General features: G+C 40.3%; 1 protein-coding gene across 1 annotated transcript; it reads right to left on the bottom strand.

Moving 5' to 3' along the window:
• Positions 1-22,852: 22,852 nt before the first annotated feature.
• OTUD7A (OTU deubiquitinase 7A) lies at positions 22,853-141,210 on the bottom strand. Its single transcript, XM_077828870.1, has 11 exons — positions 141,060-141,210; positions 102,122-102,304; positions 94,500-94,718; positions 78,334-78,435; positions 76,397-76,524; positions 72,887-72,999; positions 51,042-51,169; positions 46,613-46,762; positions 27,627-27,741; positions 27,286-27,370; positions 22,853-24,283 (listed from the first exon to the last, which is right to left on the bottom strand). Exons 1-11 carry the CDS (start codon positions 141,208-141,210, stop codon positions 22,853-22,855), a joined length of 2,805 nt encoding a protein of 934 aa, XP_077684996.1.
• Positions 141,211-143,653: the final 2,443 nt, after the last annotated feature.

Genomic DNA, 143,653 nt, shown 5'->3' with positions numbered 1-143,653 from the left:
ACATGCTTTATGAACAAAGAATAAGGAAAATAAGACTCTTCATATGTAAAGCTTGCCTTCTCATAGCCACTTGTGTTGCTAATTTCACCAGCTGATGTCCACAAACTGACTTTCTGGTGCTCTGTTACTCCCATATGCCCCGTGTTTGTGCGTATAGATGCTCATGTGTAGACTATGACAGTGAGCAGTATAATGGGTTTATATATTTTTAAGTGTTGGGGATGATTATATAGTCAGCAGGTGGAAGAGAACATAACTGAGTAGTGCTTGTTTACCCCCAAAAGAATAAAAAATATAGAGTGCAAGAAACCATACTCAAGGGAATTATAGGTATCCATTTTGTTACAACTTGTGATGAGTCTGACCCAAAAGCCTAGAAACAAACATCTTGGGACTTTGGGAGAATTTGAATCTCCATCTGAACTTTGGGGTTTAGGCCCATCTTTAGTTACAACTACAGTTAGTTGTGTATGTACATTGTGTGTGTGTATGTGCGCACATGTTCATGCACAGACACACGTTTTACACATATTTTTCACTTTTGGTGAAATTTGATGTTACACACATCATTTTTACCTGGACAGTTTTATCAACAGCATTTTAATGCTTTCCTGGGTCACTTTTTACCTTTCTAAATCACTACATTGAAGTATTACAGTTGTACAGTTATATGCTGATCTATTCTTGCTCTGCTGTAACTTTTTATGTATTTTGTACTGCATAGAGTATATATTGTAACAATGTCCTAAGCAAAAAAAATTAAAAAATTAAAAAACCCAGTTGTAAAATACCATCTTAACTTGTATGCATGGTTAATGACATTTACATTTTAAAATAAAAGTTATAATTAAAAAAGATTTGTTATTTCTGTCATTTTCTTTTCCTTGGGCATAGAGTAAGGGTATTTATGCAGCTGCTAGGAATTTTTTCACCTAAACTGAAATAATTACTTTTCAGTGGGACAAAAAATAAGGGAAGGTTTATACATCTAAACAAAACAAAAACAAAAAAAACCCACCCTAGGGGAAATAGAGATTTGCTTTGAGATACTGATTTCATTTACAGGTTTTTGAATGTCATAGATCTGATGAAATTAAACATAGTATTACTGTAAAACTGAGTAAATTTAATATCAACACAAACTCTATGCATGAGATTGATACATATATATATGCTCTTTTTTGCCTTTAACTGGGATTTTATGATTACAGAGTCAAATCCAGAAGTCCTTACCGAAGACTTATGCTCCCAATAATCCCATTGACTTCAGTTTTGTTGTTTTGACCTGTGCCTGCCGATAGTGGGGGGAGGGGCAGCAGAGTGAGGGCAGCTGGTTTCAGCGGTGTTACGGAGCATGATCAGTCCATGAAGGGTAAGTGGTGATCGATAGCTTCAATGAGAGTGGATAAAATTCAAATTCAAGAGCTCTTCAATTCCCTGTCTACTACCATCTTTCTGTGGCTTGGCACTTGGGGAAAAAATAACTTTCCTAAGTCGAGTTTGTGTAAATCAAATAACGAAGTTCACAGACATTTCCTATGGTCCATTAGCTTGAAAGTTCTTCTACAATGCAGAACCCTTGAAATACACATTTTAAAAAATATAGTTTCAGAAATTAACTACCACCAACTACTGAGAAAACAGAAAAGTGCACGTTAATGCTGAAAGGGAATGTAATGATTGTGAAATGTACTGCATATGCAGCATTAGACAGTCAAGTGCATCCATTTCCCCATTATGTTTGACTAATGCAGGGGTAGATGAATAGATTTTCTTCAAACTTGCAAGTAGGATGGAAAAAAAAACCCCAAATTCCCTTCTAAAGGTCATTTCTTGGGATAGTTAGAAGCCACTGAAAATATGGGTTTAGAATAAAAGTGCTTTCTCGACCATAAGTACTGAGTTGCTACCTTAATACTATAATGTTATATGCCTACACACCCAGACACCCACACATTTGTATATATTTGTTAACACATTCTAATCCAGAGAAGAAACTGCTGTTGTCAGGTTGATAAATGTCTGAGGTTTCTGCCTTGCCTATGACTCAACACTTTACCATTAAATGTTTATAACCTTGGCAGATGTCCATCTGTTCAGAAGATAATAGATCATGTAGCTGGATCTACAATGGGATTTTCCTATGGTTACCTGCAATTGCATCTCTAAGTGTCAGAATACTCCTCCTTAAGGTTCATTCCTTCTGGTTTTCAAGGAAACAAACCCACAGTACATGTGCTAACTGATCACAGGAGACTAATTAGAACTACAAAAATATAAATGCAGTGTAGATAGAGACAGAAAGAGGAGAAGTCAGAGAGAAAGGAGACCGAAGCAGAAAAAAAGATGGGAGAAATGTGAAGGCCAAAAGGATCAGAGAGCCCAACCAACATTTGAGCAGGCCAAAAGGGTACAGCCTAGTCTCATTGGGCTCAAAAATCTCAGGGCTGGCTAGCTGGTATTTTCAAATACCAGATTGTGCTATGTTTGCTAACAGCAAAGTGTAAAGCAAAAAGTAGGGAGCTATGTCATATACCAATTAAACAGGGGAGGCAGATGTGCCTAACCGCAGTGAGTTTGTGGCAATGCTTAGGGCATAAGTGGTGAGGTGGGGGAAGGCATTAATGGGCTTCTTGACCAATATTCCAGACATGGGAGAGGAGTCTGGATGTCAAACATCTGAGAGACAGGCTGCAGCAGGAGAGGAGAGGAAGCACGAGAGAGATAGAGAGAGAGAGAGATTTCTTGGGAGACAGGATAGTGCTTTGGGCAACTCACTGAACAGACTATATAAATCTAGGAAGAGACTCCAGCTTGGGATTTCAGATGGGAAAAGGCCTATAAGTGAAGTACTGCTGGAGAGGCCTAAATAATAACCTGCTAATTACTCTACCTACTCAAAGAGAAAAAACACTCTAAAATGCAATTGTTGTCTCATCATAATTGTAAATAAAGGATCAACCTGCCCTACTGATTGGCGATGGCAGGAGGAAAATTTATTCTTTTGGCTACCACTGGCTGGAGTGAAGATTCATCTGACAAGAGGGGGGGCTACCAGGGCTGGGCTAAGAGAAGCCCTTACTGTGGTTTTGCTGCTGGCAGTGCCCCGTGCTGAGCTAACGTTTGCTCTCTTTGTGTCAACGAATAAACTTTATTGACTAAGCAAGAGTGGGCCTGAGCCTGCCAGCCGGGCTGAGGCAAACTCAGAGGCAGGCCAAAATGAAACAAAGCCAGAAGCAATTGTTCTCCAGCTCAGTGTGCGTGTTACAGGCCCTCAGGCAGGACTGAAATCCAGGAAACTCTTCTTTTGCACTTTATGTGCATTTCTTTATGGAAGCAAGCCTGCCACCTATGGGCAGGAGGGAAACGAATGCCGTGCTGTCTCTACTGCATGTACTGCACGGACTGCTTCACCTCTCTGTGGGATTGCATGTACCTCAGAAAAAACAATAAGGCTGGGTGACAATGAGTAGAAATAGCAATCGAGAGAGATTTGAAAGGGGTGACGTGATGGGGAGGAAGATGGCTCTGATAGTGACACTTTGCACAGACTGGAGGGTACAGCATGTCATTCCTCAGTAAATGGGATCCTGTGTCTTTAAGAAGTGAGTGTTTGCATTTTCCCAGGCTCTCTTATTGTAGAGCTAACTCACTAAGTGAGTCATTTCTGTAAGATCCTGGAGACAAAACAGATACAAACCATAACAAAACACAGCAGCAAGAGAAAGAGAAACACTCCTCCCCTCCCTTCCCCCCCCTTTATACCAACAATCCAACACACCAAAACCTTCCCAGTGGAGGAGAAACAAGAAACAGACAAACAACTATTTGGCTATCTCCTGAGTCTCTTTGGGGCAAGAAAATTTTACCTACTCATTGCCACATACAGTAAATTGCAACGAGAGTTTGCTAACTTTTATTTCTAAATATCAAAGGCTCTGGATTTTCCCCCCCAGGCTTTGTTTTTTCCTCAGCAAGTCAGATGGATATTTGGAAATCCCACTCATTTGCAACAATACTCCTACCGTCTTCCTTTCTCCCTCCCCTCCCGTAACTGCCTGCAACCTCACCTTAATATCCCGTATTTAAGAGCCTGCCTCTCGGCCAAGGGAGATAGGATGGGCACTCCCTTCAGTGCCCAGACCCAAAACCATAATTAAACCAAGTTTCCTATGCCAAAACGCTGAATCACCTCAGATCAGGACCCGACAGAGTATATTTTTCCTTCTTTGTGTTAAATGTCCCCCCTTTTTATCCAATGATTGTTCCTACACTGATAGCAACTTTGATCCCTCCAATGTTGTGGATAACTGAGGTACATGGACTTTATGCAGTAATGGGGACATGGCATACATCCACATCTTCTAGCCTCATAACAACAAAAGTCGCAGTCTTTAGTCATATGCTATATCAGTGGTTCTCAAACTTTTTTTTCCACGGACCACTAGAAAATTGCTGAGGGTCTTGGCGGATCACTTAATGATCTTTCCAAATGTTGTTTGTACCGTTAGCTAACTATTCTAAAGCGCTTTGGATAAAAGCGCTATACAAAAAAACCCTTTATAATAATTAACTTTTTTTGTGCTACAAATAAAAGCACACAACTAATATTTTAATATCAGTAGTCTTACCTTTCTAATGCAATGGATGTGCCCTCTCCCCCCAACCAAAGCAGCCCCCGAGCTGGGGCTGGGAAGAAGGGGGGTCTCTCTCCCCCACCACAGCAGCCACAGAGCTGGGGCTGGGAAGGAGGGCCATCTCTCCCCGGCAGTCGCAGCCCTGAAGCTGGGGAAGGTCACCTCTTTCTCTGGCCACCGCAGCCCTGTACATTCCAAATTCCCTCTACCCCCTCTTCTCACCCCACTGCCCCCTCCCACCTACCCCTTATTCCCCCCAAGGCCACCGCCTCACCTTACATGTGCGTCTTCACCAGGGTCCAGAAACCTAATTATTGGAACCATGCCTGCGCAGCTCCACTAATTAGATGGGTGGCCTTTCATTCTCTCATGTGTGGCCGCCCAGGCATGCATCTTAGAGGGAATTATCTGTGGACCACCTGAATGGAGCTTGCGGACCGCTGGTGGTCCATGGACCACAGTTTGAGAAACTCTGTGCTAAATTATTAGATCCCTAATCTGCCTGCATAGAGCCATGTCATTTGTACACGCAGAGAGAAAGGCAGGGAGTGCAGAAATGGCTTCAACATGACTCAGTACCCAAGGGCTTGCATCTTTTCTTTGGGACCAGATAACAGGATGATTTGTCCCTTAAGGCACTGCTGAACATTCTATCTCAAAAGCAGATGTACTAAACAACTGCTTCAGGAAGCAGGAGTAAACTGAAATCTCAGCAGATTCAGGGCATAGGAACCTTGTGGGACACAGGACTGGATGAATAACAGCATATGGTGAATAAAACAGGACTGGCTAGTGACTTCCCACGGAAAAACTCCATTGGATATTTCTGGACTTAACCTATCCCCTTTTAGGAGAGATAATTAATACAGAAGGGAAACAAGGAAGGAAATAAACTTAGGTTCTAAGTCCCAGAAAAGAACATTTTGTATTCTCTGCAAAATCACTATGATTAAAGAGAGCTGAAAAGGGTAGATTACATTTCAGCAGTAAAAATATGCTACAAAACTGTAAAAATTGCATGTTATATTGTGTTTGCTAAGGCAGCTGAAGATTTTCCACAAGACAGCACTCCACCACTTACCTGTTATTAAATATGAACTAAGGAAAGGCAGAAGAGCCATGTTGAAAATAAATCTCAGCTCTGTCTTTGATTTTGCAGAGTGCTCATCTGCAGTGCTACTGCTGGTGTACCTCATACCCGAATTCTGAATTCCAGAACAACTGGTAGAAAACTCCAGATCCATAAGGCAATTTATTCACCGGAGAAAAAAGAATCCAAAAAACAAATGTAATCATTAACAAGGAATCCTTTTCAACCACATGCAAAATCCATCACAGAGCCTGGCTTCTCTGGGTGATGGAATTAAGCAATGAGAATGTTTAAATATATATTTAAAATACCAAAAGCAGAGGCTTAAAATAATCTGTTTGAGACTGAGGTCTATTGATAAGAATAGAAAAAAATTATTAAAGAAGTGGGGATTGAAGGGGAGGGATCTTAGTGGAAACCAAAGAAACTCTTGGACTGAGAAGTTAAAGCATGATAGAACACTGCGTGCTATGGTAATAGGATTAAATTGTTATTGTACTGATAATAACGGACTCGATTTATGCCTCTCAGCATGCCCCAAGGCCTTATTTTACATTTGGTATTATCAACATTAATGGAGACTTTGCTAGCAGAAGAGAAAAGGAGGAACCTGTATCTAAAATCTCTGTGCCCTAACCCCACTTCTCTTCCATTTCTGTCTTGATTTCCCAGGTCATACTTTCATTCAGAGCACCAGCCTCTTCATGGTAGGTGCTATGTCCATCTCATTTGTCTGCACAGCATCCAGCACTATATAATTGAACAACTTCTGTCACGATGGAGAAGACACCATGAAACTTGTTAACAAGTTCCAAACCAAAACCTCTTTAATTGCCTATTACACAAATAAAGATTTTTTCATAACAGGCATCACAACATTTTTACACTGATTCCAGTTTATAAATTCCAGACTTTACAGGAACCATTGCAAGGATTATCAGATCAGATTGGAGAACGTCAGTGGCGTAATGTAAAACCCCTCTCTCACATTAAAGATGCAATCACACTCTATGAACACTTATGAAAAAACATCTTTGAGAATTGTCAGGCTTCTTTTTGAAGAGTTGCATGATAATTCCATGTTTGAATTGGAACTGTCATTTACCGTATGCATGTCTGAGATCTGGAAAAAAAAAATGTGTCTAGGAAAAATCTCTGGGAATTATTAAATGCAAAACGTTTCCTACCTTTACTAAATGATAAATGCTTGCCACTGTGTCACTTATTAGACAGACAGTACCTCTTTGCAAACTCTCTACTTCAGGATCTGTTTATTTCTAAGCATGTAGACAGATAATTATATTAGTTGAAAGGGATTATAAAACAACTGACGTAATAATTACATGCCATCTAATTCCCCCCCAATAAATAATGTTTTGGATTTTTTTTTAAATTGCAGCTATATCCATAATGAGCTATTGGAGCCACCAGTCCAGGCCACAGTTGAATAAAATACAGTATGATACAATACAAATGAGATGGATGTCATTTGTATTTTCTATTTGTATTCAATTGTCTTTGATAATAAAATGTTAAAAGTCAATTTTTCTGCAAACCTTTTAAACTCAGATTTTCAAGGTACCCCTATGAGGACTAATAAAATACTAGGGTTTCTGTGACAATTTCCTAACACCAGTATACAAGGGCAGAGATGCAATACAAGTTTACCAGTAAAGAGGTATAAGGGCCCCTCTCTATTCAAAACCTGGTCAGATAAGGCAGTAACTAAAACGCCATCAGATGATCACAGATTTCAGCAGCCTATGGGAAATGAGTTTGGTGGGCTCAGTCCAGTTCTCAGGTGACAGGTTTTCACACCACTAAACCCATCACAGTTGGCACCCCTTGTTGGATACCTAAACAGACAAGGTAAGGGCTGAGTGGTCACAAAGACTGAACTAGAAACTCCCTTTTGTAGGTGTCCTTCCTGATGCGCGAATTGTGGGAGAAGTTTGCATGGCCACTGCCTGGGTTACACCTATTCTGTGTACAAAGCAAATGTCAGTCTCTCGGGCTGTCAAGATGAAGGACTGGCCTCTTTCAGGACAGACACCACCCTTACCCTTCCCAAACTCTAGACATCCTGTGGCACTGACAGGGTGCCGATGACCCATGTTCAGTATTTCCTGTTCCAGTCAGGTCAGAAATGCTGCAAAAATGCATGGTAGGGGCCACTTCCATTTCAAATCCCAGCTGGAACCAGATCAGAAGGAGAGAGTATTAAAAATTAACACTAATGAATTACCATTTTTTTAGGGTGACCAGACGGCAAGTGTGAAAAATTGGGGCAGGGTGGTGGTGGTGGAAATAGGTGCTTATATAAAACAAAGCCCCAAACATTGGGACTGTCCCTATAAAATCAGGACATCTGGTCACCCTACATTTTGGATCTGAATCTGCTTGATATTGGCAAAAGATCAGGGAGGGGTTATTTTTCATAGTCACACATCCATAATCTGAATTTGGGTCAGGATTTTTTTTTTAAACTTTGTAATTTATTGTTGAGTCAAAAACATTGGTTAAACAAGAAAAACAAACATTTTTGAGGTGGATCTCTGATCAACATATCAGACCTCTGGATGTCCAAAGCATTCTATTTTCCTGGAACGCAGCATGGAAGATGGAACGTCAGAGACAGACTTTCACAAGTGGATCAGATGCCAGGCTAATCTTGTGCCTCTGCTTCAATTCACATGAACAAATGACACTATTTCTTATATTACAAAGTGAGGCTTTGGGATTAACATTTACACCCTAAACTGTTATTAAAACTAATGTTATTGGACTTAACTTCAGCCCAACTTCAGCTTGAATGTAGATGGGCACAACTCTCACTGACTTCAGTAAAAGGAGAGTTGAAGTTGGTCCCTGGACTTTAAATCCGACTGTGATTTGCATGTATTATCTGTGTTTATCTATGTGGCAAAGCTCTGTTCTGGGTGCACACAAACAATTTTATAGGAAATATATATACAAATTGCAGTGATATCAAGTAATCAGATCCTCCTAACTCATCAAAACTTAGCATCATCAACATACCCTATCTGCAAGAACAAGAGAAAACACATTAGACTTGGGACATGGTAAAGTCTGCAAAGTTGGCATCTGCCAGACTAAGGAAGGGGAAATAATTTCCACAGTTAAGGACTCCTAGATGAAAATGTGTTGCTATTATTTAAAAAAGGGGGTCTGTTAAATCAAGAGCCTCAGCTGATCTTGACCTCCTCAGTATTGTACCAAGACATTGCTGTACTTCAACCCATTTTTGAATCCTGGCATTTGTTCCAAATGTAGCTTTCTCATAAAAAGTGAGCAAGTAATATTTATGGTTTAATGATTCATGTTAACTTTCACCATGCTACCTTTGTTATAGCTTTTCTTGAGGCTAGTAGAGCTATGGCAAATAATTGCAATGGTACCCAAGAAAACACATGAACTCACCTGGTTTGGGTATTTGTTGCAAACTCAAATCTCATTCCAGTTCTGTGGTTCTCTAAAACTAATGAACATTTCAGACAAACTCGGGCCCAGTTTCAAACACTGCTGGGCCTGACTGCGGAGGGTGAGGAACCCCAGTGGACCAGGCTGTATTCCACCCTGGTCCCACAGCCCGCCAGGGATATCGGTTGGCAGCTCCTTCATGGAACTGTGAGCACGGGTGTGTACCTGGTGTGGTTCACCCCCATCCCCGGTGCCTGTCTATTTTTTGGCATGAGGGAGACCCCACTGCATGTCTAATCTAGAATGCACTGGGTTGCAGTCCCTTTTATGGCTCCTCCAGAACCTCCTGTTGAGGTTTTGGCTGCATTTTTCTCCACACCTTTTTGTATATACACACCCTGTCCCTGGCCCCACAAAGTCATGAGACCTCCTCGTCAACCTGCTCCTGGCACTGGCCAAAGTAGCCATCTACAACACCAGGAGGAGGATTCTGGACAGAGAGGTGCTCTGCGATTATTTGCGTTCCTCTTTTGTCTCACACATGTGGGCAGAGTTCCTCTGGGTGGTGTCCGCTGGCTCCCTAGACAGCTTGGAGGAGCAGTGGACGCTGTCCGGGGTTCTCTGCTCAGTGTTCCCCTCTGGGTCCCTACTTTTGAACCTGTGACCTCCACTCCCATTTCTGCTCTTCCTTAGTTGCCCCCCATTTTCAGTTGAGTCCCGGGTCTGGTAGCTCCTTCCCAAAGGTTGGGGAAGGGTTCTTTAGATGTGGGTGGGCTCGCACCTGCTCGTCTCCCAGAATTTCAATGAGGCAAGCACAGCATCATTTACCATTCCTCTGATACAGGTATCGTGGTGATGGAGTGTCAATTACTTATGTGACACTAACCTACCCCCCAAGCCTTGGACGGGGTCATGAGACAATACAGGTAGGGGTAGATGCAAATGTTCCCATTCTGGTCCCATGGAGAGTCCCTAGTAAAGGTAATGCAGCCTGGGCCTATTTCATCATTTCCAGAGAACCTCTTCCCAGGAGCAGCCATGGCTGGACATGGACAGTGTGTATGAGGTGGGTAGTGGGGAAGGGTTAAAAACCTTAGCATGATTTTCAGTCCTGGCCTCATGTGGATCCCTGGGGATTTGTGGGGTTTGGGGACAGGCCCCATGGCCTATCCTGAAGGGGGCAAGCCCATCACCCTCTTGAAATAATCAGGGAAACACTCCAAGAAGGGACATTTCCTTGCCTCCCTCTTCCTTGCCCTGCCCCCAGGTTGGTTTTTTTTGAAGGAAGGGATGACCGCACTCACTGTGGTCTGCAATTACAGTAAATGCAAACTCACTGCTAAGCTGTAGTAGAAAGCCAAGGTTATGATTTAAAGCCCCAAAGGCAAAGAGACTCTGAGTTTATTCTGTATTAAACTTGCCTCAATCTGCCTAGAACAGAGCCATGCCCAGCTTGGTAGTTTCCATTAACAGGGATTTACACAAAGCTGGATCCTGGTTTTGATCCATGCAGGTTTCTTCCTCCCTGAATGCTGCCTTGATGTCTGGTTGTGAAGAAACAGGGATGAATACTGTTTATGTTTTCATCCAAAAATTAGCCCATTCTCCTGTCACAGAGGGTATAATGGAATGCTAAACTGTATTATCCTGTTCATCCAATAGGTGGCACAGTGTGTAAAAGACCTCATTTAAAAGAGCCTCACCCATAACTGGCAGATCTTTAAAGGATTTTATGCTGATGAACACATCTGTTGGGAATAAGCAAGTCCTGCAACCAGTCCATAACTGATACAGGAGTATGACAGAGAGACTCAGACCTCGGCCCCAAAACACCCTACCTTCCCAGGTGCAAAACTCCACCCATAGAAAGTTTTCCCCCTAAGGGGTGTAAACAACAATTGAGAATAAAAACTTTCAACAAACAAACAGCCTGAGAAGTCCACGGAAATCCACTCTGAACCAGTCTTCTCCCACCAAGCTCAGGGCCATTTCTGCCATTCTCTCTCCAGCCCCTCTGCTTCTTCCATTGCCCCTGACTTCCTGACAGCTTCCAGCTGTCTTGATCTCCCTTTCCCACCTGAATTTCTGCTGTGCAGTTTACCTCTCTATACCAGCACAAGTCCAGGATTCTAATGATACCCTGCTGGTGACATGTCCAGGCACAATCCCCCCAAAGCTGCACAAACTTCAGCAACTTGTGTCTTCTGCAATATTACAAATTGTTTCAATCCATTCTATAGAATCTTCACTAAACAACAGATTTTGCCAGCATTAGTCACTTTGGGCAGTCCTCTGTAAGAAGTTCCACTGATGTCAATGGGGCTGTATGCGTATTAAGATATTGCTTGCATGAGGAAGGAGGGCAATAGCAAGCCATAGGAATTCCTTTTTAAAATAACACCTGGTTTCTCCTGTTGTCTGGTCCACATTCACATACTCACTGGAGTAGAGGCTGGGCTCATTACAGATAACTACACATTTCAAAGTACTTGAATTTCAAGTAGAGGCATATTTTTGCTTAAGATGCTTAGAAATTATGCTCTCTTTGTGATTTTAGGGTTTGCTTCTGCAGTGCCAAGCCTGCTTTCTTCATGAGGTTGTGGACCCCCTCCCTTTGCAGCTCCCAACCCAAACCAGCAAATATGGTACTAAAGCGTCCACCCCCTTCACTCTGAAGCTATTGTTTAACCATCACATCTTCCATGTTGGCCTCAGTTAAGAAAAAGTTCTCCCCCACTATGGTGACCAGATGTCCCGATTTTATAGGGACAGTCCCAATATTTGGGGCTTTGTCTGATATAGGCGCCTATTACCCCCACCCCATCCCAATTTTTCCACACTTGCTATCTGGTCACCCTACCCCCCGCCTCCTGTCCAGATCAAAGCAGATGCTGCTCCCTCTATACATTGGTCAGGAGGAGTTATATTATAATGGCATATTGGAAATCCCTAGTGCTCTTTTGACCTTTCCCCTGCTGAGGTCTCCCATCTCTATCTCTTTCTCATCCGTTCCTCCAGCCCACAGTTCTTCTCCAAGCTGCTGTATGAGTCCCTACTTTTGTCCCTGTGCCTTACAGCCCTGCAAAATGAAGTCAACCTTCTTCACTCTACCCTGTCAATACTATTCTTCTGCCTTGACCTGGAGGCCTTCTAGTCGCTACTAGATTTAATCTCTTACGTGTCGATTCAAGAAAGCACTGCAGCAGGTGCTCATCTTTAACGTGTGCTTAAGTCCCGTTGACTTCCATGCTCTTGGCTCTTCTGATTCCCCTCTCCCTTTGGGTATGGTACACATACATTGGGAACATCTATTGAGATACATATATTGTGTTCTCACATAAAAATTAAAAAAAATCAAGCCTATTTGAGTTTATCATCAGGTTGTGATCACGTTCTAATCTAGGCAATTTAATCCTGAAAATGCAATGCTGGTGATTTTTGTGCCACCAGAAGGAAGTCTTGTGGTGAGCTAACTGATATCCCATAGGCTTGCAGCATGCTCCCTGCCTGTTCACCCTCTAGGCCTTATCACTTTCCTGACATAATAGTTAGTAGTACAGTACATGAAAGTGTTGCTCAAAAATTCAGACAACTGGATACTTTACAAATAAGTTAATTTTATTGAATAGGCATTATAGCTTCTCTCTGTTTCAAATAATGGAGAAGCCAATTCACACAGATTACAGAGCTATTAGTTACTTATAGTAATCTTTCATAAAAGAAAGAAATTAAATACAGTTCTGCTATAAAAAGTGCGACAGTTATAACTGGAAGTTTTCCGAAACGAAAGCAAGATTTACTATCTATTGCAAAAATTGGTTTAGTGCTTTAATACTTTACAAAGTAACAATCCAACTGCTAAAAACAGTTCTTACATCATCTTTGTCAAAGAATGGATCAGATTAAAAATAACATTGAAATTGAATGAGAATGAACATTGCACGTAAAAAAGGTTCTCAAGAACTCGCACTTTCCACCAAAAAAAATATTCATTTCCTTTTAAGATTATTTAATGCTTTCATTTCTTTGGAACAATCAATTTAAACAATTTAAAAAAGGGCAGGTTCAAAATGACCAAATGTTTTCTCTTCGGACCAAAGTGATGGAAAGCAATCACATCATTCAATTACTAACGGGTCAAGCTTAAGATAAATCATCTTGTTTCACATGGGATGAACATTTAAATGAAAATGGTCAAATTGAGTAAACCTGGAAAGTCACCTCAACTTTAAATAAAGCCTTGATATGCTTATTATATCCATATTACTTTTTAAAATCCTAAAACAATCCTCTGCTAAAACTCTTGAGAAATGTACAGAAGACTGTGCTCTTATAGTAAATAAACTAAGCTCAAGCTCCAAAAAAATGAGAACGGGTTGACTGCCAAAAAATGTAATTCTTGCCCTAGAGAAATGAGTGAAGCTTGCTTTTTCCTGTTTCAACATTTGCTTAAACATTGCTGAGAGTCCTCTGTAAATACATTTACTCTACATCTATGTAGACTTCTTACAATTCTGAGTTGGTTAGGTTATTAGGAAGAGTTGCATCACCTGTTCTGATTTTTTAAAAAATTTATTGTACTAGCTTTGGTTAAAATTGCATGAAGACCATTGAATGGACTTTAATAAATCAAATGAGTGGGACCCTGGGCTATTTCAATACTTTCATATTTAGCCAAGGCATTCTCTATGTGAGGACCAAATCCTACTTACTCTTGGAAAACTCCCACTGACTCTAACGGGAATTTTGCAGAGAAGAAATTCTTCCAATTATGCAACCATCAGCTGAAGGGCAGTATGACATATTCATAACAGTATTTTGCCACCAAAATACTAACAGAAAACTGAACTGAAGAGTACAATAAAAACACAACAGCCATGTACTGCTCACAACAAAATGTCTCTACTTAAATCATGGAAGACAAACACCCTGTGACTGTAACAGGAGGGTTACCATAAGAATAAGTGATGGGTTGGGAAACAACAGGGAAAGATTCATTCTTCCCCTGAGGAAAGTGTATGAACCTAATCTAGTTAATTGGGGCAAAGCCCTGTTCAAATTATTAAAGTTAACATGGTATAATACTACAGTTTGGACTTCCCTGACTACTGAAGTCTGTGTGGCTAATTCCATTTATTATTTAATCTAGGCTTAAATCCTATTTGTTCTCCTTGGCTTATGCTGAATGAACAGAGTTTTGTATTATGTGCATGCAAAGCTCCCCGAGGAGCTCCATGGGAAAAGGGCTTTCCATCTATTGTAGCTACACAATATGCATTATATAGTTACTGCATTTACAGTATGCAGCATCTTGAACAAGAGGCTGTCAAAAACCCTCTGTACATTTCTCTTAATATTAAAGCATAAACATGTACAATTTGCAATGCTGAGAGTCAACAGCTTCTTTACTGCCCCTGCATAGCTGTTCTTCTGTTCATCTCAGATGGCAACATTTTAATGTAGTTAAAAGAAAGGTGGCATAAGGATGCTACCTCAGACCATGGGGGACTGATGTTGTTTTGCTACTGGATCTCCTGCATATTTTAATACAAATGGGGAAAAGCCTATTTTGATTGACATAAGCCAAGGTGGCCAAAGTACAAGCGAATAGAGCTCTACAAGGCCTCATTCCACTGTTATGGTCTGTGATACAAAGATGCTGTTCACAGGGACAGAAGAGCCCAGCGGACAGTGCCCATATTAAAAGACGACAATGGCTGAGTCTGCTCTATTTTGAGCAAATTAGGCACAGGTCCCCGACTCCTGGCAAACTACCACTTCACTTGGGCAAAATTTGGCCCATGCCACATTCTAATTTGATTCTGTGACAAAGCAGTAACACCTCTACATGACAGCCCATGCAGAGCCTTCTCCTCAGTTACACCTATGTAAATCTGGCATCACTTCGCTGTTGTACTGATGTAAAACTGATGCGTAAGAAAGAGGAGAATCGGGTCACCAGTTTTCAAGCTGCATTTCACTCCAATGAAAAAGCAGTAAAAGAGTCAAAGGAAAGCCAATTATAATTAATAAATGGAACAATATTAGGCATGGACTTTGTTCTGACATTTTATCATGCCTTTGTAACTTCAGGCAATTTTACAAATAAAGCCCTCTTCACAAGGGGAGAAAAACAATGAATGAGCCTTGTCAATGAACGGATCTGAACAATTAAACAGATAAATGGCAAAGCAACATGCTTTTGTTCTCTGAGTTTATGTGGGATGATCCACAAGCCTAGGCAGACAATGATTTTTGATATCCAGAACTCTGTACTCCACTAAATATTTTGTTGCCATAGTTACTATGTTACCCACCATTTACCTGCCCAATTGCTTTTTCTCTCTTTTCCCTCCTTTTCATTGAGGTTTTCCAGCACACTTGCAGTTATCAAAGAATTGTAACTTTCAAGACCATTTTTTTTCCCAAAAAACCCAAACAAACCCTACCTCTGATTTAAATGAACATACAGAGCAGACAGTTTTACAGCACCACATAATTATGCAGGCTACAGCAGACTAGAGCAATTTACAGTCATGGGTAAATGAGGAGGTGGGGACAGAGGCTGCATCCAGTTAAATGACTCTCAGTCCCCAGAGAGTCATAACTTTAAGGCTGTTTGGAACATGGTGGCTTTTACCCACATTGTGTGTTCCACAGTGCAAATGTGCATCAGCCATTTAGATTCCCTTGGTACAGTACATGCATTCAGGTAATGGAAGATAGAACAGATGGGTCAAAACAGCATGTTCACCTAAGAGAAGCAAATTATTGTGGTCAGGCTTTGCAAGGAAAAATAAATAAAGATACACTTCCCCTAACGTCTGAGGGATCCTAGCCTTGCTAAGAAGTAGGTTGTTATTAAATGGACAATTATACTGTATTTTGGTACACCAAGGCAGGACTCTCCATACCCAAGTGATCACTTTATAAATAATCATAGTTATCTACACAGAAAATGAAAATCACTAAAGCTCATATAGTTTTCATTGAGTCAAAAAAGAGAAAGCAATTAAAAAAAAAAAAACACCCTGAATACATACAGGCAGAAAAGATCACCAGAGGCACCTAAACGACTGGCTTGATTTTCTGAAGTCATCAATCAACAGCAATTCCCAATCAAGTCAATGTTCAGCATCTGTTAAAACCAGGCCACTCATTTATTAGCCCAAATATAGATTTAGGGTCCTAATTTCAGGCACCCAAATTTGAAAATTTTGACTGCAATACAATCATTAGTAGTTGTTTTTTTAAAAATACCCAACACTTCCTGCATCTGAAAAATTGTACCTGTTGATTTGTGACTTACATATGCATTAGTAGCAAACAAAACAGTTTTTTTTGCACAGTTCATCAGATATTGATATGTACAGTGCAAAGTACTATGAAACAAAATCTGAATAATGTAATCTGCACAAAACGGATATGCAAACATGAATGTACGCATAGGCATGCTGGGCAGAGATATACAATAGGATAAAATGCATTTACCAGTTAGTTGACATTTCCACAATCTAGAGTGATTTACAATCTACAGGTATTAAATTATGACACCAGTGTCTCATTCTCACTCTCCATTTTCGTAAGAATAACAATTCCATAAACCTATTTAAAAAAACAAATACATCTACTGAAATGGATTCAAACTATTATGAATCCCAACCACATTCTGTGTAGGGACTTCTTTTTTTATTCAGGTAAGAAAACCTTCTGGATGAATTAATGACTCTGAAGTTGCTCATAAAAAAGGGTGTTCGTTGGAGAGGTTTGAGTGGGGAGAGGGAAGTACTGTACCAAAATATATAAACAAAAATGTAAAGCTTTTCAATAAAAAACATTCATATATTCCAACTTTCAATAGACATTGGAGTGCACAACAAAGAGCATTCAGAATTTACAAGAATGTTTACAAAGCTTTCTTTTCATGGTTAATTTCTACCAATATTTCCAAAGTTAACCTACTAAAATGACAACCCTGTTTATAATAAAGGCGCAAAATATTGCTCTGTAGCATATTTTGAAAATAATATAAAAATAATATCTATATTACAATTTAAACTTGGCTTGTAAAATTCCAACGTAATACAGCCTTAAATCTACAAACAGAACACACTTACAAATACCTTTTTTTGTTAACAATATACTATTCTTTTTTTAATCATATACACAGGAAATTAATACGCCAATAAATTTGAAGTAGTGTAGATTACCAAAGTAACTGAAATTCTATGCTGTAGAACTATTTGGTAATATTCTATGAAAGTTGCCATAGCTTCAAACAAATATACTTGCAGTACATTGAAAGAGTTAAAATGGATTAAGCTGAAAAGCCACTTACAGTCAGGATCAGTTATTTAGCTTCTCTGGATCTTGGTCTTTTTCAAATTACTGCCATTTCCATTTGAATATGGATATCTAATGATGCACGAAACATTCCCAAGGTTACGAACACATTACTTCCTTAGTCAGCTTGTTTCTATTATTTTATGTGCACAAAGGGCCTGATCTAGAGCCCACTGAAAGTAGTGGGATTCTTTCCATTAATTTTGCTGGCCCTTGGATCTGGCTGAAAGGGACAAATTCCTTCCTGTCTGCTGCTCCTCCAGAAAAATTCTCCTTGATGTCATTGGAAATTCTATCTGAGGAAGATGAGCAGCATTTTGCCCTAAAAGGGACCAAATTTGGCTGAAAGGTTAGGCCTGATCCTGCAAACTGATTAACATGTTTCCTTGCACATGAGCAATCTCATTGGGGTGAGGGAGATTATTCACATGCATAAAGTGAAGTACATGTGTAACTATTTCCAAGATCGGGGTCTTAAAGGGCAATATTCTGCCAGTTGTGCATTATTTGATATCAACACATTCACCACAATAAAAATAAAACAAACCGGGATGTGCCCACAGATCACAGAAGGACAAAGGCTTTGATTGTTACAACAGTTTGCACTGATCTGCAATCAGCATGCCTAAGTAAGTGATTGGAATCGCACCATGCTAGTCATGCCTTTGACGTTTATTGCATCATGAAATACTGCTCATATCCCAGAACTTTTTGTATTTAAGAGAACTCCCAGTCTTCATCTGAGGGCCTATTTAAAGTTCTAAATAAATGAGCAACACACAAAATTCCAAATGGAGCATCTTTCCTCCCCCAGAACCCTTTTGTACGTTACCTTTGAATTTAAGAAGAGAAAATTGCTAAAGAAAGCTTGGTCACACTTTATATAAGCAGTGCACTTATAAATAATTTATAAAGCTTAATAAATTAATAGATTTTTAATAAATGGTTAATCAATTGTCCAACATGTCAACAGGGATACAGTCAAAGACCTGCACCACTGCTGGCCTGGGTCTATAAAATGCAGTGTAGCTGTTCGGGCTAGAGCCCGGGCTCTGAGACCCTGCCCGAACATCTACATTGCAATTTTTAGTCACACAGCCGGAGCCCGCTGACCTAGGCTCTGAGACTCAGTGGCATGGCTTTTTTAATCACAGTGTAGACATACCCTAAGTTGCTTATGACCATCTACACCACCCTTCTACTGGATAGGCTTATTACTACCACATGTTTGTAACATACTTACAATATCTAGCAGTCATTTATAAACCTTTGATAAACCATTTATAAATGGAATCAATGTAAAGTGTGACCAAAAGTCTATTATGGATTATATGCCTCCTCCATTATGAGCAAATTTCATGAGCAAGGTAAAATATTTCCATAAGGGTTTTTGGTTTAAAATTTTTTTTTGATAAGCAGAAGTAACTGGACATTAGAAAAAATTAAACAATACCTACGTTTCTTCTGGTGACTATGAATGTATTTTGCATGTGTGTGCATTTAGCGTTTTTTTAAATTGGGGATTCCAGTGGAGAGTGAGCAGGAGTGATGATATTCTCTCTCTGTTTTGTGTTCTACATTTACAGCACAATTTCCTCAAACATGCATCTAAAAGCAAGAGCTGTGACATGAGGAGGAGAAATGATGGGCTGATCCAGTCACCTGCTGTGCCATGATCAGAGTGTGCCAAAACAAAACAAAAACAGGTTTTAAAAAGTAAAAGATGGTATTTGTATAATTGGCCACCAACTTGGCTAACACTAGGGATCAAACTGGAGACCTCCAAAGTTAAAAGTATGAGTCTCTACTACAGTCTCTACTACTATGTGAGCTAAAAAGCAAGCTTCTCTAACTGAAAGCTGTTACGAGGCATACTTTCTCTCTTGGTCAGGCACAGAGGGGTACATATAAACACACTGACCAGTGGGTTACACTTGATCTAAGATCAAAAGTATAGGAGTTACAAATATATTACTCACTATAATGGCAAAAATGGGGACAGGCCTATGGCCTCTAAGTAATGGATGAGGAGCAACTGAAGATTTCCTTTTACTGATGGTGAACTCAAGCCATGAGCATTTTCTAGTTATCTCGGAAGAAAGATAGACAAGAAACTCCCTTTTAGGGCTGGACCCTGCAAATTCAGTTCAAAGGGTGTGTGCAGCATAGAGTTTGTCAGCTTGACTCCTTATGCTATATGTTTATCAGAGCAGCCACTGTCTTTGTGTGTTCGGAATACAGAGTGCCAAGCACCATGCTAGTGCAAAATAAACACTAGCAGCGAATGGGAATAAAAGTGTCAGTTCTGCCCAGGAATCAGCTAGGGAACGCTGGGTGCGTGCATAACAGGAATAAAGACGACTCACCAGCAGGGGAAGAAGATTTAGTTAGCAGCAGCCAGTTGCAAAATGGCCACTTTAGGGCTGCACCTGCTTATCTCTGCCAAATTTAAAGGGACAGTACTAGAAGGGGATGCTGGGAAAAAGTTCTCATAAGAGGGCAGCTCTGTGCTGAGCTAATTTAGTAAGGCCCAATAAGTTATTAAAGAAGCTGAGGAAAGGGGCGGCTGCGTAATAGCACTACTGTCACGCAATAGATTTATTTTAAATCATTGAAGAAATAAATTATGAAAAATTATCAGAAAACTAAGTATGACATTGCGCATTGTGAAGATTGGGTATGCTGACACAATTGTGCTATTCAGCAGATCAATTACACTTTGAAAAATATTATAGGTAAGAGTCAATCTATTAAGTAATTTGGACTATAGTAATTAAATAAATATTGACTTTGTAAACCTCTTATTTTGAGGAGTACTGCATCTAAAACCTTACTAAATTAATTATTTTTTAAAAACTTAAAACAAGTAAATTATGTATTTTTTAAGTATGTGCTGTGACCACCTTTCTTCTTATTCAAAGATGATGCAGCTGAATCAAATAAATGGACAGGAGCAACTGGATGCTAAGTGCAGTTTTCTCTAGTTTAACTTAATACAAAAGCATTTATAGGAATATCAAATGCTACTGCTACTCTAATAATTATTTAATATTTGTTTCCTTCATGAAATTTTGTCCTTTCTGTTTTTCTGTCTGTCTCTCTCTATAACAAATGCAATCAAGTATGTTTGATTTGTTGTACGATGATCTGAAATCACAGATTTCTTTGGCAATTAGAACATATACTTTATCACCACAGCTAACCAAAAAAGACTCTGTGTACCACCATACAAAACCTAGAACATGATTTTGAATTCTGGGCTTCACAAGTGGGAGTCACACAATAAAGGGAGCTTAAATAACTCATTCAGCTTGATAACATATTCCTTTCATGAAAAATGGATACAAGTTCAATACAGGTCTGAATTCATGAAAAAGCTAGCGAGGTATTGCCCATCAATTTTTCACAAATTCATCTTTATGTGTGTGTGTGAGGGTGATTCATTAATAAAAATGTCTATAAAAGGTTTGATTCAGCAAAAAAATCAAATTTGTGTTTAACGCTAAGAATGTGCCAAAGTCCCACTAATTTCAAGGGGGCTTTGGCTCATGTTTAAATGCTTTCCTGAAAATGAATGGACTTAAGTATGTGCTTAAGTGCTTTGCTGAATCAGGGCCAAGGGGACTGACTGAGCTCACACCAATGCTAAGTAGGAGCAACTGTACTCAAATTAACAGTTACACACGTGTAAGATCTGAGTATGTATGGTGAGAATAGGCCCTGAGCCACTTGTGGCCCAGAAAAATGCTGTTCAATACTTGAATAAAACTGGACTCATGATCCTGAGAATGGCAGAGAATTACCAGTTAGCAAAGAGAGTCCTGAAGGCAAGTGCTTTTCTGTCTACCTGCAGGAAATGAGCTATTGTTCATAAATGTAGACAGACAGAAAAATCAGCTATTGTTTACAAGTGTATAAATATTAAAAATCTGAGTTTGTTTTATTGCCATACTTACATTGGTTGGTGGCATGAAAACTGCAATAACATTCAGAAAAACTTGTTGAAAGAAGAACCACAAATATACTTTGATGGTATTTGTTACCCCTTCTATCTGCTTTTCACAAACATCCATGAGAACAACACTTTACCCCAAAGGGGAAAGGAACTATCACAAATACCTATGCCAATATTTGGATATGAAGACTTGCACAAATCTGTATTTGCATGAGTATTCATGCTGGAAGCGTTTGCACAGATATCTTGAACGCTCTTTGTGTGTGTGTGTGTGTGTGTGGGGGGTGTTATTCAGTCCAAAAGACTCAAACAACAGTTGCAACAAATAGATTGCAAGTCGTGCTTAGATGGAAGTATTTTCACAATAATCATTCATCCAAGTATTTTGGAGAATGAACAAATTAATAAAAGAAAGAAGTCAGATTGTAGATAGGGGAATTAAATTCGTGCAACATATTATTTGTGCTGAACAATTCATCCAGCCCTAGACTATGGCAAAAAATTCTGGCTGGTGAGCAAGTTCTGGAAGTCCTTTAGGGTAGTTTTTATAGATTTCTCCCCACCTTCACAGCCATAAAAATGCTGCTGAAATTCATGTGACAGATTATTTGCTGGGATTTGTGTGTCATGCAAAATCTTGCATGTAATAGGGCCACAGTATATTTCTAACAATGTCCAATAACTGTCTTGCAATTCACAACAAATTAACAAATGGATTGACTAGTTCAGATTTTTACTGAACTGGGAGGAAAAAATCCGCAAGCACCTATGCTTATGAGGAGATACAGTCCTCATGAGATGCAGACCTTCATTGACATATTTCTGGAGACACTGCATTTCACACTAAAATGAATACAAATGTTTACAGTGATGTAATATGTCACTATGTTAAAAATTTGCAGTATGCAAAATGACTACCATTCTAAAAAAGGGGCTATGACAAATTTACTTTCTATTGAGAAAAAAATCACCCCATGATGGCTATAGAATTTCAAATGTATATGAGGCAGATACGATCCTATTACAATACCACATCTCCAGTATTATGACTTTTTCCCTGTCATTCTACTACCTGAGTGATGTCAGTGTAAATTCAGGCACCATTAGTACATTTTTGACCAAACATATACACAGCACTAACAAAGGAGTAAACAACCTTTCAGCTTACCAGTGTATGTAAAAAAGACACTGACAAAATGGAAAATAATAAATTCTTTATGATAAATTAATCCTCTTATTTCTGCACTGCCCCAGAAAAGTGACAAGCTAGACATTATTTACCCATCATTCCCTTTTTAGGATTCCTTTTCCCACAATCCATTGCTATTTACTTTGCAAGTAAGAAACTGGTTAAACTAAGTAGACAGGGAAGGATCCTCACAATCCTCAATGCCGGTGTCCCTTACTTTCTTTCTCCCTACGCTTTAACTCCTCTTTGTAGCAGTATGAGCAGTAATTTTCAGTCTCAGGACGACCATAAAAGGAACAGTTCTCTTTCTTGCAACGGTTCTGCTGGATGGAATATATTGGGCAAACTGTGCTTCTGCCTCGGTTTTTATCATTGTTCAACCAGGTCTGAGGAGCCTCCTCATCAGCATATTCTAAGCAGTCTCTAATATCACCGGTATTAAACCCATTTGTAAATGTCTGTGACTTGTGGTCGGTAGGCATGGCGTAGGTCAGTGATTCCACTGTGTTCACTGTACGGATACCTGATATCCGGGCTGGGCTATAACTCTGTGAAGACAGCGATCGATTCTGTTGGGGATAAGTGGCACATGTTTTTAAGGTGCCAACCACTGGCTTATAGCTATCATCTTGGAAGCTAGATGGCTTGGAGTTGACATCATGCAAATGAATAACGCTTTGCCTTTGAACAGGTGGAGTATGGCTATAGTGGGCAGATACCGGAACGGGTCCGCTTTTCTTAGCACCATTACTTGGTGAAGAAAATGACCCTGGAGTGGGACTAGTGCGATCTTTAAACTTTAAAACCAGTTGAGTTGTATGGCTTTGAGGCAAGACTGGTGATGCCCTGTCCTGAGGAGATGATTCTAACTTTTCTTTTGAATATGCTTCTTGCTCCAGTTTCCTGCAAGATGACCCATTGAGAACAGCTTTTTTCTCAGCCTCCTTTCGCTTCTGTTCCTGCTCAGCATTGAAGCGCTCTTGGGCACTGGTCAGGTAATAGCCGATCATCTCCTCATGGAACTGATGCCTATGGCTAGTCAGAAGAAGGCCAGCAAAAATAAACTTGCGTTCTCCTTGCATGGCAGCTCTCAAAATGTTGAGGCTGAGCTTTACATCAGTGCTGTATTTCCACGGGTCAGACTGTTTGTCAGAGAGGGATTTCGTGTTTATCTTTTCGGCAGGTGAGATGCTTGCCTTGTCAGTAGGAGAGGGAGTTGTCTTTTCAGACGGAGACGTGCTCGCAGACTGTCCAGATTCCTCTTTGCTCCCTTTGCGAGACTTTGACTTCTTCTCTTTGACTTTTTCTGTGATGTCGCCATTTTTCCCATTCCCTGAATTTGTTCTGCTCATCTTGCCATGCACTAGCCCTCCCAGCCCACCCATATTCTTTTTCAGTTTAATTCCTAGAGTTTTACTGAGGCTTCCGAGTTTATTGGCAACTGAATCCGTCCTGTTTTTGTCTTTATCTTTCCTCTGTTTGTCTTTTTCCTTTTCTTTACCATTTTTGCCATTGCTGCCATTCGAATTACTACAGATGGAATCTCGGTCTGAGTCCATTGAGTCGGCCAGAGACTGAACGTCCTCCCCTGCTGAAGCGGTGGGTGATTCTGGCTGGGCCAAAGGAGCCTGTTAGGGGAAATTAGTTATGATTAGATAGAATAAAATCAGTTTTACACAAGGATTGCATTTTATATCCCCCATCAAATTGCATCTAACTTGTAGCTTTAAATCTACGTAGAGCCATTTTAAAGTTAAGTTTTAATTAACGTCTGTAGCCTACAGGGCCTACAATGAACAAAACAGAGGTTATATTACTTCAGGGATAAGTGTATATTCTGCAACAATATTAGTTTATAAAAAAAATACACGACTATCAATCACAAAATGGGGAAGAGTTAACATTTATTTGGAACTCTGAGTTCCAGTTCATGCTTGAAGGTGAAACTACATAGCAGTTTGCACAGAATAGTTACAAAAAGGATCCCAAATGGGACACTAAAAATTCTCGCAGCTTTCAAACTTGCACATGTTTATTCTAATTTGCAAAATTCTACTCACCCACTTGTTGAGAGTAAGTGACATTTTTTGCTGGGTGAGAGAGTAAAGTTCTTCATTTTCATCACCATCAAGGTAAAGGATTGGTAACTGATTTTGTGCCAGGGCTAGTAAATTTCACTACAATTCTGCAAGACTATTAACTCAGTGTCAATTTTGTTCTGAAGAGCAACATTAACACTTAGTACAAATTTGCACTCTCTTTCTCATACATGAGATATTTGCCCAGTTTGTGGCTAGGCTACCACAGCTTTCTCAAGGTGCATCACTATAATTATTTTATGGGGATTCATGGAAGCCAGACAATAACAGCACTAGCAAATGCTATGAAAATAATAGTTAAGAGACTTGCAAGGTTCCCAAACTATGAATACAGCTCAGTCCTGGCTGGCAACACCCCTGCCCTCTCAATCCTGAGCCTCCCTGGAACAGATGCTGCAAATCATACTCATTTGCGAGACACGTCCGGGATAGAGACCAGTGTTCGTTAGGGTCTAAGTTGAGATCATAAGCTCATTTGGGACCACAGGGATAAAAATAAGTCTCCAGAACTGGGAAAAATAGACTCTAAAACTACTGCAACAGCTGGTCTCTTTGGTGAATCTCTTGCTAATGTAGCGGATCCTGTGGGATGATGAGCGCCCAAACCACTCATTCACTACAATGGATATTGAGCATGTTTAGAACCATGAAGCACGAGGTCTTTACATCTGCCAAACAGCAAATATGAGAAGTTTAACTAACCATAATCCTTCAGAGCAAAATTCATCCCTTTGCAAAAAGCCAGTACGGGGACTATGTATCAATTGAGTCCTCAGAATAAGTCTTAAGTGGTGCATATGCTTGTGCTGGCCCCAGTGGGGTTGCTGAAAACCATTGAACCAAACTGTAAATTCTGTAAATAATGGAAATCACGTCAAGCCAGGGGGTGCGACAGCACCCCCAGCACCTATGGCTGGCCTTCTGCAAAAAGGGCAATTTCACCCTCATTCCATAGGAGGAAAGTTTCAGCTCTGCTGGGGAATTACTAGGAGTTATGCCATTCTCCCCATCCAAAATAAACCTGTCAATAATTAGTTGATGACTATCTAGCTGTGGAAAAGCACAAGTGAGACAACATTATGCTCTCAGCAGAGTTATTTATACATTGTGACTCAATAAGAACTGGTTCTACTTCTCTGGTATAGACAACTGAGTCAAAGACACGCATACAAACAACAGAAGGAGCGGCAGTGCTCTACACTTATACACTTACTATTACTGATTAATACTAGATGCAAGAACAAGGACAAATGTATCATCGTCTCCAACACTAAGGATGAAATCTTGGCTCTACTGAAATCAATAGGAGTTTTGCCATTGACTTCAATGGGGCCAGGATTTTCCCCTAGGAGTTTCCTTCACTTCAGTTCAGTTAAAAATGTGCTCACAGTTCCTTTATAAAACAATATCCATCCCACAGTGCAGAGGAATGAAAAGTCAGCCCATGAGCCTGTCAACTAATACAATAAAATAATTAATAATAATAATAAATAGAGATGGGGCTTGTCTGTGCAGACAGATTAATTCAGTGGAAGCAAAGGGGAATCTGCTAGATGGTAGGTAACACCTCAATGGGACCAGACATGATTCATGAACAACTGGGGGAAATGAGGATCTGTCAATGAAAGGGATGGGCAGAGAGTATGTGGGAATAATTGGAACTGACAGAGGAAAGAAAGGGTCTGGAAGTCTCTTAATAGGATTGGTGCCTTCAATGAGCACACGCTGGGCCTTGTAAAACTACCTTTTTCTCCTGCAGACCTTCGCAGTTTTCCCTGAACCCTCAGTTTCTCTTTTCAACCCCTGGTTGTGCTTGGTGCCTTGTTACCTTTGTCCTTGCCCATCAACTTATTGACTCTAGATTAACCCCCATTTCCTTTAATATGATTTGCATGGGAATAGTGTGAGAGAGATTCAGCAATGAGGTCCCAGCTGTGTACCATTATAAATAGCTTCCTCCTCCCAAGGTGCTGGGCTGCCACTCTAGCAGCAGTTTGTGGCCCTGTCAGCCACTTTCTAATGTAAAAGTGGAGCTATGAGCTATCCAATGGTCCAAATTTAGTTCTTATAAGAGAAACTGAGTTGAAATGGGATGTTTTAGACCATAAAATGCTGCTGAAAGGGCAGCTGACCTTCTGGGAATATTGGAGCATAATGCAGAGAACGGCCTAAATAGTTCAGGAAACCTTTAAAAATAAAGAGAGAATTAAAACAAAACAAAACAAAAACCCTAGAGAAAAATAATTCCAAAAGATTAGAGTTTTACTAGAAACTACTTTTCAAAGTGGAGTGCATGTTGCAAAAACACCCATGCAGCTGTGTGTGTCTGTGTGTTTTAAAGAAAAAAAGATGGAAAATTTACAAGCCTTATTCCAAAATCAGTGAGCCACACCAGGCTCTGTGCCTTTATTGGCTATTGGTTCACTCCTGAGGTGACACAAGGCAGGTAGCCGAACCCTGCAATTTCCCCTATGAACAAGCCCTGTTGTGGCTTATTTCTCTTCTGTTGTTTAGACAGAGGGAAGGGTTACCCGTGTTTCAGATGGTATGCGTATCCAGGTTACATTCATGTAGCTGTGCAGGAGATTAAGCTTTGCCTCCAGAGACAGAATCAAGCTGAAGAAAAACAGAGGAAAGAGAACAGATGACTAATTAGTTAAAAATACATCCAAGGAAAATCAATACGCACACTTCACTGCAGGAGATAATTTGCATTGTTCAGACTAACAGCAGCTCACAGCACATTAGTAAGGTTGAGACCCACCCACCTCTTTTCCCCCAATAAAGCTCTCTATTAGTGAGCGTCCCGGAACATAGATCAGGCTTGATGGGTTCAAGACACCTTACTGTTAAGATTACAGAGTTTTCTTACCTGGCCAGTCTGGTATTATCATTGTCATCTTTCCCCCACTCCCAGCCTTTCCCAGGATCAACCGCAAAGTGCAAAGGCAGTAACTTGTGTTCAGAGTCAGTCAGAGGGATCACCGCTGAAGAAAAGAAGAAATCAGGAAAGAAGAAATGGGTTTAGCTGGGAAAAGCGGAGAAAAAATAATTGGTGGAAGGAAAGAACCAGTACAGGAGTATGATGCAAAGGCCTCTTATACTCAAAACAGTCTCCCAATTCCTGTGTAATATGTGCCACCTCTCCCCTCTAAACCCAGGCCTTTTGTGAAGCATTTTGACACTGATTTTCCCCCCTTCTCCACATCTGAACCATAATCTCTGGTACTGTAAAGAAAAAAACAAAACAAAATCAGGAGTACTTGTGGCACCTTGTTTGACACTTCATTCAGTGCTGTAGCCTCTACTCATGCCACTAGTCTCACTGCCACTAATGAGGCTAATTGGAGTGAACTAGGACTACTGCCATGACTGAGAGTTGCAGGATCAGCCTCTTAAGCCTTGTCTACACTATAAAGTTGTACAACTTTAACTATACTGGTACAGTTAAAGCAATACAACCCCTCTAGTGTGGATGTAGTTATAACGAAAAAACATGCTTATTCTGGTATAAACAGGATTATACTGGTATAGATTATGCATGTATGGGAAGGGGAATGAGCTATACTAGTATCAAGGATCTTTATTCTGGTATAACTGCATCCACACAAGGGGTAGTACCAACATACCTGACTGGGTAAGTGTATATATATATATATATGACACCATAAGCTATCATACTTATAGCAGAACAAAATCTGTGTGTAGACCAGACCAAGTAAGGTCTTTGGAGCAAGAACCCTGACATTTTGTAATGCACAATGTACATCTACAGGGATATATTACATTATAAATATTAGTAATAGCTGAAATAAAACCCCCATTTTAGCACCAGGCAGATTATATATACAAACACACACATTAGATATACAATACACATTAATGTCTGTGTGAGTGTCTTTCATAGTTAGTACCTTTTCATTTTTCACTGCTAAAGAAATAAAAGGTTGATAATTTGAATCTAAATCCTTCAACTGTTGCTTAGGGCATGAACAAGGTTCTGCCATCCCTGCCTATTCTAAGTCACTCTTTGCATGTTCTCAATATGTTCTTATGGCCCATAAAGTTGAGAAGAGCATTCAACATTGAAACGTGAAGTAGAGAGGGATTCTGGAGATTTCTCACTCAGGTAATGATTGCCAGTTAAGGTATTTAATAGCCTGAGGCAAAGCCCAGTGCACGAACGAGTCCGCATGCTATTTAAGGACCGCTCAAGTCCACTGAAAGGATCACGGCTACTGGGCTATCCCCCATGGTTGTTTTCTTTCTTTTTGTTGTCCTGCCTGCTTGGTGTTTGCCTCACGGATGAAGTTTAGCAGCTGTGCTGCGTACAGAGCATTTTGAAGACTCTACTACAATATGTTTTAGAGATTCTTAATTGAATACATTATGAGAAATGTAATGGCGGTTTGAATTAAAATTGGCAATTTTCTTCTGTTTCATTTTTTAAAAAGATTAGTCTCTGGGCTTACATATTTTATGATGACATTTAATATAAAGCTGTTGAAGGGGGGCTGGGAAGGGGACTCCTCTTTCTCAGAATGCTGCAGCCCATTACTGCTCTAGTGACAACCAATCAAGAAATTTAATTTTCTTTAACATTAGCCTAAATGACTCACTGTAAATATTCACCCAAGGAAAGCCAAAGGGCAAAGGGACTCTGAAAAGCCTGCCAGCCACATGGCAATGAATAATTCAGAGGTTATTACCTTTACCATAAACAATACTGAACTGTTATTTTCCAGCAGCACAGACATCTACATTAGCAACACTGGAAGATGGAGCATTTCTGGATAATTATTGTTGATCACAGAGCAGAATCCAGGATGTATAATCTACACTTGTAACAATAATCATGCTGAAATCAACTATTAATTGTGCTTCATTTAGACATATTTGATGATGACTCCACTATAAAACTATTTTTTGCCTCTTGTTTAATTTGATTTTCTACACAAAAGAATGGGGGGGGGGGGGGGAGGGCAAGAGGAAAGCAAGAATTGTGTACAAATTCTGTGCCAAGATTGCCACCTACTGGCAATAGAGTACAATTCTTTATACTGTAGTACAAGTTTTTGTCCAGGTTGCTCTTGTATGAAATACAGAACTGTGGACAATTAACCAGTTTTAGCTGCATATATTGCTATTAGGTTCAGGTATGGAAACAAGCATTGTTAGAGACTTTAGCTCTTTGAAGAATGTGCATTTGGATGACAAGTATAATATATGATGCTTCAATTCAAAATTAATTGGAGAGTTCTGCATTAGAGCCACCAAGTCATTGCCCTATGGGGCACCCCAAAGGGCATCAGTGCCAAGTAGAAGTGATTACTGGGCCTGATCTCAATCTCATGTACACTAAATGTAAATCAGGAGTACCTCCACTGAATTCAATGACATTATATCGTGGAACATCAGTGATGGAGTGAAAACAAAATCAAGTCCCGTGTGTTTTGAGTGTCATTTACAGTCCAAAAAGTAAAATACAGTCAGAACTTCTTAAACCTATGCAAATTAAGTTAATTAAGCAACCGTTATGGACTTAGGATTTATTATACTCCTCACAAATATATTAAATCAGCACATTACAGAAAGCAAGCAAGAAAAGAGCCCAACTAAGCCAAGGATAAACACATGCCCAGTCCTGGTGGTGCATGCTTTTGCAGAGCACAGATTGTGATTTGTGAATTGGGACGTCACGACATGGCTTGAAACCAAAAGCATTTTACTATTGTCATGTATTTGATTCTTTGGACTTAGTTCCTCCCCGGAAAGTAAATGCACCTTGAGAAACAAAACATTTAGAATGTTGGGATTTCATTGTAAGAGAAAATGACATGTTACAATGAACAGTTTTCATACACAGATTTCAGAGAAATCCATTAAAATGAACTGTTTTTATATATAACATTTTTATTGATATTTGTACAAATAATAAATTTGGCCTAAACTGTCCTGACAGAGGCCCTCTAATGATATTTTAATCAGTAAACAGATACATTAAGGGTTATAATATTGTACCATCTCCATAAATATGGAGCTTCTCCATAAATAAGGAGCACAGCTTCTGAAGCTCCTTTCACGTGAATTTTTTTACAGCTCTGTGATGTGGATATACACCATAAACTGATTCTTGTGGGTAGTTTGAGGTTAGGATGAGGGAATATTACGCTCTTCATGCACAATTTAATAGCTGAAGTCTTGAATCTTTAAAATTTCACTGTGCTGTCTGTTTCATAAGGTACATTCTATTCAATAACTTTGGTTTCCTGTAGGTGAGATCCCCCTTCCGGTATGACAGAAGCAATTGTAAAGTTCAAGGACTGCAAGTAAGACACTTCAACTAATTTCTGAAGTGAACATGGTAGGTCCAAGTACCCTGCAATTGCCTACCTGAATAATTTGTGATTGTTTGCTGCTCCAGTATGGTCAAGGATTTTCTTTTTGAACAGTCCTAGCTGAAACCTTGCTATAACTCTGTTAACAAGCCCTGCTGCAGATTGCACAGGTCAAAAGTCATTGCAGCTATTGATGAATGACAGCATTCAATGTCCTCCAAGTGTACTTTTTAAAGTATTTCTAAAGCGATTGGCAAAATAACATGCCCAAATAGGTGCTCTCCAGTGAACCTTTATGATAAATGTATTATAGTCAAAGGACTGTTGTCATACAACTCACAATTATTATTTCAATCTGATTATGAGGAGTCATTTCACTGCTGGCTGGTTGACAAAGCACTTCATTGTAGTGTGGGAGCTCTTAGGTAAGCCTCATGAAACAGTCTCTGCCCCAGTTGGCAAATGTTCTTTTTTTTTCTGAATATATGAATAAAGACGAAAAACCTGGATTAAGCATCTTGTGAGGAGACAAAACTATTGGCAGGTTCTAGCCAGCTGATATATTTCACCCTATAGGACCCATTTTACAGTTAATGGAACTACCACAATGTGTTGATCAAAGTGATAACTCAAAGACATGTCAAACGTGTTTCAGGGAAACCACTGGTGACAGGTACGTTTTAAAATCCTCTCCAGACAAACAGGGCTCCTCCTGGGGACCTCAGAGCAATGTAACCCACCTTTATCTCCTCAGGAACTGACATATTTTGCAATATATATGTACATGAGTTGAACAAATTTAGATATGGGGTATATCAGGGCAAAATGATTGAAGTCGCTGGGGTTTCACCTATAAATGCTAATGGGAGTTTTACTTATAAGTCAAAGCTCCAGATTTGATCTGGTGAGACGGCATAGTCCACGTAAAACAAAATCAAAGCTATCTTTCCTCCAAAACTCTCAAATTATATGATCAATGCTATTCGTATATGGAGAAGAAATCTTCATTACTGCCTATAATTAGATTGTATTTTATTTAAAATATAAAAAAAGGCCAATTCTTAACAGACGTTGATGGGCACAAATCTCCTCTATTCTCAATAGGACTATGAACGGGTTTTATGTTTTCCTTTGGTATTTATTAGCTACACTGCATATGTAGGGATAATACGGCCTGCCAGATCTGGCGCTCAGAAGATTACCTCAGATAGGGAGTGCCTGTGATGATATGGTGCATCACTGTGGCTATCACTCACTCCCTGCCCCAGCTGCCAGGCCCAGGTGGGAAGGAAAAAATGGGTATGAGTGGAGCATCTCTCTGTCCGTCTAATTCCTGGCTGTCGTAATAATATCTGCAGATCATTGGCAGCTGCATATACTACATTCGACCTGAGGCTGCTGTACCACTTATCAGCATTCAGGCTGGAGCCTGAATGGTGTAGCATTCCCACCACCTCAGTTTTATGCCAAACACTGCTTGGCTGAACCATATGTGGACTTGCACTAGCAGGCAGTACAAAACCAGGTCACTCTAAATACTACTTTGATTCAACTGCCCCTGTAATTAGCCTGTCACTGTCTTTGCTTGCATGATTCAATTTAAGTGAAGCAGTCTAGGTCATAAGAAAGAGTAAATCCCTAAGAAGTTTTTCAGAGGGAAATAATACACAAGCAGACCCAATATTTAAAATTACATTGATGCCTATAGGGAATCTTCAACAGCTTTCAGTTATCCCATACCTTTTGCACGCAAATACAATTACATGAAACAGCCCTAAGGAGATTACTTATCAATAAAAAGAGTATTTTATATTATCTTTAATACCAATATTTTGATCATTCAAGATTATATTATCTACCACCGAGGGAAATGTGTTGCCTAATTATTAAAAATAAAATATTTTGGCAATGTACAATAAACAACAGGAACATATAATAGCTTGTAATAATAGCAATATGTCACCAGGTGGCATTAAAGGGTTTAATTTACTGAGTACTGTAATTAGCGCACAGAGAATGGAGTTTATTTGAACAGTAGCATTCATCACCCTTCTGAGTGTGTGGATGTCATGGCGGAGAAGGGCTTGGGAGGAGAGTAAACCTGTTTGTAGAATTTACTCAGGTGAGCTGTGACAAGTACATGCTAGGGTCTTCCTCCCATCCCTTTTTAAACTGCAATTTTGGGGGCTTCCCCAGCCACCACTGGGCACTATAGTAAACAAAATTATGGTTAACCACATGTATAAGGCATTATAACTGTACAGTGGCATTGACCAAGCAACATTCAAACAGTCAAATGCATAAAACTACACACCCATCCTGCCATGTAACAATTATGCTACAAGCCTTTGGAGATCCCATTCAGAAATGCAGAGATCAGAATGCGACACAAGCATGCTTCCTAAACTGACTGAGTTTGCTGTCCAACCAATGGTCTACTTTGCAGGAACTGACAAGAGTATCAAGAACCAGGCCACACTGTGCTTCTGGTTTGTGGACAGTCTCAATCTGCTTCTCTATTTTTTGTGCTTCCTAACAGATGGCCTCTAATCATACGACAACTCACTCACTCTCTAGAACAATTACCCCCCATGGGAGGCCGATGGGACAAGTGTACAAGAACATAGCTTTTGAACAAGCACAAGCTTTCTTTATTAAAAAGATGGTCTCCAGTTTAACCAATGAACTTTTTTCTGATTAGCTACAATATATATCATGCTTAATAGTAATACAACTAGGATGATGAGGATAAACTCAAGAAAAAAATACATCTGCATAAAAGTAACATTATAAAGATTAATTTAAATCTTTTTTCCCAAATTAACTTTGTGATGCACACGTTACCTAGTGCAAATTTAGAAGTACAAATTTCTACTCATTCTTAGCATTTCCTTCAATGAAAGATCCTTATTATCCTACTGGATTGTTTTCAGGAAAAAGCCAAATATCCTAAATTATACACTGTAGATCCTAACTGGGAGAGGACTGGCGTCATTTTCACATGAACCCTAAAAACTACAAGAATTAGACTACTGTGCCTATAAGTAATAAATAATAGTAATAATGTTCCTTTGCACTTATGTAGCGTCTTTCATCAAAGGATTTCAGAGCACTTTACAAACATGTAATTAAGTCTTACAACATCCCTGCACTGCACACTCAATATGATTATTTATACATAGTTGCTAAAAACAGGGAATCACTTAGAATCTAACTTTCCTCAACAGAGAGGCTCTTGTGACAATGCAGTATTACATGAATGGAGAAAGAGAGACCAGGTGGATGAGGTAATATCTTTTATTGGACCAACTTATTGGGAAGGATCAATTTCCTTTCAAAATTACAACTACCCACTGATCCCCTTTACGGAGCTTCATCCCTAAGGAAGTTTGCTTCAGAAAGAAGAAAAAGGGTAATAGTAAATATCTTTGACATGTGACACATGACAATTCTCCAGAGTACTTGGCAAGAGGGACTTCAGTTTGTACTGAACACCAAAGATGAAATAAAAACTAATATTTATTAAGAAAACTTCAAATACGTCTTCAAAATAGTGGGAAAACAGAAACAGCTTATACCGGTAACCAAAGAGTATACTGACATATTTTTATGTCAAAGAATGTCGTCTCTTTGTACTATTCACCTGTAATATCTCATAGTGGTAGGTCTCTGCACGAAGCATGCTGTCCAAGATTCACATTGGCTTAGAATTTCTGGCTTTTAGGCAGTGGATTTTAAGCCAGATTCTTATCTTTTTCCTAGCAGGACCCTTCATGTCCTGCTTGGAGAGCTGAGGTTCTCTTTTCCCATGTTACCCTTCCCCTTCCTGTCCATCAAAGGTTTTGCATCTTAGCACCTTTCATCTTGCAGAAAAGGGCTGGATGTGACTTTGACCTAAGCAGAGCTACGTACAGGCCAAATGTCAATGTGAGCTCTATTGGACCATTTGACAGCCTTTGACACCATGGACTGCGAGGTGCTGCTCACCCATCTATAAGACCTGACTGGTGGAGACAGAGTTTGAGCTGACTCTGCTCTCTCCTTTCAGATGAAATTATTCCCTCTTTCCTCTGACATCAGGAATCATAACATTCAAAAACCAGTAGGAGAACACTTCAATCTCCCTGGTCACTCAATAACAGACCTAAAAGTGGCAATTCTTCAACAACAAAAACTTCAAAAACAGACTCCAACGTGAAACTGCAGAACTGGAATTAATTTGAAAACTGGATACCATCAGATTAGGCCTGAATAAAGACTGAGAGTGGTTGGGTCGTTATAAAACTTAAACTGAATTTTCCCAATACTAATTTCCCCCTACTGTTACTCACACCTTCTTGTCAACTGTCTGAAATGGGCCACTCTCATTACCACTTCAAAAGTTATTTTTCCTCCCTTGGTATCCTGCTGTCAATTGAATTGTCTCGTTAGACCAACCTCACACTTGGTAAGGCAATTCACATATTTTCATATATTTATACCCTGCTCCTGTATTTTCCACTCCATATATCTGAAGAAGTGGGTTCTAGCCCATGAAAGCTTATGCCCAAATAAATGTGTTAGTCTCTAAGGTGCCACACAGACTCCTCGTTGTTTTTGATGATACAGACTAACATGGCTACCACTCTGAAACCTCTTCCCGCAAAGACCCTCACATGGTGAATCCGACAGGAACTGATCCCATTGTCTCTCATATTCACAATCTTCCTAAAGCCATCAGGAAAGATTCTACAGGCTCTGATGTTGCCATCAGTATGTAGATGACACTTAGCTCTATGCCCCACCTTAATAAATGTGGACTCTGTAATTTCCCCAGTGATCCAGTGTTTGAATAAGGGGCGGGGGGAAGAGAGAGAGCGAAGAGCTGCGGGGTAAAGGCAGAAGTTATGTGAGTTGGGAAGGGTGCTGCATTTTGAGGAACTAACTGAAAAGGTGACCTGCTCCTCCTTTGTAGGAGTCTGTTACTTTCATCAAAGTGGCACACAAATGCAAAATCATGCTTCACAATTCAGTGTTTCTAGACACCCAGGGAGTAACTCAGACCGGGATGTCTCTCACCTTTGGCTTGTTCAGCTATTGTGTTAATTCCTCTAGGAAGTAGATCTACGAACCACAATCCACATATTTATTATCCTCATATGAATATAACTCTTTCCACCTTAAAATAATCTTAGGGGCCCAGAAGCTGCAGCTAGATAGTGCAGCATACAGCAGCCCTTGTTCTAAGCAGAGCTGACTGTATGAACATCTCATACCAGTATCTTGCATGGTTCACTGGCTGCCAGTGGGTCCATTTCAAAGTGCTCAAGCTCACCTTCAAAGCCCTGAATGGGTGAGAGTCCCCTTATCTCAGGAACTGTCTTTCTGCTCCTCATCATGTATCAGATAAAATCATCAAAGCAAGAATTAAAAAACTATAGAGAAAAAAACGTAGATGGAGGTATGTATTAAAATCCAAAAGCTGCACCATAACTTGTAATTTATATGAATATCTATTGAAATCAGTAACTGGATAACACACACCAGACCTTCTACAAACCTCTATAATAAAATGGTAACAAAGATATATTCAAAACTTGCATCTCTATTCCGGTTAGATGATCTCATTGTATCATTTCATTTCAGAGAGGCTTTTCGAACGGTACCTTAGTACTGTTTAGGAAATGGCTCCTTTGTGAAAATAATTCTCACAGGGTTGGCTGGCTACTGGTTGTTATTGTTGGTGAGCTGTGAGACAGCTACCATGTCCACCATGCACAATGCAATTCCCTGCAAAGGCCAAACTGGTTGCCAAGCACCTACCTGAAAAATCCCTGAAACATAAGCCATTGGAGAACAGGTGCTCAATGTAGGAGAAAAAGGAAATCAAAGATAGGTGCCACTTAAGGCTGAATGGTTTTACTGAATGGATTTTCCCATCATACGCTTGACATTTAGATTCAGTTTTTTCATTTTTGTATTCTGTTTTTAGCACTGCGCTCTAATACTAAGTGCTTCTTCAATACTGCACAAAGCCGCCGTATGACACTGTCCCCTTTGGTACAACCTCATCCAAACACAGGAGGACGTGACTGGGTGTTCAAGTCTTGGATGAAGATGTCTGAAGGTGTGTTATAAAAGTTTCTTTCCTCCTCACCCTCCTTTTTATAAACCTCCTCCTCTCTAGCTGCAACCTTGTGCATTTTTGTAGCATGATTATCTTCCAGGCAGAAAGATTTTAGAGACTTGAAAAGCCAGCAGATTTTGTTGTTGTGTAATAGGGGTATATGCCCTCTTTTGGGAGTTTAAAACACCTCTGCAGCTTTGTCAATGAATGAGAAACAGTTCTGGGATTCAAACTCATTTCTCCTGCCTGGTAGCACAAAGCACTTGTAGAGCACCAAGCTGACCTTATAACTCTCCCTGTTTCCTTTGTAAATTCCCTCCAACACAATAGGAACAAATACAAATCTGAGTTCAGTTGATTTCCGCCTAGCTTGGTATGTTTTTGATTAGCTGTGATTTTGATTTGAAAGCAGAACTAGAAGCTTAATTGGATATAATTTATTCACAGCAGGCTAGAGCTACAACTTTGATTTTATGCACAAGAAATCCAGAATTATGCATCTTTTCACTAATGATGGTGATGGAGCAGCAGTCTGCAGGAATACCGCTGGACAAGATACATTTTGTAGCAATGGTTATACACACTTAAATCAGCTTTCCAACATGATGCGTCTGAAGGGGAAAGGAATCCTTTAAAAAATATAGGTAAGAGCTCTCTGTCTATAGAAATTTTCTGTAAGAAGAGTGTTGGTCTTTGAAAGCCACCAAATCCAGTGTAAAAATGCATCATTTTAATAGTAATTTTAAACTTACTCCTTTTTTTGAAATAATGTATACCTGAAAGCATTAAAAAACCTAGACTGAGATTTTCAAAACTGCCTAAATAATTTGGATGCATTAATGTGAATTGAACTCCAAAATCCCCTGTGCATCATTGAAAAATCTCAACCTAAATGTATTTGTTTGCTGAGGTATAATAATTCTAGTGAAAATAATTTGCACGTTGGGAGGTTGGACTGGATCCTGTCGTCCAAGGATCTCAAAGCTCTTCCTAAATATTAATTCGACCTTGCAACACTAGGGAAGTAAGCATTATTGTACTCATTCTGTAGATTGGCAAACAGATACAAAATAGTTACATGACTTGACCAAAGTCACAAGATGAGTGAGGTGATAACGGAACCAGGAGTTCTGCTTCAAATTGCCTACTGTACTTACTAGGCAACACTCCCACATGAGTATCTGTAAATCCACATTGTCTGCTTGCCACAAATCACATCCTACAGGATTGTTGGTTTTGCAACTAATTTATTATTGGGACACTTGTTATCCACAAGTGAAACATTCAAGCTTTAATGCCAAAATCTCATGGAAGATACTAAAACTTTGATCCTTTTACTTTTATAAAATATGTTTAAAAATAATATGCTTACGAGCACCTGAATATCCGCCACTTAATATCCTGGAGCTATGAGGCTTTCATCTATACTCCAATCAACTCAGAGCCATGCTTCCCCTTCACTTCTTGTCACTTAACTAACCATTTTGAAATTAACATCAACCAAAGCAGACAACATTTATTGTGCTTCTTCTATAATTCTTCATTTTTTAGTGCTGCTTTTTTTTTTAAACTGTAAATGTCAAGGATAATTTTCCAAACTCTGTCAGAATCTTGACATCCATCTCTTTCAGAGCAAGTGAAAGAAGAGTGAGTGAATGTGAGTGTGGATTGGGTGGGAGGCTTGGAGGCAAAAGGACAGGAAGAGGGGAAGGGATGAAATCGGGGAAAGGCAATGATAGTTTCTTTCCCCCTACATTTTGTACATATTCAGTGGAGCCGCCAGAGAGGTGATTACACTAATCAGTGAGATGCAGCTGTCTACTGGAGCGCTCATCCTTGAGAATTAGCCAAAACAGAGAGTGGCAACAAAGCTGTATTGAATCAGTGCAGCAGAACTAAATTATGTAGAAGAGACATTTCAGAAAGGCGATGTTTTTCTAGCAAAGCAGCAGTGACTACATCTTGACAGTTTAATCTGTAATATTTTTAAGAGGATTATGACTGAAATTTGCTTTGGTTAAGAGAACTGCATTAAAACCTTTATATATTTGACACTTTTGCACTTACAGCATATATGCCTTTGCCAAGGCCAGGCCTAAACACAATTTTGGAGGTTTGGTGGGGTTTTTTTGGTCTCTCTTTTGTTGAGGGATCACTAGTAAATAAATACAATTGGAAAGCTTTGAAAAACAAACACAATTATAGCTAGCATACTAATGTGAAAAACAACCGCAAGTCAATTAAAATAAGCTCAACAGTCCACTTTTCTGATTTTCCCAACAGTTCACAGACCCTGTCAAGTAATTAATACTAATCTTTCTAAACCGATCTGAGAATTTGTGGGGTGTAAGCTACACACAATCACAGGAGCTATTTACTCCATAGTGTCTCCTTGTAACATTTAAATCAAAGGATGCTTTGAGCTATGTTGGGAGTAGAGCCATTACATTTATCCATTTACAGGAAATCAGTCTTTATAAAAAGAGTTACTGTGCCTTTGAACTGACAAATTCATGAATAAAGGCTTTTAGGAATAATCAGCTAAATCCCCATGATTAAAAGAATTTCAATGTGACAGTTGCTTATTTCACAGTAATGGTCTAGAAATCAAGAGACCCATTTTTAGTTGTCTCCTCCTGACTCCCCCAAGAAAAGTATCTTCAAATAACTTGAAATCGGTTTGATGAGGGGAGGGAATCAACTTCAGATGGGAATCTATCACCCTTGTGCTACAAAAGCACTGAGCTTTCACATTCAAATAAAAACCAAACACACAAAAATGCCCCCAGTGTTTGGCTTCACATTTGTGGCTTTTATATTATTATTGTATATTATCTTCTGTTATTATTGTGTCTCATCCTAACACAAAATATTATTCTGTGAAGACCAAAAGAGATGGGGAAGAGAGCCCTCTGTAGTAACAATCACATCCACCAGCTACCTCAAAAGTCAGTCATCAGACCCTTGAAATCCTCCATCTGCTCTGCGAGGTCTCCAAGTGAACCATCTTAAGGGGTGAATGACACAGCCCATTCCCCAGGCAGACGGTATTTTGGCCACTTGAGAACAAAAGCTATCACCATTATAAACAGATTTTTGTGGTTGTTACTCTGGGTAGATTCTTCATTGAACAAATAATATTTCCCATCCTAGGTTAATTATTTACAATTGAACTGCTATTTATAAACTACTATTTGTTCCACCAGCAGCAGATCAGTGTTTGTTTCTCTGATCTTTGACCTGTCTAGTGAGAAATACTTCTTCCCACCACTGATAAAGAACATAAGATGGGGAGGTGGTTCTAATGAAACAGTCAGCCTCTAGAGTAATGGATTGTATTTAGTTGAACTTCATACAATGAAACTTTTCCTGGACAGTTGCCTTGCAGGTATAGGTGTCTTTCAAATTGCACAATAGCCCAGTTACAACCTGGCGCCAAGTCTGTCATGAGTCTGAATGAAATAGTGTTTATCCAGGTACATAGAGTAGGATGATAACCTGTTCTGAACTCACATCTACTAAAATAAACTAACTGGAATTCTGACTCAACTACCGACTAAGGGCTAGCGTTTGTGGAAGAGCAGAGCTTTACTAAGTGCAGAACCAAAGAGGTGGGAAGCAAAGATAGCTACCACTAAGCCACATTTATGTTCCCCTGATAGTATGGCTAGTGTGGCTACTAGGCTGGTCTGGTACCTCGCATAAGCTAGAGCAGTAGGGGATCATTACAGTAGCCAGGAATTACTAGAGCATAGGGAAACTCTTGCCATACCCTGTTTGATCGACCATTGCCCGCAACACTGTGACCATTGTGGAAATTGTTGTAGGAGCTGTTACGTTACTGGAGACTTCTGCACAGGAAGACTCCTCAAGCGAACAAGACCAGCTGCTTTGTGCTGACGGAATGTCCCAAAGAACCTGGGGTATATGGCCACGATCTGGCCCATAGTAGAAAAGACAACTGTTCTATTTTATATTTCATCCAAGCACCTCTAAAAATAAGTGTACGGTGAGGGGGCCTGTTTAAGCATTCAAAAGTCAGAAAATGACAAAATGAACATTTCACACACAACCTTAACTCTGTCCCTTGTGTTTCTATATGATATAATGTTAATTATACAATATACTATTTTTAAATTAATGCAATAAAATATCATATTGTTTCTTCCACAGTAGAAGGAGCAGATCCTGGAAACACTTCCCACTGGGCATAATGCTGAATACTGTGACTTGGCTTTAGTGGGACCACTCATAATAGCTAGTGCTATGCCCAGTAGCAAGTATTAGGCAGAACTGGTCCTTTAATACACATTTGTAGCAATTTGTAATAGAGCAAGTATACACTAATGGAAACAATTTTAATTGTCATGATGTTCCCACAAAACGTTGTAATTATTATTATTATTTATTATTTGTATTACCCATAATGCCTAAGATCCCCAGTCATGGACTGGACCCCACTGTGTAAGGTGTTAAACACAGAACAAAAACAACAGTCTCTCTCCCCCAAAGAGCTCCCAGTCTAAGTTGACTTAGACTTTTAATGTGATAACTTCTTTTGTCACATTATTTATTTCGAGTGACTTTGCCAGCACCTGTACTGTCCATTCTGTCGTCAGCCAGCAGCAAATGTTTCTGGGGCCTGTAAAAAGGTTGAGGAATATATGCCCAAATTTTCAAAAGTGGCCTCTATCTTTGGATGCCTTAGCTTCCAGGATTTAATATTTTAGATCAACATTTATAAAAAAGAAAACCCCTTCCGTGCATTAACTCAAAATAATTTCTGTACATTGTGCAAAAGATTTTAAAATGTGTTTGATGGTTCCCATTGGAGGGAAAAAATTTATATTATTTCATAAACAAAAGAATCCCCATTTTTATTACATATCTGAGGGCTTAACTAGGACTAAGTGGTACATTGGCATTATGCTGACCTTCTGCACGGGGGTGAATTTCACCCTCTTCACATAGATGAAGACTTTTGCACGTGAAAATTCTATATGTACAAAGAGATATTTGTAAAATTGTATTGTACTGATCTGTCAAGCTGTAATCCATGTGTCATTTATAAAAACAGAGTCCCTTTTCATTATAACAAAAGCAGGTATCCATTATCAACTTTGAGGAAAACTGCATTTGCACCATTAACCAGATGACAGCTCTTGTCCAAGCTGTGGACATTAGCTAAGAACTGTCAACTCATAGCTGGAGACCATACCAGTTCACCTATATGTTAGTTTTGCTCAAAATAGGTATTTGTCTTATAATAATGTATTCAGTGTTCAGTCTCTATAAAATGCTTGTAAGTTGCTGCATGCATTAATTTCACCTGTAGTGTCTGTATTCCGTGCTATAAGAAAATATATATGTTTTGCTTTATAACTTTGCAAAATGTTTGCTCTGAACTTGTGAACCCATGCACTGGAATTGTTCCCCCTGCCCATCCAGGAGGACTATCAATATTTAAATGGGCCATTAAAAGACAAAAGCTTTGTTAATTGCCCCATGGAGAAGTACATGCAGAAGGCCTCCTCCCATCGCTTTGAATGCTGGAAGAGGGAAATAAAAGCAGTTGATATGAAGATTTTTCATCTCTTTGCTGTTTGAACTCTCACAGAGCCAGAGAAGCCAAAGATCTTGGGGATTACCTCTGGGGTCTGCCCTAAAAGACACTCTGAATTGACAGATCACTACAACTCTGTTACTCTTAGGATTTAGAGGGTAACTCATCTGTGTGTATATGTTTGCTTGCTTTAACCTGTAAATAACTCATTTCTTTTTCCTAATTAATAAACCTTTAGATAGTTTATTACAGGATTGCCTAGAGGAGTTGTCTTTGGGGTAAGATCTAGGGTACCAACAGATTTAGGGTAAATGACTGGTCTTTTTGAACTGGAAGCAACCTGAGTAGTGTGTGATTTTTGGTGTAAGTGACCATTTATCATTAAGTCCAGTTTGCCTTGGTGGCAAGATAGACTGGAGAGTCTAAGGAAACTGTCTGTAACTCCATGGCAAGACTGTTAAAGTGATCCAGGAATTCACATATGTTACTGGCTTGGTGAAATCTAATTATAGAACAAATCACCAGTTTGGGGGTGTCTGTCCTGTTTTTGACAGTCTGCCCTGAGGTAGGCATTACAGTCATGAGCCACTACAGACAGCGTAACAATCACCTTTGAGGAAAAGGTTTCAGAGTAGCAGCTGTGTTAGTCTGTATTTGTAAAAAGAAAAGGAGGACTTGTGGCACCTTAGAGACTAACCAATTTATTTGAGCATGAGCTTTCGTGAGCTACAGCTCACTTCATCGGATGCATTCAGTGGAAAATACAGTGGGAAGATTTATATACATACACTTTAAGTGATCACTCTCGTTACAATGTGTATGGTAACACCCATTGTTTCATGTTCTCTATGTATATAAACCTCCCCACTGTATTTTCCACTGAATGCATCCGATGAAGTGAGCTGTAGCTCACGAAAGCTTATGCTCAGATAAATTGGTTAGTCTCTAAGGTGCCACAAGTCCTCCTGTTCTTTGAGGAAAACTGAATCTTGCACAATTAAATGGAACTTAACCGATATTGTCAGGGAACAGATGAAGTGAGTGCTGTAGTACTACGTCAGGAGGATATCTTTGTACATGTCACTTGAAGATGGAGAAGAATTGCTGTTAGTGGCTAACTGACTAAACTTTCAATGTCTAGAAATAATTACCATCTGTAGAAGAGCAACTTGATATTTTCATAAGAGATGATTTCATATGAAAGTTTTTTGCTTTAGTATAAAATATTGCCTCTATCTGGTGCATGTTGTTTGGGGCAAATTAGATTTTTTTAATGTTTAATCACACTTTTTCCTATTCATGATAGTGTATTATAACTCCCTCAACCATTCCCTCGCAAATATTCAATTAGAAATTCTCAAGGTACATACGTGTCCAAGTAGTTATAACTGCCATACATACATATGGATTTTTGTGATTATGTGTGCATTTGTAGTGATTACGCAAGCCAATTAACAGTTATCTGCATAAATGTTCCGTGCACACACAGCTGCTGTAACTACATGCAGAAGCATGGTAATAGTTGTTGCACACGCATACAGCTTGCACATGTATGAAAATGTGGAACACGGTGTTCAAAGGCAAAATGAATAATTTCACGTAAACTAGCGAAATGAAAGCTGCTGCTCCCCCCCCACCCCGGCATAGGGATATATAAAGTTGATTGATGACATGTATTTTTGGCACATGGATATCTGCAACATCTGCGTACATACGTGAGCCGTGTCACAGATCATAAACTGATTTCCATCCTGGTTTAACAATCAGAACGTTGCTGTTGATGTGCTGTACGTTTTCCTCAGACTACGTGGTACCCTCCAAAAGCGTAACTCAAACAGTCAGCGAGAGGCTATGACAGCTGGCATTGGACTGGGAGGGTGGGCAACACCAAAGTGCAGGCTGCACCATTTCAGCCCTTCCTGGTTAGGGGACTGCTGAAGTCTGTGGGATTGGCCGGTGGACTGCCATCCATAAAAGGCAGAACAGGGAGCAAGCAGGGGTCTTTCTGCTCCACTCCTCACCATTATGCAAATCCCACCCTCCCTTCCATCTCCTTTGCCTTCCTGATTGCGTGCGGTATCAGTCTCCATCAGCAGAAATGTCTGCACTTGCTGAGTAAGCGTGAGTTTTGTGATTCACTTAACTGATGGTTTGTTTCACAGGATCACACATTTTGGTGAGTTGTCCTTGCAGCTGGGGTTAGATTCCCCTCAATGGGGACATTATAATTGGGGTCTGTGGGGAGAGGCTTTCCTGACCCTGCAGAGATCAGGATGGACTAATGGTCTTTCCTCTGACTTAAGCATTACCTTTCCATCAGTATCGAGGGGGAATGGACTTGTGAGGAGGCCTCAGCACTCGTGAGCCTGGGTGGATTCATTGTGCATCACCCTGCATGAAGTTACAAGCTTTGGAATAACATGGGCCCAGTAGGGCATCAGGGTTAGGCTGGTTGAGCCTGCAATGTGTTAGGATGTTCTAATTAAAGAAACCTAAGAGTCTTACTGTTGAAAGGGTTTACCATCTTCCTACCTCTCACTGTAATGGGAAACACATATGGAGCGGGAGGATAACAAACCGTTTGTACAATTATGGGTGGATTCTCTACTGAGATCTGGCCTCTTTACATCTCTGAAATGCTAAAATGGGGCTGGAGAATGGCTATAAAAAGTCAGCAAAGAATTACCCTGGCACAAGTGAGGTCCCAGCTGGCATAGATGTGCCACATCTAGGTCTGCACTAGCTATCCCATCACCCCAAGAGTAGGGTTTGTGCTGTGGAAAAGATTGACGTGGTGGAACTAGGCCTATCCCCCACTAGCATATCGTCCATTAAGGACCCTACATCAGAGACTTACATTAGAACAGCTGAGCAGATTCCCTAAGCATCGTTGAGACTGGTGCAGATTGGCATTCAGGATCAGGGAGCTATGATCAGCTCCTCAACTCTTGATGTAGGATTGAATCTGGCCCTAAGATTCTTCCCATTCTTAGCCCAATATTTCAATAGACTGAAGCCTGGTATACAAACCTATGGTAAAATAGTCTTTATACAGCTATCATCACTTTTTTTTTTTTTTTTTTTTGCAGAAGAACAGATGTCAGCAAGTGGATCAGAAATAAAGGTTTTAACTGATTTTTTAAAAGAAAAATATGTTTAATACACAACTCAGAAGATACTTTTCCGTATGGGTACGTCTACACCACAATCAGGTGGTGTGACTGTAGCACACAACAAGACCAAAGCTAGCTCCAGTAACAAAAGCAGTGTAGCTATGGCTAGCATGGTCTAGCTTCTACCCAAGGTCCTGGGAGGGCTGTACTAAGGAGACTAGTCTGTGCCACCACCCATTCTGCCCTGACTACACTGCTATTGGTACTTGAGCTAGCTTTGATCTAGCTAGATCAAAACTAACTTGGCTCTGAGCTCCTCCGTGAGCTGCAATCATACCTCCTAATCGCAGTGTAGACATACCGTATGTAAGCTTTCAACAGCAGCTGCGTGACTCACTTTTCACCTTCAGAACACTTTACTAACCCTAATTAGTGAATGCCTTCAGGATCCCCAGTGTAAAACAGGTGAGTAGTAGTATCTCATTTCCATATATGTAAGCTGACACAAAGGGGTTAAGCACAATGTCAAAGAGGGAGAATCAGCATTAGAGCAAAGGTTAGAACTCAGGAGCTCTTGGCTCCAGTCTTGTTCTTAGATAATTAAAATGAGCCTACCCAGTATGTTACAGTAAAATCCAATGGGTGCCGTTTCCTTTTAGAGAGATAAAAACAGCAATGAGCACTTTGCATTTCACTCCACCACAAAATATTGACTAGACAGGAAATTCCTCAGCATACCTTGTTCTCTCTGTTGATCTTTTTGTTCCATGGATACAAGAGCAGAGAAATGCGCTTGATCATAAGCCAGGACAAGAGGTGAGCAGTGACATCGGTTAGGTGGAACTTCCAGTGGCAAGTAAATTCCTCCAAATGGGATAGGTGCAAATGCTGCAAAGACAGATGCAAGATTTCTTGAAGTAAACAAGTCATAAAAAATGGGATGGAGTGAGAAAATGGACCCAGACATTATTTATATAATTTATACCAGTCACTACTCAGCATTATCAGAGCTTTCAGCAGGTAGTGTTAAGTGAGGGGAAAACCTAATTATCAGAGCTTTCAGCAGGTAGTGTTAAGTGAGGGGAAAACCTAATTCTTTGCTGTTGAAAAGAGTCTAAAGAATAGTTCAAGTCTCATGGTAAAATTTTAAAGGAATTATGAATTTAGAAATAATTATGAAACAATTTGGTTCCTGTCCCAAATTCTCTCCTAATTGCAATGGTTTATTAGTGAAGATGTAACTGTAACTAATAGATGTAACCATAACTAAAAGATGTAACTAATAACAGGAACTTCATGTCTGATACATATGAGCAGAATTGAATTTTCCAGGGACTATTTTTAGTTACAAGGAAAAGTTTCTCATTATTGGCACCAAACATGCAGTATCAAATTTTTTTTTGGCAATGTAGTCTGATTATTTTCTTGGCCACTAGTTTTCTTTACCAAACAAATTTCTTTGATTACTGTTGCATATGTAGTGCTCATTTACAATTTGTTATGAGTACTGTCTCCGCAAGGGGAGAGTTCAAGTGTTTGTGTTCCTTTTTCCTTTATGTTCTTTGATATTTCATTCAACTATTGTATATTGGTGAAGGATTTTTTCTAAGCCCTGTTCACGCATTGATTTGGCCAACTTATTATCATCATATATTACATTTTCTAGTTATTTTTGTTAAAGTGGCAGAGGTTTTAGAGAATAGGTGCCTGAAAATTTAAATGTACCTGTGATACTCTGTACCTCAGGAGAACACTCTACACCCCCATGTTCATCTTTATAAAATGATTGTGTGTTATCCAATGCAAAGTTTGTCATGTTGGATGTCTTCACAAGACTTATAATGCACTGCACAGGGTTGTTTTTGTGATGTTATAGTAATTGCTACAGTAATATTATAGTAACGTTATAATTTCACGTATATAGTTATGGGGCTGAAAATGTATCCACATGGCTCAAAGCAAGCCCAGGCAAAAACTCTCCAAGAACGAAAAGGCAGTTCACACCTCATCAGGACAGGTATGGGACAAACCCAGCCCATCCTCACAGGAACAAAGGATGCTGGCCTAGGCAACAACAAAAGAATCTGTTAGACTCTGGAAGGAGTCACCCCCCTTTCTTTGGTCAGTTTGGGACTGCGATGAGGTAACACTCACCTGACTCTGAAGGGGAGGGGGCAAAGCTAAGAGGGAAGAAAGGACATGATAAAAGGGAGAGACATTTGCCATGCCCTCCCTCTCTCTTCCACTTACATCTACAGACATCACACCAAGCGACTGAAGTGCTGATCAAAGGGGAGAACGTGGCTGAAAAGCAACCAGCCAGCCTGTGGTGAGAAGCATCTAAGTTTGTAAGGGCATTGCAAGTGTTAAGATCAGCTCAGAATGTGTTTTGCTTTTATTTCATTTGACCAAATCTGACTTGTTATGTTTTGACTTATATTCACTTAAAATCTATCTTTATAGTTAAGAAATCTGTTTGCTTATTTTACCTGAAGCAGTGCATTTGGTTTGAAGTGTGTCAGAGACTCCCCTTGGGATAACAAGCCTGGTACATATCAATTTCTTTGTTAAATTGACAAACTCATATAAGCTTGCAGCGTCAAGCGGGCATAACTGGACACTGCAAAACGTAGGTTCCTAGGGTTGTGTCTGGGACTGGAGATATTGGCTAGTGTCATTTGGTTGCACAGTCCAAGGAGCAGATTACATGCTAGAGGCTGTGTGTGAACAGCCCAGGAGTGGGGGTTCTCAGAGCAGAGCAGGGTAAGGCTGGCTCCCAGAGTCAAGGATTGGAGTGATCTAGCAGATCACCGGTCTAGATAATACCAGAGGGGAACGTCACAGTACCAATTAATGCATTATTATACAGGAGCCTAATTATTTTACAGAGGCTCTTAAACTATACATGAGGCAAGTCATAAGTTTCATATAACTATAGCATTCAAAACAATAGTCCATTAAGCAGTGACTAGAACACCTTTGTTTGCCTCCATAAAACTACTAATAATTTCTTCATGGAAAAGTAAACATGGTCTACTGGTCTGAGTAACAGATTAACAGCTAGGAATTCCTGAATTCTAAATCCAGCTCTGAGAATGACTCCCTCTGTGACTTTAGAAAAATCACTTAAACTCTGCCGCAGTTTGCCCATCTGTAAAATGAGGATAATTAATAACACTTACCTACTTCACAGCTGGGTAGGAGGCAGCAAAGATGAATTAATGTTTGCAAGGCACTCTGAAGAGGAAAGTACTATCTATGTGTTAAACACTGTTAGTTTTCAAGCCTGCCCCAGTTAAACTCATATTTCAACACTTGTTTTACATTAGTAACATAAAAATGTTGGAAAACGTATGGAAAAATCTGCACCAGGAAAAAATAATTTTTTATGTGATGATTTATTTAACTGTGCATTATTCACTAGACATTATAGGCAGGCATGCTAGCACTGCCTAGTCATAAGATTAAACCAACACTTCCCATGATAAGAGCTTGTTTTTGGTTGCCTATAAGTTTGACAAACTATACTCATTTAAGCTGAAATTTCACATGCTGGGTGACTGTCAGGCTAAGATGTTTGATAAATTTTAGCCAAAATGGTTCAGGAATTTCCAGGAATGAGGCTAGGGAAGAATACATATAGTTTTATCCAAGTGTATAAGTCTTTACAAAAGATTGCAGTTCATGCTTGCTCATGGCAAAGTGTGTGCTTCAGTCCCCCTCCCTCTCTCCAGTATTGGTGCACATAGAGAATGACAGCCTGCTACTGCTATCACCTATGCTATTACCTCAAGTGGCAGAGGTTTGTGGCATGGATTTAAAGGTTCCAGCTCTGCTGGTGAACTGAAAACTGCGTTAAGAGAACACTATTAAGGTTGCAAGTTAGGAAATACCAGAATTAAGGTTGCCTGGGCATGTGTGAGCTTAGAACTTGGCCAAATTTGGGTGGATTTAGATGGGGATGGCAAAAGGCACTTCTCTGATACTAAGGCCAAGCCCTGCCAAATTTCAAATCCCTGCTCCAAAGCATAAGAGTGTTGGAGCTTCTCAAAGAAGAGATCACTAGAATTTTTTTTTAACCTGGGCAAACAATACAGGTCCGCCCAGCTTTGTTCTCAGAAACAGCCAAACAAATTTAGCTGAAATTTTCCGAAAGAATTCAGCCTAAGGCAGACACTCAGCATGGAAAATTTTAGCCTAAGTGGTTATAGTTTGGCAAAGTTATAAGCAACTGTAAACAGGGACTTATAGTGGGAATTTTGGGACAACGTTAATAATAAGTGTTATTACATACAAAGACCCATCATAGGATAACATATGCAAAAACATTGAGGAAAAAAATAGGACTATAATGGGAACTGGGCAAATTATTTTTATTGGATAAACTTCACTTTTTTTGTGTCCAAACAAATTGAACTTTATAAATGTGTTCATTACTTGAAATGGTTCAAACCGCTTTCTGAGAACACATTTTAGCGCACAAATTGTTTGCGAACTATTTGATTTGATGATACATTGCACAATTCATTATTTAGTAGTTTGTTATTGGTGTCCTAATTCACATGGTACAGTCCACATGTATTGCAATATTTGCCTATCCTCTTTTAATATGTCAATAGAAAATAAAATAAGTTGATCTATCCTTAAAAATGTATTAAGACCCAGGACTTGATCCAAAGCCCATTAGATAAACCATACAACTACAGACTGTGTTTTTAAATTCGGTGACTTTTATATTAAACAAGGGCTCAAATTTTAAAAGGAAATGTATATGAAGGAAAAATTAAAAAGAAGCATAAACACTGCTAGAGAAATGATGATTGCAGAGTGTAGAAGGAGAAAAGAATACAGCAGAATTAGAACTTTGCTAACAGAGCTTGATTGCCCTATAAATTTGTTACAGAGTCCCTGAATTTCAATATTGTTTTTAAAATGGGGCAAATGTTCACAGTACTGTATATGGTTTTAGATACATGAATCAAGTCACATGAAAGATAATGGGCTCCACAGACCTAAAATCCCTGAAATGCTCTGCACTGGTACCCCTCGTTTAGGGACATTATTATAAAGACTGTTATAATGGACAAATGTGTTGTGCTCTTAAATTCCTTGGCTACTACAGTTATTTATTTTAGCTAGGTGCATAAAGTGCTAATGAAAGACTTACCTTCTCCCCCTGAGTCTCTTAACATTGTGTCTGCTACAACAACAATTGGTCTTCTCAATATATGTGCTAAGACAAAAACGTGGAACTCTTCTAAACTCTCATACACTGGATCTTCTGAATTATCAACTCTGGAAAACATAGCACAATGATCTCAGCTAATCAACTTACAAATGAAGAATTTTTTCCCCTCAAGGTTATTATAATAGACAAAGAGAAAGAGGGAAATAAGGGTCTTACAAGAACTAACAATGACACATGGAACCTTTTCTCTTTCAGTCTTCGTTTCAAATTCAGGTTAGATTAGTAGTGATTGAAATCTTTACCATCTGATACATTTTAGTAGCCACCAGTTTTATGCGATTCTCAGCCAAGCTCCTAGTGGATGGTTGTCCCTATCACTAAAATTACCATCCCCTTTGGCACTCTCTATAGGGAAGCCAAGGGTGGAGAGTCAAGTATTCCCCCACACCTCCCAGGTAAAGGTTGAGGCACATTGGTACGGCAGCATAGGAAGCTGGCACTTCTATTACCAATGTCATACCTGCCTTGTGGAGAAAGGACTTCAGTCTCTAAACCTGTGCCTCTAGGTCTTTTCATCAGTATCAAAATATGCACAAAAAGAAAAAAAAAACTAGGGTGTGGGTCGGGAAGAGATGAGGAATCTCCTTCAAATTAATTTTCTTGTCCATTTACTGACTAGCTTTGTTGTTTGTTTCTGGAGGCATACGAAAAAAGAAGCACTGTAAGCAACTCACATATAAGACAAGAGATCATGAAACTCAAAATGCTGTACAGGACTACAGCATAAACTACTACTGAACATCCGACTCTTTCATTTATGGTGATCTCGTAATGAGTCTCATCTAGCTCCTACTGAAGTCAAATGGAGTCTTTCCATTCACTTTGACAGGAGCTAGATCAAGCTCAGAGTACTATATATAGTTCAGGTTTCAGAGTAGCAGCCGTGTTAGTCTGTATCCGCAAAAAAGAAAAGGAGGACTTGTGGCACCTTAGAGACTAACCAATTTATTTGATCATAAGCTTTCGTGAGCTACAGCTCACTTCATCGGATGCATTCAGTGGAAAATACAGTGGGGAGATTAATATACACAGAGAACTTGAAACAATGGGTGTTACCATATACACTGTAAGGAGAGTGATCAGGTAAGGTGAGCTATTACCAGCAGGAGAGTTGGGGGGGGGGGGAACCTTTTGTAGTGATAATCAAGGTGGGCCATTTCCAGCAGTTGACAAGAACGCCTGAGGAACAGCAGGGGGAGGGGAATAAACATGGGGAAATAGTTTTAGTTTGTGTAATGACCCATCCACTCCCAGTCTTTATTCAAGCCTAAGTTAATTGTATCCAGTTTGCAAATTAATTCCAATTCAGCAGTCTCTCTTTGGAGTCTGTTTTTGAAGTTTTTTTGTTGAAGAATTGCCACTTTTAGGTCTGTAATCAAGCAACCAGAGAGATTGAAGTGTTCTCCGCCTAGACATTCTCCCAAATTAACAGTGGAATGCCCTATCCTGTGTAACAGGGCAAACATTGTTTAATATATTTCTTGGTGAGATAGAAAAGTGAACAGTGATGCACGTGCCCTTCTTATTGTTATGCACAAATAGAGCTTTTTGGTGCACATCTTGAAGGATGTGGAATCACAAATCTATGTACAATGGGATTTACTTATTTATAACATTATTTCAAAGCCCCTTTCTGGCCCCATTTACTCATTTTCACTCCAAACGAAAAACATTTCTAAGGTGAAATCCTGGCCCTGCTGAAGTCAATGGGGGGAGTTGGTGGGGAATTGCATTTACTTCAGCGGATCCAGGATTTCACCCTAATCTTTTTCAATATTTGTTCCAGGTTTTTCCATCCCTCTAATAATTCTGTCACCCATCTCTTAACCCCTCTGGTCTCTTAACCCCTTTTGTTAATGCTTGATCTTATCTGAGATAGGATACTAGAACTGAACACAGTTAATTGGGTGAGCGAACGCTGTACCACTGATGTATATAAAAGCCATATAAAAATATTAACATAATAATTATTTAATCCAGTGTAACCTGTAAATATAATATGAATAGTAGAACAATATTAGTATAATAATAATTACTATCATAAGCATAATTTATATAATAACATTTTCAGTACTGTTTTCAATCTTCTTTATATATACACTGAATTTTTGTTGGCATTTTTACCCACTGCTTCACATTGATAAAAACTTTGCACTGAGCTATCCACTGTGATAACCAGCTCTTTTTCGTGGTTGGTTACATCTAAGTTAGAACCCAGTAATGTGTCTGAGAAATTAAAATTATTATTCAGTTTTCTCTATTCTTGACTTACCTAAATAATGTCTTTGCCTATAAATATTACTGCATCACTGTTCACTTTTCCATCTCACCAAGAAATATATAAAAGAATGCATGCCCTATTATACAGGATATGGCATTCCATTGTTAATCTTTTTATCATGGTGAAAACTGATCCCATATTCAGGATCAATAAAGGTTTTCTGAGTTCACTCTCACGGGTCTCTGTCTCACATACAAGGAAGAAAAGTACCACTTTCAGTGTTCTATAGTAATAGCCCCAAATGCTACATCTTGCACAAATGCTTTGGTACAGTTACAGATAGCTGAGGAATAGTGTCATTTTTTGAAAACAGGGAATGGTGTGAGTTAAGGAGAGATTTTTCTCTGACATAAGAGCCATGGTCCAGATTCCTAGCTGACATACAAATAACTGAATTATCTGGCCCTTTTCTGTTTAGCATGCAAAACTTCTATATGTTGTGTAATTCTCTAGAGTAATATTTAAACTACATGGGAGGAATTAGCTGAAAAATCTTATCTAGAAGTATAGGAAGTGCATGGGCAATTCCAGTACATCACTCTTATATTGTACCGTCCATGTCTTTTACTGAGACAATTTCTGCACTTCATCCTCCAATTCTCCTGCGCCTCAGGAATGATAAGCCTATGAGACTTATGCTGTGATCAATATTCAGTTAAATAAATGTCGTTTATAGAGCCTTACTGGGAGAAAATGGATTTTTCCTAAGCAATGCTATATCCTCTTGCCTTTGTAAAACACTGAAAAAGTTAAAAAAAAACAAACAAAAAACACTGACTAGGAGTCTGTACCTTGTGAAATAAATCAACTGTCTATAGAAAGTGCTGCTGAGACAGCGGCTTTGAAAGTTTTCAGAATGCAATACAAAGAGTGGAAGTGAACTGAACCTTGAGTGCCCTTCTTTAAAAGAACATTTTATAGAAATCTGTGACCGTAAGCGACCATCCAAAAGATACAGACAAATGGGTAGCCAGAAGCAATGGTTCACTGTTTGTCTATTCTTAACATGTCTCACTGAAGAGGTTTCTTTCCTTATTACGGACTTTTTGAGAAAACTGAAGCCAAAAACAAATCTCCAAGGTGAGGATATATATATAGCGGCTGCATATTTTAATTTTTTTTGGCGAATTTAGAGAAATAATTAATGGCACAATACAAAAGAAAGAGAGAAATATATCAAACTAATTAGCAGAAATTAGATCTATTTTTTCAAATGCATATTTTCAATTTTTTAAGCAATACACGTTCGCTTAATTGGCAGATTATTTCTTTTCTTTCAGTGATATGGCAACTTGAACACACATTCATGTATAGGAGGGGAAGCAGAATTATCCTCTTTGAACTGTGAATTATAATATCATCTAGTTCATATATTTCGAGAGGATAGTGCACTTTCTTCCTGCTTTACAAGAACATCCACACAGCCACAGAGAAATGCAGCCACAACTGGGACGAAGGTGCACAAGGACCTCAGACAGGGAAGGTAGCAACACTGCTACCTGGCACTGCAACACTGCTAGTTGGCAGAGATTGGGAAAAAATCAAAAACACATTTTTAATGAAAGTTTTTGCAAATGTTAAATTTTTTGAGGAAAAAAATGAACTGGCAATTTCAATTGTCAGATCAGTAGAGGTCCAAAGACTTTTCCTTCCACTTCTATATTTTGAGGGTCTCCTTCATCTATATACCAACCCCATGCACAAATCCTATGACTGTAAAGGCTGCCCTTTCTCTCAAAAATTATAACTCCACTCTATAACCACCTTCCATAAGGGACAGATGTGGTGTGTGTGCTATGTAATACTGCTGCTGCTATTACTCCTACTACTTGGATAAGGAAACTCTAGGGAAAAACCAGGATGCAGCAGGAAGTGGTGCTGGTACTCAGGAAGTAGCAATCCTTGCTTTGTGTTAGTATTGAACCAATGATCCAGCATGCGGTTAGGAGTGGACTCAGAGACCTTAGGCTGCTGGATGTGTTTTCTTTTGGATGAGACAACAAAGATGTGCTGATTATCGGTGGTAATCAAAGATCCCAGGGACACCTCAGAAGACTCAGGGGGTAAACACTGATTTCCTGATCAATTAATAATTTGGATACATTCTTTCTACCTAAAATTCCCTCATCAACTTCATCCTATGGCATTTTTCTTCACTTCCTGTCCTAAACTGTTGACTAGCAGCTCTATGAGCTGTTAACGAGTGGGTGCACATTATTCTAGAGGGGTTGCATTTCTGGAGTAGGTGAAATATTCCCTGTATAGATGAAGTTTGTGAAGCATTTTACCATCTTTTAGGATGAAAGGCTCTAGAAATGTAAGAAATATTTTAATATTTAAGATTAAATAAATAAAGTCACTTTTTACTTCACAATCTACCTTGCGATAGTGGTGTGATTCCCAGCCTACTGCGATTGCTAATTAAACTGTGAAAATGGAAGGAGGTTGAAGGGGAAAGTGAATATTGCTGAGAAGTTATTTGTTCCTAGTGTATGAGATTTAACAGATCCCAGTTCACATACTTTCCCATTATTCATTTTCTCCAAACTGTCTATCTCTTTGTCTCTCCCAGAAGATTATTTCAAACCTGCTTCAGTATTTCTTAGGATGACCTCACACTTTAACTCGGCAAATTTGGATATTGTTTCCAAATAGCGAGTGAGTATTTGGACTTAGACGACAAAGGCTAAAAAATATATTAGATCTTTTCTTTTATACTTGTATCCCCTTTTCTTTCTCTCCCTTTTTTTTTTTACATCTTAACGTAAAAACACCAAATAGCTCTGAGCAAAATTAAACACATGAACACAGAGATTCCTTTCATTATTGAATGAGGCAAAACAACCAAAAAGATCACAGTGTTACACTCTGAAGACAGTACAGAGTTAGGATTCAAGTCAAGAACATACTCCAGTATGACCTCTTATCATAGGGAAAGATGGAAAAGAGAAAGGGCAATAACAAATACTAGAAGAACCACAAAAGTACGTTCTAAATCTGTGAGGACTTACACAGCTAGGATGAAATCTTCATGGTGTGGGAAACCCAAAATGTTGTGGGAACTGGTAGATTGATGTGGGGGTGGAATGGGAAGGTGAACAACCATGGAGGTAGACTCTCTAGCCTCTGTGTGACAAGGAAGTTTATGGGCATGTGTAGCCAATGGATCTCCAAATTGTGTGAATCCATTGGCTACTAATCCCATGTGGGGTTGTGAGCTATTAGTAATGGCTGCAGTCAATTGTATAGCTGCTCCTTGCCTGACATCCAGTTTGTGGAGGAAGGAGAGATAAAACGATTATTATTATTATTAATTTGTCTTGTGGCAGCACCTATGGGCCCCAGTTGTGGAGCAGGACCCTGTTGTGCTAGATAGCATATAAACACAGAACAAAAGACAGACCCTGCCCCAAAGAGCTTACAGTCTCCATACTGATCACTTTGGTCCACTGAGCAAAAGTCCATTTCCCCATATGGTTGGTGCTGAAGACATGGACTTCAGCTATAATTCCTGTTAGTATTAAAGGGAGTTCAATGCATTAATCTCCATGTGTAAAGGAAAGAACAGACCACAGACAATAGTGTCACTGAATGTCCTAACAGAAGATTCACGGGTGATCTAAGAACACAAGGAAACCTAACAGAAATGATTTTGAACTGGCAATAGGGTCTGTTCCACAACTATCAATGTGTTGCATGCTATACAGAGCTCAGAAGTCAAAAACATGTGGCAACAACATGCAGTGCAGGAACCTTATTATGACTAAATATGTCACCGTTTTATATATTGCTCTCACAATTCATGTTGTTTTTATAGTGAGATTAGCTAGACTGCAAAAGACATCTGTCAGTCGGAAGAAGTGCCAAAAATAAATGCATCTATTTACACAAAAAGGTACTTAGATCCCATGGTAACAGGCACATTATAACAACCTAAATATGATAAACAAACAAATCAGAATCCAGTTCTGAGCCCACAGTTGGGCTGGAGTAGGAGATTATTTTAAATGGTCTATTATTATAATAAGTGGTCCCAGCTCAGGATCCCGTTATGCTAAGCACTGTACAAACACAGAACAAAAAGACAGCCCCTGCCCCAAAATGCTTACAAATACATAAAACAAGCTTTTAGCAAACTAAGAGCTCAGATATGTTTTCAATATACAGTGACCACATTTACCATATAGTAAACTTTTATGGACTCTGCAGAAGCATTTCCAGAAGATGTAAATGAAATTTCTAAATTCTAGCAAAAAGAAAAGGAGTATTTGTGGCACCCTAAAGACTAACCAATTTATTTGATCATAAGCTTTCGTGAGCTACAGCTCACTTCAAGTAGCTCAAGCAGCTGTAGCTCACAAAAGCTTATGCTCAAATAAATTGGTTAGTCTTTAGGGTGCCACAAGTACTCCTTTTCTTTCTGCGAATACAGACTAACACAGCTGCTACTCTAAATTCTAGCAGTACCAGTTAAATATTCCTTTATTTTTCCCTCAGTATTTTGGATGAATCTACAAAGATAAGCTACCTTTTGCACTAAATATAAGTATTTTTTATCACTATTCTTTCCTCCAAATCAGTGTTAGAAGTTACATATGCTCCCAAAAAGCCAGTTCAGAAGGAATTAGTGTAACATCGTAAGTTTCTCAAAGGCAAGGAATATTCTTCTCTGGGTAAGGAAGAGATCTTTTCTCTCTTAATGTGTCTAGAATTTCCCATCAAACTTTAGGGTCACATATTTCTGGTTTTTACTCATGTATACACTAGGACTGTTTCCACTTGTTTCATGGAAACAGAAAGAGTCACAAAAGAAAAAACACTTTTTTGAAGTCTAGATAGCATACGTCACATATCTATGGGAATATCAGGGCCCAACACGCGTGGCTCAAATTCATGCTACAGTCTGATTTTGAAAGAGTGATAATAAGATTGCCATATATAGTACTTGAACTACCATACAACATTGCCAGAAAATGACTTCACTGTAAAACCCTGAGGATAGATGCACTAGACTTGAACCACTATTTTAGGTCAAATTTCTTCCAGTTTTAATCTGATTTTAACTAAACACAAGATAGAATTTTGTAATAGAACAAGAAGAGGAAAATTTACAAACCGCTCGATATGAACAAGTAGCATTAACAGAGGAAAAAAGAAACATCTGATCAGTGTTTAAGCTATTGACACATGCTGCATGCTATAAAACTGTGAAGAGCAGCACGTATTCTTCACTCACGACTCCCTCTTGCTTTGGCACCCACTCACTCATTTCTTTCCAGAGGAAACCAGAATCATGAGCTCAGAGTGATTCAGATACACATTTTAATATTATTTTTCATTATATTACATTTGTCAAAAGAGAATACTGAATATTGTGTGGGGGCATTGCACTAGGAGCTGCAGTCCAAATATTGTAACCTTGCCATAGTCCTGGCATCTTGCATCCCCTCCGAAAACATTCACACAAAATCTTCACACCTAATTCAGGGAGTGTCAGTAGAATGAAAATTTATGAAGAGCAGACTAAAGTTGAAGGGCTGGTATCATATAAACCTCAGAATCACTAAGGTGCCACAAGTATTCCTTTTCTTAGAATGTATCTAGTCCATCTCCCTACCAGTGTAGATTGTTCCCTTCACGACATACGCTAGTATTTTACCTACTCAATTTATAACTGTGGATGTCACTTTTCTTTTGCATCTATTCAATCTGATTGTCAGAAAGCTTTCCCTGATATTCCGTTCACATTTCCTCTCTCAATTTTCTCTCATTATTCCTTCCTAAATTCCTCTACCTCCTTGGTGTTCACAGCCTTCCAGCATTTGCAGATTGTTATGTCTCTTCCATAATCATTGCTTAGCCAAAAAGGACCTTAGGAGAATCATTGGTACTAGGACAACATGACAAAGGTATTTAGCTCTTTGTCTCTTTCCTCATAAGACAATATGGCCTGTCCTGTAATCCTTTTTGTTATTATTTCCTCAACTCCCTCCAGTTAGTCAGTATCTCCCAGGGGATGAAGTCCCCAGACATGAATGCAATACTGGAGGTGCAGTTGCACTAGAGCTGTGTAGAGAGGGACCGTTACCTCCTTGGCCAAGTGATATGATGTCTCTATATGTATGATCAAAATTCCACTATCCTTTCCCCCCCTTCAATATCACATCACTAAGTCACTTCAAAAATTATATTCACAATCCCATTCATGCTGTTCAGATTTCTCTCTCCTGTTATTTGCCTCTGTGACAAATCTGGAAATGTTGGTAATATTTTTATGATTCCTATGCATGCCTCAGTATTCCTCTGGGCTTTGTATTGCTATGCACTGAGCATACAGGGAAGGGATGAGGTGGTGACTCAGCAGCCTGTTTGGAAACCAGAATCCTCAACAAGCTGAATAAAGTCTAACATTGAATGGAGGCACTGAAGAGACAAATGGAAACCCCAGTGGTCATGACATCCACACCTACCGACAAACACCTAAGAGGAAGATTTCTTTCTCCTTACCTCTGCAAGGAAGCTGAGCAAAGGCCTCCAGCAGGAGAACAAAGGGGAAAGGTGTCAGGTGGCTGTGTTAAGAGCTGAGCTCACAGAGACACAGCACCCATGTGCACCCCCTCTCCCCCTCCCCCCCATGGAACAAAGGGACAGAGAGACTGGGCCAAAATGGATTCTACTGCAGCTTGGTTGGGTAGAGCCCTGACATTGGCCAGGCTCAACTCCGTCTTAACCTTTGTTACTCCATGCTAACCTGAGGACTTTCAGATTCTGTATGCCAGGTGACTAATCAATTATCTTGTGTTGAAAAAGCTGCCTGCTGTTGCTGCAAATACTTACTGGGAGCATTGTGCCCTGAAGGAGTAAAGTACAAGCCTCCCAGAGGAGTCTGGCTTTGCTGGACTTGCTACTGGGAGCCACAAAGGTAGACAGGGTTCACTGGCACCTGAAGGCTCAGTTTTGGAGTCCTGCCCCGATGGAACTGCATAGGGCTTTGGGGCCCGGCATACTTAAGGGGTCATCCCGAGGGACCGGTCACAGGCTAGGGCATAGAGCAGACCTGTGGATCTGTGAAAGCCCACAGCTCGCATTTTTCCCACATTCAGTCTCGTTTTGTCATGGTCCGCACACTTCTCCAAATTCTCTTGGACACGTTGTATTGTTTCTGGGTAATTACTGTGTTCAGATCTCCTCCTCATTACTAGCAGCCATGAATTTCATGATTTTGCTGAAGATTAATGAAGATACTGAAAAATACTTAGGCCTAACAAGAATCCATGTAGTAGTCAATTAGCCAGTCCTCTCAACTGGATACATTGCCATTCATCATTACATTTTATTTAAGGTCCTTCAATTAATTTTCAGTCTATGTGACAGTGCTTATGTCCAAGCCAATTAAAGGTAGTTGAGAGTAATATTTTACTAAAATGCAAATACTGTATATTATATCAGATGCTTTAACTTCACTCACTATTTTTATAATTCTATAAAATAAGAACAGTCAAGTTTGTCTGGCAAGATATTTCTTCATGAAATCATACTATTTATTGTTCATTATATCATAGCTCACTAGCACCTTATCCTGAGAGGCATGCTAAGAACTCTCAACTACCATTATCTTCAATGGGTGTTGAGGGCACTCAGCAACCTCACAGGATATTGCAAATTGCTGGTGCAAAGTGGTCCTACAGCCAGTCGACACCTGTAATAGCTCCTACACCAATCCACACCTGTTGCCACCATAAGGGGTGTGGCTGCTGATAAGAAGGCATCTGCAGGGCTTCTTAAAGCTCTCCTGATTCCAGGCTGCCATATTGGTCTCTGGGGATCACTGACTGCTGGGATCACTTTGTTCAGCCTTCAGATTGGTCTAAATTATGCCAGGGAAGTGGCCTTGCTTGCAGCTGGTCTTGAATCAGAGATGTTCAATGGCAACCTTTGTTCCCTCCCGCACTTCCCCTGAATTGCATTATGTGTTCCTCTGCCTTGGCTGAGGATTTGTGTCTAGCTGTTTAGAGACTGTATAGAAATGATGACAAATTTACCCACAGGAACCAGATACATTTTTTCCCTACAATTGTTCCAAAATGGAGTCCTTGGTAGATCTACATCATGCACCCAACCTCCCACCTGAAATGTATAACCTAGAATATGATCTTACACTACAGACTCCAGCCCAGCCATAAATGTGAATGGAAAGATTACATCTTCTGACTTACAGCAACACCCTATTAATCAATATTTGGATCCTGAAAAGCCTCTTATGTTTGCATGGGACTACAACGGGACTATGCAACTTAGTTTCAATGGGACCATATTCCATGGGTACATCATTGCATGGTTTGGATACAAATTTACATCCTCCAAAGAGAGAGCTCCTTCTACTACATCTTATTTCTAACATTACACAGATTGTAATAGCTTCAGGGCCACAGCTGCTTCTTATAGATTTGAACAGAACCGAGTGCAGTGGGGCTCCATTATGAATGAGGCCTCTGGATACAACTAATATTACTGTCACTAATATAGATCATGATATTCTCAAAGAATACATGAACTTCAAGTGAATAATTGTCTGAGGAAACTGAAAAGACCATAATTAGTGATTGTTTTACAAATTTTACTTCTAGCAAAATACAAAACTTCTAATACAAATTTCAGTAGTAGCTACAAAATACAATATAGCACTAAAATATCTATTCCCTCTGAGGCTATTTTACCTAATCTCCCATTGGCATTTGCTCTCCAAATACCAAGGGATAGAAAGAAACTCATATGTATGAATTACAGAACTAATCCGACCACCAAAAGAAAATGTAAAAAAATCAAAGGTCATTGTGGTCACTCCGCATTTAACAGTCAAAAAATGATTGAACACTTAGACCATCGTTAGGGTAATGTGTCTGTTTGCAGAAGCATTACTAGACTGGCCTTCTCAGGAAGATGACAGAGGAACATCCAAATGATCTTTGTACCATGTAAACTCAGATTCTTTTACTCATAGACAACCCACTCAACACCAAATTTCTTTTAAGCTGGGTTTACTTTACAAGTTTTTGGTTTAATTTCTCATAATTATTAGAGTCATTGGTATTCTGAGTTAAATCTCTATCATGCCCATCAATGGTGATTTTTTTTTTTAAAGAAATCACTTAACTTTTTGTATTTTTCAACTGAAACTGAAAAATGTCTTGTGACAAGTATGCCAGGTGTGCTAGAGCATAGGGGTGGAAGGCAAACGTAATTCCTGACCAGCAAGAGTATTGGAGGTTTTAATAGCCTGGATTGTTACTTAGCATTCCAGAGAGTCTTCATCTCCCAATGGAGAAAACCAATATGTATATAAATATGTATATACACTGAAAAATTATTACAAAGGAGGCAATTTCTCAAATTGAACAAGACGATATGGACTGTAGCAAAGTGACCTCTCTGTCTTGTTGTCTTGCCAATGAGATAATTCCCCTAAGGTCCTTTTTTCTAAATGACCAGAATAATATGACATAGTTAGACAAGAATTTGGAAAGGTGGTTGGGGCAAGGAAGAGATGTTTATCATATTTTCCAAAATAAATGGACTCAATCCAAGGACATGAGCTGGCTCTACATAAAACACTTATGCTAACATACACTTTTAACCACTCCTTTGTTTTCTCTGTCAACATCAGCAAAAGTTCAAAAAAAGAATTTATTTTTAAACTCCCAACTTGCTCCTACTCATACCGACAATACCCTGGTTGAGTGGCTGTGTATGTGATCCTGTCACCCTGGAGGATGCAAGAATTCTCTGCAGTGATGTTTGAATGATTCTTACTCAGTCTGACATACAGTGTGTGTGTATTTTATGTCTAAAATATGCTGGGCACTTCTTCATGACTGTCACATTCTTCAGATCAGTAAATATGTGGACACATTTTATAGATTTGCTTTTAAACTGCTTTTCAATAAACCAGCTAAACTTTAGGCCACAAACAAACCACCATAATCTTAATGATTTTCTGCCCCTTAATGCCTCAATTAAAATAAAAAAAATTAATTTACTACAGTAATTAAGAACTTTGTGAAAGCAAGTGGATGAGCAAAATTCTCTGATAAAATAAGACGTGACCTCAAGCTTTCCCCCAAAATCAAATGGTCACATTTTCATATTAAAGAAAAAAAAACGACTAATTCACTTCCCTGTTTTGTCTGGGACTAGAAGTGCTGAAAAATCATAAGAAATGCTTGGATCCTGAATTTTAAAAAAACGTGCACTTGTGAAATGATGGAATGCAAAAAATGGCTGCTGTTCTGGCTTGAGATGAATGTTCACATTGAATACTAGCTCTGTTAAAGCTACTCAAATAGATCACTTGTGTGTTCTTTCCTAATGGACTGATTCTGGCTCCTAAAATTGGTGACTATTAGGAACCTAGACACCAAAGAAGTCTTTATTTAAATTTACACAGAAGGAAGTAGAGATGCAGGAAATGCAGCACAGTAGATGCAGCAAAGGGGCAGAAGCTACAAAGGTGGCTTTAAGTCACCTTTATACTCTTGGGATTTTGGATTGCTCCAGGGACCAATACTGCCTCTGATATAAATCAGAGCAACACTAAGGGTACTCTAATTTATAGTAGCCTGCTGAGGTCTGCCTATAGGCCAATTCCCTTTCTGGAGCCATGTAAAATCTTCAGTTTGGAATATCCCCCTCCTGCTCCTTTCCCCTCACCTGCCCCCTAAGACAGGGCTTGCAAAGGGAGCTGTATATGGCTGCTTATGGCAGCCTGCGCTACACTGTGCCTCAGCGCCTGGTGGCACAGATATAGTGCAGGAGTCATGTGCAGAGACGAGGGAGGAAATAAAAATCTCTGTTTGTATTTACAGTTCAGAACCGAACGTATTTTTGTAGAATAATGAAAAATGTTGAAATTAAACCTTTTTTTAAAGGAAAAAATTGTCAAAACATTTGACCAGCTCTACATATTTTATTGCAGAGGTCCTCAAATGCATTTGTAGGTCACTTGTGGTCTATGCAGGACTTGCTGATGATCTGTGGACGGCTGGCTTGTCATATGGTGTTGGCTCACCTCATTGTTTCCAGATGTTAGTACTCATTATCAGACAGTTACAAATATATTCAATATTCCCTTAATATTAATTGTCCACTGTGTGCAATTACCATAGTTGCCATAACAGTGGTATGAGATTCTGGGTGTGGAGTGAAGGTAGGCTACAAGGAAATCTCCCCATGAATATGTGGGCATTCAATGAAAAAGTTTGTGAACCAATATTTTATTACAATTTTTTCTAAGTAGTTTTGTCACATAGGGGTCTTGTAAAAGTCTGTACAGTCAGAGCTAGGTCAATGTATACCTATATCTTGACTTTAGTAAAGCTTTTGATACGGTCTCGCATGATGTTCTCATAAACAAATTAGGGAAATGCAACCTAGATGGAGCTACTATAAGGTGGGTGCAAAACCGGTTGGAAAATTGTTCCCAGAGAGTAGTTATCAGTGATTCAGAGTCATGCTGGAAGGACAATGAGTGGAGTCCCGCAGGGATCAGTTCTGGGTCCATTTCTGTTCAATATCTTCATCAATGATTTAGATAATGGCATAGAGAGTACACGTATAAAGTTTGCGGACGATACCAAGCTGGGAGGGGTTGCAAGTGCTCTGGAGGATAGGACTAAAATTCAAAATGACCTGGACAAACTGGAGAAATGGTCTGAAGTAAATAGGATGAAATTCAATAAGGATAAATGCAAAGCTCTCCACTTAGGAAGGAACAATCCGTTGTACACATACAAAATGGGAAATGACTGCCCAGGAAGGAGTACTGCGCAAAGGGATCTGGGGGTCACAGTGGACCACAAGCTAAATATGAGTCAACAGTGTAGTGCTGTTGCCAAAAAAGCGAACCTCATTCTGGGATGTATTAGCAGGAGTGTTGTAAGCAAGACACGAGAAGTAATTCTTACACTCTACTCTGCACTGATTAGGCCTCAACTGGAGTATTGTGTCCAGTTCTGGGTGCCACATTTCAGGGAGGATGTGGCCAAATTGGAGAGAGTCCAGAGAAGAGCAACAAAAATGATTAAAGGTCTAGAAAACATGACCTATGAAGGAAGATTGAAAAAACTGGGTTTGTTTAGTCTGGAAAAGAGAAGACTGAGGGGGGACATGATAGTTTTCAAGTACATAAAAAGTTGTTACAAGGAGGAGGGAGGATTCTATGTTAAGTGACCCTATCCTAAGATTCTATGTTAGTGACCCTCTTCAGGTTAATTCCATTTCAAATGAAATGTGTCGAGCTGTAGCAAACAGCTCGTCCTATACATTGATGAAATACTGCTAGGACTTAACTCAAGGAGCTTCAAGCTTTGAGTCATCTGTGCATTAAGGATTATTTCCTAACTAGGTGCCTGATTTTTCCCTACTTTCCCTCTTCATATTTGTGTTGAAGATGACACATGGGAAGATTCTGAGTATCTTGTTGTGATTAAAAACAAAAAAACAAAAACCCTTAAAACCATTTGGTTTTATAGAATAGTGACAGCAAAACATTAACAATATCAAGCCCACAATGTCTTGAATTAGAAGCTAACATTCCTGTTAGTTTTAAAGCCAAAATACTATTCACTGACAGAATCTGTTTTAAGTGTAAAACTACTTGAGTCATGGAAAGACAAAGATGTTAAATGAAATCGTTACACTTCTCCCAGTGTATATTCTCATCCCTTTGCAAGAAGCAAGGTATGAAGATGTAATCACATGACATCAAGCGTTCGGCTGGCCCCAGTATCTGTCCATGAAGGAACTGTCATAATAACAATCCAATCAGTCACTAAAGCCCTTTAACTGAAAACTATCTATGAAGGGGCATTAGGGGTAGAAGTGGGGGTTGGGGAGAGAGAAGGGGACTAAGGCCCTTTCTAAAAATAAAATAAAGGATGTAAGAACCTTTACTCAAACTGAAGCAGTTCCCTTTTGGATTTTCCATTCAGTCCTATTGCTTTTGGTTCAACATGAAGATAAATGAAAAGATTTTGATGATCTGAGATTCCTTTTGGGACCACTTAGGACAATGTGTACAAATCACTTCTGAAACAAGGACTATTTCATGGTTAATTATCCTATTTAAACTGGCTGCAGGATTTATTGTGTAGGAGGCAAGAACTCAAGTCATAGCTTTCCCTCGATTCTCTTTATCTTCTTCTTGCTCTGTGACTTCAATTCCTCAGCATCTGCTCTCACAAAAAGAAGGTTCTCAAAGAACCCCTGGAGGTTCACAGACAATTGCAGATTTCTTATAAGTGCATTTGACTCACAACAAACAAATAAATAAAACTAACTCACAGGTGGATGTGGTGACAAAAATCAAAACACATTTGTTACTGAGGTTTTCTTTTGATGGGTACGTGACTTTTGATGCCTTAGTTAGTTCTGGCACCAAAGGAGATTACCTCATCTATAATTCAAAGGCTGATCTGCACATTATTTGAGGACACTAAATAACTGGTAGGTACTCGACACTGTCAGACAAAAATATTATTCTTTGAAGAGTTCTTTTCCCTTTTAGATGATGCATAAGTTTAAGTAGTAATTTTTGGTATGGTACATTGAAAAGAATAATTTATTCAGTCAATATTCCTTTCAATCATAGAATCATAGAATATCAGGGTTGGAAGGGACCTCAGGAGGTCATCTAGTCCAACCCCCTGCTCAAAAGCAGGACCCATCCCCAATTAAATCATCCCAGCCAGGGCTTTGTCAAGCCTAACCTTAAAAACTTCTAAGGAAGGAGATTCCACCACCTCCCTAGGCAACGCATTCCAGTGTTTCACCACCCTTCTAGTGAAAAAGTTTTTCCTAATATCCAACCTAAACCTCCCCCACTGCAACTTGAGACCATTACTCCTTGTCCTGTCCTCTTCCACCACCGAGAATAGTCTAGAACCATCCTTTCTGGAATCACCTCTCAGGTAGTTGAAAGCAGCTATCAAATGCCCCCTCATTCTTCTCTTCCGCAGACTAAACAATCCCAGTTCCCTCAGCCTCTCCTCATAAGCCATGTGTTCCAGACCCCTAATCATTTTTGTTGCCCTTCGCTGGACTCTCTCCAATTTATCCACATCTTTCTTGTAGTGTGGGGCCCAAAACTGGACACAGTACTCCAGATGAGGCCTCACCAATGTCGAATAGAGGGGGACAATCACGTCCCTCGATCTGCTCGCTATGCCCCTACTTATACATCCCAAAATGCCATTGGCCTTCTTGGCAACAAGGGCACACTGCTGACTCATATCCAACTTCTCGTCCACTGTCACCCCTAGGTCCTTTTCCGCAGAACTGCTGCCTAGCCATTCAGTCCCTAGTCTGTAGCTGTGCATTGGGTTCTTCCGTCCTAAGTGCAGGACCCTGCACTTATCCTTATTGAACCTCATCAGATTTCTTTTGGCCCAATCCTCCAATTTGTCTAGGTTCCTCTGTATCCTATCCCTGCCCTCCAGCTTATCTACCACTCCTCCCAGTTTAGTATCATCCGCAAATCTGCTGAGAGTGCAATCCACACCATCCTCCAGATCATTTATGAAGATATTGAACAAAACCGGCCCCAGGACCGATCCCTGGGGCACTCCACTTGACACCGGCTGCCAACTAGACATGGAGCCATTGATCACTACCCGTTGAGCCCGACAATCTAGCCAACTTTCTACCCACCTTATAGTGCATTCATGTAGCCCATACTTCTTTAACTTGCTGACAAGAATACTGTGGGAGACCGTGTCAAAAGCTTTGCTAAAGTCAAGATACAATACATCCACTGCTTTCCCTTCATCCACAGAACCAGTAATCTCATCATAGAAGGCGATTAGATTGGTCAGGCATGACCTTCCCTTGGTGAATCCATGTTGACTGTTCCTGATCACTTTCCTCTCATGTAAGTGCTTCAGGATTGATTCTTTGAGGACCTGCTTCATGATTTTTCCGGGGACTGAAGTGAGGCTGACTGGCCTGTAGTTCCCAGGATCCTCCTTCTTCCCTTTTATAAAGATTGGCACTACATAGCCTTTTTCCAGTCATCCGCGACTTCCCCCGTTCGCCACGAGTTTTCAAAGATAATGGCCAATGGCTCTGCAATCACAGCCGCCAGTTCCTTTAGCACTCTCGGATGCAACTCGTCCGGCCCCATGGACTTGTGCACGTCCAGCTTTTCTAAATAGTCCCTAACCACCTCTTTCTCCACAGAGGGCTGGCCATCTATTCCCCATGTTGTGATGCCCAGCGCAGCAGTCTGGGAGCTGACCTTGTTCGTGAAGACAGAGGCAAAAAAAGCATTGAGTACATTAGCTTTTTCCACATCCTCTGTCACTAGGTTGCCTCCCTCATTCATTAACGGGCCCACACTTTCCTTGGCAATGGAATGGTTGGAGTGAGTACTAAAATTATACACTTTTACAGGTTAATTTCTTTGGCTAGTTTTGGTTATCTTCACTATTCTTTTAACGGGTATATTAGGATTGTAATTCACATCTGATTTGTTGACCATTTCCTATTGCTATTTTCCCATCCCCAACAAGAGAAATGCCTAATACACGTAACTAACAACAATTTGACCTAAATTATATTTGATTTAACAAACGGTATTAGACTTCTTTTAAAAAAAACCATGGGGGAGGTGAAGCTTACTGAAAAGTTTCAGAGTAGCAGCCGTGTTAGTCTGTATCTGCAAAAAGAAAAGGAGTACTTGTCGCACCTTAGAGACTAACCAATTTATTTGAGCATAAGCTTTCGTGAGCTACAACCCACTTCATCCAATGAAGCGGGCTGTAGCTCACAAACGCTTATTACTGAAAAGGGAATTTTTAAAAGGAGTATGTGTCTCCTAAATGGTGGTGGTTAAATACAACCACCACCATTTCAGCACATCCAAACACATTGAAGCTGTGTGCTCCATGAGACACATACAGTATGAGATGGATAAAATGAGGTTGTGGGAACTGGTGTTGAGTACCTGCCTGTAGTAGAAATGTGGACTGAACTACATTTTAAAAGACTGTGGCAGATTTAGAAGACTGAAGAGCAAAATTATTCTTTGTTATCTTCTGTATATAAGGACAAATATATATACACTATGCTTAGTAAACATTTTTCTGAAAATAAAGATGTTGTGTCAGCGAAATCCTTAGTCCTGACATCTAAAGGTTATAAATGCTGAGAAAATGTCACATTCTGCTTCAACACAGTGGAGAGTAGGAACACTTTTTCTAAAGGTATTTTATCCTTATTGTGGTTTACGCCTCCACTTCGTCTAATTACTTATAACATGCAATTTTCTCAAGAGGAAACAGCAACTAGAGAAAAGAATGCACTGAATGAATAGAGAATAAATGGCTTCAGTTATAACACCCCCCCTATTCAGGTATGAAAATTAAAGTTCTTGTATTCTCAGGGCCGGTCTATTGTAAACAAAACTATACTGCACTTCATGAACAAGTGCACTTTGATTAAGTGTTCAGTGCTATTTCATGTTAAGTCCTAAAGCTATAAGGAATCCAATTACATTTGTGCAGTAAGGATATTTAATTATTATACAAACAATATTGTTTTATTTCCTTAAGTAATATCTAAAAATATAAATTATTCTTTCCATTTTTACTGAAACCTCTTTATACTTCAAATTAAATACATGCTGGTAGTAAGTTACACAGAACTTGGTCTTACCCTAACCCTCATCAAGTACCACAGTATGCTCCAATATGCTAATTTAACTAAAATGTACATAATTATATTGACAGAGATGGCCATCCAGGGAGCCAAAGTATGAGGGCTGTACCCACTTTCATTGTCTTGTAATGAAAATATTTTCCAATAACTGCCCATCTGACACAGTTTCATTCAATCTCCAGAGTTTAATCAAAGTAACTGCAATCAACCACGCTCTTGCAGAATGAATCCAGAGGAACACATTTGGAAATCAGGTAAGAAAGATCAGATGAGGCCTTAGAACTTGATGTGTATGGTCTGATGTGACCTTTCTAGCTACTATCCCACTGTTAACTTCAACAGGACAAAGAGCAAATCAATTTCAATTTGAGAAAACTTTATTTAAATAATTTTCTGGCTTGATAATATTATTTATATTACAGATGAATTATAACTGTTTACAGAGACAGAAAAAAAATAAACTATACCAAGCTCTGCAATATAAAGATTCATTATTTTCATTGAGGGCTTTTGGTAACAACATGGAATCAAAGTTCAAGTAGTGTGTAGATTTCAAAAGGCCTTATGAGATTACAACTATCTATTGTAGTGTATTGTCTTATTAAATAAACAAAAAAAATCCTTTTGTTTTTCCAAAAAAAAACAAAAACAAAAAAATCTGGGTACTTTGGAATATGTTTTATCACAACTGACTTTCTCTGTAGGGCCAAATTCTGCCCCCAGCTTATATCCTGTGCCACCCAACTGCCTTCAGAACGTAATTAGATTTTTTAAAGTGTGACATGCTCTGTAATAATACGTTGCTTCATTTGTGAAAGCACATGGCTGTTTTGAGTTAAATTCTCTGCAACCCAGTTCACTGCACTGGGGGTTTGCACAGGTGTAAATGAGGGAAGGATGTAGCCTGATACACACTGTATAGAATACACACAAATTTAATGTCCAAAAAAATCTATTGTTCATTTCTTATCTGAACATATAAAATATTTGTATGTAGTTTGGACAGCTGAAAGCTCAGTCTGATTTGGGTATTTCCTTTCCAATTAGACCGTATTAGAAGAAGAGCAATGTTCTAAAAGTAGACACTGTTGAAAGTTAATGACCATTGTACACTACCAACAATGCTCTTAGAAGGTTTTCTGCCTGTGAGCAAAAAGCAAGAGAGATCTGCAAGAAGAAGTGTGCCAGTACTGGATACTGGTTTATCGTTTATTGCAGGAGTGGCCAACCTGAGCCTGAGAAGGAGCCAGAATTTACCAATGAACATTGCCGAAGAGCCACAGTAGTATGTCAGCAGCCCCCACATCTGCTACCCCCCACCGGCAGCCCCACCAATCAGCGCCTTCTGCTCCCTCCCTATGCCTCCTGCCCACCACAATCGGCTGTTTCGCAGTGGACAAGAGGCTCTGGTGGGGAGGGGAGAGGAGCGAGGGCATGGCAGGCTCGGGGGAAGGGGTAGCAGGACCTGGGGCAGAGCAGGGGCTCGAGCAGTGAGCACCCCACAGCACATTGGAAAGTTAGCATCTTTAGCTCCGGCCCCGGCATCAGCGCCCATGCAAGGAGTCGCATATTAACCTCTGAAGAGCCGCATGCGGCTCCAGAGCCACAGGTTGGCCACCCCTGCTTTATTGGCTTCTCTAGTTCATTTCAAATGTCTTTCCTATTTACTACTATAGGATTAAATTCAGCCTCCCTCTTCCATCAGAAAATAGGCAGCCAAACGAGGCTCTCAATCCCACTTCCCAAAACCCCAAGAAGTTCACTGTGTAGGTCCTCTGTAACCCTGACTTGTGGCCACTGATCCTAGTGGCAGGGACATGGTACTTTCATATTAGAATGCATTCGCCTATTAACAGCCTCCTATGCACCCTTTTGATGAGATTACTCTTGCTTGTGGTGAAAGTAACCTCCATAAGTGCTGGCTAACTTTCCCCAGGTCAGCCATCTCAGCAGGGCACTATAGGACCAAGACCTTTTAATGACCTGTTGAACCAGCTGGCACCTCTCACATCCAAATATCAAGTTCTGTGCAAGTCAAAGGCCTTGAGCCTTGCCCTGTTTTGAACAACACAGAGTTATGGACAAACATAGGAACATAAGAAATAGGACTGGAAGACACCTCCTGGATTGAGTCCAATTCCCTGCTATCACAGGCAAACCCATCATATAATCTTGCTTATTAGACAAGCCGTTGCTGTAAAAAAAATCATCATTAGGAATCTGACATAAGGCTTTGTGAAACGATGACAAATGAGCACGACTTTATAACCTTCTAAAACAACATCCAGGGATTCTCTGATGGAGTCCTGAAGATCTTTTATTTTCTACCCACCTCTACTTTCCATGCATCAACCCCAAGGTCCAGGTAATGGCTATTTTTCTGGCTGGTGTTTAATAACCCAGGGACGTCATTGTTGAATGATGAAAGGCACACACCCTCCATCTCCCTGGGTCCGGACTCTACTGCCTCCACACTGCCTCCAGAGAGCAAGAAACTGGGGCTTGTGGAGCCCTGGTTCTTCTGCATGGCTGCACAGACAGGTACTTTGGAATTATCTGAGCAGCTGGAATCAATCATTGTATTCGGAGGCTGCAATAAAATGACGGGCACTATTACAGAGTAAGTATTCTAGCGTACAACATGAAAAATGCAACAGTGAGATGAATGGTGTTCCAGGAAATTCCTCATTTATTTGTACTACCCTAGTGCATGTGCTAGTATAACCATCCAACAGAAGCAAAAGATAAAATAATCTGTTACAATCCAACTTACCCACCGCCCATGCCTCCATTTTTGCCAAAATGAGTGCGAGGTTCACTTGAAGCCAGTTTAAGCAGTTCATTCCATTCCCGTTCCCACTCTTCTTCTGTATAAACTAAACCCGACTAGGGGAGAGAAGAGTATATTTCAGGATAGGATGTTAAAAATATCACCAGTCTCAGACAGTAGACATCATGACCCACTAACATATGCTGTGTTTCATTTTTAGTGCTATTTGAATAAGACACGCAATTGCCCTGGGATATTACAGTATCACTTTTTCAAATCAAACAGCACCAAATTATCAAAACGGATCAAAGACGGCTACTACATTTTGAATAAAATTTTCAGCTGGAGGCTCTCAATTCGCTTCTGCAAAAGTGCCCCAAGCAATTGTTTAACTGGGTAGCTAGGCATCCAGTCATCTCACATGCATGTGAAATTCCTTCCATTTTGGTTCTCAGGTTCCGGTGCCATTGTGGATCTTTGATCTTATTACTGACCCAATGACTATTCATTGTCACTCATAGTGGAAATTCATAGTAATTCATGATGACAATGACTGCTTCATGGGCCAGTGAAAGAGTGAGCGGGTGAGAGTAACTCTATAGCTTGGTGGATAGGGAATTCAGCTAGCGTATAGGAAATCCAAGTTCAAATCCTCACTCTGATGACTACTTGATACAACATGTAACAGCTTTAATGGGAGAGACTGCGAAAGCCACATACCAAATTCTCTCATAGTTGTGAGGGCACTCACCAGTAACATAGGACACTTAAGTTCAAATTCTTTCTCCATATCAGAAAAAGGAGGTGAGGTGGGGGAGGGGGAGTTGAATTTAGGTCTCCCACATCTCAGAAGAGTACCAAAACCAGTGGCTAAATGTTACGAGGGAATTTCTTCCCTCCACCAACATTTTGTGAATTTAGTCCTCCTTTGCTTTTGTCAAAATGCCTGACATTTTTTGTCAGGTCAAAATGAAATGTTTTGTTTTGGCATTACTAACATTTTTTCAGTTCAGTCAAATTTATTTCATGAACTCGACACAAATTTGAAAATAGTTTTGGGTTGACCGATATGGCACTTTTGGTGACTAAACTATTGAAATTTTTTTGCCTTGCTCTACTTTGAAGATCTTTCTTGATAGTCCAGGGACAGCAGTACTTGTGACACCTTCTCTCCCGCTCCCCTGGAGATTGGAGGGAGAGATTTCCGAAGGCACAAAGGGCAGGTAGGCACCTCGGTCCATTGTGTTTTCAGGCAGACTAGAGGATGCCTAGACGCTGATAGCTCAACTGTCTCCCATTGACAGCGTCAGGAAGGGCATATAAGATTCTTATTAGTGCTGTAATTCAGTTCTGCAGCTCTCATTAGTGCTGCTGCCAATAGCAAGCAGGGAAAATACATATATGAATAGCACAAATACCAGCCAAAACTATTTGGTCATGTTCAGCTAGCTGTGTACGGCCAACATTTATGCTGGAGTACTTGGAAAATTATTGATTTAATTCATCTGCACTATGTCTTGCCGTTGATGGAATGCCATGTGAGCATAAATTCTCACACTGAGAGAAAAGAAGAACGAACCTTAGAACAGCACCTCACAGCTTTGAATGCGACAGCAGCTAAGCTATCCAAAGGTGCTATTACTCAAATTTCTAGAGTTTTCTTGATTATTTTCTTTCAACAGCCTAATTAGAACTGGTGCTGCTCCCCTGTGCTTTCCAGGTAGCAAAGCAACGCCAGCAGCTCCCTGATGAGCTGATATAAAAGAAGAATTCTGTATCCCCTTACCACAGGCAGAATGACTTTTTGTTTAAATGAAAGGGCCTTTCTATTTAAAATTTTGGATGTGTGTAGATAAAGGCAAGAACTAAATCCTAAAACTAACTCTCTTTGTGTTCAGCAATTGGCCACATGATTTCACATTTGTCGTGACTACGTTGGAGGAATTGCTGAACCTCCTCACTTTGGTCAGGTGAGCAGAGGCATGCACAAAGAGGCAAACCCTGCTCCCGCACACAGCTTGGGAAACCGAGTTGGGTGCTGTTGGAAAGGTTTGAGCATTGGGTGTGAAATGGTTCCATGGGAACTTTGGAAGGCGATAAAATATCGTTAGCAGAGCTGCTCAACAGCAGCCACTGCGTCAGAGACTGCAGTAGCCCGTGTGGTTTCTGTGCCTCTGCTGCATGAGTATGAATGTAAATAGCTGGTGGATCTGCTTAGTTGCAGAAAACACAGGCCCTACTCCTTCCTTGGCAAACTCCACTGCTGATCACTCCTACCCTCTGCAATAGTGGAGCCCATATGAGGTCTTCAGATATCTGGCCCCACTGCTAGTGGATCTGCAGCAGGCCTGGTCCTCCATACCAATGGGGGAAGGCTTTGCCCCCAAACACAGCTTTTTCCAGCACATATTTGGATATGAAATTTTTTGGGGGAAAAAGTGAGGTGTCTAATTTTACTCTATTTGAGGATTACAGTTAAAATACATATTTCAAAATATGGTCAATTTTCTCAGGGTAGAGATTTGGTCCTTAACTGACATTTTCTTTTCTTTCATGATTTAATCTACAGTTTTCATTTTTTTGTAATGTAATTTTCAGTAGATAATTAGGGCTGTCAATTAATCACAGTTAATGAATGCAATTAACACAAAACAAATTAACTAGATTACAAAAATAGTCACAATTAATCACAGTTGTAATTGCACTGTTAAACAATAATAGAATACCAATTTAAATTTATTATAAATATTTGTGGATGTTTTTCTACATTTTCAAATATATTGATTTCAGAATACAACACAGAATACAAAGTGTATAGTGCTCACTTTATATTATTATTTTTGATTGCAAATACTTGGACTGTAAAAAAGAAATTAAAGAACTAGTATTTTTCAATTCACCTCCTATAAGTCTACTCAGTCCTACCTCTTGTTCAACTAATCACTCAGACAAAAAAAGCTTGTTTACATTTATGGGAGATAATGCTGCCTGCTTCTTATTTATGTCACCTGAAAGTGAGAACAGGCATTTGCATGGCACTGTTGTAGCTGGTGTTGCAAAGTATTTATGTGCCAGATGCGCTAAACATTCGTATGGCCCTTCATTCTTCAATTTGTAGGCTCTAAAGTTTTACATTGTTCTGTTTTTGAGTGCAGTTATGTAAAAAAACCCTTTTTTAAATCTCACAATGAATTGTGATTATTCTTTAATCGTTTGACACCTCCATAAATAATATATTTAAATTTGGAGCCCCAAATGTTCAGGTGACCCGAAACCAGCCTTAGATTTTGTAGGTGTAAGGCTATGCACATATAACTTTTTGGGTGTATACATTCATCTGCTTTTGCATTCCTGATTTTCGTGCAGAAATATTTGTCTATGTGTGAAAAATAGATGCACAAGGAATTTGGTAAGAGCAAAAGCTTTTTCATAGAACCTCAGAGGTAGGAATAAAAATGTTGCCCTAAATTATATCAGCTACACAATGGTTTAAACTCTCTAGGCCACACAGACCTCTTTATTCTGTTGTGTCTGTTGCCATCTCCATCTTCTCTTCAATGCTTCCCTTTCAGCTCCACTTCTCATCATGGTGTAGAGTGCTTTACGTAACACAAGGTCCCTGTCATGAAATCCCCACATCCCTAGAGCGCAAAAATGCAGCAAATAACAAAGATCCAGTTATGAAATAGAAACAATCAGTTGCATAAAACACAAATAACATTGCTCAAAAAAAAAAAAAAAAGCAGTGCACATTATAAATCTTACTAGCTAATGATTCCTATTCATTACTTTCAAGCTTTCCTAATGAAAATTGTCAGCCTAAATAGGCTAATGAAGAATAATGCTGAATTCTAGCAAAGTTTAAAGTCTGGTTAAGAAATGACTACGGCTTTGAGTTGTCTGGAATTTTGTTTTTGCATGACTTCAACGTTGCTATAAGGAAATGAACATTCAATGCACAGGTCTCCATTTTAGCTCCAGAGTTAATTGAATGTGCAGGCATCAGAGTGCTAAGGATAACGACAGGCACTTGTGGCTATCTCAAACACAGACACCCACAGGCTTGCACTGTCATACAGCAGAGATGATACATGTCCATTGGTATTTAAGTCCCAGTAAAGAGTCAGGCACTCATGACTATTGGAAGCCTAAAAATACAAGCAGCCATAGGCTTCCAAACTCTTAAGATAACAAAAATATATGTCGTCATGTACGTGAGAATAGTAACCTATAATAAAAGAGTCAGAGATCTCACCATGACAAGGACCCGTAGGCAGCCATGTTTAATTTATTATGCTGCCAGCCATTGGCATTAAATATTTTTGTTCCAAAGTGTGCAAGTCAAAATGCCCCGACCAATTGCTGTAAATAATTTACAATCCCTTGTAGCGAAGATGAATTGGATAAACAACGCTATTTATAAGACACTTTGAGAGTATTCAAATCTGTTTTCTTGTTATTTCTTACTTTATATTTCAAAAACAAAATGACATTGCAAAATGATTACAAAATAACCATACTTTTAAGAGAAAGGTCACTTTTTTGAGTCTTACTGGTGTACTATTTCAGCACAAAAGCGATTATTAGGAAATAAACAGCATATTACACTTCCAAGTGTGTAGTCACAGGGCTTTCTTTTGGTGCCCTTTGTACAAAAGTTTGCAGTGGCTTTGAATCAATGGTAAATACATAGGAAAGAATGTAATTTACCTTAATCTCTCTTACCCATACAATTATCCTTTCCAAAGACGGGACACACCAAGAATATTTGCATTTGTAGTCTTAATGATAGTAGGATGCACGTTTAACAAACACCAGAGGATTATGGGCTTGAACCTGTGTTTATGATGCAGCCAAAATCCCACAGAAGGCAACAGGCCCATTATAGAAAATGTACACTAGCTTAGAGGCTAGGTTTTATCTTGCTGTTTCAACTCCATTTTACAAAGCAAGCTGAAAACTTCTACCTTCATCATGTATAGATAGATACTTATCGCAAACATTGCTACAGGGAGAAGCTGAAGAATAGAGTGTATCAGCCTTATATTAAGGTATATTTACACTGCAAAACCATCCTCCAGAAACAAAGAAAAAAAAACAGTGACCGAGTGTCTCAGAACCCAGGTCAAATGACTTAGGCATGGGGGCCTCACACTACAGGGCTAAAAAGAGACCCTCCCTACTTGCTGGGTTTCAGAGTCTGGGCTTCAGCCCAAGCGAGACATCTATACTGCTATTTTTAGCCCCAAAGCGTGAGCCCAAGTCAGTTGACCTGGACTCTGAGACTAGCTGCTGCAGGGTTTTATTTGCAGAGTGGATGTACCCAAAGAGGCACCCCTTTAGCAAAAAGCCTTTGCCCCGAAAAACCTATGACGGAAAAAGAGGAAAGTAGCAAACCTTCAAGAAAAGGTTTTATGTAGCAGAAGCAGCTAATCCAGACATTTCCTTACCTAATGAGGCAGCATGTAAAAGGCAGTTTCCATCACCTGTTGTAGCCAATGGAAGAAGACGTTTGCAACTTGTACACACTGTGGACCACCAGTTCAGTCGACCTGTAAAGAAAGTGTCTGTTAAAACAGGAGTGTATGTGTTAAGGCAGGTTGAACGCACATATGTAGGAGGATACAGGGATAATGGATAACTCTGGAGGTTTTCAGAGCCAATTGCAAGTCCATCCTCTCCATGTAACCCTACTTGCAAAACCAGAAGTTGAAGAAAGGAAGAAGTTGTGATAGGAAGAGATGGTGGGGAAATCACATTGAAAACATTCTCCAAATATGCCCAAGGCTGAAATGAAATACAGCAAGAGTACTTTGGATTAAATTTTTTTATGCTATCCTCAAATACTGTGTTTAATTTAATGGTCATTGGCACCATATAAACAGATGACAGACTGCATTGTTACAAAAGACATCTAATAAGACAAAAGCGTTCCACTTGTGTTACTCAGACAAAGCATATATCCTAGGTAACTCAGATCCAGTATACAAAGGTTCTGTTTTTACTTTTGACTAAATGCTGGAGAATGAATTAGTGGAATGTTTTCAGGTCTGATTTTCCTCTCTCTCACACTAATGCAAATCATGATAAGTCAATTGAAATCAGTAGTTATACCAATGTAGAATGACTGTAAATGAGAGTGGAGTCCAGCCCACGGTCAATATTTTTATTTAGCTTTTCACCTTTTACAAATATTAACTAGTTTATCCCTGCAATACCCTATGAGGTAGATTTTGCAGATGGTAAAAATGAGATACAGAGATGTTAAGGGCCATATTGTCAAAGGTATTTAGACACTTAAATATACAGACAAGCTCCAAATGTGATTTTTAAAAGCATCAAAGCAGGTTAGGCACCTGCTCAAGCACTTTTGAAAATCCCACTAGGTGCCCATCTGCATCTTTAGACACCTACATACCTTTGAAAATTTGCCCCTAAGTGACCTAATTAAAGCAGAGAGGGTGAGCCAGTGTCAAAGCTACGACTAGAAACTCAGAATTCCTGGCTCACAGATTTATGTATGCCAACTGGGTGGAGCATGTTTTCAGATATTATTTCTTTTGTGTTTAAATGGGCACCTTTATGTTCTTTATGTAAACAAAGGGATCAGAACTAGTTATTGTAAAAACACTATGGGGCAGGTGATTACTAATAATTTGTTTAGTTTGTGCATTTCCCCACATCCTTTTTGAAAGGCTGTCAGTTGTGAAAATTGCAATTAATACCATAGGTAATGAAGTCAGCAGTTGGTGGCTGATCAATCAATTAACATATGCTTGCAATGTCTTTTCCTGGCTTTATTCTCTCCTCCTTCTGGAAATGATACTGATGAGATGAGCAGCAATTTGGATAAGGAAATTGTTTTGCACAAATCAGTGGCATGATTTTCCCACACCACTATTTTTGCACGTTATAACAGTGTATAGCTATTTTAAAATAACTTTCTTTAAAAATACTACATACACACAACCCATTTGCAAGAGAAGATGAAAAAATATCTATAGTATTAGGATAGCTGGCAATGCTTTTAAAATTAAGGCTCTCAAATAAAAGTTTGAAATCACGTAATCAGATGCTTATTGCCTGTTAATGTTGTTATTACAAATAAATATACTGAAGCGTGCGTGCAGTAATAGAAGCATACAAACACCACATACAATAGTTCTGGTGAGCATCAATAAATGTGTCTTTAATAATCAATTATTCATTATCAGACCATAACTATCTAATTAAATTTCAATTAAAACATTCAGGATTAAGAGTTACTGTACAATACACAATAAATGTACTGCAGATCGATTACTAAATGAACTTGGTAATCCTAGAGGAATTCAAAAGCCAGTTGGTACACACTTAACAACCCAAACCAGTCTTTTCAAAATTAAATGTGCAAATGAGCAGCTTAATTTAAAGAGCCACTGGATAGCTTTGGGAGAGATAACACTGGAAATAATGAGTTATTGTTTTTAGCAACTCCTGTTTCTACGGGCTGTGAAATAACAACCTGTCACCTGCCTTGTACAGAATATTTTGGTATTAATACATCAGTGATAAGTTAAAGCACTTTAAGTAGACTTACAAACACCTAAAACATGCAAGACCTACGTATTTCTTAAGGGACGGCTCAATTGCACTTCAACACAGACCAGGAAACTGCTAATTTAAAACCCTAAAGTTTGTTGTTCATAAATATTTACAGTAGATCTAGGGGCATTTGATTACCATTGGAGGACATCTCTGTAGATGGATAGTCATTCCATCCATCAATAGCCATTCCTTCTACGAGCACAAAGTGATCTCTTTCTTTTCAGTCAGCTTGTGGCTATTATGATTTTTCAGTTGATATTAACAAGTCTGTGGTTTATAAAATATTGACACAGCTGCATCAGATTATTTTGGCAATAAAGAGGCCTTGAATAGAAACCACTGCACTGCTAGTCTTTCAGCCTAACCATTACATTCATCTACCAATTACATAGATTTTGGGGGAGGGAGTTAGAAAAGCAGCTTACGTGAAGTCCCATATGGAAATGGGTATCTTTCAGACTGGTTTATTTCTGTTTTTGCAAAGACAGTATTAAGAACAAGCTAGACTTCTCTCTCTCTGTTGTAATGTATTCAGTTTGTCTTTCATTCAGACACCACCAGATGCCACCACTTGCACCTTCACAGTTTACTGGTTTCATAATAGATGTTTTAGATGTATGTTCAGCTCCCTATTTCTCACATCTTCACAGTGGGACTCGTCTTCTGAGAGGGGCAGTTAAACGCTGTGATAGTGCCACACTTGACTCACTTGTAGCCAAGGGTGCTGGAACAATTTTTTATAGTGGGGGTTCTGAGAGCTATTGAACAAAACTGTAAACCCTGTATATAAGGAAACCACTTCAACTCAGAGGGTGCAATAGCACCCCCCACACTGCTAGTTCCGGCACCTATGCTTGTAGCCAGCCACTGTGGTCATCCTGCCTCCGGAATCCTGCCTCTTTTGCCTCTGAATTTTTATTATTTAATTTTTAAAGGTACAAAGCACCACTTAATAGTTCTGCTTAAAAAGCTACTGCTCTCTGATGAAGTGCAATAGCAAAAATGATACTAATACTTCTACCGCTCTTTTGGAAACTAACTCCTTGAGAGTAAACACGACTTGATAGAGAGCTCAGCAGAAGCTTTACAGGACCATTTCTCATTTCGTGACATAGTTAAAACTTTATTTGGGACACTCACTGTCACAGGGTAGCTGGTCCCTGTGGACAGGTTAAGCCCAGGGTCTCTGGACCAGATCAGGTGACTACAGATATTGTAGGCTTCAGAATGACACACAGAGTGACATTCCCGAAATTTTATCTTATGGATTACAGAGGTGTCCAAGTTGTAGCTCAGCAACCACTTGTAACCCTCAAAGCTGACTGTGTTAAGAAGAAAAAGTATATTTGACTATGAATTGGAAAGCAATCCCGAGCCATCACCTAAGACTATTCTGGCTGCTCTGTTTCCTGATTCTTTGCTGGGCTGTAGGCACCCAAGGGAGAGAGAGACAAGAACTGACTGGCTAGCAAAGTACCCCTTCCCCATACAGCTATCCTGGGTAGCTGAGTGAAAGGGGAAAAGAGGAGAAGCAACAACAAGTTGCTTGGGGATTGTTCTAACTTGTACCAGCTACCAACTGACCCCTGAGAACACATGTGGGCTAGGGATAGCCTAAATGTGCTTTGGACACTTTCCTTCTTACCTCCAATACACCCCTTTCCAAAATGCCCATTGCACCATTGGCTGCAGAGAGGGACATGTTAAGACTAGCTACATCCAAGATATGTGCCTACTGGGACTCTCGTTGCTAGGGGAGATCAGCAGCAGAAGACTTGTGGATGGTTTTAGCTTCATTTGCATTGCCTGAGTGGCCCAAAGCAAATACAGAACAAGGCAGGGAGTGCTTTCCACAGTATTGATTTGGAGCCTCTTGACCTTTCTGAAATAATATGTTTGGTCAGCAAGCTGGAAAGATTGGGCCACAGAAGCATCATGATTTGATATGTTGTAGACTGTATAATGCAAGAATGTATTAGATGTGCAATCATAATCCTTAATGTCCTCTCATACAAAACTCCATTAAAAATGCAGACACAACATCAAAATAGGCAACAAAATGGACTGTGTTAAAAGACTGACCTTTACAAAGACTAATGTGCTGTTGCTTTCAACTTTATTGAGGTGCATTATGAAATATCCCTTACACACTGTATTGCAAGGTCATTGCTACACATAAGAGCAGTCCTAATTCAATGCAACAGTTGGAATGTATGATATTAAAGAACCTCTATGGAGTGTGTGTGTACTATGCCTCAGTTACATGTTCCTGCCCTATTTTATTCTTGGTTTTATATTTTCTTGGAAGGTGAAACCAGAGCAAGAAATGAAATGTGTTTACAGCCTTATTTATGCAGAATTAATGTCTAGCAGCTTGCATGGATGTGATGCATAGTCACTTATAAATTATGTCTCTCAGCAGGGGGAAAGGAGGAATTACTCCTGAAGTGCCCTCAACAACACTGGAAAACAGTTTCACACTAGAGCTAGATTGCCTTCAGGGCAAATATGGACTCCCAGATATGTAAAGTCACTACACACACACAGTAAGAAAATAAATATAAACCATTTCAAGAAACATGCAATACATAGGGAGAATAATATAGAGGGGTAAAGGTGGGCAATTCAGTCTAGAGCAGTGATTTTCAACCTGTGGTCTGCAGAGCCTTGGAGGTCTGTAGACTACGTCTAAGGGATCTGCAAAAGGTTGTTACCAAAGAACAGCGGTTTTCAACCTGTGGTCTGCGGAACCCTGGGGATCTGCAGACTATGTATAAGATTTACATAGAGGCCCACACCGCCATTCGAAAATTTTTAGGAGTCCACAAATGAAAAAAAGGTTGAAAACTACTGATCTAGAGCATTCTCATATAATTCTAGATAATGCTGACCAGTGACTGTCTGCTAATAAACTCTCTTGGCTTGTGATATTTGCAGCAATCTATCTCAAACTTCTAGATAATCTGCTTTTAGGCTGCCCCTTCAGACCATTGCAATACTAGATCTTTCATCTCACGAAAAAACTGCTTTCCTTTCACTTCTCCAGACAAGTTATTTCTCCAGTGATCCACCTCCCCCTGCAAAAGAGTAAGCCCCAAAATAATACCTTTTGCTTGCAAAACAAGTCTAGTACTCAAGTCTTCTCAGCCTCAAAAGGACTCTCATCCACTACTGATAATCCTCCACAAATTCTTCTGTGACCTGGCACACAAGTCAAATGCTGGTATCCACCACTTCTCCCCTTTAGATAAGATTATATATAAATAGCAACAGCTGGTTGAATGTTTTGAATATTGACATTAGTGAAAAGCCTGCATTTTGTGAAAATGTCCCCCCGCTTTTTTGGCAGCTTTTCTTTGACTAACTTAGAACAGCAAATCCCATCATGACTTTCTCTTAAACTGGAAAAAACAAACCAAAACCAGTCCAGAGAGACATCTTCAATCTTAGATGAAACAGTACAGAAATTTGTTGTGTAATCTGACTCCTATCATTTAGTCCACATTTGGAAAGCAGTGCTGTTGTTATCCAAACAGTCAGCCATTGGAGGTTGGCACTCAGGACTGCAACAACAACAACAAAATCCCAGGGTTATTTTCCACACTGTTTGCAGTTCTATCTTTTTCAATTCAGGATAGAAATCCCATTTCCTTTAACTATAATGGAAGGCAATGTAGCCACTGTTTAATATAAAGCACTAGACCTGCGCTCAAACATATGAGCGTGAATTGTCACCATGCTTGTGAAATACTATTCTGCAGTTACCTATAAACAATAATTGAGTTAATAAGACATAGGAGAACAATGTCAACCTTTGCATTAGGGTACATCTATACAGCAAAAACCCCTCTGCAGCAGAGTGTTAGAGCCAGGGTCAACTGACTTGGGCTTATGGGACTTGCACTACGAGGCTAATATAATCAGTGTACACATCTGGGTTCAGTCTGGAGCCTGGGCTCTGAAACTTGGCGAGAGGAGGAGGGTCTTGGAGTCTGGGCTCCAGCCCAAGCCTGAACAACTACATTGCTATTTTGAGCCCCATAGCACAAGCCTGAGTCAGCTGATCTGGGCTTTGAAACTAGCTGCTGGGGGTCATTTTTGGCAGTGTAGACGTATTCTGTGATCAGCCCTATAGACTGCTTCTGCTTACATTGGGTCTCAATTTGGTTTTCAGAGAGAAACAGTAATTAAAACAAAGTGCCTAAGAAACACTACAAAAGTTTGACAATGGTGTTTTCTGCTGTTTTATGGGAGGTCTATGGAACTGGCTGGATTACGGAGTTGATGGTGGAAGGAGCCAGCTTATATTGCTTTCCCTGCGCTTCCCCTGTTAGTTGGTACTTAGAAATCAACCCATACTCAGCTAGGGAAGCAGGCTACTTAACCATTTAATGTTGTTGTATATTCACATGAAGGACTTGTGGTAAAAATTCTGAGTGCTGCTACTGACTGGATGATAACCCCACTCCTCCTCTTCCCCTTGTCTTACCTACTAACTGTAACAACAAACAGAAAATGCACCAATGTACAGCCAACAATAGAGCACCATATAATTTGTACATCAGATGATTATAGTGCAGAGCAGCAGTTGTGGTTGTACGTAACTGGGTATTTCTCAAGTGGCAAATAGAAATGATTTTATGGGCCCTATATATAACCAGAGTTGGGCAAAGACAATGTAGTAGGACTGAGGATCTAGTCTTCTCTTGCAGTAGTTTTCACTGTATTGTACTCAGATGCTATGGATGCTACTTATATTTCTATAAAATTGTGTATATTTATTAAACATTCATTACATTAATTTAAAATCTAAGTCAAAGTTTAAATTAAATATTATAGAACCAGTACAGATGTACTCATTTCATGCTTCATTCATCAGATTAATGTGTTTATTAAAACCCACACAGTATATTATTTACTTTAGGTATATTTTTTCAAATGACTTTCATGGCTGACTTACAAGTCCAAACCAGTCATAAATTAAAATTAAAATTGGAGATTTAATTTTTTTCCCCACAGCAGTTATGAAATGCTGCTTTTCAAGGTTTAGATTCCTTATTAGACAAAGTTATAGTCAGTGCATGAAAGATATATAAACTTGTCTCTCATAAAATGAGACCAAATTTCAAGATGTACTTTCATGAATTAATCATGAAGAGAGGCTCAAAGACCCGCTACAATATAGATTTCTCATGAGATGTGGAAGCTTAATTGTGTGATTAAATCTCACTATGCCCCTGCACAAATGGTTGATATGAACCAAATATGGCCCTGATTGTGCACTGAGAACTATGAAGGTGCCGGGGAGCATCTGCAGGTACTCAGTGCAGGATTGTGACCTTGCCTTAGGTATTATCATAAAATGACTGACCTGAACTTTTAAAGCTTACTATGAATGGTTTGTTTGTTTCTTGAGGGTCCGTTGTTTACCTTTCACCATGGCAAAGAGGGAAATAATTACTATTCTGGAACTTAAAAACCCAGGAGGACAATTATGCATTTTGATCACAATGAAGGTTAAGCTGTCAGGAAACCATATATACTGAATTATAATACTAAAGATAACATTTTATAGAAAACAGAGATAATTCTGACAACTTCCATAGATGAGCGGCGAACAGCAGAGAGGCTAACAGAGGGAGTTTGCCTGGGATCTGTCTGAGAGGAGGTACGCTAAGGGCTGCATTAGGGAGGCTGTGCTGGTGAGTATCTGAGTGTTTGTTGTGGAGACAGTTTGCCAATTTGACCATGTGCTTGATTGGTTGGTTGTTTGAAAACTGTGAATTGGGAGTGCTTTGTTCCAGGTGAGCCTTGAGTGGGCCTTACTGCTATAAAAAGCCAGTCAGCTGCGAACCAGCTGAGCAGCGAACAGCAAAGAGGCTAACAGAGGGAGTTCACCCGGGGAAAGCCCACCGAGGCTTACATCTTGGCGGCTTCTCTGAGTAGTTACTACAACTCCTGAGGAAGCTCATAGAAGGAAGGTAATCTGGATGGGGAGCGTTCAGCTGTTGTGACCTGCACTGGATGTGCCATGTTTGTCTTTCTTCCACAGGACAGAAGCAACTTTGTCTGTACAAAGTGCAAGCTGGTCTCCAAATTGGAAGAGAAGGTTCAAGGTCTAGAGAAACAAGTATCGACTCTGTGTTGCATAAGAGAAACTGAAGATTTCCTGGACAGATGTCAGGATATGCTTCTACGGGCACAATGTTCTGAAGATTCAGAGCAGGCTGCGCAGCAGGGACAGGAGGACGGTGAAGAAATTTGGCAGCATGTGACCTCCAGAAGAAGAAAGGGGAGCGTTCATGTACCAGCAGTGCAGATACAGGTAAGCAACCGTTTTCATGTTCTCTCCACAGGTACTAATGCGGAGAGTGGACTAGATGATACATCTGAGGGAAAGGAACAGAAGGAGACTCCGCTGATTGGAAGGCATGAGATGCACTGTCTTGGGGATGGGGGTTCCACGACCACCGCTCCGAAGAGGAGGAGGCGGGTGGTGGTGGTCGGGGACTCTCTCCTCAGGGGGACTGAGTCATCTATCTGCCACCCCGACCGGGAAAACCGATTCACGATGTGACGGAGAGACTGCAAAGACACATCAAGCCCTTGGATCACTACCCCTTCCTACTTCTCCACGTGGGCACCAATGATACTGCCAAGAATGACCTTGAGCGGATCACTGTGGACTATGTGGCTCTGGGAAGAAGGATAAAGGAGTCTGAGGCGCAAGTGGTGTTTTCGTCCATCCTCCCCGTAGAAGGAAAAGGCCTGGGTAGAGACTGTCGAATCGTGCAAGTCAACGAATGGCTACGCAGGTGGTTTCAGAGAGAAGGCTTTGAATTCTTTGACCATGGGATGGTGTTCCAAGGAGGAGTGCTAGGCAGAGATGGGCTCCACCTAATGGAGAGAGGGAAGAGCATCTTTGGAAGCAGGCTGGCTAACCTAGTGAGGAGGGCTTTAAACTAGGTTCACCGGGGGGAAGGAGACCAAAGCCCTGAGGTAAGTGGGGACGCGGGATACTGGGAGGAAGCACGAGCAGGAGAACGCGAAAGGGGGGGGCTCCAGCCTTATACTAAGAAAGCAGGACAAACAGTAAGTTATCTCAAGTGTCTTTACACAAATGCAAGAAGCCTGGGAAACAAGCCAGGAGAATCATAGAATATCAGGGTTGGAAGGGACCTCAGGAGGTCATCTAGTCCAACCCCCTGCTCAAAAGCAGGACCCATCCCCAATTAAATCATCCCAGCCAGGGCTTTGTCAAGCCTAACCTTAAAAACTTCTAAGGAAGGAGATTCCACCACCTCCCTAGGCAACGCATTCCAGTGTTTCACCACCCTCCTAGTGAAAAAGTTTTTCCTAATATCCAACCTAAACCTCCCCCACTGCAACTTGAGACCATTACTCCTTGTCCTGTCCTCTTCCACCACCGAGAATAGTCTAGAACCATCCTCTCTGGAACCATCTCTCAGGTAGTTGAAAGCAGCTATCAAATGCCCCCTCATTCTTCTCTTCCGCAGACTAAACAATCCCAGTTCCCTCAGCCTCTCCTCATAAGTCATGTGTTCCAGACCCCTAATCATTTTTGTTGCCCTTCGCTGGACTCTCTCCAATTTATCCACATCCTTCTTGTAGTGTGGGGCCCAAAACTGGACACAGTACTCCAGATGAGGCCTCACCAATGTCGAATAGAGGGGGACGATCACGTCCCTCGATCTGCTCGCTATGCCCCTACTTATACATCCCAAAATGCCATTGGCCTTCTTGGCAACAAGGGCACACTGCTGACTCATATCCAGCTTCTCGTCCACTGTCACCCCTAGGTCCTTTTCCGCAGAACTGCTGCCTAGCCATTCGGTCCCTAGTCTGTAGCTGTGCATTGGGTTCTTGCGTCTTAAGTGCAGGACCCTGCACTTATCCTTATTGAACCTCATCAGATGTCTTTTGGCCCAATCCTCCAATTTGTCTAGGTCCCTCTGTATCCTATCCCTGCCCTCCAGCTTATCTACCACTCCTCCCAGTTTAGTATCATCCGCAAATTTGCTGAGAGTGCAATCCACACCATCCTCCAGATCATTAAGGAAGATATTGAACAAAACCGGCTCCAGGACCGACCCCTGGGGCACTCCACTTGACCCCGGCTGCCAACTAGACATGGAGCCATTGATCACTACCCGTTGAGCCCGACAATCTAGCCAGCTTTCTACCCACCTTATAGTGCATTCATCCAGCCCATACTTCTTTAACTTGCTGACAAGAATACTGTGGGAGACCGTGTCAAAAGCTTTGCTAAAGTCAAGATACAATACATCCACTGCTTTCCCTTCATCCACAGAACCAGTAATCTCATCATAGAAGGCGATTAGATTGGTCAGGCATGACCTTCCCTTGGTGAATCCATGCTGACTGTTCCTGATCACTTTCCTCTCATGTAAGTGCTTCAGGATTGATTCTTTGAGGACCTGCTCCATGATTTTTCTGGGGACTGAAGTGAGGCTGACTGGCCTGTAGTTCCCAGGATCCTCCTTCTTCCCTTTTTTAAAGATTGGCACTACATTAGCCTTTTTCCAGTCATCCGCGACTTCCCCCGTTCGCCACGAGTTTTCAAAGATAATGGCCAATGGCTCTGCAATCACAGCCGCCAGTTCCTTTAGCACTCTTGGATGCAACTTGTCCGGCCCCATGGACTTGTGCACATCCAGCTTTTCTAAATAGTCCCTAACCACCTCTTTCTCCACAGAGGGCTGGCCATCTATTCCCCATGTTGTGATGCCCAGCGCAGCAGTCTGGGAGCTGACCTTGTTCGTGAAGACAGAGGCAAAAAAAGCATTGAGTACATTAGCTTTTTCCACATCCTCTGTCACTAGGTTGCCTCCCTCATTCATTAAGGGGCCCACACTTTCCTTGGCTTTCTTCTTGTTGCCAACATACCTGAAGAAACCCTGGAAGTCCTGGCACAGTCAAGGAATTATGATGTGATTGGAATAACAGAGACTTGGTGGGATAACTCACATGACTGGAGTACTGTCATGGATGGATATAAACTGTTCAGGAAGGACAGGTAGGGCAGAAAAGGTGGGGGGAGTTGCACTGTATGTAAGAGAGCAGTATGACTGCTCACAGTTCCGGTATGAAACTGCAGAAAAACCTGAGTGTCTCTGGATTAAGTTTAGAAGCATGAGCAACAAGGGTGATGTCGTGGTGGGAGTCTAGACCACTGGATCAGGGGGATGAGGTGGACAAGGCTTTCTTCCAGCAACTAACGGAAGTTACTAGATCGCAGGCCCTGGTTCTCATGGGAGTCTTCAATCACCCTGATATCTGCTGGGAGAGCAATACAACGGTGCACAGACAATCCAGGAAGTTTTTGGAAAGTGTAGGGGACAATTTCCTGGTGCAAGTGCTGGAGGAACCAACTAGGGGCAGAGCTCTTCTTGACCTGCTGCTCACAAACCAGGAAGAATTAGTAGGGGAAGCAAAAGTGGATGGGAACCTGGGAGGCAGTGATCATGAGATGGTTGAGTCAGGATCCTGACACAGGGAAGAAAGGAGAGCAGCAGAATACGGACCCTGGACTTCAGAAAAGCAGACTGACAACCTCAGGGAACTGATGGGCAGGATCCCCTGGGAGAATAACATGAGAGGGAAAGGAGTCAAGGAGAGCTGGCTGTATTTTAAAGAATCCTTATTGAGGTTACAGGACAAACCATCCTGATGTGTAGAAAGAATAGTAAATATGGCAGGCGACCAGCTTGGCTTAACAGTGAAATCCTTGCTGATCTTAAACACAAAGAAGAAGCTTACAAGAAGTGGAAGATTGGACAAATGACCAGGGAAGAGTATAAAAATATTGCTCAGGCATGCAGGAGTGAAATCAAGAAGGCCAAATCACACCTGGAGGTGCAGCTCGCAAGAGATTTAAGAGTAACAAGAAGGGTTTCTTCAGGTATGTTAGCAACAAGAAGAAAGTCAAGGAAAGTGTGGGCCCCTTACTGAATGAGGGAGGCAACCTAGTGACAGAGGATGTGGAAAACCTAATGTACTCAATGCTTTTTTTTGCCTCTGTCTTCACAAACAAGGTCAGCTCCCAGACTGCTGCATTGGGCAGCACAGCATGGGGAAGAAGTGACCAGCCCTCTGTGAAGAAAGAAGTGGTTCGGGACTATTTAGAAAAGCTGGACAAGTCCATGGGGACAGATGCGCTGCATCCGAGAGTGCTAAAGGAGTTGGCGGATGTGATTGCAGAGCTATTGGCCATTATCTTTGAAAACTCATGGTGATCGGGGGGGGTCCCGGGCAACTGGAAAAAGGCTAATGTAGTGCCCATCTTTAAAAAAGGGAAGGAGGAGGCTCCGGGGAACTACTGGCCAGTCAACCTCACCTCAGTCCCTGGAAAAATCATGGAGCAGGTCCTCAAGGAATCAATTCTGAAGCACTTAGAGGAGAGGAAAGTGATCAAGGACAGTCAGCATGGATTCATCAAGGGCAAGTCATGCCTGACTAATCTAATCGCCTTCTATGATGAGATAACTGGCTCTGTGGATGAGGGGAAAGCAGTGGACGTGTTGTTCCTTGACTTTAGCAAAGCTTTTGACATGGTCTCCCACAGTATTCTTGCCAGTAAGTTAAAGAAGTATGGGCTGGATGAATGGACGATAAAGTGGATAGAAAGCTGGCTAGATTGTCGGGCTCAACGGGTAGCGATCAGTGGCTCCATGTCTAGTTGGCAGCCGGTATCAAGTGGCGTGCCCCAGGGGTCGGTCCTTGGGCTGGTTTTGTTCAATATCTTCCTTAATGATCTGGAAGATGGTGTGGATTGCACCCTCAGCAAGTTTGCAGATAACACTAAACTGGGAGGAGAGGTAGATACGCAGGAGGGTAGGGATAGGATACAGAGGGACCTAGACAAATTAGAGGATTGGGCCAAAAGAAATCTGATGAGGTTCAACAAGGACAAGTGCAGAGTCCTGCACTTAGGACGGAAGAATCCCATGCACCGCTACAGACTAGGAACCAAATGGCTAGGCAGCAGTTCCGCAGAAAAGGACCTAGGGGTTATAGTGGATGAGAAGCTGGATGTGAGTCAACAGTGTGCCCTTGTTGCCAAGAAGGCCAGTGGCATTTTGGGATGTATAAGTATGGGCATTGCCAGCAGATCGAGGGACGTGATCGTTCCCCTCTATTCGACATTGGTGAGGCCTCATCTGGAGTACTGTGTCCAGTTTTGGGCCCCACACTACAAGAAGGATGTGGAAAAATTGGAAAGCATCCAGCGGAGGGCAACAAAAATGATTAAGGGACTCGAACACATGACTTATGAGGAGAGGCTGAGGGAACTTCTGAGGAGAGGCTGGGATTGTCTGCGGAAGAGAAGAATGAGGGGGGATTTGATAGCGGCTGTCAACTACCTGAAAGGTGGTTCCAAAGAGGATGGATCTAGACTGTTCTTAGTGGTAGCGGATGACAGAATGAGGAGTAATGGTCTCAAGTTGCAGTGGGGAAGGTTTAGGTTGGATATTAGGAAAAACTTTTTCACTAGGAGGGTGGTGAAACACTGGAATGGGTTACCTAGGGAGGTGGTGGAATCTCCTTCCTTAGAGGTTTTTAAGGTCAGGCTTAACAAAGCCCTGGCTGGGATGATTTAGTTGGGGATTGGTCCTGCTTTGAGCAGGGGGTTTGACTAGATGACCTCCTGAGGTCCCTTCCAACCCTGATATTCTATGATTCTATGATTTGTTAAACATTTCCTACAGCTATAGAAAAATTCACAAAACTCTAACAGTCTATCTAGAAATCACTGTTTATTCCTGTATTGTTTGCGCATTGTATTAAGTTGTAGCACATAGTTTTAATCATCGGTCTAATCATAATTAATTTCTATATTAACTTAAAAAGAGGTATAAAGATGGAGCTGTGCAAAAGGATGAGCATATTCTAAGATCATTTGTTTTCTTGCAGCCAATAAATACCACGTGTGTCATGAACAACTGAGCCAATGTACTGAATGTAATGAGTGAAATGAAACTCTTTCTTTAGTATGGCTGCTATTTTGCACCATAAGGAAGCTTCTAATTACAGTCATCTGATTTTATGGTTGACTAGAGCTGAGGAAATAACTCAAAGAATCATTCATAAATATTCACTTGAATAAAAATTGAACTGGAACTTTTACTTCTGTGATTGGCCCAAACCCAAAGGGGTTCAGAGATATGAGAAAATGAAAAAGAAAAATACGTATTAAATACTTTTGAACTTCACAAAACAGTTTTAGTTTGGATTCAGTTTGATTCTTGGTCAACAATTTAAATCAGCATTTATTCTACTCTAATGGTTGTCGGTCTCTATTTTCATTAAGTTTTAGTTATAACTACTCATGGGGCTGAGCTGCCAAATTCAGGTCTGGATTTCAACATCCCCCATTCAAAGTTCAGTGGTGTTCATATTCAGCGTTTTGCTCATTACCTGGTCATCTGTAATTGTGAAATTTAGATACACGTTTGGGTCTGGATTTTATATACCCCATGCCCGTATACTATTTGGATTTGGGCTTCCAGTTCACTCCATCTCGAGCCAATAACTGTGTATTAAATGAAAATATAGCATTTTAAAATAAGTCATTGCAAATAGATCCATTGTAAAATATGTTGTATTAGGAAAAATGTTTACTACGTTATGCAAAAGGTGCTGTATCAGCAGAAGACAGTACTGCTCAGTGCAGATTCCATACTTTCTTACGGTTAAGGAAGTAATAAATATGGAAGTATTTATTACATGTAATTTCTCTTGATTTTCAGAAGTAAATTTCTTCTAGTGCACACATGTTATAGAATCAATTAACTCCATATTTTAACAGATGGCTTCCTACACATTTTTAAAATGACATGACACCATGTACACCACCCTGTAAAACTACAATGTAAGCAAATCAACCATGACAGAATTTTCAGTGTAGAGGAAGAAGAAGAAAAAACTTTACACTAACTGTTTCTGATACAATGCCCTTTAAATTCTGGGGCAAATCCTACCCAAATGACAAAATGCGTTTCAAAATGTAAAGGTTTTGATGTAAGATTAAGGAAAGACAAGAGACATAGCTGCAATGAGTGACACTGATGTTCCATTTATACCAATGCAGAAGGAGTACACTTGAGCAAGCACTACTCTTACAGTGGCTAGTGAAGCAATTTACTTGGAAGCTCATTAGAGCCTAAGGATGAGACAAGGCAGAGTGGGGACTGGGCATTTGAAGCAAGAGATGTAGGAGGTTCATACAAGGAGTGCGGTCTTTGGCGCTCCTTGGAGTTCGCAGCTATGCCCGCTGTCCCTCAAATTATGGCAGAGTCAGGATTGAAACCCTGGCTGTCTCTCAATAGCATGTTGCTATCTAACTTCCACCTCAGAGTCTCTCATTCATTAAATATTATTTACAATGGAATGTTCTTAAACATTTTTTGCTAGTTTTAAATTCAATTTCACATGCAACTTTTAAATGTAGATTTAATATGGGACCTAACTAATATTTATTATTTTTATATATATACACACACATATAAAAATCATAAATCTCTCTATTTTATGCTTCATTTAATCTTTATAGCTCAAAGCACTTCACAAAGCAAATAAATATCATTATCCCCATTTTATAGATGGGGAAACTGCGCCACAAGGATAGTGCTATAAATGATCCCAAACTCTACTGACTGATGGCATTCAATGGGTTACAGCATTCTCTCCCCTTTCCCTCCCCCTGATCAGTCTCACTCTCCTGGCCTATCATTCTCCTTCCCCTCCTCTCCTCTTTTCTATCTCAGTTTCCCTGTTTTATTAAACCAATCTGCCACTAATTACTGCAGAGACTTAAAGATGGAGCTGGGAACTGCATGTGATATTCCAAAGAACACGGTATTTGTTTTTGATTGCTCACATTTATTTCTGGTGCAGGATGCGCCAGCTGCAGTAATGAAGTGTGATCGAAGAATGTTAAAGCAAGTGTCAGATCACACAACTGCTGCCATCCAGAGCATTCACTCACCTGCTTGTTCCAAAGCAACCATTGTTGCCTGTTCGATTAAGTCACGTTCAATGAAGCTTCTGAAATCTTCACTGTACACGCTAAGATCTGGTAGCTGGAATGTGTATATAGGCATCTCCAAAGGAAACTGTTCATTGCTGCATTCATTTGCTACATGTGATCGAGCAAGGGAGACTATGGCTGAGCTGGCATGAGAAATACCTCTGGAGAGTCGTTTTTCTGTGGAGGAACCCAAGACAGATTGAGGGAAGTAAGAACATTACAACAAGAGTCATGATTTTATGACAATACTTTCTTCATCCTAACAATAGGCAAGTGGAAGGTGGTGGTACAATTGACATATGAGACCAGGAAGAATGCCTCCCCATCTTTCCTATGATGGTATTTTATCAACAAATGAACTCATTCCAAATGCAACTCCATTTCCATCATTTGAGGACTTACTATTTATTATTATTGTTATTTACCACCATTTTGCTGGGCACTGTCAAACATAAAAGAACACATGGTCCCTACTCTGAAGTTGTGCACATTACAGATTAATATGGCTCTGACTGGACAGATTAACTTTTAAAACAATGACTGGTGAAAGAAGTGCTTCTGTAGAATTGGGTTTTGGAGAATTGTGTTCAAGGATTTATTTGAAGAAATATATACTAGTAGATTGTGACAGACCATAACTATTATATATTTCAAACCCTTAAGTTTGGTTAACTTGTTAAGGATCAAATGAAATTCAGCACACAACCATCATCTCACATCACTCCAAACATCAAACATACCACATTCTGCTTTAATCTCAAAAGTTGACTCAGAAGTAATCTCAACATCATTATTCTGCTATAAAGACAAGTTCGCTTTATATGCCCTGATCCTAGGAATAACAGGCAGTTCACAAAGAATGAAGAATAGTGCAAGCCTATATTAAGGAAGAACCTTATTTTATAAAAAACCAAAACCACAAAAACAAACAAACAATGGGACCCTTTGTCCTATTTTGCTATAAATCCTTATTGAAATTCAATGAAAACATCTACTCAATGTACAGAGGAGAGGTCAGCAAGGCAAACAAAACATAGGGATCTACAAAGAGTGCGCTAGAAAGCACTGCTGACAATATTATAATGCCAGTATTATAGTTCGATGACACACCCTTACCAGGAACACTATGTTCAGTTCCAGTAACCTTATATCCAAAAAGACAGAAATAGAACAAGTCCAAAAACAGAGTGGGAGGAAAAAAAGATTAGAGCATGGAAAACCTTCTGTATGAAGAGATATTGAAAAGATGGAGACGGTTTAGAGAGGAAATGAGCAAGAAGGATCTGAGAGAGTTTTAGAAAATGATGAATGGATAAGGTCAGTATCATGCACTAATTTACCTCTCCCAATACACGCACAAGGAGTTATTCGATAAAACTGATAAAAGGATATTTTAAAAAACAGAACAGAGGCCATCTGTGGAACGAACAGCCATAAAATATCATGGAGACCCAGAGCTTGGTAGCATTAAAATAAACGACTAGACATGGATATAGGATAAAAAGTATACCCACAGTTGCACGAGATAAAATAATTTTAAAAGTTTAAGTTGTCATACTTCAGCAAAAGTCAATAATAACTGTTTGGCTTTAGGAAGAAACTCCCTAAAGGCAGGTCCATTGTCCAGCCATGGCAGAAGAAACACAGCAGGCAATGGATGTGGTTTATTGAGATGCAACTTTATTCACTTCAAATATATGGGTGTACCTGGCAATAAATTGTACAATGCAGGTCATCATTATTTCCTTAATCGTTTCCACATAATCCTCAACCTGGTTCCAGCCATCTCATAAGAGAGTTAAGGGAGCTAGAACAGGAGGGGGTGTTGGCTCCCTGCTAAAACAGATGTAGGACGCCCAGTCCTGACCCCCCATTTCCTCAGCTCCCTTAAGGGATGCTTTATTTTACATCCTTTTCCAATCCATTTTACCCAATAACCATATCCCTTCCATAATGAGTATCTGCCCTGAACATCTGCCACAAGGAGGTGCCAGCAATTCCATTTGGCTGTGAACTCCCCCCAACCCCTTACCCTGCAATCAGGCTCCACGCATTCACTGATTCCTTCCTTAATATCAGACAAAAATATACCCATTTCCCAGTTGGATAGGTGTGCCCCATCCTCTGAATAACTTGCTTGGCAAGAAAGATATGTCTGGATAAAACCCCCCTTGGGTACTTATGAATTTAGCTACCTTCTTATTTGTATACCTCTTGGTCTTAACACTACCCCTGGAGGCTTCACTGCTCCCCACCACACCCTGCGCTGTAACATGTCAGACCAAATAGTTGCCACACCCACACCCAGAAAAATCTTTCCTCATCCCCAAATCCCTCTTATCAAGACAACCCCCTTACAACTTCCCAAATTATTTTCACCAACGTGAACAATAATCACATCCAGGGCCTGCTCCCAGCCTGCCAAAGAGTGTACAAGGGGCATCAGCAGGTCCCAGAGCATGCCCCTCCTTGACTAATTCCCTTGCTCCTTGTAGAGTGCCCCTCCATCCATGCCAACTCAGAGATGCCTCACTAATGAGGCCCAGAAGTGAACCTGTGGGCCAAATGCACAATATTATGCCCACCCAGCCAGTCACCAACTCCTGGGGTTTTTCATGTGATCCTAAAGGAAGGAATAAACATGAAGAGTTTAGCACATAAACTACTGAATTATCTTCAACAGGGGCCTTCCACCTTGTATACATTGGAATGTTACCATCAACAGGCTCAATGTATTAGGCTCCCATTCCAGGTTGTGCTGGGGGTGTAGCCAGAGCAACCCTGAACGAATTCACCAGAGGAGCCTCAACAGTATGCATTTTTTGACATTGCCATGAACTGAAATTTCATTCTGCAAGATAATTCCCTTGCCCATGAAGAAAGAGGAGCACCTACACAAGTCTGACTGGTATATGATGGCAAATCCCAGCCTTTCCCATGGCCTTGCAATATTATAACTCTCTATGACATAACTTAATTCGTTTGTTGGCACTCAGAGTCAGGAAGTCAGCTCCCTCCGCAGATCCCCAAATGCCCAAGCCCTATCTAAATCCTTCCTTGCTGAACCCTGTATTATCTCTGATAGTGATGTAGCTCTACCCCAAATCACCCTCAGCATCATTCCCACACTTCCAGTACAACCCTGGATGTTCAGGGTGCTAGTAGTTTTGCATTAAACAAAAATGGTCAATACCAGAATCACGCTTCTCGGAGGTCTCACTGCACCCGAATGGGTTTCTCACTGGTTCCCTGTACCAAGTCTCAAGTTCTGCCCACTTCACACTCTGAGTGACTGAAGAACTGCCCATTACCAGCCCCTTCCTGAATTGCCTCCTTCACCCCTGACTTCATTCTTGTAGGTAATCACCGCCATGAGGTATGGAAAAAGGTCCCGCAGGGCTGTACTCCACTCAGCTTTCAGGTCTGACTCTGGCACCCAATCCTCTCTTCAAGGAAACCCTAACCTACTGTCTCAGGGATTGTCCATCACTCAGTAAAACCTCCATCTTTTAATTTCCCCTCAGTTAATTGGATCTAAGGAGGCTGACAACAGCCAAGTATAAAACACCCAACCCCAGGGCACCACCTGGCATGTGAAATTGTGGATGCTATAACTTTTCATTCATGCAAAGTAATCGTGGATACCTCAGAAAAGATTGCAAGCTTGTTAGCGAGGGATAGGTTACACACTGCAATGAAACCTCATTCCCCATTAACTTCCACTGGAGTGAACGTTTGCCTGTGAATTGCAGCCCAGAGTAAGTGGTGAGAGTCTCTAGCTGGGGACACGCTGCTACTTTACATCTATCAGATTCTTTATGATTGCAGAGTGGACATTTAAAGTCAGCTGATCGTAGTGTCCTGCATTTCCTATGGCATTCCTGCTGGAAGGCAGCAGGGATAGTAAACTGCCTGAGGGCACAGCCCTGTGATCCTGCCAGTGTATTAATGAAACAGATACCTGCTGTGACATACCAGGGTATAATCCAGACTAATGAGCAGCTGTGTCATCCCTGCCCTGCAACCTTGGGAGCCTTACAATGCCTTGCTGAAGTAGCTCCCACCTGGGCTGCTCAACAGCCTGCCAGCCACACCCTGAGTGTTTGTGTGTAACTGCAGCCTGCCAGCCACACTTGGGTTACACTCTGGCTCTCACCAGCCTTGGTTATATTGCAAGGTGACCCCAACACTCACCCTGTCTCAATAGAGGACATACATTTCTGCGGGGGGAGGGGAGGAATGTATGTCCTGTACTGCCCAGCTCTCTCCTGGACAGTACAAATTATATTAGGTCTTTTATTTCTTTAAAAGGAGTAATATGCACACAACTTGCCACCCCAGAATGGAGTTTCCCAGACACCTCAATTTAAAAACACACTGGATTAGATAAAACAACAAAACAAAGAAATAGATTTTAAGCGAGTACAAGTAACGAGGCATAAAAGTCAGAAATGGTTACAAAAATAAAGATAAAATGCTACTGATGCCTAACTTAAAGCCATGTTAAATTCAAAGCAAAGTTTTCTCATTGCATACTTGCAGCAGTCTTACTGACCAAACTTCTTAGGTCAGGATCCCTCCCCCAATCTAATGGCTGCTTCCTTTGTCCCTTCTGGTGCAGTGAATCAAGGGGCAGAGAGAGAGAGAGAGGGGGCTCTCTTGGGGTGTCTGCCCATTTTTTATAGTCCTCTCCCCCCTTTGAGAAGCATTTCCAGCTGGGAGCAAGGTGGGCAGTCGGTGTAGAAGAGAACTCCATGCTTTTTCTTTGCTAAAATGTAGATTTTTTTGCCCTTGCCCCCTTTCCCATCAAAGAATGGCCACTAAGCAGGCAACGGTCCATCAGCTTTGTTTACACCTGGATGAGGTGTCAACTTGCCCTTTGTCTTTGAAGAACTGGTTTAGTGGCTTCCCAGACTTCTCTAGAAAACATACTTCTAGTCATGATCTCAGCTTATGTTTATAACTTCACATATAATGCTGCTACATGCATTTTGCCATGATATTATTGATCAGCAAATTTTGAGTTTTTAAATGATACCTCACAAGACATGCCTTGTACAAAAAATATTACAATAGTATGTAAGGTGTGAACACAGTCACACGGTCACACCTGCCTGTCTCTAATTTGTCTCCAGACAAGCAAATCTAACAAAAGCTCTATCAGCATGTATGGAACAAGGTCAACAGGCTTGTATCTTCTTTAGAATCCACACTTACTGGGGAAGAAAAAGTGCATTCAGGTGGTCCTCCACATGCAAAGCTGGTTTTAAGTAAGCTTTTACACCTGGGCTTTTACACCATGTAAGAAATTCCAGACTCTGGGAATGTCCCTCTACTCCCCCTAGTCTCATTCCTGCCCCTCACAGCTCTATTGTGGTGGGGTGAGCCTAGCCAGCCACCTTGTCTCCACCCTTCTGCCACCCCCAAGAGGGGCCACACACCTGTGGGGGGATGAGCACAGCCAGAAATCCTGCCGCACTCACCTAAGTGCTTCCATTTAGTTGCCACACTGTACTAATTCCCCATAATATGTGCTCCTGCTCGGTTGTGGGGAGAGCCCAGCCAGGCCCCACAAGGAGACACCCACTCACTAATCTGTGATATGGGGGGCACAGCCAGCCCTGCTTCACCTGCAAGAAGCCACTAGCCCTTCCTCTTCTGGCTCAGGCCGTTGCTGCTCTGTGCTTACTCCACTCCCCCAATGCTTCCCAGGCTGCCCACCAAGCATGCTCCTGCGTATAGAATTGGGGTGTGTGGAGTGGGGAGAGAGTTTAGAGCTCAGCTAGGCCCTCAGCCCCCAGGCCCCTAAGGAGTCCACTCACCCAAGGAAAAGCTTCTTTGCGTGTGGTGGTGGAGGGAGGGAAGTAGTCACACTTATTTGAGTCCTGCCTCTGCTGCTGTTGCCCTTTCTGCCTCTGTTATGATCCTGGTAAAAAACTTACTTGAGCCACGGCACCTAATTGTTTGAGCTCTGGCACCTTTTTCATTACAAATTAAGCACTGGGGAGGGGCATGAGATGGTGGCCTCTGTGGTTGATTGGTTGGATAGAAGGTACAGTATTAGCCTATTGGCTCTCAGGTATCCAAAAGAGGGCTTGTAAGCACTTTGCCCTGCTCAAAGGCTTATTCTGCACTGAGAAGAAAAGCTCCCCCTCTTTGGGATTAGAAAAGGACTGGGGTTTTTGGTCCTTGCTGTTGGCTCATGCTAGTTACCTTGTTGGGGCTGAGAAGGAATTTTTCCCTCACTGCCAGAATGGACTGGGCAAGGTGGGATTTTTCAGTGTTCTGTAGGTAGCCCAAGGACCCAGTGGGTAGGTTAGCTTGCAGGTCAGTTTGTTGGAACTTGGCAGGCACCCAGTGCAGGTACTTGTTCAATAAAGGGTCTAGTTCACTGATAAACCAGAACTGGAAGCAGATTAGAAAAAGGTATTTCCTAGAGACGGTGGGTAATGTGGTTGGGGCTTCTAACACCTGGTACGGTGAAGAGACAACCATGTCTTGTCTTCCCTCTTAACTCTCATATGAAGAGAGGGCAATAGGGTCTCAGCAACAGTGCTGCAACCAACATCCCAAAAGAAGGGTAGGGGCTGACACCAGGTGGAATGGATTACAAAAGAAGGATAGTCTGTGCTGGACAGCTCACAGTTACTTAATAAAGTCATGGCTTTTTAAAACCACATTCTTGTTGTCTTATCTTTTTTCCTGTGGGGTCAGGGACAAATTGTTGAGAAACAAAAAAGATTTTCCCTTCCAACACTCCTCACATACATGAATGCATCACCACTGTAGCACTCCTAGGAGCAGATCCTCAGCTAACAGGATGGGCTTCATGACAACAAATTTCTGCTGGGTCACTAGTTACTTTTTTTTTTTTTTTTTTTTTTTTTAAATGTGAGAAGCTGGCATACCATAGATTAACCCTGAATGTAGGCCTGAACTGTTTGCTGAATTAAATCAGAAGAAACCTGTTACAATAGTCAGAGAGAGTGAGCGATTTGAATATGAAAAATAAATCCTAATGCTTATAATCATGTAATGGAAACCAACTGCTATAACTAAAAATTGTTCCTTGTCTTTCTTTTTTCTTTCTTTTGTTTGAAATACTAATTCAATATCACCATTTTATGGAGGTGGAATCAAGAGAATAAGACATTTCATGACAAAAGTTACTTCAACAGATGTCGTCTCCAAGACCACCTTTATCATTTAATAATGATCAAGAAGTCAATGACCTAAATGATGGAACTTTCTCTGGACTCACACATCATGGGAAATTAGAAATGGGAACAGTCTACAACTTCATCTAGCCCACACCTCTCGTAGTTAACGTAGCACTGTCTCTAAAAAACCCTAAATTTAAATACTTCAATTACACCTTAAAATCTACTGAACACAGGCAAAGATAAACTGGACTGAAAAACGTGGAATACAGGGCCCAACCCATCAGCATCTCCATAAAGTTAGTAACAATGACATAATTTATCTGGTGGCAGATAATTTAGTTCCTACTGCCTGCATAATAAACTTTGATTATCCATAAAGCTATTTGTCCACAAAGGCGGTCAAGTTGCTGCATTTACCTTGAGCAATGTCATCCTGTCTCTGCAGACTTGGTCGTTCAGACTTGTTCACCTGTTGGGGTGGCTCTCTTTCCTGATGCTTGTAGTACTTCCCTTCATTAAACACCTGTGGCAGGTTAGCTGTGTGTACCTGTCGGAGCTGCTCATAGTCACTCAGAGCAGCGGTCAAATCCCAGTTTTTGCCTGCCAAAAGGTGGAAGGTAATATTCTGTTAGCAGTTTATAGCTATGTCTGATATGACTAACAAAACTGCCATTCATTTTAGGGACATGGCTCATATAGTTGAAAATGAATATAACTCGGAATAAAACATTAGAGAATGAATAGATATTTTTCTTTTAAAAACAACAATAATTGGGGAACCAACAAACCATGTGCACTTCAGAAGATACACAGATAGATATGATCACTTCACCAGTTGCTGAATATTGCACTCTTTTTGCTTATGTTGTCTATCTAGTTAAGGCCTGATCCCACAAATAACACTCAGCCCTCTTACTGCAATTATTTTGTTTCCAGGATAAGGCCTTTAGACCATAGTCCTTAGGGAGCAACTTGTCCACAAAGTGCCTACCATCATTTAGGGTTACTCAACCTCTCTCTCTCTCATTTGGTATATAAACCCATCCATTGTATCACATATGGCACATTGTCCATTTTTTCAATATACTTTATGGTCAAAGAAAGTCACATTTAAAGGAGGCTTTTGTATATATTTTGCTATGTAAACTAGTACAATTTCTGCTGAAGGAAGTGAAAGATCACACACTGAGTATGATTTAATTAAGAGCTAACACTATTTATTTAAAACATCTGTTAAATTTTTGTTAACTTCAATTTCATGGATCAACTCCAATAAAAGCCTCTTACCCATCCCCAACTCAGTTATCATTATGAACTTTAAACTGTTTTGTCTTAATTTGATATTGTTAACTGGAACTGCTCAGATATTCAAATGAGTCCTTAACCGTGGAAAAGAACACATCTGCCTTTTATCATTCTATTCTTTGATGTACGACTAATAAAACAATTGCAACAATAAAATGTTAATTATAACATCACTCAGTCTTAATTGTTCAGATCTACATCAGACTTTTGTTCTCTATATTACTTTAAGGAAAGCCATTTTAAAACACTCACTGCCCATACTACCACAAGGATTTAAAAAAAAAAAAAATCAGCCAGCATTTTAATTATCAAACATGCAACAAAAGCTGCTTCAGCAAAACCAGTTACTTAAACAGAAATTCTCTCTTCCTTTTTAAGCAACAGAGCAGGGCATACAATAAACAAACTTGATCAGTCCAGAGCATAGGGTTTTGTTAATTCCAATAAGAACTAGTCTGCAAAATCAACAGCATACATTATATGTGCCTTACGAGTGACTAGTTATGCAGTGCGTCTTTCACATGCCATAAGCAAAGCAAACATGCTTATATTAAGCCCTAACAATCAGGCAGTATTTTTTTCTAAGACTGTCCCAATGGGGCCAAAGTGGTGTTTTTGCCACACAGATAAAAGTTTAGCACTCAATTGTATTTCTTGAAATGTAAAACACACTCAGCGTTGCTAACCCTCGCCATTGGAAAATAATAAGTCAGACCCCCAAAAATCATGAGGATTCTTTTTTAAATAAATGTGGCTTCTCTTTATTTCCCTTCTAGTTTCTGAGCCTTGAAGGTGCTCTCAGGTCAAACATCTTGTTGACAGTGGGGACCCCAGCAGCCCAGCTGAAAAAAAAAAAAAATAAAAAAAAATCCTGACATTCGAGAGTTCTCTCGCGAGATCATGAGTCAGGCTTACTTTTACTTAGAAATCATGTCTCTTCTGATTAATCTGAGAGAGTTGGCAGGGCTGCACATTACAAACAGCATTCTAGCCCTGCATTCCTAGCATATCCCAAACTCCTGATGAAGTTAGCAGGAGTGTGGAAGGAATGCAGGAGCCAACCTATTTTCCTAATAATCTCTTCTCAAGGCCTCTGAAGGTCTGCTTTTACACTATGACAGAATCCAATCACCTTCTTTGGGAGTTTTGCCACAATAAATGCGGAGTGTGGTCTTTGGGACTTGCTCAAAGTGCACTGCATTGTAATTCTGAATTGTGTAGAGTTACGCTCTATCTACTGCAGACTTGGAATTACAGAAAAAAAAAAATCACTTACAAAGAAGTAACTCGTTTCTTTCTTTTCAAATCTCCTCAGTACACCTGGACATCTATAGATGCTTCCCACATGAGACAGCCAGTCAGCAGCAAAACATGACATCTTAAAGCAGCTCTGACACAGGCAAAGATCATTAGTTTATTTTTTTTTCTATTTCCTGCAATCCCTAGGCATCTGAATGCAGGCAAATCCTCAACCAAGAGTGTATGCCAAGAGGCCCTCCAGATCAATGAAGTGGTGATTCAGGATCTTAGCCAGCCTCAATGGCTGGCATAGGCTTTTTCAATCACTCCTTCAGCATATAAATCCTTCCCACAAATCCACCCCATGGCAGCTGTGTAACTGCACTCCCTCTGTGTGGGAACTGCAATAATGTTCCATAAGCCACCCTGTAGTAGTGATTGAATCGAGAAAAAAGTACTGACCATAATCAACACAATAATCTCTCTCACTGCCTTGGTCTAAAAGAGACTTTCTTCTTTTCAATTGCCTTTTTCCTGCCAGAAAAATACAATAATAGATGTTCTACTTTCCCTGTCACCCATTAACAAAAGCAGAAAGCCAGAAGTGACAAAAAGGAAGAAGTAGGAGAGCATGAGAGAGGATGTGGGAGAAAATGAGCCAGAGATGTAGATGAGAGTGAGGTTATGTACAGTTTTGAAGGTAAGAAGTGGGAATTTGAATGTAATGCGGTAACGGGCAGGTAAATGCAAAAAGATCCAGTGAGAAGGGTAATCTGATTGGAACAGCAGTAAAGGACTGTAGCAGTAGTGGACAGACAGAGGCCAAAGACGTTACAATATCAAGACGAGACAAAAGATTTTTGCAGTGGGGATAATAAGGAAAGAGGATCAATTTTGATCATGTTAAAGAGGATCATGCTGTAGGATTAATCAAGAAACCAAGCGGGACTGATGGAGAGAAAAGAGATAAAGGACTTGTCTGTAATGCAAAGTTTTATCCTCCTCATTCTCTTTGAGACTTAACCCTTATAATTTGAGAGCTAATGGCTTTTTTTCCTTCTCACTTCAGCAACGTCTAATTGCTATTAGCTGACATGATACCGATCTTGATATCTGGTCTACACTGACTGCTAAGACATGACAAAATGTTATGTTTGAAAAAGACGGTAGACAAACCTGCATGCAAGTGTGATCTTGGGAGATATACGAGGCTGTTAGCTGTTAATGGACGTAGACAAGGGAGACGGTGAAGAGGGAAGAACTCCATTTTGTGGAGAAACAGGGTGTAATGGTGGGGAACATCCAGGAGATGCCTGAGACAGAAAAGGAGATGAGAGAGTGAAGAGAGGAATGGAGCTTGAGGGTCAGGTATTAGATTTGGAAATCATCCATATGCAGATGGCAACAGAAGGCAGAGGAGCAGATAAGACCCGGAGACTAAGGACGAAACACTGAGGGATATTAATGGAGATGGATCCGATGAAGTGAGCTGTAGCTCACGAAAGCTTATGCTCAAATAAATTGGTTAGTCTCTAAGGTGCCACAAGTACTCCTTTTCTTTTTGCGAATACAGACTAACATGGCTGTTACTCTGAAACCTGTAATGGAGATGGGAGAATGAGATGTGATTTAAGGTGATGCTGAAGGGGAAGTAAAGAGAAGAGAAACGAGAGTGATCAGTAGCATCAAAGGCAATAGATATTCTTGAAATCTAAGTTCCCTTTTGATTTAGCTATGAGAGAGTTCATTAGTCACCTTGGTGAGGGAGAAAGATTAGAGGGGATCAAAGAGCATGTTTAATGATTTTCCACACAAAAGTAAAGGGAGAGTTGTTGGAGAGGTAGGAGCATTAACAGTATTTTCTCCATTAGAAACAATATAATTTAGGGTATACAGTGTACTACTGTAGTTCAGATTTTGATGAATAAATCCATACCGATTGGTGTGGACTTCCAAGCACTTGATAAAACTTGAAAGACTGCTTTGTCATCTCAGACAAAAGAACTGATGTTATAACTGAGAGTATAAAAACAAACTATTTCAAATCAGTCTTTTCCAGATGCTGCTCATGTTACTTGTTTACACCACCTATTAATCTGGTTTTTGAAATGGACTGACATCATGGAAGTCCTTTATTTAGGCTACTCTTACGAAAAGCATTCTGACACTGAATGATGCATAGTCTTGAATAGCTGGCTTTTATGGAAGCAGTGGAGGACACTGTGCAAAGAATACAATCGTGTGGGACAAAACACTGGCACTTCAGCGTGAAAGCTGGTGTGTTATTTAACAGTAACTCCGCAAAGTTCTATCACAGTTCTATTAATAGCAGTTCATCAGATACAGCAGCACGTAAGTGTATCTTGAAGGATGTAGGGGTGTCAGCTTAAGCAACACTCCATGAAAAAATATGCACTGAGCTTGTGACAGTTGCAGATGAGCTGTAATCATTAACACCAACTTGCAAATAATCTAATTTTGGATTTCTGTGACACAGCTGAATGTGTCAGAATGTGTCACAAATGGCCAAAAAGTTTTTCTAAAGCCTACAGGGGAGGAAAACCACTTGTGGGTATCCTTGTTTCAGCAAATGAGACATAGAATTTGTAAGACCAGTGATGTGTTCCCACAATGTTAACAGAGGGCTCAAAATATGTTTCTGTGCCAGCCAGCAACACATAAGACATTCTCTGGACAGAATACTCTTCCCCATCAAAAATTTCAATCAGTTCCACGCTGTACCTCACCCCTGTTTCACAATCCTATTAACACTTCTGCTATAGCCCCCCTCAGTGAGGAAACTGAGGTACAGACATGCACCCACTGTTTTATTGTTTTGTATAATTGGTACTCTCCTGATCCAGCACAAAAGAGTACATGTGGGTTAACAGCTGCAGAACTGCTTTGTGCCCCTGAGAGAGGTAAACTGTAACCAGAAGCTTCACACTGTTAGGGGGATGTTTAAGTACCAGAGTCTCTGAAGGGTCAGTGCTGCACTGAGGGGGGCTAAGCAGCTGGACAATGGGTTCCAATACTCATAGGGGTTGCCAGATAGGAGGTCTGTGCCCTGAAGGTGTGGTTAGAACCCCTGAGATTGGGGCAAGGTCTGACTCTGTTCAGGCTCCAGAAGCTTGAAACACCCTAGGGACCTAGAACACAGAGGCTTGGATTTCCTAATGGGTGGCTAAGAATGGATCTGTGACAGAGCTCACATTAAAGATCATAGGATTGTTTCAGCAAGGTCACTCTGTCCCTCTTATTGTATCTTCAGTTCCCTGAATCACAGCTTCTCTAAACAAATGCCAAGCAGACATGTTGCCCAAACACTAAAAATCTTATTGTACTTTACTGAACTCAGGCCTATTACTATTGTATGCTTTAGATTTGAAAGACAAACAGTTTAAATCCATCTCAACAATCAAATGTAGTGAATCATTTTAGTATACTAAATTTAATTAAGTTTTACTACTTGCAAAGTTGGGTGAGAAATGAATTATCTTGGTCAAGAGAAATAATGCTATTATGGAACTATTATTGAGAAAACACCTGCATGCGATACCTGCGTCAGCAGGTGTAAAAGTTAACAGGACTGAAAGGTGTGGGTTATAAAACCATTGGGGAGATTACTGCAACTTTACTACCATTCGTAAAGTTCGTTTATTTCTGTGCCTTTGCTTACTTAACAGTTAGGGGTCTGAATTCCCAAACAGTTCAGTAAAGATTAGGCGCCAACAGTCACTGGATTCATATACAAGCGTCCATGGTTGCCAGGAGACAGAACTGGTGTTTGTTAGAGAGGAGTATATGGAAAAATGCAACAAATAAAGCAGAGTATAGGATAGAAAATATACTCTGACAAAAATTTGTTTCTGAATTAATTAGTGTCAGATAGCAGGCACATAGATCAAAGGGAAAATTAAAAATAAAGCCAGGTACAGATGTAGGCAAGAATGTCTCTCCTAAATAACACTGTCTGAATGAAATAACAGGAAGCTCTGTCAATCAGAGTAAAAACAGAAGGCAGAGATAAAGCAATATATAATTACACAATAGAAAGGAAATCCCCTTAAAGTGGATTAGTAAAGCAAGGTAGTGTCTGAGTAGCTTACTTGTATTGTGTTAGGAAAGAGTCTGGTAATGTACAGTATTTTATCACAATATGTAGAGATGAATAAACTGGGCAAAATAAAATAAAATCCCAACTAATGCCCAAGACTAGAACCAAGGCCAAACTGACTCTGAATTCTGAGGTTGGAAAAACTTTGCTTAGCTATTTTTCTAAATTCATTTAAAATTAAAAACTACATTGTGCATGTTGTGTGTGCATGTGTTGTGTGAGAGATCCTCTAACCCTGTTTGGAACGACTGGTCCTCTTCCAATAAGAAGGAAAATTTCTTAAAAAACCCCAAGCACTTTTCCTCTATTGGCATTTGTCCCCATGCTGATGTTTCCAAAGGAGGAACAAAGTTGGGCTCAAGATCTACCCCAGGTGTATTTCAGATAGGGCTGTCGAGTAATCACAGTTTACTCATGGGATTAACTGAAAAAAATTAATCATGAATTAAAATTAATCACACTTAATCAGTTTTAATTGCACTGTTAAACAATAGAACAGCAATTGAAATTTATTAAATATTTTGGATGTTTTTCTACGTTTTCATATGTACTGTATTGTGGTGTAACTGAGATCAAAGTGTATTTTATTTTTGATTACAAATATTTGCACTGTAAAAAGGATAAACAAAAGAAAGTATTTTTCAATTCACCTCATACAAGTACTGTAGTGCAATCTCTTTATCATGAAAGTGCAACTTAGAAATGTAGATAGTTTGTTACATAACTGTATTCAAAAACAAAACAATGTAAAACTTTAAGCCTACAAGTCCACTCAGTCCTACTTCTTGTTCAGCCAATCGCTAAGACAAACAAGTTTGTTTACATTTGCAGGAGATCATGCTGCCTGCTTCTTGTTTACAATGTTACCTGAAAGTGAGAACAGGCATTTGTATGGCTGGCACTGCAAGGTATTTACGTGCCAGATAAGCTAAACGTTTGTATGCTTCTTCATTCTGCAGCAACCATTCCAGAGGACATGCATCCATGCTGACGACACTCGTTAAAAAAAATATTAAAATTTGTGACTGAACTCCTTAGGGGAGAATTGTATGTCCCCTGCATACAATTCTGTTTTACCTGCATTCTGCTATATATAGTTATAGTGTAACACACACACCTCTGGGGTGTGGTGTTCTGTCCCATCTAGTGGCACTGAGACCATTTAGAGAGAGTTAAATGAGTCTGGTCTACAGCCTTAGCTAAGAGCCCATTGGCTCTTAGCTCATGCTGCAGAGGCTTATGCAGTAAGCTCCAGAGGTCCACAGTTCAATCCCGCTGGCCAACGACCAGCGTCATGTTGGTGTTACAATAGCACTCTCAGATGATGACCCAGCACATGTTAATTTTAAGAACACTTTCACTGCAGATTTCACAAAATGCAAGGTTTAAGAATCTGCTGTGCCTTCCAAAATCGGAGAGGGACAAGGTGTGGAGCATGCTTTCAGAAGACTTAAGAGCAACACTCTAAACAACACTTAAAAGAGCAACTACAGAACCCGAACCACCAAAAAAGAAAATCAACCTTCTGCTGGTGGCATCTGACTCAGATAATGAAAATGAACATGCATCAGTTTGCACTGCTTTGGAATGTTATTGAGCAGAACGTGTCATCAGCATGGATGCATGTCCTCTGGGATGGTGGTTGAAGCATGAAGGGACATGAATTTTTAGTGTATCTGGCACGTAAATATTTTGCAATGTCGGCTATGAACAGTGCCGTGAGAACACCTTTTATCACTTTCAGGTGACATTGTAAACAAGAAGCAGGCAGCATGATCTCCTGCAAACGTAAACAAACTTGTCTGTCTGAGCAATTGGCTGAACAAGAAGTAGGATTCAGTGGACTTGCAGGTTCTAAAATTTTACATTGTTTTATTTTTGAATGCAGCTTTTTTTGTACATAATTCTATATTTGTAAGTTCAACTTTCATGATAAAGAGATTGCACTACAGTACTTATATTAGGTAAATTGAAAAATACTATTTCTTTTGTTTTTTTACAGTGCAAATACTTGTAATCAAAAATAAATATAAAGTGAGCACTGTACACTTTGTATTCTGTGTTGTAATCAAAATCAATCTATTTGAAAATGTAGAAAACATCCAAAAATATTTAAATAAATGGTATTCTATTATTAACAGCACGATTAATCACAATTAATTTTTTTAATTGCTTAACAGCCCTAATTTCAGGTGATTAAAGCTGTCTGCCCTCAGAGGCTGGGCTTTTACTGTTTCTTCTTCTAGGCCCCTTCCGGATCTCTCAAGGAGTGGGCTGGTGTTCAAGAATGAATTTCCCAAAAACCTCATCCCTTGGGACCAACTCAACCTGGATGGGAGGTCCTACTAGATCCACCCCTTCCTACTGCATGGGATCCACATGGGCAATAGGTCTATAGTTCCACTGGAGGACACAGCTGGGAATATCCCAGAAGAGAACCTAGGGCAGGTCTGCTTCAGAAGTGTTAACAATGAGGAGGGGCCTGGCTCTGAAGGCCCCTTATCGTACTCCCAGAGTCAGTGGTGTCTATGCTGGGTCCAGGTCACTCCTCTCTCAGACAAAAAGGAAGGAGAGGGGGAGGAGGTTCTTAGGCTTTGCATTCAGCAACGGTTGCTGCTGCTGTAGGCTCCAAGCACATAGGTATGATCTTCACCTGGTATGCTGCCTTTCCAGTATCACTCCCCTCAGAGTGATGGCTTCTCTGGTTGAATGGGATTATGGTGACCTCAGTGAGAATGGGGTTGAGGTGACCTCAGATGGACCTCAGTGAAGGACCCTCACCACCACCCCCGCCTCTCCAGTGAAACACTAGATAAGAGGAGTGGAGCAGGAGAAACAGATCTTGATCTTTATCCTTGGCATTTTCTGACTTTCTGAGCAGCACTAGCCAGGGCAGGATCTCAAAAGGGAAAGTGTAGCTTGGGGAAAGCACCCCAAAAGACAAATGCAGCCTTGGGACACAACTGGGAATTAGATGGTAAATTACTAAGCCAAACTGCTAGTCGAAAATGTGAAATAAAATGTTGGAATTTTCCTCAGAAAAGCTCTGCAGGAGGGAGATTTGGGATAAGCTGCCCACCTGCCACTGTGGAAGTAGAAACAAACTGGAGGGCACTCCAGTAGGTGGGACATTCTCCTGTTACCAGTGACTGATGGGGTTTTTGGTTCTGCTCCCAGCTACAAACGGTCTGAAGTATTCATTATAACAGGTCTATGAACTTGGGCGTGATGAAAAACGTACAGTACTTACATAATGATTTCCCCCTAGTCTGAACTAGAATAAATTGTGCTAATAGAAAAGTCAGAGGTTTGCCCATTTTCTATTTTAAAATACCACCACCACTACCTTGGATTTTACATTAAATATTCCCTAATGCAGATGATTTAAAATCCAATCAAACTAAATACTGTAGATTTTAAAAAAATTATAAACTGTGGCTGCACTCTTGGAAGAGTTCCAATGTGACCTTTGACACAGCCTTGATTTGCTTCTTCTAATAAAAATATTTCTAGCTCACTCTGCATTTTAACGAGCTTGTCAGCTCGCAGAGGTGAAATGGAAAAGCAGTAGAGTTTTGCACTTTGACATTTAAAGCTTTGCTTTAGGAACCGTACATATCACAACCTTTGGGGGAAAAAGCACACTCATTCTTCAGAAATGCAGTCCTAAGCTTTTCAGTGGTTACCACTGCACCTTTCCCTTATTATTCTGAAATATAAAAATAGCCCACATATAAGGAATGTAAAATATTTATCCACTTCATTTGTCATGTATTATTCCCCCTGGAGAAATTTCAGAATGGATTGTGTTGTAAGGAGAGGCGGAGAGAGACAAACACCTACAGACTTCCTAACAGTATAGCATGTGAGTAGCCCCATTCAAGTCAATGAAACTTTTCACATGCTTAAAAGTTAAGCACAGGCCTTTCTGGATCAGAGCCAGTATTCTAGCTCTGGAGATGTTGCATGCAAGGCTGTACACATATGTAATTAATAATTATAATATCTCGCTCTTATATAGCGCTCTTCATCCAGCAGGCAGTGTATGTTGGGCGGGAGGGATGCGAAGAATGGAGGGGAACATGAATGACAGGGGTTCAACTGCAGCAATATTTTTAGTTAGGTGTTCCCCCATCGCTAAAGTAGCTCACTATGGCTATTATGAGTAATGAATTCATTGTATTTTCACTTCTTAAAAGAGCTAGTATACAATTACCCAGACAAGACTGGGGACCCTTATTTTTAATTAGCAACAATAGGAATAATGCAACTATAAAATCACACACACAGCTTTCAAAATTCAGCCTACTCCAAAACGTTGAAGAGGGCACTTGAAAGGTCACTAACAATACTTGATTTAGTTGTAAACACCACACTGCAGAGTATGTAATTTGAGATGCAGAATTGGGGAAGATCTAAGTAATACTGACTACAGTGGAGGCAGATTTGTAACAACATCCATGCAGAATTTCAACAAAGGAAATTAAAAAGTAGAGCAGGAAATTTTGGCTAAAACTATGTAGGATGAAAGTATATAAAGAAAAGGTCACAGAGGGGTGAGAAGAAATTATTTAACAAATTACAGAATTATACTGTCTGCACTAGTTGAGTGAGTACTATTTACTACAGGTGGTAATAAAAGAGACCCAGTATGAATGAACATGAAGTTTCAAAAAAGCAATAAAGAAGCATATGCAAAGTGCTACACATCACAGAGAAGACAGCTAGGAACTGATTACAGAATGAAGTGCATGAGAGTATAACAATAATACACACAGAAGCATAAAGAGAAAAGGACATCAAACAAGAGGCTAAGCCAAAACGTATTTCAGGCCTACAAGGAACAAAAAGGTCAGAGGAAGAGATTGTCATGTTGGAAAACAATGCTTATACAAAGAGAAATTGGGGGGGGGGGAGCAATATAGCAATACAATTAAAATTGGCACAGAATTTGCTTTTTAATTTGTTCTCTAATTAGAGTTAGAACAAAAGGTAAAACTGGGGATTCCAATTTTTGGGTGAATTCCTAGAGCTTTCATCATAGAATATCAGGGTTGGAAGGGACCTCAGGTGGTCACCTAGTCCAACCCCTGCTCAAAGCAGGAACGATCCCCGACTAAATCATCCCAGCCAGGGCTTTGTCAAGCCTGACCTTAAAAACTTCTAGGGAAGGAGATTCCACCACCTCACTAGGTAACGCATTCCAGTGTTTCACCACCCTCATAGTGAAAAGTTTTTTCTAATATCCAACCTAAATCTCCCCCATTGCAACTTGAGACCATTACTCCTTGTTCTGTCATCTGCTACCACTGAGAACAGTCTAGAGCCTTCCTCTTTGGAACTTCCTTTCAGGTAGTTGAAAGCAGCTATCAAATCCCCCCTCATTCTTCTCCTCTGAAGACTAAACATCCCCAGTTCCCTCAGCCTCTCCTCATAAGTCATGTGTTCCAGTCCCCTAATCATTTTTGTTGCCCTCTGCTGGACTCTTTCCAATTTTTCCACATCCTTCTTGTAGTGTGGGGCCCAAAACTGGACACAGTACTCCAGATGAGGCCTCACCAATGTCGAATAGAGGGGAACGATCATGTCCCTCGATCTGCTGGCAATGCCCCCACATATACATCCCAAAATGCCATTGGCCTTCTTGGCAACAAGGGCACCCTGTTGACTCATATCCAACTTCTCGTCCACTGTAACCCCTAGGTCCTTTTCTGCAGAACTGCTGCCGAACCATTCGGTCCCTAGTCTGTAGCGGTGCATTGGATTCTTCCGTCCTAAGTGCAGGACTCTGCACTTGTCCTTGTTGAACCTCATCACGAGACAATCTTCAATTAAAGATTAATCTTTAATTCTTGGAGACTCCAGGACCGTCCTGGAGGCTTGGTAAAACACAGGCTGTCGTAGCATTTCACAGTTCTTTTAAAGGTATCGTTCAAACTGGACAGCAGTGAGTGGAGCCAATCCAGCTTCCATTTTGGGAAAGGGGAGCAGGGAATGACAGAATCTTTGTTTTAATATTTTTGTCTTTGTTTATATTTGTATATTTAATAGATGAGTGCTTAGATCCCATTTCTGCAATGAGTTCAGAGTGAGCATCCACCTGCACAGAGCCCCCTAAAGTCAACAGGGCTTTTCAGGGCAGAAGGATCTGCTTGGACAGAGCTCATTGCAGGGCTGGGGCCTAAGAGAGCTAAAATTTAGATAATTATGTGAATACTGTCGCTGTAGGAAATGTTTCACATATTCTCATGACCTAACAAAGAATTCTGGAAAAAACTAAACCATGTGAAAGGCCATCATATTTAAGTCTGAGGTTATTTTAAAGAGATATACTGTAGGGAGCGGAAACACAACCCCCCCTTTCCCCTTCCCCACCCCCACCAGTGCATTAGAGTCCACAAGCTACATGTTGTTGATACGGACCCTTATTTATTAAACTCTTTGGTCCATATTTTTGTTTGTGAAAAACCTCACTGTAAAATCTTACACTCCCAGTGTGTGTTACAATAAATCACAACAACCATGTCAAGATGCCAGAAATAAATCATTGCAAAAAGCAAACAAGCCCCCTCAGCTCTTCCCCTGCAATATCCGTAATGGTCCTGCTGTCAGGTAAAACTCATCACAGTTCTACACCATCGCAAACATTTTAATTCCTGCAAAACGTATAGTAGCAACATCTCCTGTGAGAAACCAACATGTGATGTCACTCTGTATATTAAGAAATCCACTGAATGACAACTGTCCCCATAAATATCTGTAAAACCTCAGCATGCTGCTAGGAGGGGAGCACATTGTTCTAGCCTATTAAACTGACCCAACACTAAATGAGTCTACAATGTATCTCAATATCTAATCAATAAAACAGACACAGGCATTTAGGGCAGAAAACTTTTGGTTCATCTAATTCTCCCCTTTAAGAATGACAAGCCCACCTGAAAGAAGGTATAACCACAGAGATTTATGGGTCACCAGCTAGCTATCCATCCTGAATGCCTTCAGAATTATGTTTGGTAAGCCATACAGTATATCTTTAAAAATAGTTAAATAGCTGCCCCTGGAACCTGAACGACTATAAAGGTTCTTGTGTCAGCCATCACCTTAGATTTTGAGCACCTTCCTAGAATTAAAAACAAAACAATATCAATCTACTTGCCAAGCAGGTAGGAGTAAGTTATGTGGTTAGATTGTTGGGTGTTGTGCGTGTATATGCCCGCATGCATGTAAGAGGAACTGCATATGTATAAAAGGAAAGTCAAGACAAAGAGCTGAATTTTACATTTTTTTCTGAACATGGCAAGTCCTACTGAGGCCTGAGAAAGTTTCATAGCCTAGGTCCAGCTGTAAGAGTTCTGTTTCCTGCACCCATGAATCTTCTTCTAAGTCACCAGCTGGATGCCAGGAGAATGTAGCTGTTATGGGAAGTCACAGTCACAGAGGACAAGAGGGGAACTCCCAGATAGAAAAGAACAATCCCATGAATAGTTGCTAATATTAAGGTAATGACTATGAACCGGACTCTGTATTCATTGCAGAGCCAATGCAGGAATGCAGTGCACCAGGCTGACGGGTCCATGGCAATCTCTTTTGCTAAACAATGTTTTGTACCAGTTGAGGTTTTTCAGGGTGACTTCATTGCTAGGTAAAATGACTTGGCCATTGATTGATTTAACCAAAGGCAAATGCCCTCAGTAGTGGGGGATGTTACAGGAGAGAGAAGTTCTTTGAAGTTCTTCCCTCCTATCAGCATCACCTTAGTCCTGCCTGTTTCCAACCTTAGCCAGCTGCTCTCCATCCAGATGCAAGGCACTGAGAAAGATAAGGCCTGGTGTTATTTACAGATGATGTTGTAGAGCTGAATGTTGTCTTTGTACTACTGGTACTTCAGCTATTAGTGTCAATAGCTCTCTGAAGATCTTGTTGATGTTGATTAATATGGGAGGGAGGACTGTGATTTGAGAGATTCTGTGGGTTGAGGAACAGTTGTCCAGAACTTACCATCTGAGTTCAGTATTCACAGACTTAAGACAAGAAGGTACATGATGATCATGATGATCTGACCACCAGAATATCACAGAGCATTGAATTCACCCAGTGATTCTAGTATCTAGCCCAAGAACTTTGTCTAAACTAAAGCACCTTTTAATGAAAGACATTCAAGCCTTTTTTAAAGGTTCCAAGGGATGGTGTATTTACCACACCTTTGGTAATGCCCATGGTTAATTACTCTCAATTTTAAAATGTGTGTCATGTTTCCAGTTTGAACTTTGAAGACATTAACTTCCAGCCAGTAGAGCTTATTATGCCTTTGTCTGCTAGACTAAAGAGGCCTTTAGTATCAGATATCTCCCCCATCTAAGTAAATATACACCGTGATCAAATCACCTCTTAACTTTCTCTTTGATAAATTAAATAAATTGCACTCCTTTAGTCTCTCATTGTAGGTGATGTTTCCCAGACCTTGAATCATCCTTCTAGCTCATTGTAGGATGTGAGCCTTTTCAGGGCACTTCCATTCACTCTCTGACTACCATTTGGGATTCCCACCCCCCACCCCCACCTCCCGTAAGATTGTTTAGAAAAGGTAGGTTAGGCACTGGGTGGCAGCTAGTGAAATCACTAGTGTCTGTGATTGTTTCCTCCATTGCATGTTTTAAGGAAGGAGATAGGTTCCCTTTGTGTTGCTAGGATCCTGGAATGTTTTCTCTGCTTTTTTATCACTTCAAGTACTATCCTGCTTAAGGGCATATTTCTGCCCTTTTATTCTTTATCTTAATGCTGCTTTTGTTGAGTTGATTTAATTGTTGATGTCGTAAGGAGACGAGATCTGGCATTATACCTTTACAATATTGTAAGGGAGACTTTGTAAACCCAATATTCCATCCAGATGATATTTAAAATGATTATAGTAATATAGCAGGGTTATAAATAAATACAAAAAATTGAGAAAAAAAGGCCAAAAATGTCCTTTCCACAGCAAGAGCTGTACTGTTTCTTATGTTTATTGCTAGCACTGATCATTCTAAAAGCTATTTTACTACATGAGAGTATTTATTGAATCTAGGCGTTATATAGGAAAAGCTACCTAGCACCAGGAAATGACAAGTATTCAGAGAAATGACAAGTATTTAGTGTCTGGCTCTCAAGGTTGTTGATAGATTATTAATTTTCATCACTGCAAAGTGCCTCTCATTTTGTTCCACTGAGCCAATGCATCATTCACATCAATATGTCAAAAAAAACACTTGACACTCTTTTAAAGGATAGACAAGTCAGAAATTGCCAGTTTCTCTCACTTTTTACTAACTAGCTGCCAATAAATAAAGCAATCCCCAAGTTCAGTTGAAATGCCATCATTTCTTCCCATTGGTATCCATATATTAACAAAAACATTCATATGTATAAGACATGAGATTCTATATCAGCTGTATTCTTGGCATGATGGTTAGATGAAAAACTGAGTTAAAATCAGAGCCTGAGTTTAAAAGTAAGATTTATTTTCACTCCTTGATTTTCAAGTTAAAAAAAATCAGTTCAATATCACAACTGTTCTTTGAAAATTCTATTAGAATGGATTAATTGAAAGTCATTCAAATTTGCACTGGCAAGGTGCAGGGGATCTTTCTGGTCCCTGTAGAACAAGGAGTTTACTTCAGTTCAGCTTCCTTCTCCCCTTGCATTGATGTCTATTATGAGGACTAGTGGCTGTCTGAGAGAAGAGACTGCCCCTAGGAAGTCAACTCGGGGTCATAGGACTGTTCTCAAGCTCAGGCCAGGTGTGGGGGGTTGTGTTTCTCCTTTTCTATTACTTATACTACCTTGTTTTTTAATTCTACTTAGACACACTGTTTTTTGAAGAAAGCACCAACTAATTGCATCTGTGATGAGTTTCTGCTGGGTAATCCACTTGATTGCATGCATTTTCAGAATTAGAAATCCAATCTCTTGGTGGATTATATTGGTGGTGAACAGAACATATTTTGAGTAAGCTATATACCAAGTCGCAGGTGGATGACAATTATTTTAAGCAGCTGATGAAATGTTACATGGACAGATGGCTTAGCAGAAAAGCACTGTGTCATCTGTTTTTGTAGATCAACATGCTCTTTTCATTTAAAATATATCTTTTGAAATGCTGGGGTTTTGTTTTTAATTTTTTTTTTTTTTTTTTTTTTTTTTTACTGTTAGGAGAGCTCCTTCATGAATCTAAACATGGATTATGTTAATCTGCACCCAGCACTGACTGGCAAAAAAACACTTTCATTTAAGGAAAAAAATTACAGTCTCCTTAAAAGAGTAGCTGGTGAGGCCCCAAAAGACTCTTGTTGGTGTGCTTAGAGCTGTCATCAATATTTTAGAGTCCAAGAGATAACTTCACTACTGCTGTAAGTGAATGCAGCTCCAAGTGAAGCCAGTGGGGAATTTGTCCCCAAGTATGTGAATTCCATAAAGCATCCAGCTTCCACTGGATACATGGGAAGTCAGTATCATGATAATGCACCTCATCCCAGGTCTATCGCCTCACCTCCAATGAACCACATGCTTACTTTTTATTTGCATTTTGCTTCATAGTAACTGTGACATTGTGTCCCTTTTGTGTTCAGTACTCTATGTCAGTGGCTCATCAGGCCTGACATAGACACTACACCTAACACACTGCTGTCATAATCTGTATTTAAAAGGTGTCATGGAAAACAAATAACTCACGGATCATTAATATTCTTGCAGGATATATGTACAGGATGTGGTCAAAGAGTTATGGACACCTACTAGAATTATGTTCTTAAAACGTGTTTCGCAAGTAACACATAAGCCCAGCTTGCTCTAGAAAATGGAATGTGTATTTGCTTGGCTGACCAGTCTGGTCAGACAAACAGACAATGAAGGTGCACTTACACAAAAGGTAAACAAAGCCATCAAGCTAACAAGGGGCAGAGGTAACAATTCAACTATCACCAGCTGGGGAGAAATCAGCAAAAAGTCTTCACTAGACCACATGGCATCTCTTCCCAGAAGGAGAAGAACTTTCAATGGTTTATGGGACTATAAAGATAGACGGTCTGATGCTCTAATAATGAGTAATTGAATAAACTGATTACATACAATACTATTGCATTATAAAAGTGTATCAGATAAGGTCTTTTATGACTGCTAATGACTTATTGGTGACTGTAAAATGTCTGTATTAACAATAATGAGGAATCATGAATAATCACGGACATGATGCTTTAAAATCTGTGACCAAACAAAGGGAGACAGTTTATCTCCCAGACAGGAGGGAAGGCAGCTATCTACTTGTCTCCAGTGAAATTAAGCAAAGTGTGACCAAAACCAACGGCAGTCTCATTTACATATGAATTAGCACGGGGATGGGAAGTCCACAGGAAGGGAAGAACAGCATGAAGTTATTCTGTGTGTGGAAACAAAACAGTGAATTTGGGAAAATATAAGGGAAAGGGAAGAAGAAATCTTGGCTTACATCACTAGACCAAAACCAGGGACCATAAGAGCTCTTGCCAGCTGAGGAAGATTGATCCTTCAACCAAGTGGGTTGAAATCTCTGGGAACAGAACATCATTTTCTCAACAATCTTGAACAAAGATCATAAATTATTGAAGTTAGGTCATAGCCATTAGAAAGCATATTTTTACTTTTGTTTGTTTGTAACCCTTTCTAATATTATTCCTTCTACTTGGTATCACTTAACTTATGTCCTTTTGTTATACAATGGTTACAAGTTTTTACAGTAAACCAACCCAGCGTTGTGTTTGAACTGAAGTGATTAACTACAACAAACTACTGTGTTTTTGCCTTTTTAAAGCCGCAATGGACTTTATTACTTCTCTGAGTGTTCCATAAGAGGGCTGGACACATCAGGGCAGATGGTTTGGGGAAATTTGGGACTGAGGTTGTGTTGGAATCATTTGGTTACTAGTAACTTTAGTAGATAGAGAGCGCCTGGAGCACTGGGCCTGGTGCAAGACCTGAGGCCTAAACCAGAGGCCATGAACCAAAGTTTGGCTATGAATCAAAGCACATGCTTACAAGTTCACTGTCTGGTACATAAACTTGGCAAAGTTGTTGCTAGTATTGCTAAAACATACACTCCTAAAAAGTACTAGGCACTAGATATTTACATAAATATATTTCAAAAGCCGACTACAGATACTTTGTACTAGATTGGGGTGTAAGATGGTTTGACAAAGTAATGAATGGGGATGTTTTGGCTGAGATGTTAGGAATAAGATACAAGAGGAGGTAACAAAAAGATGTCAGGAAATATAAGGTGGTACATAAGTGGTTTATCCCAGTTGTTTGTCTCAGTGTGTAAATCATAGAAGAAGATTAGGGTTGGAAGAGACCTCAGGAGGTCATCTAGTCCAACCCCCTGCTCAAAGCAGGACCAACCCCAACTAAAACATCCCAGCCAGGGCTTTGTTGAGCCGGCGCTAAGGATGGAGGTTCCACCACCTCCATAGGTAACCCATTCCAATGTTTCACCACCCTCCTAGTGAAATAATTTTTCCTAATATCCGACCTAGACCTCCCACACTGCAACTTGAGACCATTGCTCCTTGTTCTGTCATCTGCCACCACTGAGAACAGTCTAGATCCGTCCTCTTTGGAATCCCCCTTCAGGTAGTTGAAGGCCGCTATCAAATCCCCCCTCACTTTTCTGCAGACTAAATAAGACCAGTTTCCTCAGCCTTGCCTAGTAAGTCACGTGCCCTAGCCCCCTAATCATTTTCATTGCCCTCTGCTAGACTCTCTCCAATTTGTCCACATCCTTTCTGTAGTGGGGGCCCCAAAACTGGATTCAATACTGCAGATGTAGCCTCACCAGTACTGAATAAAGGGGAATAATCACTTTCCTTGTTCTGCTGGCAATGCTCCTACTAATGCAGCCCAATATGCTGTTTGCCTTCTTGGCAATGAGGGCACGCTGCTGACTCATATCCAGCTTCTCGTACACTGTAATCCCTAGGTCCTTTTCTGCAGAACTGCTGCTTAGCCAGTCAGTCCCCAGCCTGTAGCAGTGCATGGGATTCTTCCGCCCTAAGTGCAGGACTCTGCCCTCGTCCTTGTTGAGCCTCATCAGATTTCTTTTGGCTCAATCCTCCAATTTGTCTAGGTCACTCTGGACCCTATCCCTACCCTCCAGCATATCTACATCTCCCCCCAGCTTATTGTCATCCGTGAACTTGCTGAGGGGCAATACATCCCATCCTCCAGATCATTAATGAAGATGTTGAACAAAACTGGTCCCAGGACCAACCCCTGGGGCACTCCGCTTGATACTGGCTGCCAACTAGACATCGAGCTGTTGATCACTACACGTTGAGCCCGATGATCTAGCCAGCTTTCTATCCACCTTATATTCATCCAATCCATACTTTTTTAACTTGCTGGCAAGAATACTGTGGGAGACAATATCAAAAGCTTTGCTAAAGTCAAGATATATCACATCCACTGCTTTCCCCATATCCACAGAGCCAGTTATCTCATCATAGATGTCGGAGTACCTCGCCTTAACCCTTTTTGTGGTTGAGGGGACAACAGAGACTCCTGCTGCTGACTGAGCCACTCCCTGTCATGGGGCACTTGTTTATTAATGTACTTGTGCAAGTTGTGAGAGTCATTAGGACTGTCTTGAAGGCAATAAATCTGAGTACCTTTGTCTCAGAACCATGCCTGTGGTCTTTCCCTATAACAGCTTAGCAGGCTTGACAGCCATTATCACAGGCACAACATTCCTTCCTTCTACTGTAACCTAGGCTGGTGGAGACTAGAGTGTGGCTGTGGTGTAAAAAGGAGGCTGCTGGAGTCAGGGCTGCTAAACACACAGACTCTATGTGCATGCTAGTGTGCTGGCTGGGAGTCCAGAGAGCTGTAGCAGCAGAGCATTTAAGGCATCCAGGGTTACAGGGCAGGTGGTGACACTACCTCTCACTGGTCTGAATTGCACCCTAGAATGTGACATGAATCCAACTAGTTTTGACTGTTTTACTAATTGATTTCCTAATTCAGGGGTTCACAACCTTTTTCTTGTTGAGGCCCCCCTCAACATGCTATAAAAATGCCACAGCCCGGGGGGGAAGGGGCTCTGGACCAGGGGGGACCCTTGGACATAGGCATAGTTTTACTTCTATTTTGGTTGGGGGGGGGGCAAGGACTGGCGGGGGCTTGAGCAAGCTCTGCACAGTGGGGTCCAGGGAGGAAGCACCACCTCCACCCCAACTCACTCAGGAGGCCACCCAGCCTGCCTGGGCTGTGGGGAGATGCAACCAAAAAATATAACTCAGTCCACCCTTTCAGTTCAAAAAGGTTGAAAGCCACTCAGGGTGCAGGGATGAGGTAGTTAGGGACTGTGTGATGTGAGGGGAGTACCTCAGGGTGCAGGCAGGGGGTATCTAGGGGCTATGAGTGGGCAGGGGGTAGCTCTGGGTGCAGGCAGGGGTGTAGCTCAGAGTGCAGGCAGGGGTGTAGCTAGGAGCTGTGTGTGGGCACAGGGGCAGCTCAGGGTGCAGGCAGTGGGTAGCTAGGGGCTGTGTACGGGTGGGGAGGCTCCCAGTACAGCTCCCAGCTTCGGGGGGAGGGGGCGAGGCTCCCGGCTTCAGCCCCACGTCACTCCTGGCTTCGGGGATTTGCGGGGCTTCAGCTGCCCCGTGCTGATCCTCGTGGGTGGGGTGTGGTGGGGACAGGGGACAATGCCAGCTTCAGCCTCTCTGTGCTGCTCCTGGCTTCGGCACTGGGGCTCAGGGCACTCGGTTTCAGCCACAGGGCTCCGTGGCCTCCCGAAAGGGCTGGCAGACCCCCAGTTGAGATGGGAACCACTGTTCTAATTGTCTCTAAGCATATCCACACCCACTGCCACATTTCTGCTGTGAAATCAGTGTAAACCTAAGGTACAAACTGATTTGACAAATCAATTATTTTCTGAAATGGCTTATGCCAAATGTTGTATATGATATAAAAGTTCTAACACCTGGCACACCAAGGAAATGCAACTCCTTAGATTATCTGATAGGAAAAGAAATCCTTCCCATGCTCTGCTACTGGGCTATAAGAATTCAACATTGGATGGAGAATGAGAAAAAAGGGAAGGATCCATTCTTCACACAGATCTATTGATCCAGGCATTGAGGACCTGATCCAAAGCCCACTGAAGTCAATGGGAGTCCTTCCACTAACTTGAGTGGGCTCTGGATCAGGCCCTTGTAGAACAAGCACTGGTTCATGAAGATGAAATTTAGGAAGTCTTTCAGAAGAGCTGAGTTCAGGAAGACTGCATTGATTCCTCCAGCTGACATGAACATAGCATGTACACTAATCCTGATCCTGAACTTGGCAGGGATACATAAATTCACAAGCCATGCACTGCTTTTAAAACTATTTTGCCAAGATGTCAAGCATAAATGAGCTTTCCCTTTAATCTACGGCATGCATGACCTGATCTCTCATTTATATTTAACTTTTAATTTAATATTTATAATTTTATGCTGAGCTATCTTTTTATTGTGACTATAAGCAAAGGCAGTCCTTCCTGCTTATGGAGGGGTTGGGCACAAGGGCTGAGTGAATCCTGCAGGTTGTTAGGTGCCTTCAACACCCTTTGAAGCCAGCACTTTGCTGATCCAGGCTCTAAATTTCACCATCTTTTTTCCACTACAGAAAAACAATAAAGCTTCCTTCAGAGGCTGCCAACTGCTGTGGTCAATCGAATATTTGCTTCCCCCTTAAGCCTGAAGCATTTCCATGTTTTTGTATTTTTTTTTTTTTTTTTTTTATAAATAGTATCCCCTTCACAGTGCACTATCATGGAAGGTGTCATTTTAAAAGGTGACCTGAATGTTGTATAAAGGAGGTCTTAAAGTTCATTTTTATATTTAATCTCCTTTGGTTGTTTTTTTTTTTAATTCCCATGGTTGTTTAGAAATCAGGTCAGGTCCACCTTGTTATTCCCAAAATAATTGATGTCTGGAGAATTGCTCTATTGTGACATCAGAAATATCATACAAGTGAAATCTGATGAAGACAAAGTGATTTTTATTCTGATTGTTTAAAACTATAATTGTTTGTTTTTGTCCTAATTATAACTCAGGGGCATAAACACCCTGGGGGGGGGGGGGGGGGAAACAGTCTTTATTAAAGATTCAACATACTGAACTCTTTAATTAAGGAATGAGACATCTCACAATCTACATGTGTATAACTCCAATTAACCCAAACAAGCAGATATGACTAGACAATACTAATTTTTCTAAGATAAAAAAGAAGCAACTCCCCCCCCCGCCTTTTTTTAAGAGGCTGCCATGGTTTTTAGATATTATAAGAAAGGAAAAAAGGTATGTAACAGGTTTGGCACCCACCTCTCATGAGCACTGCCTCTGGTTGGGTGTGCCTGCGGTCTTTAAATTAGTCCAAGCCTGGTATGGGGCGGAAACCCCAGGACTTCCTCCTTAGAGACACCATCTTCCTGTGGCCCTCCCTGGGCTCAGTCCCAACAGCCAGCTAGGAACTCCTTCATTGCTCCTCCAGTCCCTGCTAGCAAACTGTCTTTGACTCAGTTCTAGCAGCCAGCCAGAAGCCTCTCACTCCCCCGGTCCCTGACAGATGATTTAGCGGTCTGTAATCCTGCTACTTTTCCACGTGGGCCCGCAGTCCTTTCTTCTCCAGCTCCAAGCAGCAACCAACCACTGCTTTGTTCTGCAGCTCCTTTTATATGGCCCTCCTGGGCCCTTATTGGCTGTTTCCCCTGCAGCCCCTCTAACCTGCTTGGAGGACCTCTCCACTGTTCCTTTCCTCGGCTGGGTGTGGCAGAGTCCTGAGGCCTCCAGCAGGGAGCCTTTGGGGCTAGTCTACCCCATCCCAGGGTAAAACCCCAATTTTGGTTTGCCCTTTGCACTTCACCTTTACATAAAAATTAGACTGTAAGCACTTCAGACAAGGACTATGGCTTCTTGTGGACCTGTAAAATAATTGGCACAATAGGGCCCTGATCCTGACTGGGGCCTTTGAGCTTTGTCCTAATAATAATAATGATAGCAGCAATAATGTAGGGATGTCTGAAGATTCATTTTAGTGTTAGCAGTTCATATTTTTGTCAGATGCAGTTTAACTTGAAACTCATGACTAGAAATCACCAAAATATTAAAGAAGGAGGAATACAATAATAAATGTTTATTAGACTGACAAGATGGATGAGGTAATATCTTTTATTGGACCAACTTCTGTTGGTGAAAGAGACAAGTTTTCAAGAAGAGCTCTGTGTGGCTCGAAAGCTTGTATGTCTCACCAACAGAAGTTGGTCCAATAAAAGATATGATTATTATTAGGACAAAGCTTAAATGCCCCAGTCAGGATCATTTTACAGACACACATGAAGACTTGACTGAAGTGCTTGCAGTCTAATTTTTATAACCTCATATGTAAAGCTGATTTTACTTCACCCATTTTGTCTCTCTAATGCCCTGGGACAGACACGACTACAATTACACCACATACTATGCTTACGAGAGCAGTGGAATCCAATGGAGGTAAAACTACAAATCCATTCAAAAAGCAACTGTAGAATTGATAGCATAAAACAGAGATTACGAAAATGCTGTTAGAACATAGGACATTAAATCATGTAAGATATTTATACATGGCACTCAACGAATTCTGAACAGCATAGGAGAACAACAAATCTTGTGTGTCTGGCTGTCTGAAGTCTATAGTCTCCTGTTAGCCTAAGTTCCCTCAAACGTAAACCCTTATGAATTTGCCAGCCCCCCAAGAGCCCATTTTCTTACTATTTGGAAAACAAAGCAGCAGCAATGGTACTTGCATGTCCTAAACTTCTAATTAGCTACATAGAAGCAATGAGTTAGTGGAAAACAAAATGCTAAAAAATCTCACAAAGTTCAATTTGACTTTGATGATTTATAATGTGTCAATTCAAGTAAATTAGAGCAAGTAAAAGAAATAGCAAAGAACAGCTGGACTTGAAAGGTTCTGAAAAACAGAAGACTCATCCACATAAGGACTAAAATGGAGACTCAGAGAAACTTGTTTATTAATATGTAGAAGAGTGCCATTCATAGAATCATAGAATATCAGGGTTGGAAGGGACCTCAGGAGGTCATCTAGTCCAAACCCCTGCTCAAAGCAGATCAATCCCCAACTAAATCATCCCAGCCAGGGCTTTGTCAAGCCTGACCTTAAAAACCTCAAAGGAAGGAGATTCCACTATCTCCCTAGGTAATGCATTCCAGTGTTTCACCACCCTCCCAGTGAAAATTTTTTTCCTAATATCCAACCTGAACCTCCCCCACTGCAACTTGAGACCATTATTCCTTGTTCTGTCATTTGCCATCACTGAGAACAGTCTAGATCCATCCTCTTTGGAACCCCCTTTCAGGTAGTTGAAAGCAGCTATCAAATCCCCCCTCATTCTTCTCTTCCGCAGACAATCCCAGCCTCTCCTCATAAGTTCCCTCAGCCTCTCCTCATAAGTCATGTGTTCGAGTCCCTTATTCATTTTTGTTGCCCTCCGCAGGATGCTTTCCAATTTTTCCACATCCTTCTTGTAACGTGGGGCCCAAAATGGGACACAGTACTCCAGATGAGGCCTCACCAATGTCGAATAGAGCGGAATGATCACGTCCCTCGATCTGCTGGCAATGCCCCTACTTATACAGCCCAAAATGCTGTTAACCTTCTTGGCAACAAGGGCACACTGTTGACTCATATCCAGCTTCTTGTCCACTGTAACCCCTAGGTTCTTTTCTGCAGAACTGCTGCCTAGCCGTTCAGTCCCTAGTCTGTAGCGGAGCATGGGATTCTTCCGCCCTAAGTGCTGGACTCTGCACTTGTCCTTGTTGAACCTCATCAGATTTCTTTTGGCCCAATCCTCCAATTTGTCTAGGTCCCTCTGTATCCTATCCTTACCCTATCCCTACTACTCCTCCCAGTTTAGTGTCATCTGCAAACCTGTTTGTTTCCCTGGTGATAATGTATGAAAATATGTCTACAAGTAATGATGCATTTCACTTCAGCAGGTGTCATTCAAGCTGAAACTTCTGGGCATCCTTAAGTGTTTATTTACAATTATTGTCAAAGATTTAAGAGCACTTATATAAATACAGAATGTTGACAGTGCAAATTCATACTATAAAATCATGCAAATGTTGTAAGCTTCTTTGGTCAACTAAAAATCATGCTGTCGGGGAAGGGAGTATGACTTTTTCATTGGAGAGTTATGACTAATGTTCTAGATAACTCATTTCTCTTCTGACTGGAAGTGGAAATAAATGCCTAATATCGTTCAATGCCCATTTTTTCCACATACCTGTAAATTCATCATCTTTGTGCATTTACCAAACTAGAGGCTCACTCTTACAATTTTCCCCTCATCCATTGGACTGGATTTAAGTCTTTTTTTTAATAAGTGATTCTGCTATTATAACTAGGCTGTGCATACATGGCAAATTCTCCAGTGGATGCTCCTTCCCTCCCACCCCAGAAGACACTGGCTATTAAACTTATGTCACTGAAAATTATATCTCTATATAAGACAATGTATACTTAAGAGCCGAGCCCTTCAGATAGCAAATGTCAGGCTCTGAGAAAAATTTACAAGAAATAGGTCTCAGTTTAGTATCTCCAACAATCAAGATGCTCACAATAAACACAGAGTGAGAAAAATGAGTATGAATGATGTGGACTTGAAACAATGATTTGTAGAATAATACAGCAAAAAGCACTATCAGAAGAGGATAACCTATCAAGTGAGAGCATTGATGTCTATGGTGTTGGCTTAATATACTGCGTCATTTCTTTCTGGCCAGAGAGGAACTATGTCGGGGGTTCTCAAACTGGGGGTCAGGACCCCACAGGGGGTCGGGAGGTTATTACGGGGGAGGGGGAGAGTTGCGAGCTGTCAGCCTCCACCCCAAACCCTGCTTTGCCTCCAGCATTTATAATGGTGTTAAATGTATAAAAAAGTGTTTTTAATTTATAAGGGGGGGTTTCACTCAGAGTTCTTCATTCAATACATAGTTCCTCTCTGGCCACAAAGAAATGATACAGTATATTATGTAGGACGTGCTGGGGGAGTCTTGCCTTGATTCAGCTTCTTTGAAAGGTTGACTCACATGGAAGTACAAGGATTTTGAATGCTTTTTACATGAAAAACTCTGTTGCCATAATACAGAATGAACAAGGTACCAATTTGCCTGAGTTGTCCCCTAATTAGGCATCATTTGATTATCTTTCTATGAAGGTAATATACTCAGTTTCCTTGGGGTTAGTACATTCCTGAACAAAGAAAGGGTAATGATATGGAGAAATGTAAGTTAACAGAGGAACTGACTGGAGGAACACATTTTGGATATAAATGGAGAAAAGGAAAATTAGCTAGAGGGGCTCCCACAGTTCAAAAATTCCTTTCCAGATATGAGTGTAATTTAAAATAATATTGTTAATGTTAGAAAAAAGATATAGAGAGCCACATTCTGCTTTCAGATACTTCTGCTATCCCAAGGAGTCCCTTGTCTTTGGGAATTATTTGGTAGGCAGCTTCTACAGGATAGTGTGGAGGTAGGGAAAGCCCTGTGTTGAGACTTGCTGATTAAATAATTTAGATTTTTGGGGGAAGAGAGATGACTTTATCTAGTCAGTCTCCTGGGTATTTTTCCATTGATAGAAAGTGGCCCACTCTCGGTATATGTGATTCCTGAACCATCACAATGAATAATGTTGGATCCAGTTCTCATTCCCCTGGAGTCAGATGCTAGTTGTAGAGCCAGCCAGCTGTCACATTCACTCTCTGTAATTTACTGAAATAGCAGGTGATCAGACTTTCCAATTTAGGATCTGAATTTTTTTTGGTACAGCCAAGAAATAGGTTTGGGTGCCTTATTTGCTTAGCAATACCATTACTGTCGTGTTGCTGTTTTGTCTTTTAATCACGAATGTGAAAAAGAGCATTGCTTTGACCATTGAGCCAGGTTCCAAGAAACTGATGTTTTTGAGGCTTTCTCCAGGATACCAGGATTCTTGGAAAGCAAGGCTTGATAGATGTTCAGTGAACTCCTGAAAGCTGACACACTCTGTGTTTCGTACAACGATCTTACTTTATGATGTTTTTTCCCTTTACCCCACAAATAGATAGAGCAAGATTACATGTAAAGATGGAAAGTGCTATTGGTCCTCCGAGTCCCATACACTTAAAAGGAACATTTGAAAGTGTCTTGGATGTAGCAGAGCCCATAGAACTGTACTTAACTGTACCTGCCTCCTCTTTAATAGTTCAGCTCGTTTGCTGACTAAGCATTTTGGCAGGGTTGGAAGCAAGCTGCTCTTTGATTTCCACTGAAAACAATTATGAAAGCACCCTGGGTGGTCTGATGCAGCATTCAGGCAGCGGTTATACTGATTGCGGAGGAGGGGGAAAACCCTCTAAGATAAAAAACACAGAAGAAAAGGTAGCAGGAAGAACAAGCTATCAAAATGAAAACAAGAGTGCAGTATTTTAAGCCTAAGACTTAAGACACTGCCAGGGCAGAGTGAAAGAGCTGCAGATTCGGATGTAGATGCAGATCAGCTGGGGAAATCAATACAGAAATAGCTCACTCCATTATTGCTCAAGCATGCAGGCATATTCGGGGTGGAGGGGGCGATGGGGTGGGGGGACCTGCTTCTATCACTGCAGAGGTGGGTAAAATCCTGAATGGGAGACTCTGGTTTGCTGGATGCAGAAACCAAAAAGAAAACATAATTTGTGTTCATTTTTCATGATCACTGGCATGGGGGCTTTTCTCAAAGTCTCAGCTACCTCATACAGTTACAGAAATTGTCCCATTCCAAAAGCGGACATGCAGTTGTTAGGAAGTTAAAAAGCGAGGAACATTAAAAAACACAGTATGTTCAGAAAGTTGCAGATTAAGAAAATTCTTGAAGATACATGCTCAATAAGAGTTATGAATTTGTAACCACAGGAAAACCCCTTTGTGGGGTTTGATGGACTGTTCACCTGAGCCACTGGTTGAGTTTGGCTGATCTATGGTAAGCTTATCATCATGCATATAGGTTCTTTTATTATTTTTAATGTTTTATCTGCAGTGCTTTTACCTTAAGAACAAACGTGCTTGCTTAGAAAGAACTGTGTGGTAACTTAAATGTGACAACTAGGCTGTTTAGAGCCTTTGAGGAAGGAAGGCAAAGTAGACCTACTGAGGCAGTCTGTGTTGCTGGGAAATTCACAGCATAGGCAGAGAGCTGTGCAGCCTGGAAATACCCTAGTCAGGAGGGAAAGAGACACAGGTCTCCACCCAAGAGAGGTGATAATTAAGGAGATAAGAACCTAAAATGGGTTATTTTATTGGACCATAAGGAGGAAACACAGGTACAATTGCAGTTACAATTTAGTAATCCCATACTAAATTAGCATGGTTGCTGCTAGAGTGATCTGGAGCATCCCTCTGGGTGCATTGTTGCAATGCCACTGCAATTTGACCAATTACCTATCCGGGCCACATTTCAGTGAGTGGTGCTGTGACCTGGAAGTCTGTTCCTGTCCAGCGGAGTGCAGGGCAGTCCACAGAGAACGCAAGTCCTGGCGACACCAGCTCACAAGCTGTGTGGGTAAGAGAGAGGGAAGACTCCCCTGCTGAGGGAGATCTGAGGTCCCTGCTGGAAGGGTGGGGACCAGAATTCCTCCTCTACCCAACCAAGAAATGGTACCCCTGGAGGATGGCATGTAACTTTATAACATTTACAGTTACACACGACAATTTACCATGAATATGAGAGTTGACCATTTTGTGCTTTGATTATTTATTACTTACAACAAATGGCTCAAGTCAGAGCCTGGTTTTGTAATCACATGCTTATTTAAGTTCATTGAGCTAATCAGGATGTTAATTGCAAAAACAAAATGTAAATAGGTGTTTGACTCAAGGATGCTGAAGACAGAAAATCAGAATAAAACTTTAAACTAGTTTTTTCCCCCCACCTGGTCCTTTAATTGTCATAATTGCTAATAACAGCAGATTTAATTAGTAGTTTTAATTGTTGCATTATTGAAGTTAAATGATACAAGGTTAAAAGTAGGAAGAGTGAGACTATGGTGCAAGATAGCAAAGCCCACGTTCTACTGAAGAGGAAACAGGGATAATGAACCACTTCTAATCTGATCTTAAACCTAGAGATAGAACAGAGAATAGCCAGGGGCTTTCTGTAGGTGGGGAACTAGTTCAGTACCGGGTCATAGGGAGGAGAGTCACTGAATCAGCATCAGTACCTGTATGCTGCTGATTCTCAAAGGTCTTATCTAACTAACAACCTGCATGGAGGCTACCAAACATATGGTATCTGTCAGGATAACACCATCAGGTGGTATGATGGCAGTAACATATTAGCAAAATTGAGCCTAGAAATTTTGACTTAATTTTAACAATCATGTGTGGAAAATCCCAGGGTGTGAGCTGTGATAAAGGGTACATGCTGCAAGGAACAGGGGGAAAGTAGACTTTAAAAGACACAAACAGCATTTTAAAATGATGGCAGCCAGCATAAGGAAGGTCCATCATGCTCCTACTTTGGTTTCAGCCAGCAGACGTGACGTCGTATTTTGAATCAAATGCTGACACATCAACAAATTGTAAGGGAAAACAACTAGCAAAGAATTAATCTGTGAAGATATAAAAGGCCATGAAGAATAGCTTTTCACCTGTTAATTTGGCTTCTCCAAGTTACCTATAGCACACCGGAAATATGGGTTTGTGTCCTGTCCCTACCAGAAAGTGGAGATGGGGAAAATAATCAGTGTTGTGATGACATCCGTCCATTTATGTTATGGCCTTGTTGGACCTCAGCTGGGTCAGCCTGGAATAGGCAATCTCTCAGGTGGGAATGTTCAATGATATTTAGGGCCTTATATGTCATATCCAATAGCTGAAACTCCATCCAGGAGCCAAGAATCAGTTAGTGCAGATCCCAAAGCACTGTTATCATGACCGTAGAGCATTTTAGAATGTGCTACATTCTGTGGTAGCTTGGACTTCTGAATGGATTGAAGGCATAGCCTTATATGGGGGCACACTGCTGTAGTCCAGTGAAGGCAATGATCATGGTAGCAAGGTCTGCATCAGAGAGACAGAGAGAGAGATGCTACCCTCTGGCCAAATACAGATGGTGAAAGTTCTTTGGCACAGCTACTATTTCTACTATGTGTGTGTACAATGCCTCTGAGGTGCTACCACAATACAAATAACAAATAATAGCCCACGCCCACATCTCACCCAACAACTGGGATATGATCCTCACGCCTGCCCTGGCCGCTTTATGCTGGATAAAAGGACTGGATCAGCGTACAGCCACATATCCATCTCGGGGAGAACTGTCCCAGCACAAGAACTGAGGAAGGCACCTGTAAGGCTGCCTTCCAACACCAAGGACCCCTAACATGGGCCTAACATGGGGGAAGTATAAGAGTGGGAGGGGCATTTTGGGTGGGGCCTAAGCAAATTGATCTACGGGGATTCAAGGTAGCATTGTTGCCCATAGGGTCTCCAGGGTTGTCTAAATTGTGTCGGTGGCTGCTCCAACCTGCAAAGCAGCACAGAATCAGGAGAATGCAGGTGGTGGTTTACAGCCACTTTAAAGCCCACCCACTCTTCCACTGGACTGAGACTTCTGTGCGGGGCCTCAAGAAGTACAGCACCTAATCTCATCCTGGGAGAGACACTGGGATCCTTGTGTCCAGCTGGATAACAGAGAGAGTGTGAAATCTACATACTGAGAATTCTAGCTCTCAGAATGGTATCCCATACATTGAATATGAAGGCTGATCATGCACAGTACAAATCTGTAGTACTGCCTGATACTGTACTGGGCATAAAAGCCCGTGGGGCAGAAAGATAGTTACCCAGTATGGAAGTTTATTTATCTGTTTTTCTCTTAATATTTGTTGTAACAGGTACCTAGGAATAGGAGTTAAATGCCCAGGTTGGTAATTGCCAGGCTCACTCTTTCCTTTTGGGTAAAGGAAACCCAGTGGTTTCAGGAAGGTTTGTACTTGGAACAGCTCAGCCATGCCTCCATTGTCACTACCCCTGCCATGCCGGCTACACTGCTATTTATACTCACACTAATTCAATGAGAGCTAGATTTGTATACATGAACAAAAAAAATCACCCCCTTAGCTCATAGCCTAGCCATAGATTAAGAGCAACTGGAAGATTATGTGCACTGTTACTGTGCTTTTATAATCGGATTTTAAAATAGTTCAATCATTAAATCTGTGAGCGCAACAGAATATAGCTCAGTTAAATACACTAGGAAATCAATTGTCAATAAATCAGTAAATTAGGGTTGTCGATTAATTGCAGTTAACGCATGCAAGTACATTTTTTTGAGTTAATCATGATTAATCACTGTTTTAATTACATTGTTAAACCATAGAATATCAATTGAAATTTATTAAATATTTGAGAATGTTTTTCTACATTTTCAAATATATTGATTTCAATTACAACACAGAATAAAAAGTGTACAGTGCTCACTTTATATTAGTATTTTTTATTACAAATATGTGCACCGTAAAAATAATAAACAAAAGAAATAGTATTTTTCAATTCACCTCATACAAGTACTGTAGTCCAATCTCTTTATTGTGGAAGTGTAACTTACAAATGTAGATTTATTTTTGTTATATAGCTGCACTCAAAACCAAAACAATGTAAAACTTTAGAGCCTACAAGTCCACTCAGTCTTATTTCTCATTCAGCCAATCACTCAAACAAGTTTGTTTACATTTACAGGAGATTGTGAACAAGAAGCGCGCAGAACTATTTCACCTTAAAGTGAAATCAGGTGTTCACATGGCACTGTTATAGCAGGTGTCACAAGATATTTACATGCCAGATATGCTAACCATTTGTATGCCCCTTCATGCTTCAGCAACCATTCCAGAGGATATGCTTTCAGGCTGATGATGCTCTTTAAAAAAATAATGCATTAATTACATTTGTTACTGAACTCCTTGGGGGAGAATTGTATATCTCTGGCTCTATTTTACCCACATTCTGCCATACATTTCATGTTATAGCAGTCTCAGATGATGACTCAGCACATGTCCATTTTAAGAACACTTTCGCTGCAGATTTGACAAATTGCAAAGAAGGTACCAACGTGAGATTTCTAAAGATAGGTCTAGAATTCAACCCAAGGTTTAAGAATCTGAAGTGCTTTCCAAAATCTGAGCGAGATGAGGGGTGGAGCATGCTTTCAGAAGTCTTAAAAGAGCAACACTCTGATGCGAAACTACAGAACCTGAACCACCAAAAAAGAAAATCAACCTTCTGCTGGTGGCATCTGACTCAGAGATGAAAATGAATATGCATGGGTCTGCACTGCTTTGGATTGTTATCGAGCAGAACCTGTCATCAGCGTGGATCAATGTCCTCTGGAATGGTGGTGAAGCATGAAAGAAAATATGAATCTTTAGCACATCTGGCATGTAAATATCTTGTGACACCGGCTACAACAGTGCCATACGAACACCTGTTTTCACTTTCAGGTGACATTGTGAACAAGAAGTGGGCAGCACTATCTCCTGCAAATGTAAACAAACTTGTCTGTCTGAGCGATTGGCTGAATGAGAAATAAGACTGAGTGGACTTGTAGGCTCTAAAGTTTTACATTTATTTTTGAATGCAGTTATTTTTTGTATATTATTCTACATTTCTAAGTTCAACTTTCATGATAAAGAGATTGAACTACAGTACTTATATTAGGTGAACTGAAAAATAAGATTTTTTTTTTTACAGTGCATATATTTATTTTGAATTCCAAATATTAAGTGAGCACTGTACACTTTGTATTCTGTGTTATCATTGAAATCAATATTTGAAAATGTAGAAAACATCTAAAAATATTTAAATAAATGGCATTCTATTAATAGCGCAATTAATCATGATTAATTTTTTTAATCGTGTGATTAATCATGATTAATTTTTAATCACTTGACAGCCCTCCAATAAATGTTTAAAAATCAATATAGCCTGGCAATATATTTAGAACAAATGATTTTTGCTAACTAGAGAAAACAAGATAGCAATTTTATGTATAGAGGAGTGTAAAAGTTTTGTTTAAATATAAAAATAAAATAAAAGCCACAGGCACTCATCTTGTCTGGAGGATTCATTACAAATCCAAGCTTGAGCTAGGTTTGCAAACTGTTTGAGCTAATTTTGACTGGTTTATGGATCTGGAGTCAAAACTAGACAAAATTGTATTGCTCTGGCTAAGTTTTTGTGTTTGTTTGAATCTGAAACTCTAGGTAAAACTTAGGGTGTTAGAAAAGAAGGTGAACAGAAACTGACAATTTTGCAAAGCTCTGCTATCAAATCCAGTTTGGTTTTCCATATCTATAGCAACAACTGTTGGCCAGGTTAGTTAGTAAACATAGGAATTGATGAAGGTTAACGAATACAGGAAGGCAGCTGTTGTTATTTGTTCTGGTGAGAGAACTGTACTGTAAACAATGGACGCAGTTCAACCTTGGTGTAACTCCACTGCTGTAAATGGATAAATTTGGCCCAATGGGCCAGATCCCCAGCTTGGGTAATTGCCATAGTTGCATTGACTTCACAAATAACCCACACATCTTGAACTCAGTCTCGAATATCAAACATTTACAGTGTACTGTTAGAAATCAATCCACTAAGTTAAAAAGTAAAACAAAAACATTTGTGGATTAAGTGCAAATTATAAAGAGAGGAGGGAAATCTGCCAACTGCCCTCACAAAGTCTGGGAGGAGAGGTAAGCTCATTGTGTAAGTTCTTCACTGTGAATTATTCACTCAGCAGTAGAAGTAGGGATGAAAAACATACAACTTGGAAATTCCAGGCAAATCTATTAACATTTCAGGTAGGTAGGAGAAGGAGACAGTGATTTCTCAAAGCAGCATATACATTTGTCAAAGCAATACTACTGGGGTTAATAAGGATGCTACAGCACCTACGTATGGTCTGTTTTTGGGACTGTGAGACCGCCTTCACGTGGGAACAAATGATATAGCTAGATTCTTGCTGGAACGCATCAAGGCTGACTACAGCAGGCTAGGGAAGATGTTAAAGAAATGGAGGCTCAGGTGATTTTCAGTGGGATTCTTCCTGTCCCTAAAGGAGGAGAGTGAAGGTGAGACAAGATTATGATGATCAACAGATGGCTCCGGCTGTGTTGCTAGAAGGAGGGCTTTGAGATGTTCAATCACTGGGAGGCATTCACAGGGACTGTTCTCATGGGATGGGCTCCACTCAAGTAGAGAGGAAAATAGAATTCTGGGATGGAGGTTGGCACGACTGATTAAAAGAACTTTACACTAGGAATTCAGGGGAGATGTTCATGTAATCTTGATGCCTGATTCTAACATTGAGCAGGAGGAAAATCACATAATTGAAGATACAGGAAGAGATAAAGGTTGAAGATACAGGAAGAGATAAAGCAGCATCAGAGGTATGAGAATAGACAACAAGAGGAAAGACAGACAGTGCCAACATCCCTGACAGTAACAGTCAGGTAGGCAATACTGGAAGTACCATGACTATACCTAACTGGGAGAGGAATCTGCGCAAAGGCAAACAGAAACAACTAAGATGGCTACACACCAATGCAAGGAGCCTGGGTAACAAAGTGGAGAAACTAAAACTACTGGTGCAGGAAGTGAAATCAGATATTATAGGGATAAACAGAAACATGGTGGAATAGCAGTCATGACTGGAGCACAGGTATTGAAGGGTATGTTTTGATCAAGAAAGACAGAAATAAAGGTAAAGGTCGTGGAGTAGCATTGTATATTAACAATGAGATAGACTGTAAAGAAATTAGAAGTGATGGAATGGATAAAACAGAATCTCTTTGGGTCAAAATCACTTTGGGGAAGAAAGGTAAAATAGGCTCCACTGGGATAGTGCGTGGGATCTGCTACGGATATGAATAGAGGCTTCTAATATTTTTAATGAAATAAATAACTGGGAATTGTGTGATTATGGGAGACATTAATTTCCCAGCTATAGCTTGGAGGACACACACTACTAATTAATGATAGAGCCCAAATATCCCTGGATGTGATAGCTGACAGATTTCTTCACTAAATAGTCACCAAACCAACAAGAGGAGGTGCCATTTTAGATTTAGTGTTGATAAGTAGAAAGGACCTCATAGAAGAGCTGGCTGTAGAGGACAGCCTTGGTTTGAGTGATCATGAGCTAATTCAGTTTAATCTAGATGGAAGGATAAACAACAATAGGTCTGCAACTAGGGTCCTTGATTTCAAAATGGCAAACTTTTAAAAAAATTAGGAAATAGGTTGGGGAAGTCAACTGAACTGAAGAACTCAAGGATATGAATGTTTAGAAAGCTTGGAATTGCTTTGAGCCAAAGTTGCAGAAGCTATCTGAAGGCGGCATCCCAAGAAAGTGGAAAAACTCATTGGTAGGGTTGCAGAAGAAACTGGATGTAAAAACATCTCAAACAAATTATTAAGAGAAAGCAGAAAGACCACAAGGAATGGAAGATGGGAGGGATCAGCAAGAAAAGCTCTCTCTTGGAGGTCAGAAAGGGTAGGGGAAAAGTAAGAACTGCCAAAAGCCAAGCAGAGTTGGACCTTGCAAAGGGAATTAAAACCAATAGTAAATGATCACATAGTCATATAAATAAAAAGAAAACAAGGAAAGAAGAAGTGAGACCACTAAGTACTGCGGATGGGGTAGTGATTAAAGATCTCGGCATGGTGCAACATCTAAAGCGAATACTTTGCCTCCGTTTTTAACAAAGGTAATGAGGAGCTTAGGGGTAGTGGCAGGGTGACTAATGGAAATGAGGATATGGAAGTAGAAATGACCACATCTGAGGTGGAAGTCAAACTCAAACAGCTTAATGGGACCAAATCGAGGGGGGGGGCCCATCCAAGAATATTAAAGGAACTGGCACATGGAATTGCAAGACCATTAGCAAGGATTTTTAATGAATCCATAAATTTGGGGGTTGTACCCTATGATTGGAGCTAATATACTACCTATTTTTAACAAAGGAAAAAAATAACCTGAGAAACAACAGGCCCATTAGTTTGACTGCAATTGTATGCAACGTCTTGGAACAAATTTTGAAAGAGAAAGTAATTAAGTACATAGAAATAAATGGTAATTGGGATAAAACACAACATGGTTTTACAAAGGGTAGATTGTGCCAGACCAACCTGATCTCTTTCTTTGAGAAGATAACTGATTTTTTTAGACAAAGGAAATGCAGTAGGTCTAATCTACCTGGATTTCAGTAAGGCATTTGATACATGGGAAATTATTAGTGAAATTAGAGAAAATGGGGAGTGATATGGGAACTGAAAAGCGGATAAGGAACTGGGAAGTAAAACTACTACCTGGCATAAGATCCTGGGCAATACTACTGCTGTTACAGCAAGCTGCTGCCATGTCCTTATGTGCCGAAAAGTCCTTTTGAGAACATCTTAAACCCCCCAGATTTTCTTTTTACCTTCATAAGCTTGAGAAAATTCCTGTGTGAGAGGAAATACTCAGAATTTGGCGTTTATGTCAAATGTTAATAAAGTTAAACACTATGAATTAGACTGTTAAGAATAATTAAACCACTTGTTGCCCACTTCTTTGTTAGTCTTTTCAGTATAGCTTTATTCACCAACCCCAATGGTCATAAATCACCAACCCCACCAATGACAACATTACTTCTATACAGCCTTTGATCAAAGTTTGCAAAGCACATCGCAAACATTAGTTTTGTAGGTACATTCCCTTTCCACAGATGAAGAAAACAAGGCAGAGATGACACAAAGTCAACCAGAATCCTGCCTCTCCCAGACATGTACTCCAACTTCTAGACAACACTATGCACCCACAGTAAATAACAAAACTACCTGCCTTTTGCTAAGAAAGGGGTGATCATATCCCTTTTAAGGAAGCCCTAAGATGCAAATAAGTTTGTCCACTAATAGATTTCAGAGGCCTCCTTATACACACATAGCATTTATAACAATGAGGAATTTTTAACGAGACACTTGGCTGTAAACCCTCTCACTGAATGACAGCTCCAGCTAACACTCAGCTGAGGAGATTCACTCTCTGTGAAGGAGATGACCAGGGATGCAAAGGAAAGAAAAGATAACCCCCCCACCACCACCACTGTGCCAACTGATAGGCTCCCCAGCTACGTAAGAAGAATATGGAGTGGGAAGTACTCGAGGAGTCTCCTCTATCAGCCCACACAGGGATTTGGGGGTGGGGGAGAGTAACCCCATATATGTTTAAAAGAACTAGCAAAAAATCCTTAAACTTTTCTTCTACCCCAAGGAATACAGATATGAACAGTAAGTCCTGCTGCTTGTGGGCTACTGGGAAACGCATGTGATATCCCTCATGCACAAGCATCTCAGCTATTTTTGCTTTTTAATTCCTATGTCACCTAGTCAGTCTTGTCCCTGTACAAGTCAGCCTGGCACGCACCCAGAGAGCCTCATAACATTACCACTGGACAGAGCTCTTAGTACTGAATTTATTAAAGAACCCTCAAGTCCTCATGAAGGGCCCAGTTCTGCACCCTGACTCACAGTGAGTAGTACTTTACTCCATGAGTAGCCCCACTAAGATGGGGCCCAATCCCTCCACTCCCTAAGTGAACCTGGGTGGATTGCCATGTCATGAAGATAATGATGGACTTCAGCCCAGAATGGCAGGTTGATCAAATCAGACAAAGATCTTTTGTTACATTTAGTGAGTGCTAAGGAGAATATTCTCAGTTACACATTCGAAGGACTTATTTTTATGTAACACAGATAGAAGACTTTGGAAACAAAACAAGTATGACATATTATAAAACTGCACTCCACATCGTATACACGTCAGAGTTACTACTGTATCGTTCCTTATTACTTAAAAAACCTGGAGTAAAGATACATTACAATACATAACACTAAAATAAATACTATTCAAGCCCAGCTACTATTACACTGATCTACTATTATGAACAGGAGAAATATTCACCAGTACATTTTAAAAACACGTAGTAGGTGCTCAGTATATGTTGAACTTTGGCTATACGAGGAAAAACAAAAATATTTGCCCTTGGCGTGTGGGCATTTTATATACATCACATCAAAACATCTATAACTGTCCACACTTGGCAGCACCTACAGCCACCCAGATTAGAAGACACACTCAAAACCAATCCTCATTTCTCTTACTATTAACTAACATGACACACTCAAAATTCAGTATGGTTTTCCATATTAGAAGCTTAAGGTAACTAATGAAACCATTCTTTCATACTCTCAGAATTTCTTTTGATGACTGATGAGCATGGCAGGCAGCTCAAAATGACAGAGTATAAATCTAGATGAAAGCCTTTTGCCTCACTTTTTAGGTAAGATTATAAGTAATCTAGAATGTAGCTTCTACCACAATAAGAGATTTTCTAAGGCCTTTGCTGAAAACAGCTGTACTGGTGCAATCTTGTGTGATTAAACTGCCAGGAGTATTGGATTGTTGGCACAAAGGAATCAGTGATTTAACAGACTACACTAGAAGCTTTAAAAGACTGGTTTACATTTTATTGACCACAGCATGAAAGTACTGAATATGAGGAAAAGGGGCCACAGGTTTATGGGGCATGCTTACCTTCCAGCAGGTCTCTTGCCAGACCTGGTTCTGCCCCTGTGGACCGAACAAAGTCTGACAGGACCGCGTCCATATCAAGAGTCATGTGATCATGTAGAAGTGCTGCCACACATGCAGCAGTAGCAGGATTTGTTGATAGGCTACAAGACATCCATCTATAAATGAGAACAAAAATACAGAGTTCTAGATGTATTTATCACAATAGGCTACAAAATAATGGAAATCACATGTTTTTTCCAAACAAAACACCCAATTTAAATTTTTAATAAATGACAATAAAAGGTCAAAGTTACAATGATTAAAAAAAGAAAATAAATTTACATAAATACCATGTTAATAGCATTTATGATCTGCCTCTGTCTGGGTTCACAATCTGTTCCAGTGACTGAGTATATTAATAACTAGTTCTCATCTTTCACACTTCTAGTGTTCTTTTCTGTTTTTCTTTGCTCTTTTAAAATATTCTTTCTGCACAACTTTTCAGTGCACAAGGAAGTTATAAAATTAAAACTTCATAAGAGTAAGGTGGTAAAAGTCAAAGACTCCAAACGGGCACATGCTTCACTCTAAGCATGAGAATTGTCCCATTGGTTCAGTTAACGTGCTTTAAGTTAAACATATGCTTATGTGCTTATCTGGACCAGGGCCATATTGCAAGACCTTTGTATTTATATACTTTTAATGTAAATATACTTATATTAGAACTCATTACTTGTTCCTTATTTATTGCATCAATACATAGGTTATTTCTATTTTCCCTGCCTTAAAGATGTACTTGATAGGGTATCTGGGTTTTCTCCCATTTCCTCAGAACTAATGCTGTCATCCTCATGGGGGTGCTGTGAATCATGATCACCATCATCAATAGCAGCAGCAACTTGTACCTCTTTTGTTTGAGAGGCTGTGTTAACTAGCCTTCTAAACATCTGCATTAGTGCATCTCTTTTAACTACAATAATGATGACAACCACAATGAATGGAATGACAACAGAAGCTACTACTAGGCTTATCTCCAGATTGTTACTGCTCATATTTCTGGAAGGTGGTGGGTATCTACTCTCCCTCTCTATCAATTGAGTTGACAGTCTGGAGGGACCCACATACACTTACAGTGGCAGTTTATCTCATTGGTTGTACACGCCTTTCAGCATCATAATCAACTACACGTGCTATTAATAGAAATCTTGCCAGGACCACACAAAGCAACACCTTTCACTGCTGCAGCATCAGGTTTTTTGTTCCCCCCATCTCAGCATGATTAATAGAAGCTAAACACATTTTCAAGATAACACTGTACATTTCTTAAGAAAGCCATTGTTACATGGCTGATCTTTATAAACACTTTCCTGGTTTCCCTCAAATGTAACAACTGTTTAAAATATAAACATACATACTGCAAAATACTGCACATCACATCAACCCCACTCAAAACTAACTGGAATGGAATTGACTACATTTGCTATATAAGTTCATTTTCATTTTGAATTAAGTAATTTTCAGGCAAACAACAAACCATATGACTATAAATATTACAGACATCATTGTAATGTAGTAATCCCAGTATACTCTGCAAATGGATTCTTTCTGCTATTGAATTTCTGGTGATGGAATTCCCCACCCCCAAAAACTAAGATGTTAGAAACAACTACCACTACCAGAGTGAAATTTGGGCCCTAATGAAGTCAATGTGATTTTTACCGTTGACTTCAATGGGACCAGGATTTTACCCATGCCTTCTGCTTGTGTCAGATGCAATTATAGATCACGTTAATAAAATTAAAATAGTCCCAATTGTTAGTTAAAACACAATCAATAAAATGCTTTACTTAAAAGCCAACAGAAACTATTCCAGGCCAGCTGGAGTAATTATTATTAATTATTTAATATCAGGGGATTCACAATAACTTTTTGTTAAAGAAAATCTTCCTGAAGTGGTAGGAAGTCAGGTTTCCTTTGCAGAATGATTCACTTGTTTTACAGCAGAGTGATGCAGTGTGTGTTCAGCAGCTTACTGTAGGTTGTTTGTACCATCCAGTTGCTGAGAAAAGTAACAATCACACCAGTATGTGACAATGACTCATGGCCTAGGAACCAGCACGTAGCAGCTAATGGAACCACAATCATAGCTGATGAAATGCAAATGTATTCTTGTTTTTGTATAGATAATGGAATTTTTATACAAGCAAGTATGCAATTAAATCTTAAGCAAGTGAAGTATTTTAAACTTAGTTAGAAAATACTCTGGAAGCCACCTTTGCCTATTGTGTACTAAAAAACCACCTCTGGAAACAAAACAGAAGGGTTTTTCATTTTCTATCATGCACAAATTTTTCTTTACAGTGTCAAAGCAAAAATAATTGGGATGGAAAGTGCACTACATGTCCCATCTCTGGCATTTCCTAAGAGGCACAACATAGCCTTGTTTATGTGCAATCAGGAGCTTTTCTTTAGTATTTTACTTTCATCATTGACCAAGTAAAGTGGCCTTAAAATAGAAGTAGCTTTAGGACAATTTATCCCCAGAGTTTTTAAATCAACCCAGACGGGAATCTCTCTCCTATATTCATTTTTTCTCCCTAAATACCCTTGGACCT

Source organism: Eretmochelys imbricata, chromosome 10 (genome assembly GCF_965152235.1).
Source record: "Eretmochelys imbricata isolate rEreImb1 chromosome 10, rEreImb1.hap1, whole genome shotgun sequence".
Classification (NCBI taxonomy): domain Eukaryota; kingdom Metazoa; phylum Chordata; order Testudines; family Cheloniidae; genus Eretmochelys; species Eretmochelys imbricata.
The sequence above is the reverse complement of the archived record's forward strand: the minus strand, read 5'-3'. Positions and strand labels throughout refer to the sequence as shown.

What these genes read in the sequence shown, in the direction of transcription:
- OTUD7A (XM_077828870.1), bottom strand. Translation starts at nt 141,210, where the DNA reads ATGTCTTGTAGCCTATCAACAAATCCTGCTACTGCTGCATGTGTGGCA. An exon ending in GGTTGCTTTGGAACAAGCAG is followed by an intron (nt 78,436 to 94,499) that starts GTGAGTGAATGC and finishes CTTTCTTTACAG; the next exon opens with GTCGACTGAACTGGTGGTCC. An exon ending in AATGGAGGCATGGGCGGTGG is followed by an intron (nt 51,170 to 72,886) that starts GTAAGTTGGATT and finishes TATGTTTTCCAG; the next exon opens with AGTTGATAATTCAGAAGATC.